This window comes from Phoxinus phoxinus (genome assembly GCF_949152265.1).
Source record: "Phoxinus phoxinus genome assembly, chromosome: 20".
In the NCBI taxonomy this organism is placed as follows: Eukaryota; Metazoa; Chordata; class Actinopteri; order Cypriniformes; family Leuciscidae; genus Phoxinus; species Phoxinus phoxinus.
Window position 1 is genome coordinate 5,656,752 of NC_136895.1, and position 144,179 is coordinate 5,800,930.

General features: G+C 39.1%; 5 protein-coding genes and 1 long non-coding RNA gene across 10 annotated transcripts in view; 3 read left to right on the top strand and 3 right to left on the bottom strand.

Moving 5' to 3' along the window:
- Nucleotides 1-12,412, bottom strand: part of LOC306988913 — a 25,749-nt gene extending 13,337 nt beyond the window's left edge. The window contains exons 1-2 of the long non-coding RNA XR_013795525.1: nucleotides 12,374-12,412; nucleotides 7,927-8,009 (exon numbers count right to left, since the gene is read on the bottom strand). This is a non-coding gene — a long non-coding RNA (uncharacterized lncRNA). The remainder of the gene's footprint in view (nucleotides 1-7,926; nucleotides 8,010-12,373) is intronic.
- dnajc19 (DnaJ (Hsp40) homolog, subfamily C, member 19) lies at nucleotides 12,391-15,956 on the top strand. Its single transcript, XM_079594111.1, has 6 exons — nucleotides 12,391-12,598; nucleotides 13,072-13,123; nucleotides 13,227-13,297; nucleotides 13,375-13,454; nucleotides 15,663-15,733; nucleotides 15,825-15,956. The coding sequence occupies exons 1-6, from the start codon at nucleotides 12,596-12,598 to the stop codon at nucleotides 15,893-15,895; spliced, it is 348 nt and encodes a 115-aa protein (XP_079450237.1). The 5' UTR covers nucleotides 12,391-12,595; the 3' UTR covers nucleotides 15,896-15,956.
- A 3,622-nt stretch (nucleotides 15,957-19,578) lies between these two features.
- On the bottom strand, nucleotides 19,579-34,315 carry fxr1 (FMR1 autosomal homolog 1). Of its 2 annotated transcripts, XM_079594067.1 has the most exons (17): nucleotides 34,185-34,313; nucleotides 31,775-31,827; nucleotides 31,597-31,687; nucleotides 31,437-31,508; nucleotides 31,205-31,353; nucleotides 29,860-29,953; nucleotides 29,660-29,776; nucleotides 28,486-28,656; nucleotides 28,325-28,403; nucleotides 27,674-27,783; nucleotides 27,499-27,585; nucleotides 27,198-27,408; nucleotides 25,443-25,658; nucleotides 24,736-24,936; nucleotides 23,077-23,154; nucleotides 21,729-21,814; nucleotides 19,579-20,516 (listed from the first exon to the last, which is right to left on the bottom strand). In XM_079594067.1, exons 1-17 carry the CDS (start codon nucleotides 34,233-34,235, stop codon nucleotides 20,403-20,405), a joined length of 1,980 nt encoding a protein of 659 aa, XP_079450193.1. In that variant the 5' UTR covers nucleotides 34,236-34,313; the 3' UTR covers nucleotides 19,579-20,402. The 2 variants fall into 2 exon arrangements, with proteins under 2 accessions (XP_079450193.1, XP_079450194.1); XM_079594068.1 differs by lacking the exon at nucleotides 23,077-23,154 and having other exon boundaries at nucleotides 34,185-34,315.
- Nucleotides 34,316-54,587: 20,272 nt separating this feature from the next.
- On the bottom strand, nucleotides 54,588-80,962 carry ttc14 (tetratricopeptide repeat domain 14). 2 transcript variants are annotated; one of them, XM_079594104.1, is made up of 13 exons: nucleotides 80,367-80,962; nucleotides 71,197-71,235; nucleotides 70,873-70,991; nucleotides 69,664-69,863; nucleotides 67,640-67,724; nucleotides 67,413-67,542; nucleotides 67,179-67,334; nucleotides 67,024-67,095; nucleotides 64,944-65,063; nucleotides 64,710-64,832; nucleotides 58,213-58,330; nucleotides 57,129-57,235; nucleotides 54,588-55,500 (listed from the first exon to the last, which is right to left on the bottom strand). In XM_079594104.1, the coding sequence occupies exons 1-13, from the start codon at nucleotides 80,498-80,500 to the stop codon at nucleotides 54,849-54,851; spliced, it is 2,055 nt and encodes a 684-aa protein (XP_079450230.1). In that variant the 5' UTR covers nucleotides 80,501-80,962; the 3' UTR covers nucleotides 54,588-54,848. The 2 variants fall into 2 exon arrangements, with proteins under 2 accessions (XP_079450230.1, XP_079450231.1); XM_079594105.1 differs by lacking the exon at nucleotides 71,197-71,235 and having other exon boundaries at nucleotides 80,367-80,930.
- A 30,334-nt stretch (nucleotides 80,963-111,296) lies between these two features.
- LOC306988254 (uncharacterized protein) lies at nucleotides 111,297-113,455 on the top strand. Its single transcript, XM_079593056.1, has 3 exons — nucleotides 111,297-112,490; nucleotides 112,612-112,697; nucleotides 112,974-113,455. The coding sequence occupies exons 1-3, from the start codon at nucleotides 111,365-111,367 to the stop codon at nucleotides 113,049-113,051; spliced, it is 1,290 nt and encodes a 429-aa protein (XP_079449182.1). The 5' UTR covers nucleotides 111,297-111,364; the 3' UTR covers nucleotides 113,052-113,455.
- A 13,091-nt stretch (nucleotides 113,456-126,546) lies between these two features.
- Nucleotides 126,547-143,153, top strand: LOC306988606 (uncharacterized protein). Of its 3 annotated transcripts, none has more exons than XM_079593696.1 (4): nucleotides 126,547-126,728; nucleotides 132,300-136,658; nucleotides 136,771-136,856; nucleotides 142,864-143,153. In XM_079593696.1, the coding sequence occupies exons 1-4, from the start codon at nucleotides 126,668-126,670 to the stop codon at nucleotides 142,939-142,941; spliced, it is 4,584 nt and encodes a 1,527-aa protein (XP_079449822.1). In that variant the 5' UTR covers nucleotides 126,547-126,667; the 3' UTR covers nucleotides 142,942-143,153. The 3 variants fall into 3 exon arrangements, with proteins under 3 accessions (XP_079449822.1, XP_079449824.1, XP_079449823.1); XM_079593698.1 differs by lacking the exon at nucleotides 126,547-126,728 and having other exon boundaries at nucleotides 133,276-136,562; nucleotides 136,599-136,658; nucleotides 136,780-136,856; nucleotides 142,864-143,058; XM_079593697.1 differs by lacking the exon at nucleotides 126,547-126,728 and having other exon boundaries at nucleotides 133,276-136,658; nucleotides 136,780-136,856; nucleotides 142,864-143,152.
- The last annotated feature ends 1,026 nt before the right edge of the window (nucleotides 143,154-144,179 follow it).

Consider the following 144,179-nt stretch of genomic DNA (forward strand, 5'->3'; position numbering starts at 1 on the left):
ATTCCCTCGTTAAGTGGCATGAATGTAACAGCTAGTACTGGAGCTACTACTTTTTCTCAATTGCAGCTAGGGCGTTGTCGACAAAAATCGATAATAGGAATAGTCGACAATGAATTTAATTGTCGAAGTTGTCGCCAGACATGTTTTTTCCGACCGAATGAGGCATCTCTCTTCATTACAATCTCTGCCGAGAGTTGCACATGCGCATTAGCTTCTCTGCTGAGCGATAACATACAGAAATGGCGGCGTCCAACGCAGCAGCTGCGCGTACCAAAACATCTAAAGTTTGGGAGTATTTTAGCCTGAATACGGCGAATAAAAAGATTACCTGCATGGTTTGCAAAGCAGTCCTTGCATATCACGGCAGCACCTCGGTGATGCACGAACATTTTAAGAGAAAGCACGTCGCACAGTTGAATGAAACGGAGTTTGACTCGCCTCGGTAAGATTTAAATAACATGGAAGCCAATACGTTTTGTTTTGGATGTACATTGTACATTTTATAAGCGTATTTTCGCTTTAACGTTTTAACGTTATGCCGACTGTGCCTGACAAAAGTATTTTAAATTAAATGCATGCAGTCTGAAGAAGAGAGCCACCATGGACCCCTTTCTGCAAAAGAAGCAGACGTGCACCCCACAACAGGCGAATGCCCTCACTGAGTCAGTATTGCAGATGCTGATCTATGATATGAGGCCGCTCTCCATGGTCGATGGTGCTGGGTTTCAACAAATGATAGCCCAGTTCAATCCAGACTACATCCTGCCATCCAGAACCCATTTCACCCACTTGATGAAGCAGAAATACAGTACAACGTTTCTGAAGGTAATTGTTTAGAATGCACACACAGTCAGACATATTTCATACACAAAACAAATCACAAATTTAATTTAAAAGCAATTTTATATATAAATATATCTATATCTATATATATATATATATATATATATATATATATATATATATTAAAATAGCTGAAATACATAACTTCGTTTTGGTAAAATCATAGTAGCTGCAATTATTAAAAATGTAAATCTTGTATGTTGAATAGTTTCTGTTGACATGTAGGTGTTTGCATGTTAAATATTTTCCTAAAAGATGTAAACAGCTCCATCACACTGACGTGTGATGTTTGGACCAGCTGTGCTACAGAGGCATATCTTGGAGTTTTGTGTCATTTCATCACCAAAGACTGGCAAATGAAGACTTTGAACCTTGCCACTCTACCCCTGGAGGAGAGGCATACTGCTGCGAACATCATGATATGGATGGAAGAGGTGATCGAGAAATTTGACATCTTGCCTAGCAAAATTAAAGCAATAGTACATGATAACGGGTCTAACATGGTGGCGGCAGCTCGACTCCTGGAAGAAAAACACAGTTGGTCTTCAGTCCGCTGTGCTGGCCACACCCTCCAACTTATCGTCAACAGTGCCCTCAAAGAGCCCAGCATCAACAAAGCTACTGGTGCTGCAAGAAACCTAGTTGAGCACTTTAGGAGAAGTGAGCTGGCAAATTCAAAACTGAAGAAGAAGCAGCAGCAAATGAACGCCACAGCACAAGCTGATCCAGGACGTCAGTACGCGATGGAGTAGTACCTATTACAGGGTAGCAAGACTCCTGGAGCAGCGCTGGCCAGTCACTGCAACTCTCTCAGACCCTGAGGTAACACCAAGAGGCAAGCACTACTTTGACCTGAAACCAGAGCAGTGGGTACTACTTGAGGAGCTGGTGCAAGGGTTAGGGCCTTTTGAATGTGCTACCGTTTTCCTCAGTGGGCAGGAGTATGCTACTGCTTCATGTCTTCCACAGCTGGTCAAAGGGCTGCAACGGTCCATACAGCAAACCCAGTTTGAGACAAGCTCAGGAAAAGCCTTTCAAGCCATTGCAGGAAAAGGAATAAGTAAGAGATGGGAGAATCTTAACACTGTGTCTGCAGAGAGAGACAACCCACTTGTTCTTGCAGCTGCCATTGGCCCTAAGATATAGAAAGCTGAAGTTTATCTCACCTGAAGATGGCACAAGGCAGGTGCAAAGTACAGTTGAAGTTCTTGCTATCAAAGAAGCGAAGGCCAAGACTGGGCTACATGATGACCCTGAGGAGCTACAGCAGAAGAAGAGGGGTCATATCCCAGGGGGAAAGTCAGCGCTGGATAACCTGCTTCAGTCTGACACTGACAGTCTGAGTGAGGAAGAGGAGGAAACCCAGGAGGACAAAAAAATCCAAATGGTGAGAAGGGAAGTTCAGATGTTCTTCACAGAGCCACCAATAGCCAAAAAAGAAGACCCTGTCAGCTGGTGGAGCGAAAATGAGGGGCGTTTTCCCACACTGTCAAACCCAGCAAGATCGACTCTGAAAGCTTATTTTAAAACCGTTAGATTTCATAATGTTGAGACGAGTTGTAAAGTTATTTTGCAACAGATTGACCACTGAATGGATCTCACAAAATGCACTTAATATTTTTGTTTACTGTTTTATTGCTGCTAATGTGCCTGCCCCTGGTTTACAGGAAGAAAATGTTTACTTGATTTTAATTTATTTTTTCTTATAAAACAAATGTGCCTGTCCTTTATAAAAATGATAGAGTTTCTTTATTTATGCATTTATGTCTATACTGACCGAGCACTATGCCTAATTGGTTTTAGACAGGGCATTTTTATTTACTTTTAGTATGAATCGGCCTATCAGCAGCAAAGTTCAATAAAATATGAATTTTTAATTGAATTACCCCCTTCTTTCTTGTGTTTACTATCATTTTCCACAGAATTAAAGCAATCTCATGCTAAATTTTAGAAATATTTAATAATTGTTCGATTAGTCGACTAATCGTTTCAATAGTCGGTGACTATTAAAATAGTCGTTAGTTGCAGCCCTAATGGCAGCTAGACAAATTAAACAAATCTTGAATGGCTTGTGACTTGGAAAGCTCAAGTTACAAGGTAGCTTCCTTCACACTAAAAAGCTAGATTAAAGACAGATCTCTTTGATCTAGCATTCACATAATACATTATAAACTTCTAAAACTCAATGTTAGGCTGCATAGATTAGGTCAGCCGGAACCGGGAACACTTCCCTTAAATCCTGATGTACTCGTTACATCATAAGAAGAATGGCATCTACGCTAATTTTAGTGTCTTTGTTTATCCCGAGGTTTTCCCGCAGCCTGCCGGATCCAGGCCGGATCCAGATCTGAGGAAGGACCTTCGCCTGGACCCGATGACAACGCAGTGCTGAAGTGCCAACTAGCCTCTCCCTATGGAGGATCCCTGTACCACTCTACAGATAAAGCATTAGGGAAATTTGCGTATCTCCCCCGTAGTGATAAAATTCTGTATAAAAATGTTTAAGGCCAGACAAGTAGTTTGTTAAGGCTTGGTTTGTAGGCAATTACAAACCTGCGCACATGTATTCAAACACACATAACTATAATTAATTATTGATGCGCACGTGAGCGCCATCAGCGTTTCTCACAGGTTTAAAGTCTATGTATAGAGAACGGTGTTGTCTTAGCGGTTTCTAATTTAATAACTAATGATCGTTGCGACGGAAGTGAATCAATCAAAACTAACTTTAGCTGGAAAATAACATTATTCAAGAACCGCTATAAAGCCAAAACAATCTGTTACCTTAAATTATACGTTTATCTCTGTAAAGCCGCTTTGAAACAATCTACATTGTTAAAAGCGCTATATAAATGAAGATGACTTGACTTGACACTGACAATATGAGGATTTGTGTAACTTGAAATCACTTGTATAAGTGTACAGCAGCCTCAGAAGGAGATCTCTCAGTGAGCCAAACATCCACGCGGCTCGTCCTGGTCGAGATGGCTGAATGGACGACTGATTCAATAGGCCACCTGTAAGACGTCCACTTACAGACGGTCACGGTGGCAAACGCTGTGCAGAGCAGATGCGGCAAATTTAATTCCTGTAATTACAGACTTTTGCCTTCGTCCCCATTTGCATGAGCTTTTGATAAGCTGAATGGGAAAAGGTCAAATGTTGTTGGCAGGAATTTCGATTTGGATTCATTTCAAATCATACGAGCCACAAACGTTTTGAGAGGCAGCTGTTCTGATGCGTCATCGCCGATACGTGTTGTAGCATGAATGCAGGACCGCTTTGAGGCACTTACAAGCTAGAGGAAGCTCTGAATGTGGGACGCATAATGCTGTTTAAGGGTGTGGAAGGAGTGGATCAGTTTGAAAACTATTTCAACGATTTCAGAGGAGTGCAACAATGTCAAAGTAATGTCAAAGTAATGGACCAATTAGATTAATCTGGGGGCAGGACAATATATTTGCATATGGATAAGTATGTGCATTGTGAATGTTTATATGAGAAACGCTAGTTTATGTGTTATGTTGTTTTTGAACATAACTCCTCTGTTCACCTTTATGAACACCCCCATTAAGGTCCCGACCCATTTACCGTTGTTTTGTGAATTTTCGCGCGTGAAATTCAATACGATTTTAATAAGCGTGAAACATTTATGAACTGTTTCATGCATTGCTACACTATTGACCATAGATAATGGGCCTTCAAAAGTTTGGCAAAATTTTACTAAAGTGATCGCACCTTTAGACTGACGTAAAGGATGCTACGCAAAAGTACTATGCGAAATAGATTTATAAATGTCCCACTAACTTGACGACAATATCACTGTGTGAATTGCAGAGTACCCAAAAGAAGTCAAAATTACAGTTTGAGAGTTTTAATTCTACACAAAAAAATAAAAAAAATAAATGTATTCTACATATTCAGAGTGTGTATTTTTACCTGACATCAAACAGATGCTACTGTTGCCAGTGGAGGTTACCATAGCAACAGTTCCGTTTCCATAACATCATCAGTATCGAGTTTCAAAACCGGTGTACTTTCATATTCTATCTCTTTGTTGTACGTTTACATATCATTAGGCTATATGACAGTTGTGTGCAAACATTTTAATTTAAGATTATTACGCTGATTTTTGGCAAGCCAGCCTCAAAATCTCAAGAAATGATACTTAAAAGAAATTATATTTAAAGGATTATTAAGATTGTTCTTTGTAAAACAGCTTAAAACAACATGTGACTCTGGATCACAAAACCAGTCTGGAGTCGCACGGGTATATCTGTGGCAAAAGCCAACTATACAGCGTATGGGTCAAAATTATTGATTTTTCTTTTATGCCAAAAATCATTAGGATATTAAGTGAAGATCATGTTTCATAAAGATATTTTGTAAATTTCCTACCGTAAATATATAAACCATGTATTTTTGTGAGAGAATGCAGCACAATCGTGAACATAAATGCACAACTTTAAAGGAGATTTTTTTAATGTTTCGATTATTTTGCTCCCTCAGATTCCAGATTTTCAATAATTGTATCTCGACCAAATATACATCTAACAAACCACACATCAATGGAAAGCTTATTTATTCAGCTTTCTGATTATATATACATCTCAATTTGAAAAAATTTAACCATGTGACTGCTTTAGTGGTCCAGGCCAGTGTCACAAATGTATTGTAAAAGTGTGCAAACATTGAAATGTGAAAATATTGTTATCTGACAGCTGTAATTTCTATTTAAAAAACATGTCTTCAATTCAAGGAAGGAAAATATTGAAGAAGGAAGGCACAAAGGAGATGGATATGAAGACTGAGAACTTTATCGTATTAGATAAAAACATACGTGGACAAACTTTTCCGTTGGGCACATCGGTAGTTGAAATCACAATATATTATTGCAATATATTTTATTGCAATATTGCAAAGTGTTTAAAATGGCAATATGGGATAATATAATATTGTGGGGATCTGGTGGTTCCCACGCCTAAAAATGTAAAAACTGAATAAAAGTCTTTGTACACTACAGTTCGCTCACACTCACTGGCCACGTGATAAAAACAGATATGTGAAATTATTTGATGAATGCGTATCTGCTGACACACTGGCTATCTTACAAGTCTGATATGAAGTTTGTTTAACACAAAAGCGTATATCTCAATTATAAAATAAATTCCCATGCCTAAAAAAAAAAAAAAAAAAAAACCTGAATAAAAGTCTTTATGACCTAATGACCATATGATGAAAATATAATATATGTAATATTATTTGATGAATGCGTATATGCTGACACACTGGCTATCTAAGTTTGTTTAACACAAAAGCATATATTTATCAGGAAATAAATGTGCATGATTTAACATGGGAATGATATCCAGAAACTGTATAAATATATGAATTTTGATACTGCACTGAAATCTCAAGTCATTTTTGTCTCCTAAGATTAAAAAGCTGCACTTCTAATATCAAATTAAACTAAGTGATAGGGTGACCTTAAATATATTTACATATAATGTGTCAAGTAATTTTCCCTGCCAGCTTCCAATAAAAGCACTTAATGGTGATAACGGGATTACTGAAGCACATCACGCTGCTGCGGGGAAATCTGCCAGTCTGAGTCCAATATTTCTTGTTTCCTTTCTGCACACGTGGCAGTCTTATTTCTGTAAGTAAATCCAGCATAATGTGAGACTGACGTGTGCGACCTGGAGTACAGAGAGACTCTCCAAATCCATAATGCCCACGCATGCAGACTGAGACGTGTGTGTTAACAGTCAAATCTGGTTTTAAAAGTAATGGCCTACGAATCAGACCTTTAGCTGAAGCTTTTCTCAAATTTGCAGTTTTTGTGTGTTTTTCATCAGTTATTTATGTAAATATGAAGATTTATTACAACTTTACAACTTAAATTTCAAAGACGCAACCAATATGTTTAAGTAAATCGGCAACACTTTGCAATAAGGTTAACATTAGTTAATAACTAATATGAACTAACAATGTAATTGATTAATAACAATTATTAATATTTGTTAATGTTAGTTAATAAAAATACAGCTGTTCATTGTTTGTTCATGTTAGTTCACAGTGCATTAACTAATGTTAACAAACACAACATTTGATTTTAATAACGTATTAGTAAATGTTGAAATTAATATTAACTAAGATTAATAAACGCTGAAGAAGTATTGTTCAATCTTAGTTCATGTTAATTAATAAACCTTATTTTAAAGTGTTACCAGTAAATCAACTGTAGTTTCATACTTGTAGATAATCATAATCATATATTATAGTTATAATATGTATAGCTTTGTGACCTATTTAACTCTAGTTTCCATGTATTTTTTATTTTTAAACTTTTAATTTTTATCACTGCGTAATAATGTAAATAAAATTTTTAATTGTGCATTAAATAAATTTGTAACATTTAGGATCTTGCTAAATAGGGCATCAGAACAATATTTCATTATTTAATAACACAAAATAAAAAAATAAGTAAGGAAATCTAATAAATAATAATTATTAATGAATGCAAAGCATCTGAAAACATATGAAGAGTTGAGCAATAACATAACCCTTCAGGTCAGATGGGAAAAGTTTAGTCTCTTGGATTCCTTGCAAAAACTGAAATCTTGTTGCATAATAATGTTGATAAATAAATATTCATAACTGTGCACCAAAAACGACCATTCTAACCCTTTGTGTCTTATAATACAGGCTAAAATATGCTTAAACTAAACCTAACTTTACTCCAAAATGAATAAAATCATTGAAATTCTCAATTCAGCGAATAACTGTGATTTTAGGGGTTAAATAAATCTCCACGAGTCAACATGCATGTAAACAGCGAGCTCTTAAAAAAAATGGAAAAACTTCTCACGCACAGCAAGAGACTTGAGCAAATGGCAAATAAACATCTCACGTCCCTGAAGTCACATTGTCAAGCCCAATTATCAAAGTGCGTATCATAAACAAGCCAGGAACTTTTCATTTCGACTCCATTCAAGAGGCTCCCGCCAGGAATAGCCTTTGCTATTAAAGCAAATAATTATCCAAACAAACAACGACAACAACAAAAAAATCCCCAAATACCTTGGCGATGCCCAGAGGAAGCCTGCGGCCGGAGAGATGGGGCGATACTCTTCTTCCTCTCGTTCTCAGCAGCTTCTCTCTCTCTGCGGCAGAGAAGCGAATGCTTTGAGACTCGCTGGCATATTTAATTAGAAGCAAGCTGTTTGCACTATCAGTGTGAGGATCTACCTCGCCAATCTCTCCTGAGTCAATCTTCCCCATCTCTGATTTTCTTTTATATTTATGCTGGAATATTTAATTGTAGACAAAAGGTTACTCGGGCTGCATTCACTGCACACGGGCAGAATAATCTGCTTTAAAAGGCTTGACATTTCAGGCTTTTGAAAAAAGGCTGAAAAAAATTATATCCCTGCTTTTGTTAATCAATGAAGTAGAACTCTCCTGAACAAAAGAATTAAATTGCTTGGTTGGTTTAATAAAACCAACAGAAATCTGTGCTTCCTCTGGGCTTTTGTGTGTGTGGAGACGCAGCACACTGTAATTCCATATGATTTGGGGGCAAAACTCTCATTTTTGTGGCTTCTGCGATGCTATTGAGGCTCCAGACGGCGTGCCGGGGACGGGTTTGTCATTAGATGTGACTTTCGCTGACTGCGGCCCCGTCCACTACAATTTACAATTTCTATACTGTCTTTTGCCGGTGAAAAAACGCTGTAATTATGCAAATGATGGGGGGGGGGGGGGGGGTAATAATTAGGACCTTCAACCGTTCATTGTGTTTCTGCAGTGAAATCCATCCCAACAGGAAGAGCCTTGTGTTTCCCATCAGCCCGGGGAAACTTTAGCCAAAGTTGATCAGATCCAAGAACAAATTAAGATGATATTGTATGATCTTCAAACCTGTGGATATAGTTGTGGTATCTATCATATAGATGCGTTATCTACTGAAGACCATTTCTGCCACATAAGGCATGGTTTATTAGTTAAAAAGACAAAATTGTGAGTCAATTATGAGATCATATCATTTGATCGTATAGCAAAGTCATAATTATGAGATAAACGTCAAAATTGTGAGTCCGAATTATGAGATAAATTAATTTGATTGTGTAGCAAAGTCATAATTATGAGATAAACGTCAACATTGTGAGTCAGAATTATGAAATACAATTTTTGATTGTCTAGCAAAGTGATAATTATGAGATAAACGTCAAAATTGTGAGTCAGAATTATGAGATACAATTTTTGATTGTCTAGCAAAGTCATAATTATGAGATAAACGTCAAAATTGTGAGTCAGAATTATGAGATTATATCATTTGATTGTGTAGCAAAGTCATAATTATGAGATAAACGTCAAAATTGTGAGTCAGAATTATGAGATTAAATCATTTGATTGTGTAGCAAAGTCATAATTGTGAGATAAACGTCAAAATTGTGAGTCAGAATTATGAGATTAAATCATTTGATTGTCTAGCAAAGTCATAATTATGAGATAAACATCAAAATTGTGAGTCAGAATTATTAGATACAATTTTTGATTGTGTAGCAAAGTCATAATTATGAGATAAACGTCAAAATTGTGAGTCAGAATTGTGAGATGAAATAATTAGATTGTGTAGCAAAGTCATAATTATGAGATAAACGTCAAATTTGTGAGTCAGAATTATGAGATTAAATAATTTGATTGTGTAGTAAAATCGTAATTATGAGATAAACGTCAAAATTGTGAGTCAGAATTATTAGATACAATTGTTTGATTGTGTAGCAAAGTCATAATTATGAGATAAACGTCAAAATTGTGAGTAAGAATTATGAGATACAATTTTTGATTGTGTAGCAAAGTCAAAACTATGAGATAAACCATTTTTTTAGTCATAATTATGAGATAAGATAATTAGATTGTGTAGCAAAGTCATAATTATGAGATGAAAAGTCAAAGTTATGACACTTAGCATAATTATGAGATAAAAAGTATAAAGGCATACTAAGTCATAACTGTGAGATAAATGTCAAAATTGTGAGTCATAATTATGAGATGAACATCAAAATTGTGAGATGAAATAATTGGAACGTGTAGCAAAGTCATAATTATGTGATAAACGTCAACATTGTGAGTCATAATCATGAGATACAATTTTTGATTGTGTAGCAAAGTCATAATTATGAGATAAACAAAAAATGTTAGTCAGAATTATGAGATAAGATAATTAGATTGTGTAGCAAAGTCATAATTATGAGATGAAAAGTCAAAGTTATGACACTTAGCATAATTATGAGATAAAAAGCCTAATTAAGGCATACTAAGTCATAATTGTGAGATGAACATCCAAATTTTGTCATAATTATGACATGAAAGGTCAAAATTATGGCAAACTAAGTTATAATTGTTTAAATTGTCAAAATTGTGAGTCATAATTGTGACTAGTGAGAAAAAGATTAAAAATTGTGAGTAATAATGTGAAAAGTAAAAATTATGACACAATTTGTCATAATTATGAGATAAAATTCTGAATTATGGCATACTAAGTCATAATTGTAAGATAAAAAGCCAATATTGCGTGTTATAATAATGAGATAAAAATTCACAAATTGTGAGTCATAATTGTAAGATAAAAAGCCAAAACTGTGAGTCATAATTCAGATAAAAAGCCAAAATTGTGAGTTATAATTGTGAGATAAACCTCAAAATTGTGTCATAATTAAGATATAAAAAGTCTAATTTGTAAGATACTTGAGTCATAATAAAAAAGTTGAAATTACGAGATACTAAGTCATAAATATGAGATAAACATCAATATTGTGAGTCATAATTATAAAAAAAAGTCAAAATTATGATAAAAGTCAATTATGAGATAAGTCGAATTTATGAGCTAAAAAGTCATAATTATGACAAAAGTCTTGATTATGACATGAAAAACTTACGGCATAAAAAGTCCAAGTTACGAGATAAAACAATTTACTTTTATGTCATATTTATGACTTTATGTAAATGCATTATGTATATTTTACATAAAGAAAATAAGACTATTTAGGTCCATTAAATATGTTTTTTCCCATTAAGACATTTATTATTTTCATGACTAACATAAGCAGATTTCTCCCTCAGATTATTAATTATCGCAATGTAATTAAAAAGTAATTTATTTTACTTTTTGTTCGTTAATGAAAACATGTTTTCTTCTTATTCCGATTATTGTCAATATTTTTCATTTCATTCTCGACACTGTGTAATAGTCAGTCATGTCTATATTATATTTCACTACTAAATTTACTATAATTACTGTAATTTAAAGATTTTCAAAACGTAAATCAGAACAAATTCGCTCTAGCATTATTTATAGTTTTTATTGATGTATATGAATATATTACAGTTTTTTCAAATTGCTTGGACACTAAAAGTGGAACTTCAGGCTCACTCGGGGAAGCATTCAGTCATGTCTGCAAAACTGCACATGATACGCTCCACACTATTGCTATTGCAAAACAAGCTTTTAACCTCTTATATACCGTCTATGCTTGTAACACAGTTCTCTACATTACACACATCACTCAAAACTAACAGCTCTTTTCCTTCATTTGGGAAACACTCATTCACTGATGACCGACACCCAATGATCGTGTGTGAAAACACTTATACAGAAATTGATCACTTAGAAATCAAAACTCAGTGTTTTGAGAAATAATTTTTTTTTTTTTTTTTCTGTTTATTGTGTAAATATATATGTATATACACACACACACACACACACACACACACACACACACACACACACACACACACACACACACACACACACACACACACAAACACACTAGCATAAAGTTGGTTAGGAGAACTGTGTGAAGAGTTTTGATAAAGTGACCTAAGTATTGAGAAATGTGTGCTAGCGACTGTAAATAGTTTTATTAGTGTATACTTTATTAGTGTTTGATTTTGCAAGAGATGTCTGATGTTTTGAATGTTGTGTGTGTGCGTTTTGTGTGTAGAGTTTCAAGAAATGGAGCCATAGTTTCAGAAATTGTGTGTAAGCAATTTGAAAAAGTGTGTGTGTGTGTGTGTGTGTGTGTGTGTGTGTGTGTGTGTGTGTGTGTGTGTGTGTGTGTGTGTGTGTGTGTGTGTGTGTGTGTGTGTGTGTGTGTGTGTGTGTGTGTGTGTGTTGCATAACAGTAGGCTATATTATAACACAATGCATATTTGAGTCTTGTGCCTTCAGATTTATTTTGGGTGAAACATGACCAGTGAAATATGAGACTCGCTCATAAAGTAGTCCTTTGTAAAGTAGTGCTCCTGCTGATATGGATAACTTTCGTCTGTGTATATTTTCCCTCATTTAGCTCATGGAAAGTCTGTAGGCTATTTATAAATTATAGGCTACTATATTTAGTATATGATATATTATACAAACAGACTTTGTTTTCGTTTTCAAGTGGACAGATACGGAAATAATCTCAGCTTGTCATTAATAAATACCTTTAAGTAGTTATAATTTAGTTTATATTATGGTTACCTTCACATTTCTGCACCAAGCATCTCAGCTCACTTGCCTTTGCCACTGACGTTTTACGACGCAGGTTCGCGCGTTGCGACATACTGGCTTGTTTTGCGGCAGGTCGCTGTCTGAAGTTCAGAAGTCCCCATAACAACAACACATGAGCCTGACATTTTAGCATTTAGTTATGATTAAAGTTATAATTAAAGACGATCACAACACAGGGTCTTAGCAGAGAAAATGGCAAGTATCTCCTCCTTCACTTTAACCCTGGCGTCTGGCGTAATTCTGGAGCGTTTATCAAGTAATTTAATAGAAAAAGAAAGGTAGCATTAGCGCATTGCTAACTGATAGTGACATTCAGTGCTGTTACTGGCTTGAGCAAATCATTCATGTTTATAGTTATGTGAGATAGAATTACATTCACGACCTGCATTTTCTTTTCTTCTATGGTTATTTAATATGCTATATGTAAAACATTACATTTTTGCAGTCTGGTTGGATAACCATATCTGGTGTAACATTGTCTGATACTGTAAACTGGTGAGATATGATTATGATGCATGTAATCAATGTAGTGGATGAGAAATAATCTGTATATAAGGGATGTTTTATGATTGACGGGTCTGATGTGTGGTTATTGCACTGAATAATGCAAATTGCCTCTCAATTAATGCAAATTGCTCAATCAAGGGTTATTGTTGTGTGTGTTTTAGGCCAGTACCATGGTGGCCGTGGGCATTACCCTGGCAGCAGCCGGGTTTGCAGGTACGACTCCAGCGAAATATGATCAATTCACACATGAACATCATACATTTCCATCTGTGCATTAATTAAGCCTGATTGTTTCCTATTCGCCACACTTTCACAGGTCGCTATGCGATGCAAGCCATGAAACATATGGAGCCGCAAGTGAAACAAGCTCTGGAAGCATCCAAATCTGCAAGTTATATTTCTCACGTTATGATCCATCCATACTTTATCTCTGTAAACTCATGCATATTGTGTATGTGTGACAGGCTTTTGGTAGCGGATACTACAGAGGCGGGTTTGAACCAAAGATGAACAAGAGAGAAGCTTCCCTTATTCTTGGAGTCAGGTAGCCTGTGTTTTCATAAATCAGTAAATCATATTCATTATTAACGAGCAAAATGTCATATTATATACTACAATTGCTTGTTTTAAGTTTAGATATAGCCCGTATTTACACCAAAATAAGAAAAATATTTAAATATTAAGACCATGGTTATTATTATAGGTTACTAAAACCGTAAAAAAATTGCTACTTCAAATAAAATAACTAAAAATATAATATAAAAATTTAGTTTAAAGGACAAGTTCGGTATTTTACACGTAAAGCCCTGTTTTCAGATTGTTTCTGATGAAATTGAACGGTTAAAGGTGGGGTATGTAATTCTCTTTTTTGGCCATTTTTTCAAAATCACTTAAAATCCTATTCCTAACCCACTTACTGAGTTAGAAGCACTGAAATAAAAATTAAAGGGTTAGTTCACCCAAAAATGAAAATAATGTCATTAATGACTCACCCTCATGTCGTTCTAAGCCCGTAAGACCTCCGTTCATCTTCGGAACACAGTTTAAGATATTTTAGATTTAGTCCGAGAGCATTCTGTCCCTCCATTGAAGCTGTACAGTATACTGTCCATGTCCATAAAGGTAATATAAACATCATCACAGTAGTCCATGTGACATCAGTGGGTTAGTTAGAAGTTTTTGAAGCATCGAAAATACTTTTTGGTCCAAAAATAAGACAAAATAAGACTTTATTCAGCATTGTATTCTCTCCCGGGTCTGTTGTGAATCTGCGTTCAGGACTCCGCAGTGGTGCTGCTGACGTAAGACGCTGATGACGTGTTATCTGGTGCGCCCGAGCTTCGTTTACAGTCTGAGGGAGACGCACGCTATATTCAAGCTATTCTACATTGTTTGCGTGGATATCATTTTTTTAATGGTGCGTAAATGTGCATGTCGCGGATGAGACACTTTTACAGCGTGCGTTTCCCTCAGTCTATAAATGAAGCTCGGGCGCACCAGATAACACGTCATCAGCGTCTTACGCCATCAGCGTAACTGTGAAGGATGGACAACAGACCCGGGAGAGAATACAATGCTGAATAAAGTCTTATTTTGTGTTATTTTTGGACCAAAAAGTATTTTCGATGCTTCAAAAACTTCTAACTAACCCACTGATGTCACATGGACTACTGTGATGATGTTTATATTACCTTTATGGACATGGACAGTATACCGTATATACAGCTTCAATGGAGGGACAGAATGCTCTCGGACTAAATCTAAAATATCTTAAACTGTGTTCCGAAGATGAACGGAGGTCTTACGGGCTTAGAACGACATGAGGGTGAGTCATTAATGACATTATTTTCATTTTTGGGTGAACTAACCCTTTAAGCAATTTAATCATCTGTGGAACGGGCAGGACTCAAAAAACTCCAGCCAATCATTTCCAAGACCAGCTAGAATCATTGGACAGTAAGTGCGTCAATCAATCGGTCGTACCATCCCCCCCTCCCCCCATCCATGTCCATGTTCTTTGAATGGGTGGAGTCAAAGGAAAGAAGGTAGGACCATTTGAGTTGTGTATTTTCTAAATCTGCCTGCCGTTTTGCAAATCACATACCCCACCTTTAAGATTGATATTTGGACACATGCTGCTGGCCCGAGGATTTTCGGTTTCTGTGGTACCCTCCAAAAACCCCCAACATTTTTTTATCTCACAATAAAATGATCCACTTGGCCGGTTTTGCTATTACCTCTGAAAGCAAGTATTCCTATTTCTATGTGAAGGCTCCCGGTCGGATTTGCCGTGAAATCCAGTGACGTGACTGAGACCTGCATGCGCTCGTGAGCCTCTCGCCTCTCGCCTCGTCTACTGACTTCGCACTCAACAGCGACGACACTGCAACTTTATGACATGAAGTCTGCTAATACTAAGAAACGAGCAACACAAACTCCACATAATAATAAAAGCACTCGCTTGTAAACGTATTGGTTGCAATCTGAAACATCACCACTAGATGCCGCTGAAAACTACACATAGCCCCTTTAAAGTGATTCCAACGAAATTGTCTCTGTGTCATTATCGTTATAGTTGTGGCGTGGACTCCGAGAACTAGAATGATTACTTAAACTTTAAACTTCTCATCCTTTGTGTGAACGGGCTTTTAATCTGCTTTCTGAGCCATAAACCTGATGGATGTTAATACTTGTACTTCAAATCATTTTAAGAAATGTGCATTTCTTAAGGTTTTCATTCTCTTTCCTTTAGTCCCACCGCTAACAAAACCAAGATCACACAGGCACACAGAAAACTGATGATTTTAAACCATCCTGACCGAGGTGAGACTTCCTCTAGGGATTCATATATCATAAAATCTCAAAGCTCTCAGTGTTTGAACTCCTCTGAGCGGTCGTGTTGTTTCTTCGGCAGGTGGATCCCCGTATCTGGCCACAAAGATCAACGAGGCTAAAGATTTACTTGATGGACAAACAAAAAACTAGGTCTTCATTGAATGTTTGAACGAGCCACTTGAATTATCATTAAAAATCATGTTGTCATCTCCATCTGATCTCCTTTTTGAGCCGAATGTGGACCCACATCACATTTATTCCCTTTTGTTTAGGACAATGTGAACGGCAAGATCACATTTAATCTGAATTCAGTTAATGGGTCATGTGTGTTTGACGTATGAAGCACGGCTCACACCAAGCTACTTTCTGTTGGTCAACGCAGTGAAGCCATGTGACCAGCTTGAACCTGTTGGGAAAGCACATTTAATCTGAATTCAGTTCCTATGTGGGCCACTTTCATCAGTGTGAACCGTCAAAGGGTCATTTCACCATCTTTTGTTCTCAAGTTCAATGAGCAAATCAACAATCTATACAATACTGTACAACATAACAAGTGTAGTCCGATTCGTGAGCCAATGACTCTTATGAACCATTTCTTTTAAATTAACCAGTGAAGTCCGATTCATGAGCCAATGACTCTTATGAACCATTTCTTTTAAATTAATCAGTGTAGTCCGATTCATGAGCCAATGACTCTTATGAACCATTTCTTTTAAATTAATCAGTGTAGTCCGATTCATGAGCCAATGACTCTTATGAACCATTTCTTTTAAATTAATCAGTGTAGTCCGATTCATGAGCCAATGACTCTTATGAACCATTTCTTTTAAATTAATCAGTGTAGTCCGATTCATGAGCCAATGACTCTTATGAACCATTTCTTTTAAATTAATCAGTGTAGTCCGATTCATGAGCCAATGACTCTTATGAACCATTTCTTTTAAATTAATCAATGTAGTCCGATTCGTGAGCCAATGACTCTTATGAACCATTTCTTTTAAGTGAACCAGTGTAGTCCGATTCATGAGCCAATGACTCTTATGAACCATTTCTTTTAAATTAATCAGTGTAGTCCGATTCATGAGCCAATGACTCTTATGAACCATTTATTTTAAATTAATCAGTGTAGTCCGATTCATGAGCCAATGACTCTTATGAACCATTTATTTTAAATTAACCAGTGTAGTCCGATTCGTGAGCCAATGACTCTTATGAACCATTTCTTCTAAATTAATAAGTGTAGTCCGATTCATGAGCCAATGACTCTTATGAACCATTTCTTCTAAATTAACCAGTGTAGTCCGATTCATGAGCCAAAGACTCTTATGAACCATTTCTTTTAAATTAATCAGTGCAGTCCGATTCGTGAGCCAATGACTCTTATGAACCATTTCTTTTAAATTAATCAGTGCAGTCCGATTCGTGAGCCAATGACTCTTATGAACCATTTCTTTTAAATTAATCAGTGCAGTCCGATTCATGAGCCAATGACTCTTATGAACCATTTCTTCTAAATTAACCAGTGTAGTCCGATTCATGAGCCAAAGACTCTTATGAACCATTTCTATTAAATTAATCAGTGAAGTCCGATTCGTGAGCCAATGACTCTTATGAACCATTTCTTTTAAATGAATCAGTGAAGTCCGATTCGTGAGCCAATGACTCTTATGAACCATTTCTTTTAAATTAATCAGTGTAGTCCGATTCGTGAGCCAATGACTCTTATGAACCATTTCTTTTAAATTAATCAGTGTAGTCCGATTCGTGAGCCAATGACTCTTATGAACCATTTCTTCTAAATTAACCAGTGTAGTCCGATTCATGAGCCAATGACTCTTATGAACCATTTCTATTAAATTAATCAGTGAAGTCCGATTCGTGAGCCAATGACTCTTATGAACCATTTCTTTTAATTGAATCAGTGAAGTCCGATTCGTGAGCCAATGACTCTTATGAACCATTTCTTTTAAATGAATCAGTGTTGTCCGATTCGTGAGCCAATGACTCTTATGAACCATTTATTTTAAATTAATCAGTGCAGTCCGATTCGTGAGCCAATGACTCTTATGAACCATTTATTTTAAATTAATCAGTGCAGTCCGATTCGTGAGCCAATGACTCTTATGAACCATTTCTTTTAAATTAATCAGTGCAGTCCGATTCATGAGCCAATGACTCTTATGAACCATTTCTTTTAATTGAATCAGTGAAGTCCGATTCGTGAGCCAATGACTCTTATGAACCATTTCTTTTAAATGAATCAGTGTTGTCCGATTCGTGAGCCAATGACTCTTATGAACCATTTATTTTAAATTAATCAGTGCAGTCCGATTCGTGAGCCAATGACTCTTATGAACCATTTATTTTAAATTAATCAGTGCAGTCCGATTCGTGAGCCAATGACTCTTATGAACCATTTATTTTAAATTAATCAGTGCAGTCCGATTCGTGAGCCAATGACTCTTATGAACCATTTCTTTTAAATTAATCAGTGCAGTCCGATTCGTGAGCCAATGACTCTTATGAACCATTTCTTTTAAATGAATCAGTGTTGTCCGATTCATGAGCCAATGACTCTTATGAACCATTTCTTTTAAATGAATCAGTGTTGTCCGATTCGTGAGCCAATGACTCTTATGAACCATTTATTTTAAATTAATCAGTGCAGTCCGATTCGTGAGCCAATGACTCTTATGAACCATTTATTTTAAATTAACCAGTGTAGTCCGATTCATGAGCCAATGACTCTTATGAACCATTTCTTTTAAATTAACCAGTGTAGTCCGATTCATGAGCCAATGACTCTTATGAACCATTTCTTTTAAATTAATCAGTGAAGTCCGATTCATGAGCCAATGACTCTTATGAACCATTTCTTTTAAATGAATCAGTGCAGTCCGATTCATGAGCCAATGACTCTTATGAACCATTTCTTTTAAATTAACCAGTGTAGTCCGATTCATGAGCCAATGACTCTTATGAACCATTTCTTTTAAATTAATCAGTGAAGTCCGATTCGTGAGCCAATGACTCTTATGAACCATTTCTTTTAAATGAATCAGTGTAGTCCGATTCATGAGCCAATGACTCTTATGAACCATTTCTTTTAAATTAATCAGTGAAGTCCGATTCGTGAGCCAATGACTCTTATGAACCATTTCTTTTAAATGAATCAGTGTAGTCCAATTCGTGAGCCAATGACTCTTATGAGCCATTTCTTTTAAATGAATCAGTGTAGTCCGATTCGTGAGCCAATGACTCTTATGAGCCATTTCTTTTAAATGAATCAGTGTAGTCCGATTCGTGAGCCAATGACTCTTATGAACCATTTCTTTTAAATGAATCAGTGTAGTCCAATTCGTGAGCCAATGACTCTTATGAGCCATTTCTTTTAAATGAATCAGTGTAGTCCAATTCGTGAGCCAATGACTCTTATGAACCATTTCTTTTAAATTAATCAGTGTAGTCCGATTCGTGAGCCAATGACTCTTATGAAAGGTTATGTGAATGAACCTTTCATAACTGGACGAGTTACCAGTTTGAATCAACCGGTGTAAATACATATACACATTCAGAACAAAGTAACTGCAGGTAAATGTAATAAATGATACACATATTGCCAAGTATTTTAAAAATATAATTAGGATTATTATGGGGTGTGGGTCCTCACCAATACTGAGAGAATCATCAATTGAATTGCTAAGAAATTGGAAACGCTAAGTGGAATTTTTTTCCAATCAAACTTTTTTTCCAATCAAATTTACAGCAGCTCAACACAAACTAAAAGTTGAAATATATTCAGGAGCCTTTGTTAGACAGGGAAAGAACAAAACAACAGATACACCAACTTTGAAAGGTTGGCTGGAAGATCAAATGTTTATTTATGAACTACCTGCATACAAAACATATTGCACATCAAACAACCAGAATGATCTTTAAAAAAAACCCATAAAGACTAACGAACGTAGTTTACAGAACAGAACATCTGGAAATTGATCTTTCAGTAGTCCAAATTTGCAATCTGCGAGCTAAGAAGTTCGGACAGCTTAGTGTTAAAAACAACTGCCTAGTTAATTTTAAATACTGTACATTTTTAAAATAAATAAACCCAAAAAAAGGCTCCTCTCGGTTGCCCCCATTGCAACCCAACAGGCAAAAGATGAAACCCAAATTCAATCGTTCAGGAAGTGTTTTACATACAGCATTTAAAATGGACAGAGTTAGCAGACCAGTTTCCAGACTAACATTATTTTAAAGGTCAAGAAATGACTATTCAGTGCAAAACATCCTTTTTCCCATAACCCCTCGCAAAGAAGTGGTTGCATATTAAAACGTAACAAAAAGCAGCTAAGGATGTCTGGGAGTCTTTCAGACAAGTTGTTTGTTTTCTGTTCGTTTTCTCTATAGCCAGCCAACATCATGTTGAAACTACGCTCCGAAGGCACAACATCTGATCAGGAACATAAGTGTGACTTTTTTGTTTTGTTTTTTGTTTTTGTCATCTCATTTTTTATTAATTTTTTCCATTGTAATTATCTGTTCCGTTGCGAAGGAACTGAAAAGTGCAATCGAGAATGTGGAAGTCCGTCCGTCTATCTTTGGCAAGCTTGTACAAGCACTATTGTAAAACTGTAAAGGTTATGATGAGTTGCAGTGATTAGGAGAGTCCGTTGACGACGGCTTGGCTCTGGTGATCGTCTGCTTTGCTGGGGCCGTTGCTCACAGCGTCAGCTTCAGCCGGGCTGTGCTCCGATATCAACTCCACTTGAGCCTGAGGAGCACGGGACACACGTTACACACTAATACACCAATGACTCGTCCCAGTTTGTGGCGATTACCGAACAAGGGTGCTCTTCGCTGTCAGTCAAAAATTACCGAATTTGTATTTATTTTTGTGTCAATGTTTTATTTTTTTGTTTGATAATGTGTTTTTTTATTTAAAGGAACACGCCGATTTCTGGGACTTGAGCTTATTCCCCGTATCCCCCAGAGCTATACAAGTCCACACACACCCTTCTCATCTCCGTGCGTGCCGTAACTCTGTCTGACGCACCCACCGCTAGCCTAGCTTAGCACAAAGACTGGAGGTAAATGGCTCCAGCTAGCACACTGCTCCCAATAAGTGTCAAAATAACGCCAACATTTTCCTCTTTACATGTTGTGATTTGTATAGTCACAGCGTGTGAAAATAACAAGGTCACATGAGACACAGCCGTCTTCTAACCGCAGTGTTGCGCTAATCACTCCGCAGAAGTAGCAGAACTTCGCCTTCTGAGAATACAGTTCCCAGTGTGTATACGGTTAGAAGATGGCTGTGTCTCATGTGACCTTGTTATTTGAACACACTGTGACTATACAAATCACAACATGTAAAGAGGAAAATGTTGCCGTTATTTTGTCTCTTATTGGAAGATATGCTAGCTGGAGCCGTTTACCTCCAGTCTTTGTGCTAAGCTAGGCTAGCGGTGGGTGCGTGTGGACTTATCTAACTCTGGGGGATACGGGGAATAAGCTCAAGTCACAAAAAGTCGGCGTGTTCCTTTAATATTTTGTATTTTTAGGTGATTTTTTTATACTAAATTCTATTTACGCTGTATTTCTAATCCATTTATTCACTAAATGAGCATAGAACTGATCGTGAATCTTGAATGCTTTTAGAGCATTTTTAGCTTTAGTTAACTATAATAACCTAAAAATGTACTGCATGAAAAATGTATATATATTTATTTAGATTTTGCTATGGACAAAAAAAAAAGATGAATAGTAAAATAGTACGGTAGTTAAATTGTAACTGTGTGTCATAATCTATCACTTAAAAATATAAGCCGAAATAATTAAATATGCAATATCATCCAATATTAAGATGATAAACATTGTTAATCATATTCATTCATATGCAACTAATGATATGACTAAATAGCATTACTTATGAGATATAAATATTCATCAATTGAAATCACAGAGATATGAAAGAAGAAATCACCATGTCCTTTTTGTTCTTCCTCAGGTCTCTTGGGTTTCTCTGTCTGCTCTGAGATTCGGCTCGTGATATGTAGTCAGCCACAGTAACTGCAAGAGATACCACAATGATTCATTCGCAAAAGATCTGCATGACTCTTAGATGAGGGTGAAACAGCTTTGTGTGAGGAACAGGCCACACGTTTAGTACTGGAAGTGCTCTCGAATCTCATTCGCCCGTCCCACTGCATGCGAGTTTCAAGAAACCCTAAACCTCGCCGTTAAACCTGATCCGATGCGTGATGTGGAGAGCAGAGATTGGAGAGGAAGATTCACTTTAACTGCGTGGAAAAGAATCTTCCAGGTTGAGAAGGTAAAAGACAAACCTACATGCATTTACACCAACCGTGCACATTAGGCCTAATACCTACAGCTTTATAAACCAATTGTCAATTGTGTAACCAACGGATTTAAAAGTTCTAGATAAAGATCGTTTTTTTATGTTTTTTCTCACGCAAACGTCTGGCAGGGTTCGTACACCTTTTCCAAGGTCAAATTCAAGCACTTTCAAGGTCCATTTTAAAGCTTTATTTAGTGTTTTTATCACATTAAAAGAGATAATGCTATAAACAGTCAAAATTGTGTTTCGTAATAGCAGAAGGATCAAATATTTAAGCAAAAAACAGGTTTCATTTTTCAAAATGTACCACTGGCACTGAGTGGGAGGATGTTGCATAAGGCCATCCTCAGGCTACTTGACAGACACGATTTCTGTTCAGTTGTGTCTGTTGTTATGCACTGGGCTAACGTTAGTTAGTTACCGAACTAAACTGCCAGTGTGAAAGCACCCTCAGTCACTTAGCCTGCAAATTCCTAGCTAGCAGTTACTAGCGTAAACAAATAGGCGCTAACGTGTACAGTAGGCTACTTCAGTTGGCTTACTTGAGAAGTCTAGGGTGCTTTCACACTGATAGTTTAGTTCGGAACGGGACGCGGTTCGCATGAAGAATTGCTAATGTGAACGCCGTCATGTCCGCAGCAAACGAGTTATTTCTCCATTTAATAAACACACTATTCAGTCAGATAGGTATTTGTTGTGAAAGAAATAGTTACAGTTTCAATCATTTTCAAGCATTTCATCCCAAAAATTTAAGCACTTTTCAAACCTTGAAAACACAACATCAAACCTCAAGCATTTTCAAGGATTTCAGGCACCCGTACGAACCCTGGTCTGAAAATAACTAATAGTTGTGATCTGGCATGTTGGATCATGTGAGCTCTAGTTGAGTAGAAAGGCCTGGCGTTCAGTGCCATGCAGTTTGTATTAGCACTGGCTTTGAACAGGAACGCAGTGTTAGCACACACACCGTTACCTGGCTGCCTCTCCTCAGGAGGGCGGAGGCGGCGGCGGCGGCTACGGTTGCGCCGCTCTTGTTTAGCTTCAGCTTCATCTACAAAACATCGGTGCAAAACCTGACCTTAAATACTGACAGCCATTTTGGACAAAAGCCATTTGAGCAGGTTGCAGTTTGTGGAATCTGTCTCAGTGTTATTCATTTCATAAAAACCGAAAAATGTATGATCATTTTCATTTAATTTTAGCAAATTAGTGCATTAATTGGTCACACTTTAGTTTAGGGTCCAATTCTCACCATTAACTAACTAATAACTATGACTTTTGCCTTAAACTCCTAATTACTGCTTATTAATACTCAGTAAGGTAGTTGTTAAGTAAGTTTGGGTATCGGGTGGATTAAGGGATGTAGAATATGATCATGCAGAATAAGACATTAATATGTGCTTTATAAGTATTAATAAACAGCCAATATTCTTGTGCTTTATAAGTACTAATAAACAGCCAATATCCTAGTAATATTCATGCTAATAAGCAAATAGTTAATAGTGAGAACTGGACCCTAAAGTAAAGTGTTACCCATTAATTGTATAATATAATCTGTCATAATAACATATAATACCTAAAAAATCTGTCAAATACTTGTTTAAAAAAAAAGTTTCTCATTTATTAGGCAAATAAACTGAAACACCTGTGAATAGTCTTGATTCACAAATAATAACCAAAACATAACTTGTCCTTTGGCCTTGATAACAGCTTGCATTCTTGCTAGCATTGTTTTTATGTACAGTAATTTTCCACAGTCTCTGTAGTTATTGACTTCCAAATAGTGTTAGTAGTTACAATACCCAAAGTTCCCAAAGACTTGCTTTTGATGAATCTTTGAATCCCAAATGTGTTCAATAGGATTCAAGTCTAGACTAAAGAGCTTAGATCAGGGGTGTCGGAGTCAGTTCCTGGAGGGCCAGAGCCCTGCAGAGTTTAGCTTCAACCCTAAACATTTTTTTAAAAACACCTGATCAGCTAATCAATTCCTTCATGCTAATTTGAAAATTGCAGGTGTGTGTGTGTTGAAGCAGGGTTGGGACTAAACTCTGTAGGGCTGTGGCCCTCCAGGAACTGACTCCGACACCTGTGGCTTAGATGTATATATACACTGGTGGATTAACCATTACAGAAATATAAAAACACCAACACTGTTAGTTTAAGGCACAAACCTTACATTGGCTGGTGGTCTAATACATTTGTTAAGCACTGTATATTTATTGTTGAATTTTACATTTTGGGTATCAAATATTTAATCAAAATTCAATTAAATCCTAAATATAATGCAAGTGATGATACATGCAGTACTGTTCAAATATTATGGGTTTGTAAGAAGCCTGCTCACCAAGACTAAATTTATTTGATCAAAAAATACAATAAAAACATTAATATTGTGAAATATTATTACGATTTAAAATCGCTGTTTTCTATGTGAATATATAGTAAAATATAATTTATTCCTGTGATCAAAGCTGTATTTTCAGCATCATTACTCCAGTCTTCAGTCACATGATCCTTCAGAAATCAGTATAGTATGTTGATTTGCTGCTCAAGAAACAGCAGCTCGAATATATCAATAAAATTAAATCAACAGATGAATGTATTGTAAAAAGATGTGTCTGGGAGTCCTTACCCAGGCCGTTCTCGCTGAGCGAGGTGTTGTCGGACTCGCTCATGCCGTCCATGACGGTGGTGTCCTCATCCGTGCGGCGGCGGCGGGAGCGTCTGCGCCGGTTAACGCTCGTCTGGGAGTCACTGGCATCGGTGTCTGCCGTCTGATCCGTCTCAGTGTTGTCCAGCAGACTGTATGGGTTTCCATCGGGATCGTTCAGGACTGACATGAAAACACCAATACAAATATTTCATATTAATACAATAATGTTTTATGCATTCATTTGATTACAACTACTCTTGATAAGAAGTTTGTAATAAATCATAAAACAGAGAATCCAGAGAAATTTAAAACAGACAACAGAGAATTTCTGAAACATTTAATTGGTCACTATTATTGCTAAATTATTTTTATAACATTAAATGATTACACATGCTTTTTAATACTTAACATTTTAATAAACCATTTAAATGAAATCCAGAAGAAAAAAAAGGATTTCATAGGGCCCTAAAAATAAGATGTGTGCTGGTGATAGATAGATTGTTTTATTTAATACCATGTCAGCATCTAATGCTATTTTCATGTCAAAATTCAATTACAAAAATACAAATATCATATCAATACAATAAAACCAAGCAAACAAACACAAGTCGTCATATTATAAAATGAAATGTGTGTGCTGGTGAATAAGAAGCGTTCAGCTTTAAAGTGTGCGGGCTGGATTGTACCAGAGCTGATGGAGTTGGACGCCCCCCGTCCCGATCCGCGGCCTCTGCCTGCAGGTCCTCCTCGGGCTCTGCCCCGGCCCTCTCCCGGCCTCCTCCGGCTGTCCCTCTGCTGTCTGGGGTTACGCTCGGGCTCCTCTCCCGCCAGGGACCAGTCGCTCAGCTCCTCCTTGCGCTCAGAGTCCGTCTCAGACGCGTACGAGTGCTCAGAGTTAGTGCCTGAAAGTGATGAGCAACGTGAAACACCCGGGAACAATACAAGTCCACACTAGGCTTGCTACGATAGTCGGTGTTGATGTTAACTTGTGGTGTTAACTGTAGGGGTGGAACGGTGCACTGAAGTCACGGTTCGGTTCATACATCACGGTTCGGTACGAGTTCGGTACAATGGAGGAAAAAGCTAAACAAAAATGCAGAAGGCAATTATTTTTATTGTGCATGTCTCAGTCTGTACCAGCTATACAGTCTCTCCCCTGAGCTAGTTTCGACAGCTGCCCTGAAGTGTGTAAAGTAAGATGTAAACAAAATAAGACAATCAGCTATAAAACAGAAAATACAGCATCTCTGATGTGTGGACGCAGGAGCGCGAAGGTGCGCGTGGCAAAAATGTCGTCATTGCGGTGTGGGCGGTCATGCGCGTTGGGTGCGCAAGGCCCCACTTCGCGTGGCCACGGCTTTTTTTGTAACAGCGCGTGCGGCTCCGCATCCGAAGATGCACGACTTCAAGCCGAATCTGGCCGAGCATGTACATCTCACAACACCGGCACCCAGTTCTTGTGTCTAAATTAGTTGCTTACATTAACTAAATGAGCCTACAATAGCAGACACAAGCCATTTAAATAAAAATAAATGGCCATGTTTTATAAAAAGGTTCACAAAACTAAATAAAAATGTTCAGAAATTATGTAAGATAACATTAATTTAGTTGTAGGTTACGTTCACATATGCATTTTTTTTTCTAATGTCACAAGGAATAATCTGGTTTACTGCTTTGCACGATTCTTTTGTAGTGTGGTTTTGGTGTAGCCTACTAAAGTGTACTAAAATAAACATTCACGAGTGTACCTTACTTCTTCTCACCGCTGATTCCTGATGGTTTAGAGGACAATTACACCGAGTCGCACCCTGTCTTTTCAAAGAATATACACCGGCGAGCGCAAAGTATAAATGCCTCGTCCATCAGGGAGGTGCGCGCGCAGCGGAGGCTCGCAAACCCATAGACAGTGCAAACCTAGCTTACGGCAGGGCTACAGACCCGCGTTTCTAACAGTAGCTCCGCATTACATTAATTAATTTGCACGCAAGTTTTATTTATTTTTATACCGTGTATTCTCCGTGTAAATTCGTGCACCGAACCGTGACGCCCGTACCGATTCGGTTCAATACGAATACATGTACCGTTCCACCCCTAGTTAACTGGCGTTTTCACAGTTTCCCCTATTAAATCACATCACGCAGCTCTTCTGCACTTCTGCTCGGCTGAGGGAGTGTGTTTCGGCGGGAAAGTGACGTCAATTCATTCCCTATATTGAAGTTTCCCTACCTATTTGCCAAAAGGGAAGACAAAAGGCTTTTTTCTGTTTTCTCTCTAGTCATGTAGTAGTGATTTCAAATGTATTTCCACCTTTCTACTGCATAGACGGCAAATGTTATTGAAAGCCCATTTTGCCAGAGGTAAAAAGTAGCCTTTTTCAAGTAGCCTCGACTTTGAGGGGAAACATGACCTGTTTTTAAAAGCTTTTAAGACCGAAGCCCTACCGTAGCCAGACGTGTATCCGGGCCCCCGGCGTCCGCGGCCCCTGCCGGAGTAGGAGCGGTTGACGTGCAGGGTGGTGTTAGTTGTGCTCTCCTCAGTGGCGTAGCCCTTGTCCTTATCGCCGGGCCGGTTCGGGCCAGGCCTGTGACCCATCCCAATCTGCCGCAGCTGCTCGTCGATCTGCAGTCGCTCCAGTCGCAGCTCCTCCACCTCCTGCACGACACAAACCAGCGCTTGAGCTCCTCAAACACCACAGGCCTTTCGTCAGCACGCCTGCTGTGTGTGTGCATCTCTCATACTCACGTTCAGGTAAGCAATGTGGTATTCCAGAAGAACCTGCACATTGCTGATACTCTCCTTCGTCCCAACAAATGTAAACGGCACCATTCCCTATTTAATAAAATGATAAAAATGTATTATCGTATATGTATACATTCATCTGGCTTGCTTTTTTGTGCGCTACTCTCGGGTGTCTTACTTCCTGTCGGGGGAGTTTGTTGTCATTGTCGCCTTCGATGCGCACTCTCACCACACCGGATTTATCGACAATCTCCTGGATGACCTTGCCATTTTTTCCAATAACCTTCCCTACAAAGGGAAAATGCGTATTAAATGATGCCAACACAATTTTGATGGATAAATTCAGTATGACATTAAATATTTACTCTCCTACAACTGAGTTTTCTTGTCAAACTTTTGCATTCCCCAAGAAACTTTGCGTTAGCTCGCAAAAGCACTGAAACATAGGTTTTCCTCACACCTCATAATATTCACATCACAAGTTTTGTGAGCGAACGCAAAGTTTCCGGTGAGAAAACAAAAATATGTAAATAAAAAAATTTTTTTACTACAACAATGTCCATTAAGGGGCTCTGTGAAATTTGCACACTCAGTTGTTACTGTTAACTAAGACAAAACTATTAGTTTGCAGTAATTGAAGTACACAGTTAATACAATATATAAATAAATAAAAATATAAAATGTAAAAATAAAACCTAATTCACTGTATGAAAAAATACTAAATAGTAAAAATAATCATACTAATAATAATTACACTTTTGTACTCTGAAATATTTCACACTGATTTTAAGCTTCATACAAACGGTTTCTAAAAGAAAAACATGCATACCAACAAGATTGCGAGGAATCTGCACCGAATCTTCCAGAAACTCGAGATAATTCCTTGCTTTCTGAACCGCCTCTGTACTCTGTAAAGAAAGAATATAAAAAATGCTTTGTATCCATAGCAAGGAGCCCGTTTGATGAAACGCCCCGTGGCCAGAAACACACCTCTCCGTAGACCCTGAAGGTTCGAGTCTCCTCGTCCAGCTCGATGGCGGTCACTCCCGGCACTTTTCTGGCCTGCTGAATGTTGCTGCCGTGGCTGCCGATGGCGAGGCCTATGAGGTCTTCTCTCACGGTGAACTCCTCTTGAAACGCTGAGGCCAGCTGCTTTGTGCTCTGCATGCACACAGACACATGGCATGTTCACTGGGGCTTAAACATCACAAACTGTAAATCTGCTTGAGTCACACATTGCAGGGTTATTATCGCTAACTAAAACAAACCATTAAAAAATTACTTGTTACTTGAAATACAGTAAAATTTAAAAACAAAACTATTTAATTTCCACTTTGAGTTGAATAGTCACTTAATTTACTTCAGCCGCCTAATCAACATTTCTCATTTTTGTTTAACTTCACGTGAAACTTTCGTTTAAAACTAACATTTTTTGAGTTGCACACTGCAGGGTTATTATTATTCACTAAAACAAACTAAACTAAAAAAAACTATAATAATAATAAACAGAGCAAGTCCAATAGGGTCCTCACACCATCCCTAATAACACATATATTATTTCAGCTGCCAAAGAAACATTTCTCATTTTCGTTTAGTTCACGTTTAACTTTCATTTGTTACTAACATAAAATTTGAGTTGCATACTGCAGGGTTAATATTGTTAACTAAAACCATGTTTAACTCTTGTTTAGTAGACATAACTTTTTTAGTATTGTATATTGTATAATAACTACAGGGCAGTTATCGTTAATTAAAACAAAAACAAACCATAAACTATTTTTGTTACTTGAAATGATATTAAAAAAAGAATATTTAAACTTGTTTTATTTCAGCTGCCAAAGCAACATTTCTCATTTTCGTTTGGTTTAACTAAGTTTAACTTTTGTTTAGTACTAAGATTACTAATCAATATCATTTTTTAAATCAAATAGTTAAAATCAAATAACATACAAAATAACTAAAACTTAATATTAAAGAGAAAACAGAAATAAAATCTAATATAAAATATGAACAAAAACTATAGTAGTATGTAATGTCAATGACACTAAAATAACACACTGTTTACTCATATATTTTGGATTTACATTTTGCACAGGGTTAATAAGTGCGGTGTGAAAACTTTAATAATCAGGGGAAATCTACTGTGGCACGAGAGCTGATGTACCTCAAGATGTTTGGTGGCCTCCTCGTTCCTGGACATGAGCATGAGTTTTGTGCGGATGCTCCGTAGATGCATGTCACTCAGCAGGGAGACGCGCTTGACGGTGGCTTCGCTCATGGACTAGTGGTGTGCAGAGAAGCTGGATTAAGCTTTCGTCATAATCAAACACACTTACAGAAGAGCTGCGGTCAACTGGGACTCACCAGCACAACCAGTTCACTTTGCTCCGGGCTGTAAACTATCCGAATGGCTCCAACCGCCTTCTTGAAATCCTTGTGGGCTTGTTCGTTCTCACATCTAACATGAGCAATGAAGAAATTAGTTCATGGTTTTAACCAATATTGTCACATCGGCACTATAATATATGTGCAGGTCACAAAATCAAAAGAGTCAAATCAATCAATAAGCTCATTTCACACACAAATTGTCATTGTCCAATTTTTTATTATTCTGTAACGCATCGAAATGATCCTATGGAAGCTTGTTTCCATCACGGAATAAAAAATAAAAACATACTTGCGACTTTTTATCTTGTTATTCGGGCTTTATAACTCACAATTCTGACTTTTTTCCCACAGAACTATGAGAAACTCACAATTGCAAGAACGAAATTGTCTGAATTGTGAGCGGACTTTTTCTTAGAATTGCGGGTTTATATCTGGCAACTCTAAAAAAAAAATTAAGAGACATAAGCTTGCAATTGCGAGAAAAACGTAATTTAAAAAGATAGAGGCTAAACTTGCAATTCTGAGAGAAAAAAATCAGTTATGAGAAATAAACTCACAATAATAAAAATAAAATCACAGTTATGAGGTAAAAAAAAACGCATAATTGTGAGAAAAATCTGAGTTATGAGACAAATTCGCCATTGCAGAAAAAAAAAATGTTATGGGATAAAAAAAAAATTACGAGATACAAACACAATTCTGAGAAAAAAATCTGAGTTACGAGATATAAACTTGCAATTCTGAAAAAAACTAAAATCAGTTACAAAATATAAACTTGTAAGTGCAATAAAGTCAGAATTGCACGTTTATATCTCGCAATTCAGACTTTATAACTAGCAATTTTCACATTTCTATGAAAAAAAAGTCTGATTTGTGAGGTAAAATTCACCTTTTTTATTTTATTTATTTACTTTTTGCCTTAGAGAGGACTGTAAAAGCGACTATCCTCTTGGGAGAGGATAGAAAAAAACTGTTGCTGCCCACAAGATTATGGCTCTGACAGTCATTTTCTTCATTGGAAGCGAGAGGGAAATGTTACGAAAAAGTCAGAAAAAAAAATATTTCTACAAAAAAAAGCTTCTTTTTACAATTTATGATCCAATTCTTATGATTAAATGCCTGAAATTATTTTTCTAGGCAAAAATTGGGCCTATATATGGATTTCTATACAGTGATTCTGTTTAATAAACATCCCAGGATGCACTTCATAAAGCATAATTTGTGTAAACAAATTCAGTTACCACAAAATGTTGGTGTGTTAATCATTCCTGTGTTCTCCACATTAGAATAGCAGTGATGGTTGAGTCTGAACGGTACTCACGCTGCACTGAGATCGTCTGGGACAGGGACACAACACTTGAAGAACGTGTTCTCCGTCACGGCTTTATTGCGGTTGACCGGGCGGAGGCGTTCGAACGTCACTATCTCGTTGTAGGTTGCGTCACACGCGGCGTACTCGATCACGTAGAACTGCAAAGAAAACAAAAGTGAAAGTGAACTCGGAGATCTTCAGAGGAAAGTGAAAGTTAACTGAGCGAGTCACATATACTCACGTCTCCTTTCATCATGCGCACTTTAGCCAGCCACCAGCCGCAGGGCTCCTGCTCATTCGCCCGGGAGAAGATCTGAACAGCAGAAGACGCGTGGTGTGAGTTTATGGAGCTTCTGGCTGTCAAACGCAGTGCAATACTCATAATAAACATATTTACTCACCTCCACTTCTTCTCCTTCAATGATCTCCTTTTTGCCATCAGCAGGAGGCAACCGCACATCACTGAAGGGGACTTGTCTTTCAGGTTGCCAGCTGAGAAAATCATTTTCATATAATTATGCTCATCATCTCATATTTCTCTCATATGTTCATGATTGTGAACTATTAGCTTCTACTCACTTATTTTCAAACGAAACGGAGAGAGAGTCGTCATGAATATCTTTGACAAAGCCCTGGAATAAGAAGATTTAGCCTATTATTTATTAAAATAAATGAAAACAAGTAAATTATACATTTATAAATAGAATAGAAAAAGAATAGAAAAAAAGTGAGTGAGAATCCACTAATGCTACTATACAAGATGTGAAAGTTTGTGCTGTCAAAAACAGGGTTATTATCGTTAACTAAAACTAGAATTATTTTAAAAAAACCTTTATTGAAATAAAATATTAGACAAAAAAATAGAAATGTTGCCTTGAAAACTCACTTTAAGCACTAATATTTATGCATTTTAACTAAAACTTATACAAAACTAATACAAATAGGTATAGCCTATGGACTAATATAAATTAAACTGATTTCTTTTTCTCTCAATAAACATTTCTCTCAAGTTTAACAAATACATAAACATAACTAAAACTAATAAATACAAATGAATTAAAAAAAATACATTTGGAACTACACTACTGGAAATAAATAAACTAAAACTGAATTTTAACTTTGTCAAGCCAACGTAATAAAAATAAATGAAACCTAAGTAGAAAATTAAAAACTGAAACCTTTTCTCTTTGAATATCCTGTTTGTTATACTCAAAATATTAAAATAGCTTTCTGTAATTGAAATAACACTGAAATAAAATGAGTAAATAATTAGATGACAAACTTAAATTAAAATAAAAAATGTTGGCAACTAACAGAAATAAGTTACTAAAATAAAAAAATAAAAAGCTAAACAGAAATATATTTCAAAATAACAATAAAAACATTCAAATTACTAAAACAAACTCAAATTTAAAAAAATAATATAGCCTATATATATATATATATATATATATATATATATATATATTAAAAAAAACATCAATAAAACTAAAGTAGTACATAAATAATACAAAAATAACACTTGCCTAAAAGTTATGAGATAAAAAGAACGTAAATGTAAGAAACAAACAATTAATATATAAAATGCAAACACTTTTAAAAATACTTTCTAATTGTGTTTTCCCAGCTGTATTAACACAGAATAAAATGTATAGTTCGACATAGGAATGACACTGTAATAACGAATCAGTCAAACGAATAACTAACGACTACGTCAGAGAGCTTGTGTGGTTATAATATACGTTCACAATGCGTTTTTGATTTAATAAATAGTATTTTGATTAATAAAACATATGTTACCAAAAAAAAAAACAGTGTTTTGTTTAATATATAGGTAGTACCAATCATAAGGTGTGATCCTAAGATGAACTTTTATTGATATTATATAAAAACAAACTGTTACTTCATTACTTAAGACCAACTAACTGGCCGGCAGTGCCTCTCAATGGCAACTGGCTCCAAAATGGAAGTTGGTAAGTATCATCTCAAAATAGCCGGGTGTTAAAATATCTGCAGTGCTGGACGACAGGTGCCGATGGAAACCCGACAGCTGACGTGACACGAGATAAAGCAGAGCAAAATGACTGAGGGATGAGATGGAGACAGAAGAATAACTTCAACTACACTTCCCAACTGGGATTTACAACATGTTTATTAATATATACTTCAAGTGGAAAGTAATAATACAGCACACGTACTGGTTTTTGATAGGACTGTACAAAGACGACTCAAACTAATAGATTTCTTTGAATTTTCTTGACACAATCAAATCATCTGGTCGAGGAGCACAAGCTGCTTTTATGACTTGATCATGTCTGGCCACACCTTAAATATGAATATGAGCTTCCTGGCATGTTTTTTTTAGCTTGACTAAACCTACATTTGAGAAACGTAATCACAGTTGTTCAAATAAACAGTTTTACTTGCATTATAAATGAATCTTGAAGGTTAATAGGTTGTGTGCTTCAACACATTAACAGTAAAACTAACGAACATGACCGATAGCAGGTTTGATAAACAACAATGAGCAATTACTGACTTTTATATTTGTATTTAGATAGTATTATTTTTTTTATCGAAGCATTTGTTATGGTTCAATTCATATACATCGTTAAAAGACGACATAATCTAACGCCTGACTATATAATGTTCAATAACAGTTAGCAGATAAACAAAGTGAAATCAAAAGTCAGTTATTCGAGCCTTAAAGCTCAGTTTCTCCTTATGTAAACTTCTTTAGTATGTAGTTGAGGTTAAATAAAACTTAGCATTACGTGGTGTAATGTTTTGATTATTTAAATATCCTCGCGCGCCTGCTAACCGGCTAACGGCTAACAGACACTGAGTACAGTATACTATTTATACGCGTTGAAAGTACATGATACAGTTCGTTTTTCCATATTTTCTTGAAGGTTTTACCGTCCATACTGTCTTAAGAGACAAATACGAGCGAGAAGTAGAAGATAATGATGTAAAATAATGTAGTTACCTTATAATAAGCTCCATTGGAGCCACGGACCTCTACCGTCAATTCCTCCATGTTGAGCGCGAAGAGGATGCTGGGTAAAGTTCCCGAACTCTACAGGGCTCAGCAGTGAACCCTGAGGAACTCCTTCATACACTTCAACCAGAGATAAGGAAGTATAAATACTTATGTATTTAAACAGTACTTAACTTTTTTGTTCGATTGTTTACTTTTTTATTATTACTTTAATAACATCTTGAAAAGAAAACACACATCAAAGATTTCTTAAATTCACCATGAAATCAAAATGGACCATTCTTATTTTTTAATGGATTATTGTAGTATTATAAATGATTTATACATGCACTTCATTATTTATTTCATTTATGTGCTCTCATAATCTTTATAATAACTTTATTTCCCTCCCCTTAAGCGACATCTCTTCTAAATTGATGAGGTGTTTACTGGCGCAAGGACAGGGCAACCCGTCACTCACTTGAGATCCACCAAAAGCAAACCACAATCAACTCCTGATGGACAAAATCCAGTCCGAGACTAAATTTTTTCATGGTTGAGGAGCCATTTCACTCGGATTCATATGCCCTTTTAATATTTCTGCCAGTGGATGCCCATCCTCCATAAATTGTTGCGAGTCACTATCGCTGATATGCCTTATGATTTTGGAGTTAATTGCTTAATATGCCATTTATAAAAAAAAAAAAAAATTTAAACACAAGCATTTGTGTCAGGTTGTTATGTTGTAACACTCGATGTGACCCGATCTTTGATCCACCAATCAGAAAGGTTTCTGAATCTCAAAAAAAAAAAAAACTTTTTTATTGTTGATTGTTTGACTGTTTCTTCCCTCAAAGTCGGCACGAAAGAGCCAATGGCTTGGATGTTGTGAAAAGGCAAAGTTATAAGAAGTTGTAATCATTTAATTGGACCATTAAACAAAATATTTGTAATATAGCAAGGTGGTATGATCCAAGTGGTTGATTATGATTTCACTTTTCTAACTTTAGTTAGTGTGTAATAGCATTTATATCATAATAACAAAACAACTAACATAAAAAAATTTTTTATACTAATATTGCCCTTATAAAACAGGGTTATGTGGTAGGCTACAAAGCCTACACTGAAAAAATATTCATTAATTATTAACAGTATCACACTGACAGTTGCTGAGGTATTCTCAGTGGTTTGTAGAGCATTTATATGCCGTAGCTATGGTGTTGTGTGTGGATGCCAGGGTGTTTTTAAGCAGTTGCTAAAGTGTTGTCAGTGTTTATAGTGCATTGTTTTGCGGTTACTAAGGTGTTGTGTGTGGCTGCCAGGGTGTTTCTATTCTAAGCAGTTGTTACAGTGTTATCAATGTTTTTATCCATTACTATGCAGTTGTCTGGGTGTTCTGGGCTTCCAAGCTGTACTAGGTGGTTGCCAGGTCATTGCACATAAATATTCATTAATTATTAACAGTATCACACTGACAGTTGCTAAGGTGTTCTCAGTGGTTTGTAGAGCATTTATATGCCAGTCGCTAAAGTGTTCTCTTTGTTTTTAGTTCATTGTTTTTGCAGTTACTATGGTTTTATGGGTTGCTACGGTGTTCTCAGTGGTTTGTAGAATGTTGTTATGCTAGTAGCTAGTGTCTTCTGGGTAGATGCTAGGGCATTGCTATGTGGTTGCCAATGTGTTCTCGTGTTTTTTAGAGTATTTCTATGCAGTAGCTAGGGTGCTCTGGGTGGTTGCCAGGATGTTGCTAAGCAGTTGCTACAGTATTTACATTGTTACCCAGTTGCTAGGGTGATCTCAGCGTTATAATGATTTTTTTTTTCAGTTACTAGACTGTTAAGGGTGATTCCTTGCAGATGCTTAAGTTTTTTAGAGCATTGGTATGCAGTTGCTAGGGTGTTCTTGGTAGTTGCTTTGGCACTGCTAAACAGTTGCTCTGGTGTTTTCATTGTTTTTTTAAATCCATCAGTGTGTGGTTGCATTAAGCCCCCGCTAATGTTGTCAGTGTTTTTTTTGTTTTTGCATTGTTTTGTCGTTACTAGGGGGTTATGGGTGGTTGCTAGAGTAATGCAGTTGCTAAGGTGTTCTCAGTTGTTTGTAGAGCATTGCTATGCAGTAGCTATGGTGTTCTGGGTCGTTGCCAGGGTGTTGCCAAGCAGTTGTTACAGTGTTTTTGTGCACAATGTTTAGGTTACCAAGGTGTTCTGGGCATTTGCTTGGGCACTGCTAATTATTTGTTGCAGTGTTTTCAGTGTTTTTATCCATCGTTTTGCAGTTGCCGTGTGTTTTTTAGTGCATTGTTTTTGCAGTTATTGAGGAGTTATGGGTGGTTGTTAGAGTAATGCAGTTGCTGTTCTCAGTTGTTTGTATAACATTGCTATACAGTAGTAAGGGTGTTCTGGATAGTTGGCAGGGTGTTGCCAAGCAGTTACAAAGGTATTATCAGTGTTTTTAGTGCGTAGTTTTTAGGTTACTATGGTGTTCTGGGTGGTTTCCAGGGTGTTGCTAAGTGTTTTTATCGCTTTGCAGTTGCTAGGGCGTTCTGGGTGTTTGTCAGGGCTTGTCAGAGCAGTTGCTAAGGTGTTCTCTGTGTTTTTTAAGTGTATTTCTTTATGGTTTCTAGGGTGGTCTGGGTGGTTGCCAGAGTGTTGCTACAGTAAGAATTCGATACAGTGTTTTTTTTTATCCATCACTATGCGGTGTTCTGGGTGGTTGTCATGGCATTGCTAAGCAGTTGCTAAGCAGTTGCTTAGGTGTTTTTAGTTCATTGCTATGTGGTTGCATTCATGTCCGCTGAGACTGGGGAAATATGCATAACCCCAGACATTACATATAAATATCGTGTTATTATACTTTCATTCATTCACAGAATCTGTTGGAAAGAGACCCTGGATATCCTAACTCAAGCAACCTGCCATCAGCCCCTGCCAGTCATCAGTGTTGCCATGGCTACTGCATAATCAGTTGTGCCATTATTTATGCTATTCAATTGTACCCCTGATGTATAAGTACATTTAATATTAGTTACTTTAATAATTTTGCTAAGTATTAAAATAACTGATATTAAACATAATTCAAGTATTTTCTCATGGACTGTTTTAACTCTTTCAAACATGAATTATGACAACCTCAGGGCATATAAAACCAGATAAAAAAATTTATCTGGATTTTCAGATTTACACTTGAGTGGACAATGAGATTTTTGGTTTTAACTGAAGAGATACTGTAATAAACATAATACCGTAGTTAAGCAATACTGTGTGTATTAACCAACCAATTAATAACATTTTATAAAATCATGTGAAACTATAAAATATAGAAGTTTTTTTTTATATAGTTTGTTCCAGATGAAGAACTTCATTCAAGTTGAACTTTGATATCAGAACATGAGGACGTGATTCCATCAAAGATCTCTCTACAACCGGTGAAGGTACAACTGTGGAAACCCAATGCTCACGAAAATGCTCATGCTTTTCATCTACAGTCTACAAGAGTACGTCCATTTACTCTTATTAGCTGATCATTCTCATTATGTTCTCAAATCTACACTGATCTATTGATGTTTTCAGACTGTGGAACACCAACTAGCAGGTTTTCAAATCTCATCTGAAATGTAATGCAGTACAAGTAAAATGTATTACATAATCACATTACTTTTCTACTGTAACGAGTAAAGCATTACAAGTAAAGTGCTTAATGTAATCAGATTACTTTCTGATGTAACGAGTAAAGCATGTAACATGGATAATGTAATCAGGGCCCGGTTCCCCAAAACGTTCGTATCGCTAAGTAGTTCTTAACCTATGCCTTAACCTCTCTCTTAACGTTGTGGCACGATTCCCGACACGTTCGTACGCTAAGTATATCTTCTGTAAGTCACACTTTCGTAAGGTTGGTCTGGACCATTCGTAAGCTCTCTTAGCGTTGTTTGAGCTCAAGACGCTAGTCGCCGCCACTGTGCAGCAGTCTTTAGAAATCAGCGCAGTACAACTCAAACTATGGTATGTTGCCAATGTTGTGGCTCAACAATAATTTTATGTTATGGACATTTTAAGACTAATAATAAAATATGTTCGCAATGGATACAGGCCTATTTATGAAGTTGACTTTATTTGGGATCAGAACTAATATGGTAGGCTGTTTCGTAATGTCATTAAAGCGTCTAAATTGGCAATCACTTTTGATAATTAAAATCTGGCAAACAATTTGGCTCTAAATGTCTAAGATCTATAAATGGGTAAACATGATGGTGTCCAGTAAGCGATCGAATATGGCAGCGATCCAACGTGTCCTTGTATTGAATCAAAGACGGCGCCGGCCGCGGAGCCGTACATTTTTTTATTCAGCAAACCTTAAGCCCTTTTGACATTTTGCCTGACGTCCTGACCTTGGTGTGCCTGATCCGGAGGCAGCCATCTTCCTTGCTATGTCGCTCCATAGCTCTTTTTTGTTGCTGTTGCACAAGTTATTCCGAAAGCTGGAAAACATTGTGCAACTTGTGCAAGCTCACCTCGTCCAGCAAAACTTCAAGTTCCTCTGACGAGAAGCTTGGTGCCCTTTTTTCACGTTGCTTCCCCACCATATTCTGTATCTAACTCTCTCTCTCTCTGTTCATTGTAGATAGGTTGCTTTTTATTGAAAACATTATCCAATGGCAATCAATACCGCATTAAACAGAAGTAACTGCAGCTGCTTGCCAATCAATTCTGATTGTAAAGTACCTTAACAGTAATATAAAAGTGTACTACATGATTTTTAGAAGTCGTTAAACCCATGTCAAGAAGCGGCACAAGTGGCACAACGGGATAAGGAGGGTGGATGATTAGCGAGGGATACCCGGTTCGTCACCCGTCACAACATATCGTGTAAACATATTACTGACAATTTGATCATTTAATTAATAGTCTACATTTTACTGATAACTTAAACTATGTTAAAATAAATGTGGAATCATTTGAGGAATGTTTCATTTGCACAGAACGTGTTGTCTTTCTTAACGCCGTAATGCACTGAGCAATCGATGCCAACTAATCCAGCAGCTTCACCTGGGACAGCGCCTTTGTAACGTCGAACGTAAGAAGCTTCCTAAGGGACACTTCGGGGAACACACTTAGGAACATAAACTACTTTGGTAAGATATATCTTTCGAGTCTTCTTAGCGCGGTAAGAGTGAGCGTTATTGGGGAACCGGGCCCAGATTACTTTCTGATAACGAGTAAAGCATTACAAGTAACATGCGTTACATAATCACATTGCTTTTCTAATGTAACGAATAAATCATTACAAGTAACGTGCTTAATCTAATCAGATTACTTTCTGATGTAATGAGTAAAGCATTACAAGTAACGTGCTTAATCTAATCAGATTACTTTCTGATGTAATGAGTAAAGCATTACAAGTAACATGCATTACATAATCACATTGATTTTCTAATATAACAAATTTATCATTACAACAAGTAACGTGCATAATGTAATCCGATTACTTTCTGATGTAACGAGTAAAGTATTACAAGTAACATGCATTACATAATCACATTGCTTTTTTAAAGTGTGTACATAACTGCAAATTACCTAAAAAACATATATAGGCTACATTTATTTACATCCAAAATAGTTACTTCAGCTGAAGTATTTTTAAGAACAACAGTCACATAATTGTTGCTGAAATATGCATGATGTCCAATTTAGTGGACAGAATTTCCTCCCAATCTAAAATGAAAAAAAAAATGTACCTTAAATTTTTTTTCTTACCTGCAATTTCAGATAAACTTGGCATTTCTGGCTGGCCATCGGCCATTTAGGTTTGGAGAAACAAAAAAAATCCACATACAACGGCTGCCACTTGAAGGCAATGTATAGGATGATGCACTAATGTCCGCTGTAGTGGTTGATGTGCAACTATGCCATCAAAACCCATGCATATGCAAGAAATGCTTGTTTGAATAGCTGTAGTGTGACCTCTATGCATGAAAGGGTTAAACAGATTCCCATAACTGTATCTTTACATTTATTTAAGTATGATGCACTTACTTATTACCCGGATCCTCTATTATACACACAATCCACACACTTTTACATCACACAAAGCATATTTTAAACATTTAAACTTTATTTGATCATTTTACAAGCAAAACAATACATCTTAATTTTGGCTGTCATTTTAATGATGAAATTATATAATAATAATGAGTATAAAACCAACCAAATATTCCATGTTTTGGGGGTATTAAACATTTAAGTATTCATTAAGATGACCTGGAATGGCGCCAAAATGTTATCTGATGTATTTTATACATTTAGTTCAAGAAGCCTTTGTTGATAAACTAATCTTAAGCAAAATGAGATCACAAACCAATGCAAGAAGTTGGAAAAATAGGGGAAATCTGATGCTGACATCTAGTGGTGAAATACCAATACTTTTATTTGGATATTCTCATACACTGATACCAGCCACTATAATATTTGATTTAAAAAGAGAAAGTTTAAAAAATAATAATAGATTGTCAAGCAAAACAATGACCTCTTAATATTATTATAAGTTGTATGCCTATATTCATGGACATTAATGTATAATTATATATTAGTACACACTTTAAGCATTGCTAAAATGTTAACATTGATTATTAATAAAACAACACATAATTCATTACTTGATAGGCAAGGTCACCTAAAACTAAACTTACCGACATATTTTATTTGCAGAACACTCATTCACCATAGATTTATTTTCATATTTGATATGCATTAAGCATGAACATGCATTATCATGTTTGGGTGCCCAAAGCTCAGACAAATTTATTCAGCAAATGTTATTCATCATGAGAGCCTCATGTTTGTGGGAATAAATATTTGGGGCAAGGTCCCCGCAATCACTCGCACCCCAGATGTGTAAAATCTCCCACAGCGCGTGCGGTGCAGATGTTCGGCTGGGTTCACCAGCGCTCCGCCATATAAGCATTTATGGTCTGACTGATAGTATAGCCCCATGTTCAGACTTAAACCAGTTTACGAATTCCATTATGCTAAGCCCGAGCACTCTCACCGCTGATGAATGATTATAAAAATACATAATCTCCCGTGGTACCATCATTGCACTATGACAGGGAAATTTCATTCATTCTATCCAATTTTTCCCTTATTTAAAAAAGAAATTACTGGCCGCCAGTAATCAGATATACAGGCAGGCTGTTTCTGGAGTTAAGCCCAACTTCTATTAGGATTTCGTCTTCTCTCATTTTTAGGAAACACGCGTACACACTGAGATACTCCAGGGCTCATTTGGCCAAGCCCCGTCCTTAGTTTCAATGGTTTTAATGCGTTTATATGATGAAATCCATCTTCAATATTTCAGTCAGAGTGCTGACAGTCTTAGATGCAAACAAAACAAAAATCATCAATTTAGTTCAATCTAATAGCATTTCCTTTGAAGTACACTTTAGCTTACTTTCATATTCTTTAAAAGAATATACTTAAGTGCAAACTGAATGTAATGCTTGCGGACACTTAATTGCATGTTAATTACATAAAAATGCATTATAGGTTACATTTATATTAAATGCAATTAGCTGAACTTTAAAGTGTTTTCTGACCCACTTCAGGACCAAATATACAATTTCATAATTTACCATTTTTCATAATGACTTCTTTTGTAATTCAAGAGTTGCTGAATGAACTGACAAGCATGTATAAACTACTAAAATATACTTTAATGTCATTTCTATTGAAACTTAAATGCTATATATTTCAATATATTTGTAATGATGAAGTTGCAATTTAGTACATTTACAATCTATTACGTTTAAATGTAATTTCAGAAAACACCAGTGTTGGGGAAGGTTAGTTTTAAAAGCAATGCAATAATGTGTTAGTCCCTGGAAAGTAACTAAGTGTGTTACTCAGTTCCTTTAGTAACACTTTTAGTGTCATTGTTACAAGTTACATGTAGTTACTTTAGTAATAATACCTATAAATTATGCCAAACCCTAAACCAAACCCTCATCCTAACCATAAAATTAATATTACTCAGTACTTAATGTATCATTACACTGTAACACGGACACCTTAAAATAAAGTGTAACCGTTTATTACATTACATCTGCGTTGTTTTTTCTCACCTGTGCTTGGTTACTTTATTTTAATAACTAAAATTATAGTGGGGGGGAGGGGGGATTATCAGATATTTTGTTGCGAATTTAAAAGTAATGCGTTACTTTCTTATTGCTTGAAAAAAGTGATCTGATTACATAACTCATGTCACCCCATCACAGGATAACACACTACAGTTCACATCATAATAAAGTGCTTTTAGTATACTTAAGTGTACTTATTTAAAGCATGACAAAAGTTTATTAAACATGATCATTTAAAATGAACTTCACACTAAACTTTTGCATTTGAGAGAACATATTTATGTGTGCTAAGAAACACTTGAAGTGCACTTTTTTATTTCATTAATATTATATTATCTGTAAGTACAGTTCTTTTTACAATATACTTTCACGATTTGAAGTACACTACAAGGGAACATTCAATACCATCAAGTGCACTTCTTTTCTATACCTCGGTTCCCCGTATTTCTGAGCCAGACGTTTTCAGCTATTCATTTTAAATGAAAATCCTTTGTTATGCAAAAACGAATGTCCTATTATTATTATTATTATGAAATAAACTCAATTTACATTTTCTCAAATTTCACCCCATAACGCTTTGGTATTGTGGCACGTAAGTTTGTAAACATCAATATTTTGAGCTATGCCCATTTTAGAGCATGTGACTGAAAAAAAAAAAATCTTCCTCAGTGAAAAATGATAATTATTTTCTCATAATCAGACAAAACTGAAGAGGGTGACACGGGAGCGAGCGTATCTATTAGTTTGTGCCTCGCACATGTCCAATTTCTCTTCAATCTGCGATGCATTTTTAGCTATAATTGAAAATTAGCCGTACATCTTTTTTTTGGGGAAGGGTAATTTATCACGGGCCATTGTTCCTCCATGACACTTTAGCCCCGCCGCTAACAAGGCTTCGGGAGCCGAGGGGTTGAGCCATGACGAGCAATTCTGGTGTACGGATGCATTTTCGCTGCTTTGTTGCTAATTGTGGCCTCCTTTCTATTGAATAGTGAGTCGAGTAAAAGAGCTTGTTGGCTCGATGCAGTGGAGCTCTCCGGCCCTCTCCGGCTATTATCAAAGATACTCTTGATCTTTTCAAAAGCAGGAAATAGATTTTTTCCCTCCTGTACAGGAAAAAAAAAAGTAATTTGCAATGCATCCATTAGTTCTTCATTAAAGCAAGATTAAATTGCACTGCAAATCACATCTGCCTTTGGATGATTAAAGGGTGGCATTTTATAGGCCAAAACTAATTACTAGTCCAAATGAATGAGAGTAAAAAAAAACAGGCATGTTTTTACATTAGATAGTGTGGCTTGTAATTAGATTGAAGCTAATTCCACTATTTCATCTCTTTTAATGAGATGAGACTGTCCTCATCTTTCCCCCCGTTTTTGTCGAGCCACACTATAACGGCTCCAAATGTATAATTTCGATAATACTGAGAGTTTATAATAATGAAATTTTCCAAGTAACCTGCTACAAGGTTCCATCTGGTATTGAATTATTACACACGGGAAATGAGGGGAAGTGGTTTTAAGGTCGTGAAATGATGTTTCCAGCCGGAATATAACCACATGATGCTGTCAGAGTCTCTTGTTATGCTGCTGGAATGTGCGATTGGTGGTTGCTCTGTCGTTGGTTGCTAGGGTCTTCTGGGTGGTTGCTAGGGCACTGCTAATGTGTTGTGCATTGTTATGTGGTTGCTTAGGCATCCTGGTTGGTTTCCAAGTTCTGGGTGACTAGTAAGGTGTTGCTAAGTGATTGTTATGGTGTTCAAGGTGGTATTTGTAGTCGATAAGATGTTTTAGCTCAGTGCTAGAGCATTAGTAGACCGTTGCTAAGGTGGTCTGGGCTGTTGCTGTGGTGAGATATTAGTAGGGTGTTACTATGTGGCTGATACAACATTCAGGGTTGTTAGGATATGTCAGATTTCTAAGGAGACTTTTCTTCACTCTCCTCAGTCTGCAAGTTTGAGTTTAGTTGTGCTAAGTGGTTGCTAGGGTGTTGCTAAGTGGTTGTTATGGTGTACTTGGTGGTTGCTAAGCCACTGATTTGAGTTGATAAGGTGTTCTGTGTGGTTGCTGTGGTGTTCACCATGTTTGCTAAACCTTTGCTTTTCGGCTGGAAGGTATTATGGGTAGTTTGTCTAGCGTTTCTGAGTGGTTACAGAGGTGTTCTGTGTGGTTGCTAGGGTGTTGCTAAGTGGTTGTTATTGTGTTAGTGGTGGTTGCTAGCTAGGTAACTGATATTAGTTGATAAGTGTGTTCAACTTCAGGGTGGTTGATGGTAAGAAGGCATAATAGTTGGTTGTTCTAGCGTTGCTGAGTGGTTACTAAAGGTGTTCTGCATGGTTGCTAGGGTGTTGCTAAGTGATTGTTATCACGTTCTTAGTGGTTGCTAGAGCATTAGTAAATGATTGCTAAGGCTTTGTTATGTGGTTTAAGATATGATGAGTGTTTGATAGGTGGTTGCTTTAGCATTGCTTAGTGGTTACCAAGGTGCTCTGCATGGTTGATAGGGTGTTGCTAAGGGGTTGTTATGTTGTTTGGTTTTTTATGGTTATTCGTGGTTGTTCTGGGTGGTTGCCAGGTCTGGGCGCAGGGTTGCGGCTGCAGTGTCAAAGGTGTGATGCCTGGTAGATTATATGGTGTTGCTATGTGATTACTAGCGTATTCTGCTAATGGATCATTTCTAATGGGTTGTTATGGTGTTCATGGTCATTGGTACTGTTTTGCTGAGGTTGCTATGGTGTAATGGCTGATTGTTCTAGTGTTGCTAAGTGGTTGCTAGGGTGTTGATAAGAAGTTGTTCTGGGTGGTTGATAGGGCTTTGATATAAGTTGATAAGTTGTTCTGGGTGGTTGCTATGGCATTGCTAGATGGTTGCTATAGTGCTTATGGTGGTTGATAGAGCTTTGCTATGCAGTTGGAAGGTGTGATTGTTTGGGAATTGTTATTTGGCTACTAGAGCATAAGTTGATGGTTGTTAGGGTACTGCTGTGTTGTGCATTTATGTGTGCAGGGTGTGGTCGCTAAGGTGTTTTGGGTGGTTGCTATGGAATTGATATATAGTTGATAAGATGTTCTAGGTTGATGGTAGGGCATTAGACTGTTGCTATAGTGTTACTAAAGTGTTCTGGGTTGTTACTAGGAAATTTCTATGCGGTTGCTAAGGTTGTCTGTTACTGTGATGAGTGATTACTAGGGTGTTACTATGTATTTGATACAACATTCAGGATTGTTAAGATATGCCGGGAGTTTGTCAGGATATTTTAATGCGGTTGGTGATTTTTAGGGCATTGCTACGTGGTTGCTAAGGTCTGCTATGTGATTTTTAGCTGTGTGGTTGCTAGGAATTTCTGAATGAATGCTAAGTGGTTGCTTACTAGCCAAGGTCAAAAGAGCCGACACACAAGTCTCTATGATATTCTGGTCTTTAAATATGGTTCAGGTCGCTCCTTCAGTATAAGTATATCATTTTGTTGTTGTTGTTGTTGTTGGTGGTGGTGGTGTCGTTTTATAATCCACCAGGCAAAAAAATCATAAGTCGGATCTCTTAGAAAGGTAATACTGCTTCGTTATCTAAGGTTCAAGTCTTTGTTCAGATAACACAGCCAAAATATTAGCAGCCTTACTAATTGATTTAAATAAATTCCCTTTTTCACATAATTACATTGATTTAATTGGTTAATCTGCAATTTTTTCTGCAATAAAGATACACCAACTCATGCAAAATTCAGCTCAGTAATGATTAGAGTGGAAAAGAGTTGACTTTCTAAATGTATGAACATGGCATTTTTTCCCAGCAAGGCCCAGACTACCTTTCCTTGCAAAAAAAAAAAAAAAAAATGCAGTAGCACTAATTTTTACAGCCGGAATTGCCCCATTTCTGCTGAAGCGAGATTTTGCGCCACAGTCCGCAGTCGTTCCAGGAATTCAAACCTCATAAGGTTTCAGCAGAAGCTTATGCTAAGCTTGTTAGTGTTTCTGATGCCACGTGTGATAGCGCCACAGAATTACCATAAATCAGCAGAATTAACTATGATCTTCAACGGCATGTTTAAAACTGGCCAACACAAGTTTGCAATATGCTGCACAGAATATTATGATAACAAACCATTCTAAATGCCCATAATCTGCTTATGTCCGGGGTTCATATATATTCCGAATTAGCACTTTTCCCCCCCGTCCCACACATGTTCCCGCACAACCACAACAGACGGAAACATGCACATTTGATATAAAAAACTAGTTTTTAGATGGCACAGTTTTAATTTTGCGATAACACATAATGTAATATGTTTCTGCTGGCTGTTAGCAAGGTTTGAATTTGCGCGTCTTTTGGAGGCGCACCGCGACTAATGATACAAAGGACGTCCTGCATTTCATCAGATCTGAATCCTAATGTCACTTTAACTCAGAGCAAATGAATCTGTGCTGTAATAAGAAGCTTCCAGAATTAGGTTGGGGTGGCAGAAAATTGCAAACGGCTGGCACTTTTATCTTTGAATTTCACTTGTGCACAAGCCTTCATACATTATTTGGTTACATTCCATCAGTATGAGGAATAACATTGTGAAAATTGTATGCATGCTAATGATAAATAGAAATTCACCTGCTTTACGATAAAATGAGTTTAATTTTCCCATGCCCGGTGCCGACTGGCCTTTCATAAATTACTTATGCACAGCTATTATTAAAATAGGGGGGAAGCAAATTAGAAAGTGTTCGTATCTCTGCACTGGATTTAGCCCAGAATCCGGACTCAGCACTTTTTTCTCCTCCCTGTCTCGGAAATTCTGCTCTCTTCAAATTTCCATCCTCGTTTCTGCGTTTTTCTATAGCGCCGTTGAGAGTCTGTGTTTGCCAAATTAACCCAAATCTTTTCCAGGGTACAAGTGTAATGCAATTCACAGACTTTTCTAAACCTGTACATTCAAATGCGTTTGAATACATTGGAGGGCGCTGTACAAAATGTCAGCGCTCGGAAAAGCCTGTTTGGCGCTAATCGTGTTGCATCATCGGTTATTGCCACAACAACAAGCCTGGAGACGCCGCGCGAGGACGGCACAATATCTGCTCATTTGCATAGTGATTTGTTGCAAGTGGATTTGCTTAGTGTAATTTTTCTTGAGTTTGATGGGATGCTTTTTTGGAAAGTAGTTTTAAACTGAAACGTATGAATGCACTTTTTAAAACGTGTCGAGTAAAATAATGTTTTGCTGATAAGAAAAACATTTCAACAAGAAAGTATCCTTCCTGTGAATGCGATTTCACTCATTTTTTCTTGATCTGATTTAAAAACAGCCAGACTAACGCGAATGTACTTTATTAAGAACGTTCTTAGGTCTATACAACACTCTGTGCAAACAGAGTTCAACTTTTTTTGTTATAGTGTTTATTTTAGTTTTTTCCCCATGTTTTGTTTGTTTTTGTTGTTTATCAAATGCACACACACACACACACACACACACACACGCACGCACGCACGCACGCACGCACGCACGCGTGCATCATGAATCATGACAGCTCTTGGAATAATTTTAAAACGTTATTGAATATGGCAATGTTAATGTATTTGGCCTTGACGGACTAGATCTGCTACGCCGCTGCTGCTGTTGATTATTGCATTAATCCTGTGTCAGATCTAGGCAGGTGGAGCTGGGGAGGTGGAGGGGTTCAATCCTGTGTCAGATCTAGGGATGGCGAAAACTAAAAAAATTCTTGACCGACCACCGAGCCTCATTAGCTGGTTGAAACCGGTTAACCGATTAGTTTAAAATATGCTACGCTATTTAAAATAACAGCCATTTCGAGCCGCGCCTGCAATTTCGCAACTCTGTCGCATCTTCTCTGCCGCTCTGCCTCCCGCTCACACACACACACACACACACACACACACACACACACACACACACACACACACACACACACACACACACACACCAGCAAATTGTCCCACACACACTACTCTTCTTTGCACGCTTCCTCCTGTCGTCTGCCCTGGCTCTAACCTCGAGTGTGTTAGCCTGTAGCCTTTACTTTTCCCAAACCTTGTGAGCGCGCGAACCCAAACGCTGTGACCTCGCGCCGAATGTTTTTATTGGTTTATTAAGTACAAACGGGCGAGTTATGAAATATTTAGTGTGAGGGATTTGTTCACTTCACACAAAAAGATCTTGGAATATGACGGCTAACTGTAGTAGCGTTTACTCCACTGTCTATAATAGACTAATTTAGAGTTCACTTTTTTTTTTACCGACTACCAACAACTTTGATCGGTTAACGCTGATACGGTCAACCATCGGTCAAACGGTCATCGGTTAACATCCCTAGTTCAATCCTGCATCAGATCTAGGCAGGTGGAGCTGGGGAGGTGGAGGGGTTCAATCCTGCAACAGATCTAGGCAGGTGGAGCTGGGGAGGTGGAGGGGTTCAATCCTGTGTCAGATCTAGGCAGGTGGAGCTGAGGAGGTGGAGGGGTTCAATCCTGTGTCAGATCTAGGCAGGTGGAGCTGGGGAGGTGGAGGGGTTCAATCCTGTGTCAGATCTAGGCAGGTGGAGCTGGGGAGGTGGAGGGGTTCAATCCTGTGTCAGATCTAGGCAGGTGGAGCTGGGGAGGTGGAGGGGTTCAATCCTGTGTCAGATCTAGGCAGGTGGAGCTGGGGAGGTGGAGGGGTTCAATCCTGTGTCAGATCTAGGCAGGTGGAGCTGGGGAGGTGGAGGGGTTCAATCCTGCAACAGATCTAGGCAGGTGGAGCTGGGGAGGTGGAGGGGTTCAATCCTGTGTCAGATCTAGGCAGGTGGAGCTGAGGAGGTGGAGGGGTTCAATCCTGTGTCAGATCTAGGCAGGTGGAGCTGGGGAGGTGGAGGGGTTCAATCCTGTGTCAGATCTAGGCAGGTGGAGCTGGGGAGGTGGAGGGGTTCAATCCTGTGTCAGATCTAGGCAGGTGGAGCTGGGGAGGTGGAGGGGTTCAATCCTGTGTCAGATCTAGGCAGGGTTCAGAGGAATGCTGATATACTATTTAAATATTCAGCCAGCGATCTCATTGGCTGCAGGATCAGCAGAGGCCAATCAGCATGTGCCATGCGGTAATATGAAATGCATGTTTTTCTCCAATACTCATTGGCCACCACTAATGCACCCTTTTATTCAATACTTCTTGCAACCTCCTTTTTGCTATGATAACAGCTCTGAGTTTTTTCCTATAATGTCTGATGAGTTTGGAGAACAGAGATCATTCCTCCACACAGAATCTCTCCAGATCCTTCAGATTTCCAGATCCATGTTAGCACTTCTTCTCTTCAGTTCAGCCCACTCATCCTCTATAGGGTTGAGGTCAGGGGTCATGGCAGAAGCTTCATTTTGTGCTCAGTGACAAATTTTTGTGTGTGTTGATTTAGTATGTTTTGGATCGTCGTCCTGATGGAAGATCCAACCACGGTCATTTCTAGCGAGGTTTTTATTTTATTTTTTCTGTTGGTATTTGCTATAATCCATGATACCATGTATCTGAAAAAGAAGTCCAGGACCTCCAGCACACACACACACAAAATAGGCCCAAAACATGATATATCCAGCAATATATTTACCCTTTTTTTTATCCGTTTGCACCAAATCCATCTGGACCCGAAGACTATCTTCTGCAATTCTCCTTCTGTGATCCTTGGAGTCGTTTGCCACTCAAGCTTTCCTCTTCGCTGTGCAATAATGCATTAATACGCCGTGCCTCTTCCAGGCAGATTCGTAACATCTGGAGTTGAGTGGAACTTCTCATTGCCCGGATGGTGGAAATGCTTCAGCCACTCACCATTTTGCTCGTCAATCTTTTTCAGAACCATATTCTGTGGGTTCACTCATTGTGATGGATGATCAGGAGAATTTGGCCTTTGTGTTTCTTATATTTATACTCCTGTCATGACTGGAGAATTTCACGCTCCTCGTCGCCCTGGTCTGCTAAAAAATGTAAACATGAAGGGGAATATACTTCAGAGATATCATTTCTATCGGGCACCAATAGAGACAAATGTAAAACATTTATTCCATAATCACCCCCTCCCCTACTTTCAATTGTTTTACACTTGTATCAATGAAAGATTCGATATTTGTGATTTTTTTTAATGAAAAATCAAAAGTATAAACAATACATATTGTTTTTCACAGCCTTCTTTGTTCATATTTACCAAGGGTGCCAATAATTCTGATCATGACTGTATATAAATATTATGTAATATTAACATTAGCCATATCAAGACAAAATAGTCAGCCATTTTATTTCAAAATACTGTCAAAATATTTCCAGTGTGGTTTCACTATAATTCTATTAAAAACAATAAATAATTTGAGATGCGGTACGTAATGGTAACCCGTGTAAGCCTAATGTTTACACGTAATGTTTATCTCGCCACAATGTAACAGAAGCCCACAAAGGACGGATGAGATTTGGTTCTCTGAAGTTGGCAAAGCAAAATTATTCCTTTTTGCTATTTATATCTAATGTATTCCTTTGTCCGGCCTTTACGTTCTTATTATTCAAACTTAAGGCCCAGGATTTTACTCTCATTTCCCCTTCGAACATGAAGTCATGCTCCAGGAATTCGGCGGCACTTGCTTTAGTTTAACCAGGAGACGTCTTTTCCCTGCTTCAGCTTGAATTGAAAGCCTCTTCGCAGTCAGCATGTTCCTCCGTCTGATTATCCCTTCAGAGAATAGCTTCATACAAACCAAATTTCTCCTCTGAAAGGGCCTGTCCAGTTTTCCATCACTGAGTGAGTGGCAGAGGGGGATGATGGGTAATTCCTGGACGGAAAATCTGCCGTTTCATCAAACGCAGTCATGTCTGTCCTACAGGCCCACGGCCATTATTACCACTCAAGGACTAGAGGACCTTTAGTGCCACACACATTCTGCTGCACATGTGCTGAAAATCATATACTTGAACTATCATTGGCCCCAAAAAGTATTAAGTCATGTTTACAATGTCATGACATTAGATACACAAATCGAACTGTCATCTATTAAAAGAAAGACGCTGCAAAAAGAAGTGCATTTAATTGTGTCGAATGTGCAATTGTAGTTTTTGGCTCGCAGATAATATATGATAATATATGTGACCCTGGACCACAAAACCACACTGTAAAAAATCTGGCTGCGATTAGTTAAAATTTGTTGAGATAACTTAAATATCCAACTTAACCAAACTAAACTAAAGTTAACTAAACTTAATATTTTAAGTCAAGCTTGAACACATACTTTTTAAAGTTGAAACAATGTGTGATTTTAAGTTGTGATAAATAATCACAGAATTTTTTTTTTACAGTGCAGTCACATGGGTCAATCGAGGGTCTCAATTGAAATAAAGATTTATACATCATCTGCAAGCTGAATAAATAAGCTTTCCATTGATGTGTGGTTTGTTAGGATAGGACAATATTTGGTTGAGATACGACTATTGAAAATCTGGAATCTGAGGGAGCAGAAAATGGAAACATTGAGAAAATCTCCTTTAAAGTTGTGCATTTATGTTCACGATTGTGCTGCATTCACTCACAAACATACATGTTTTATATATTTACAGTAGGAAATTTACTAAATATCTTCATGTGACATGATCTTAATATCCTCATGATTTTTGGCATAAAAGAAAAATGGATCATTTTGACCCATACTCAACATATTGTTGGCTATACATTGTATATAGTAAATAAAGTACATTTTCAAGACTGGTTCTGAACACACTCAAGTTCACTTTTACAAATTTAGCTCATTTGAATTAAAATCAATGTTTTAATAATCTTATTTTGATATGTTGACTATCATAGTAAAGCACATGTAAAGCACTTGATTCTCATTTTAACTGTAGTGTGTTATTCAAAATCACATTTACAAAATTACAAATTCAACATTTAAAGTTAATAAAAATATTTTAAATGTATTGCAACTTCATCATTACTAATTTGTAATTAAAATGTAATTACATGTGTGTAAATACATTAAATACAAGTTTAAGTAACACTTTGTTACAGATGTTACATAGTTACTATAAATTATGCATAATTACATGCAACTAAGCCTAAACCCTAACCCTACAGTAAGTACATGTAGTTACTTACTATACTAATTACAGCACTGTAAAACAATATTTTCATGATTTATCACAACTTTTTATCTTTTGTCAAATCAACTTAGATAACTAATGTGTGAAGATAACATGCTATTTGGAGTTTCTGTTTATTAAACCATTCTTCTTCATTGTATTAACTCAACATTTTTAATTACAATGAACTCAATTTTAAGGCAACTTGCTTTTTTAAGTTAAACCAACTTTTTTTTTTCAGTGAGTGTAACAGGGACACCTTAAAATAAAGTGCAGTACATCCGGCTGTAACTGTAACCCTTTACTTAATTCCTACTTAATTGAGCCAAAAAGCACTCTAAAGTTCAGATAATTGCATTTAATATACAATTTAACCCAATTTCACTTATTTGCAATTAAGAATCCAAGGAATATTACTCCAGTATATTCTTTTAAAGTATACACATAATAACTCTTCTTTTTAAATGCTAAGTGCACATTTCCAAACACACAGTCAACAACACGTCAACGTATGAAATCAAACCCACTGACTTTCTTAATGCACATTCATAGCCTTTAATTCAATTTCACACTTAATTTAAAATGAACAGTGTGTATTGCATCTTGAGCTTAATAGAGTGTGCTAAGATTACTGTGTTATTACAATATAGAGGACATTAAAAGCCCATTATAGAGGAAGCCCAGTGTTACACTGCCCTCTGATGGACTACACACTGTATGTGGGAAAAAAAGTGACATTTTGAATTAATATTTCACAAATACTACAGTGGCAATAACAAACTAAAACAGTAATCCAATAAATACCTCAAATGTTACTATATTCATAGTAGTCTTTAAACTACACCAGTAATTGTTTTTACCCAGGTCATGCAGATTGTCTTAAAAACTTAAAAAAGCTTTAATAATGTTTGCTTTTTATTCACAATATGAGTAAACAAGGGATGAATTTGAAATAATTTCAGTTACTTATTGGACGCATTTCTCAAAAACCTCCATTAAGGCACATTACAGTTGTTTCTGTAGCTTTTATTCCAACCCAGACATGTTGTCTTTTGAATATTGTTAAATTGGTTATATTTTAGTTTGAGTATTTTTTAAATGCCTTAAACCAATATGAAAAAAAAGCCCGTGATGAGAATTACTGACGGATGTTTGTGCTCTTGTGTTCCCTCCAACATGATGCCAGTTTCTCCCTCCAGGAAATAACAAGCTTTAAACAACAGCACAAACCTCAGCAATAAGCGTGAATTTGATTTGATTATTATTATTTTGGTATTTAATACATTTCATTGAGTTTTAAAAACCGACATAGTTCAGTAAACCAAACAGAGCAATAAAACTAACCTCAAGTAAAGCGGACATGTTAGTTAACTGTAAAGTGCAATTGAGCAAATAATCAAGATATAAAATAGTTTTTAAAGATATAAAGTGTTTTAGCTTGTAAGGTCCCGTCCGGCTGAGCGCCCAACTTCCGGTTTTGAAGGACACGCGTGTTATCGTTTTTTTAGCGTCGCAAAGTCATTTGGTTAAATAACATATGCAACCATCTCGTTTAATCTGACTCCGTGAACTAAAAAGGTTCAATGTGACAAAATAAGGTTATGCTTACACTTAAAATAGTTACAAATTAGATGCAAGTCAAAATATGGTTAAGGTTATACTCTCGAAATGGTTACGAAATAGATGTATATGATAATAAGTTAGACCATTAAATGTACCCAGCATATGTAGAGAGAGAGAGGAGAGAGAGAGAGAGAGAGAGAGAGAGAGAGAGAGAGAGAGGAGAGGAGAGAGGAAGAGAGAGAGAGAGAGGAGAGAGAGAGAGAGAGAGAGAGAGAGAGAGAGAGAGAGAGAGAGAGAGAGAGAGAGAGAGAGAGAGAGAGAGAGAGAGAGAGAGAGAGAGAGAGAGAGACCATGTGACTAACACCCAGGTGTGAGATATTCAAACTGACCAATCAGACCATCACAACTTCCCCCATTGTTCAAACATTGTGGCTACAGGCCTTGGTTGCTATCAGCATGGTCCTTGTGAGCGAGAGGGTGGGGGAAAAGCAAATGTCTTGCATTATTTCCAATCTTACAAGCTTGACCAGAGCATATTCATGAAGTATGCGCTAACCTCTAACCTAAATATGGCTAAATTCATAATTGAATCCCAGATTATCATTAATATCCCAGGAAAATCTACACAACAGCGCTTGGTTTGATCATTACATGTGTTTATTTGAACATTACACTGAAGGCAGTTTATAATACTGAGGCATCATTTGGCCATCGCTCTTAATGTTTACAGGCTGCTTCCCCCAAAGCAAACTTATCTAACCTGAAATTATGAAAATAAACAGTTTTAACCAATCTATCATACAGTTAAATCACTATAATTGAAACTTAAACCTGCTAGCACTAGTGTTGCTCTTCCCACGTCAGAGAGATCGATAAGAAAATGCCTAAAGAGCGACTCTTACTGCTTTTTGTCCTTCTTAAATTCGGCGATCTGACTGAAAATGTCCACCAAGTTGGACGGAAGATCTTTCTTTAGGCTTCCGACCGAAGACCGTCCATCTTGTTGATCGCGACTCTTTCTCTCCGCTCTCTCCATCTTCTCGTCCCTGCTTCGCTCCGACACGCAGCGGTTTCTGCCTTGCGAGGAGCACTCCTTGGAGTAGCGGTCAGATTGGTGAGAGTATTCGGATTGGGTCGAGGAGGAAGAGTCCCTCCTGTCTCGGGCACGACCCGTGGTCCCGTACACCTCGCCGTTGGCATCAGGACCTACCAGTCTGCAGTTCTCCGGACTCCTGTCGGGCACGTCTTCAAACCTACCTCTCCCGTCCGGTTCTCCTTCGCTGAGGAGTTTGGTCATGGACTGCTTCTGGTCGATGTAAGAGGCAGAGGTGTTGGCCGGAGCCGGAAACCAGTCGTCCTCCAGCGTCTTATCGCTGCAAGACGACACTCTCCGCTTGTGCTTCTTGCTGCCGTGAGACGAGCGCCGGCGTTTGTGTTTCCGCTTCTTGGACTTCTTCCGACTCGTCGAAGGGGAGTCGTCGCCTGTGGTTGAAGACGTGTCCGAGGACGTAGAGGAAGAGGTCGACCGCTTTCTTTTCTTCTTCTTGAATCTGCACGGAAGCAAACATCACACTGAAACTCGCGTGGGACGTCAACAATGATTAAAAGAGGAAAACACAGAGGTCTTACCTTGCTTTGATGGATGGAAGAAACACTCAGATTTCAATGGTCACGTACACAACGCAACGTTTTTAGAGTGAGAACACAGTTTTAAATCAGGGCTAGGCGATAATTTACTAATGTTCACATTTTTAGCTTTTGAGGATATTCAATACATGCATCTCAGCAAAGTAATTTTTTAAAATGTAACCGAAAATTAGTAAACCAGTCATAGTGAAAGTTTTTAAGTCCACTTTCGATATTTCAGCCGAACACATTTTTAGATATTTCTACTCTAGCACCTTTTTTTGGTCAGCACGTTTTCAATTGATGATTTCAGCCTCCAAAACTATTCCTCCGGAAACAGAAAATGTATTTTGTTGCCATTTCAGATTCTTTGTTTTGGTCGCAGAACTTTTGGGGAATCACTAACATGTACACTACCAAGCAAAAACATTATGACCACACGTTGATTGTCTCCTAAAAAGGACACATGTGGGTCTGGGAAGATTAGATGGTAAGAGAACAATAATTTCTTGTAGAAAACATTTACTAAATCAGAAGCAAGTGACAGAACTGATTTAAATAAATGAATCTGGCCAACTAAAATGCTTATTTTCCAAGTTTAAATCAGAGGGGCTAATAAAATATCCAGTAGCACTTTATTTTGCAGTCCAGTTCCCCATGTACATACTATGTACTACTTGTATTCATTACAATGACTGGGTAATAACTAGGTACTAACCTTAACCCATGTAGTTACCTTATATTACAAGTACTTTCTTAGGCAAGTATCCTGTGAGTACACCATTTATTTATTTATTTATATATATATATATATATATTTCAGAGTAGAAAAACAAGATAGGACTGTAAAACTACTCTGACAATCTTTGGAAAAATAACAGGCAAATCATATTTAAAAAAAATAAAAATAATAATAATGTGCATTAAAATCATCACCGTCTTTATAATGTTGCTTAAATTTATATCACAAGAAAAATCACGCAAACATATTGTGAATATTTAAGTATATTGCCCAGCCCTAATTTAAATCCTGGACTTAAAGACCAAAAGTATCATTTTAAGATGATCAAAAATCTGATCTCAGTCTATCCAGTGTTTCCCAGCTTGCCAATGTTCATAATGCAGATTTAATGTAAATTTAGTTGTTGACACCAAGAACAATAACCATAATGCTAAATATATCAGCGTCCACATCAACGCATGATTATGTTCTGCTTATTATAAGCACAATGTATTTATGACATCTGCCACTTTATATGCTCACTCTTTAAAGTGGATTCTGATTGGCTGGCAATGTTTTTATAATTAATTCAAAAAAAAAAAAAAAACATTCTCAAAGTTATTCCAACAATATCAATATATAGTGTTGCTGTAGTGTGGACTACACGATTCATCCAGAATTAGAACAATTATTATAACTTAATATAGTTATTGTCTTTGGTGTGAACAGGACTTTACTTCCTGATTTCGAGTGAGCAGTGTGTGTGTACTTGACCAAACATGTGCTTAACAGGAATAAAAACGTGAATGGATATGAAGATGTTGACATTACCTTTTCTCTTCTTTTAGGATTTTACGTAATTTCTCGGCACTTGTCTCCACGGTCTTAGCTTTTTCCTGCTCTTTGGCAGCTTCCAGTTCTTTCAATTTAAGCGATTTCTTTAAAGCAGTTCATTTACAGGGTAAAATTGGAAAGATTATCAGGAAATTCATCAAGCATGCATGCGTGCAGCACACAGGACGAGCAATTTCACACAAGTGCCGTTTTCACACCCCAAGCGAAGTGTTCAGCGCCAGGATGTTCAGCAATGACAAAAAAAGCATTTTATATTTAGCAAGATGCAGTTACCGTAGTACCAGGAACAGAATACAAACCAAAGGTGGCGGGGGTTTATGTCCACATGGGGAAATTATGTCAACCCAGTGCAATCAGGGTTAAAGGTCCCATCAGTCAGGTTTCACAGGTCCAAGATCAGATAGATACATAAATAACAAAAATACTTCATCAGTACTTCTCAGTTCAAATAAACCTCATGCAAGTTTGCTTTTGATAACGAAAAAGTACAAATGCAGATGTGCGTTAAAGTCCCCCTGTGGTGAAAATCCAGCTTTTAATGTTGTTTATATGTCTATGTGGTGTTTTTAATCTGCTTTAAGACAAACCATGTGTAAGTTCATAAGTCGACAGCATTGCTGAGTATTTTCTGCTTAAAACTGCAGTGAACCAAAGACAGTCTCAAAAACACGGTGTGAAATCGCTGGTGTTTCTGACGTCACACACTACCTTGTAACCAATCAGATCAACGTGTGATCGTCAACCAGTGGATCTCTGAGTGAGTGAGTGAGTGGAGACGGGGCTCATTTGCATATTCATAGAACTACGCATACTGCAAGCGTGTCGAGTTACATTCAAGATATTTTAAGGAATGACGATTTTTTTTTCACCCAAGGAAAAAACACTTAAATATGTAATTTTGGGGATCAAAGATGAGTTTAAAGGGATAAAATGATTGACTACAGGGGGACTCTAACACATGCCATATCTATGTACCTGAAATACTAGAGGCTGACTGTCAGATTAAATCTGCAGCGGCAGCCGATCATGTATCAGTGACAGTCAGGTTTATCCAGCTCACCTGGATGCGTATCTGAAGTTTCTCCAGCGCCTCGGCCGCCTCTCGAAACGTGTCGTCTAACACCACGGCTCTCTTGTAGAGACCCTCGGCCGTCACCAACTTCTCTTCCTCTTCAAGTCTACGCAGAAAAGATCAAAATTAAAATTACAGGTGAAACTCAAATCTTAATATCGAGTTCATTTATTTCAGTAATTCAACTTAAACTCAACTTAAACTCATTACGTGCAAAGTGAGATATTTCAAGCCTTTATTTGTTATAATGTTGATGCTTATGGCTTACAGATTATGAAAACCCCAAATTCAAAATTAGAATATTATTAAAAGGTTTTCATAAGCTGTAAGCCATAATCATCAAAATTATAACAAATAAAGACTTGCAATACCTCACTTTGCATGTGATGAGTCTATATAATATATTAGGTTCACCTTTTAAGTTGAATTACTGAAATAAATGAACTTTTGCACCATATTCAAAAATGTTGAGTTTCACCTGTATTATGAAATCACTAAAAGGTGTTGTAAAAGCCTATATACACACACACACACACACACACACACACACACACACACACACACACACACACAAACATCAGTTGGATTTGATATTAATGCAGTGAGTTTTCCCAGCTACAATGTCTATATTGATATTTGGCACACAGTTATGGTAAGTATGGTCCATAATAATGTAAAAAGAGTGTTGCTGATGTTGCCGGTGTCGTGTTTTGGTCGCTTCTGGTGCATTAATATTCAGTTGTTAATAATATAGTAAAGGCCCCGATATACTACAAGAATGAACTGGTGTGACGTCAAACAAAATCAGAGCTGCAAATTTAAAGAAGAAATTGAAGTGTAATTCTAATGGAAAGCAACACTAACACGGTTTCTTTTTTCATGTTTAATACCGTTAAGCTGTTTGGTTTAACGCAATATTTTTACCCCTAAGTGAAGAAAAAAAAAATGTATATAATGTTCTTAAAAGAGTCCACTTCCAAGTCTATGTGACATTCAGGTCACTAGACAGGGCACGCACTTTTCATATCGAGATACATTTTTGAAGTTTAATTCTTACATGTAGGGGTTTGTTCAAATGCTAGGCGGCTGCTAGGTATTTTTTTGGGTGGATGCCCAGTTCACATGAGCCCAACCCAAGTCTATACGGGAATATTCTGAATAGATGTTCACCTTACAGAGACGTACTTATAAAAACGTAACCGGAAAAATCACTTTAATTGTGATGTGCATGTAAATGCGGGTAACGACGGGTTGGCTCTCGTCTGAAGTGATCACCTGCCGCTCAGGCTAATGCATGGGAATCCCTACAGGTGAATCACACATGCATTCTTGTGATGTCTCAAGATTAAAAACAAAATAAAAGCCATTTAAGGGCATAAATGCCTGACAGCAGAGTGTGTTTTGATGTAAACATCAAAATTGCTCCTGTCTGATCGATTGCTCCTGTCTGCCTCGCTGTGACTGCTGCTGCTGAGAGTTTGTTTGCTGCGTCTAAGCCTCGTATTAGCTTCGTATTTCTTTCTGTTTTGAACCATCATTTATTATAAATTCTAGTTGTTTATACTACTAAATACATCTTACTCAACATCTCAGATTAACCTGACATTGCTAGCTTCCGTTATTGTCAGCACAATACGCTAACTCGCTAGCCTTTTAACGCACCACCCGTGCGCTCAGTTATTTATTTTTCTCTCGCGCGCCCGCGCCTTTGAGTTCATAAAAGCCCAGGTGAGTAAGAATCAGTCAACAAACACGGTGAGTAATGTCTTCTCCTGTTATTGTCACCTGCACTTCATGTCACATGTTTACCATAGCCTTCTCTGTCGGCAATATAGGATTTATATGTGATAAATGCAAGGAGACAGTCAGGCTGACGGAGAAGATTTCAGAACTAGAGACACGCATCCAAACTTTAATCGAGAATAGTAAGAAGAGTGCTAGAGCTTTAGATACTATTTTGGATGCGCCTAGCCTAGTGAACTCTTTACATGAGTCGGTTCCGGCTGAAGTAGAGCCCGTGCAGCAGGGCAGATGGGTGACAGTGAGAGATCGCTGTAGTCGCGGATCAAAAAACCCCTTTTCCGTTCCGATAACAAATCGATTTGCCCCGCTCAGTGAAACACCCACTGAGAATTATTCTGATTGTGCCCTAGTTATTGGCGATTCTATTACACGGAACGTGAAAATAGAGACACCAGCCACCATAGTCACATGTTTGCCGGGAGCCAGAGCGCCTGACATCAAAGCAAATTTGAAAGTGCTGGCTAATGCTAAACGTAAATTCTCTAAGATTATTATTCACGTCGGCACTAATGATGTTCGACTTCGCCAGTCGGAGATCACCAAAATTAATATTAAAGAGGTGTGTGAACTCGCAAGTACGATGTCAAGCACTGTAATTTGCTCTGGCCCCCTTCCTGTTCGCCGGAGTGATGAGATAGTTAGTAGATTGTGTTCACTCAATGGCTGGCTGTCTGGGTGGTGTCCGCAGAATAATATAGAATTCATAGACAATTGGAAAAGTTTTTGGGGCAAACCTGACCTGTTGAAAAGAGATGGTATTCATCCCTCCTGGGATGGTGCTGCTCTTCTCTCTAGTAATTTGGCTCATAGTCTTAGAGCTAAAGCATGACAATCTGGGCCTCAGGTCAGGAAGCAGACAGACTGGCTTACCCGACCGTCTGCTAGCGGCCTCACGTCACCAAGGTCAGATAAATCCCATCACATAGAGCCTCTTTCACCGAGATATCATCATATAGAGACTGTGTCTGTTCCCCGAACTTGGAAATCCAAAATACGTTCAAACCCATCTAAGGTTAAAAATTTAATTGATGTTCAACAAATAAAAAACAGATATAATACAAATGAGCAAATGATAAAGCTTGGGTTGCTGAATATTCGATCTCTTACTTCAAAAGCGCTAATAGTTAATGATATGATTACAGATTATAACCTAGATGTGCTGTGTTTAACAGAAACCTGGCTAAAACCAAACGATTACATTGCTTTAAATGAGTCAACCCCACAAGATTACGGTTATAAACATGAACCTCGTCTGAAACGCAAAGGAGGAGGTGTTGCTGTAATTTATAGTAATATTTTCAAAACCACTAAGAAATCTAGTTGTAAATATAATTCTTTTGAAGTGTTGGTGCTTAATGTAAAAATATCTAGTGTAAACGATAAATCACGTTTGAAAATTCTGCTGGCTACTGTATACAGGCCACCAGGGCACCATACAGACTTTATAAAAGAATTTGCGGACTTTCTATCAGAATTAGTATTGGCTGCAGATAAAGTACTAATTGTTGGTGACTTTAATATACACATAGATAATGAAAAAGATGCATTGGGATTGGCATTTAAAGACATTATAAACTCAATTGGAGTTAGACAACACGTGTCAGGACCGACTCATTGTCGTAATCATACTTTAGATCTAATACTATCACATGGAATAGATATTGATGCCGTTGAAATACTGCAACAGAGCGATGACATCTCAGATCACTATCTAGTCTCGTGTAAATTACATTTAGCCAAGGCTGCAAAGCCGACTCCGTGTTATAAATATGTTAGACCGATCACTTCTGCCACTAAAGATTGCTTTATCAATAATCTTCCTAATCAGTTTCATCATCTCAGCATCCCGGATAGCTTAGAAGAACTTGATATTGCAACAGAAACTTTTAACTCTCTCTTTTCCAGCACTTTAGACACAGTTGCTCCGCTGCGCTTAAAGAAGATTAAAGAACATAGTCCAACGCCGTGGCACAACGAGCACACTCAGGCCCTTAAGAGAGCAGCCAGAAAAATGGAGCGCAACTGGAAGAAAACAAAACTAGAGGTGTTTCGGATTTCATGGAAGGAGAGCTCGATTGCTTACAGAGAGGCTTTAAAAGCTGCTAGATCTGCTTATTTTTCAACCCTATTAGAAGATAATAAACATAATCCTAGGTATTTATTTGAAACAGTGGCTAAACTAACGAAAAAGAAAGCTTCAAGCCCAGAAGTTTCCATGCAACACAGCAGTAATGACTTTATGAACTTCTACACTTATAAGATCGATAATATCAGGGACAAAATTATAACTATGCAACCGTCTAATACAGTATCGCATCAGGAAGTGCATTGTAGTCTCCCTGAGGGAAAATTTGATTCATTCATTGCTATAGGAGAGGAAGAATTTTGCAAACTCGTCAAATCATCTAAATCGACAACGTGCATGTTAGACCCTATACCGACTAAGCTGCTGAAAGAGATGCTTCCAGATGTCATAGATCCTCTTCTTAATATCATTAATTCATCTTTGTCTCTAGGATACGTACCAAAAACCTTTAAGCTAGCTATGATTAAACCGCTTGTTAAAAAACAGCAACTTGATCCTACAAAGCTAGTCAATTACAGGCCGATCTCTAATCTGCCATTTCTGTCAAAAATATTAGAAAAAGCAGTATCCTCACAACTGTGTTCCTTTCTTGAAAGAAATGATATCTGCGAGGATTTTCAGTCCGGATTTAGACCGTACCATAGTACCGAGACAGCTCTCGTTAGAGTCACAAATGATTTGCTCTTATCATCCGATCGTGGTTGTATCTCTCTATTAGTATTACTGGATCTTAGTGCTGCATTTGACACCATTGACCACAACATCCTTTTAAATAGACTCGAACATTATGTTGGCATTAGTGGAATTGCACTAGCATGGTTTAAATCATACTTATCTGACCGTTATCAGTTTGTAGCAATAAATGAAGAGATGTCTTATCAATCACAAGTTCAGTATGGCGTACCACAAGGCTCAGTACTAGGACCGCTGCTGTTCACTCTGTATATGCTACCATTAGGAGATATCATTAGGAAACATGGAATTAGCTTTCACTGTTATGCCGACGATACTCAGCTGTATATTTCTTCAAAACCTAACGAAACCTACGAATTCACAAAATTAACGGAATGCATAGCCGATATAAAAAATTGGATGACTAGTAATTTCCTACTACTAAATTCAGAAAAAACAGAGATTCTAATTATTGGACAAAAAACTTCCACACGTAATAACCTAGAGTACTGTCTAACACTTGATGGCTGCTCTGTTAAGTCTTCGTCGTCGGTTAGGAACCTGGGTGTGCTCTTTGATACCAATCTTTCATTTGAAAGTCATGTGTCTAGTATCTGTAAAACCGCTTTCTTCCATCTTAAAAATATATCTAAATTACGTCATATGCTCTCAATGAATAATGCAGAACAATTAGTTCATGCGTTTATGACCTCAAGGCTAGATTATTGTAATGCTCTACTGGGTGGTTGCCCTGCACGCTTAATAAACAAACTACAGCTAGTTCAAAACGCAGCAGCTCGAGTTCTTACTAGAACCAGGAAGTATGACCATATTAGCCCTGTTCTGTCAACACTGCATTGGCTGCCTATTAAACATCGGATAAATTTTAAAATATTGCTGATCACTTACAAAGCACTAAATGGTTTAGCTCCGCAGTACTTGAGCGAGCTCTTAACGCATTATAGTCCTTCACGTCTACTGCGATCTCAAAATTCCGGTCAGTTAATAATACCTAGAATATCAAAATCGACTGCTGGCGGTAGATCCTTTTCCTATTTAGCACCAAAACTTTGGAACAGTCTTCCTACCATTGTCCGGGAAGCAGACACACTCTGTCAGTTCAAATCTAGACTAAAAACACATCTCTTCAGCCTAGCATACACATAACACATTATAGACTTATATAATTAGGCTGCATAGTTTAGAACAGCCGGGACCGGGAACACTTCCCGTAATCCTGATGTACTTGGTACATCATAAGAAGGACGGCGTCTACGCTAATATTAGTCTCTCTGTCTATCCCGAGGTTTACCGCTGTCCACTGGAACCAGGCCGTATCCAGATCTGATGAAGGACCAGCGCCAGGACACGACGACGACGCCGCTGACCTGAAGTGTCAACCAGTCTCTCCTCCTCTCCACTCTGACTTCAAACAACCGGAACTGGACAAATACTCTGATTCATTCTGAACTTCATACACTGTTTACTCATTGGCCAGAGGAGAACTGGCCCCCGACTGAGCCTGGGTTCTCCCAAGGTTTTTTTCTCCCTTCTGTCACCTGATGGAGTTTTGGTTCCTTGCCGCTGTTGCCTTACCTTCTGGCTTGCTTAGTTGGGGACATTCAATATTCAACAATATTATAGATCTGCCTTAAAGGTGGATGATGATGAAATTATTTTTTGTATTATTTTCATGTTATCACTGTGAAGCTGCTTTGATACAATCTGTATTGTAAAAAGCGCTATATAAATAAAGATGACTTGACTTGACAAAGAAATGGGAAGGACACAAAAAAAGATCGGATCTGATCATTAAGGTTAGCCATGCAAATGCAGCGCAGATCTGTCTTATGTGCGGTGTTGCTCTGTTTCTGTATTTCCACTGAAGAACTAGAGGAAGTAACAGGGTTTGTTGATGACATACTGTCCTCCTCTTTCCACCAGCGTCTGGCAGAGGTATTTCTTAGCATTCCTGTGCGTGGGACAGCTCTCCAAGGCCAGCTCAAAGTCCCCGATAGCTTTCATCAAGCTTCCTTTGGTTGCATATCTACAATGAAATAAAAACAGCTTCAGTAATCATGCAACACGAGCCAGAAGAATAATTGGAAATATTATTACATGAAAAAACGACTCTTTATATTGACGTGTTGTGACTTACAGCGCCCCGCGTGCCACGAGCGCCTCCACGTTGTTGGTGTCGATCTCTAAGGCCTTGTTGTACTCGTTCATCGCATCCACATGACGACCCGATTTGAAATGGTCAACGCCAGTTTTAACACTATAATGATTTGAAGAAATTATACGGTCAGTACTGGTATACTGACATATACTGACATATATATACTGGTATATATTTGAACTTAAATATAATGAAAAATAAGAGTCTTAAAAAATATATATATATATATTTATGTTAGTTTCCAAATTAAACAGCATTTTAAAGAAACATTTCAATTTAAGAACTCTAAAAATGTCATTTGGTGCAACCATCAAGAAAAAAGCAAGTAATATGTTTTCCTTGCACCTTGAAAACACGTGAGTGCACATCTTAATAAAAAAAAGCACTTTAAAATAAGGTTTTATTAGTTAAACTAACAATGAAAAATAATTATACAGCATTTAAAAGTAATTTAGTAAAATTTTTGTTAACATTAGTTAATGCCCTGTGAAGTAACAAACAAACAATTATATTTGTTATTAACTAACATTGACAAAGATAATTAAATGTTGTATTACTCACTGTTAGTTCATGTTAGATAATACATTCAGTTTGAACAAATGAGAATTATATATTTTAAATAATAATACGTTTAATAAAAGTTCCTTTTTAAAAATAATGCATTACAATAATGTTCATGGAAAGCAATGCGTTACATCCGTGTTACTTCTCACCTGGGCTGGGGCTTGGTTATCCGTTTTTAATAACAAAAAAAAAAAAGTTTTGGCAAACGTGAAAATCCTTCCAAAGCAAAAGTGAAATTAATAAAGCCTCTTGCTGAAGGAAATGTTTTTGTTTCTTAGTATGGTTGAACTGGACCATCGAAGGTCAGCAACAAAGACACTGGTTAATAAAGTATATTTGTGTTGATTATTGCAGGCTTGCGTTATATTCTGAGTTTGTATTTCACTGTTTTTATTCATTTTGAGGAAGACCGAATCTGTTTTTGTGCAATCTGATCACGTGACTCGCATTAGTTTAAAGCATTTACCACCACACTGATACTGAATGAAAAACTTTTCTTTTTTTACGCAAACCAGGTTAAGGTTAGGGTGTAGGGAAGGTTTAGGGGTCAGTATCTGTCGTAGCAATCTGTAGGCGATCAGCACTGTGATTGACATCAGTAATGAGTCATTAATATATATATATTAGGGCTGTAAACGATTAATCGCATCCAAAATAAACGTTTGTGTTTACATAATATATGTGTGTACTGTATATAATTATATAAATACCACACATGCATGTATATATAAAAAAAAATGTTTATTTATATATAAAATAGTTATATTTATATATAATATAAATTATTTTAAAAAAAATGCAGTATATAAATGCAAATATTTCTTAAATATATACATGCATGTGTATTATATATACAAAATAATTACACACAGTACACACACACATATTATGTAAACACAAACTTTTATTTTGGATGTGATTAATCGTTTACAGCCCTAATATATATATATTTTTTTATTATTTTTTTATTATACATGATCTGGAAACTGGATAAATAAGCTTTCCGTTGATGTGTGTGTTTTTTTTAGGATAGGACAATATTTGTCCGATATATATATTTGGTCGAGATGCAAATATTTGTAAATCTGAGGGAGCAAAAAAATGTAAACATTGAGAAAATCTCCTTTAAAGTTGTGCATTTATGTTCACGATTGTGCTGCATTCACTCACAAAAATACATGTTTTATATATTTACGGTAGGAAATTTACTAAATATATTCATGGAACATGATCTTTACTTAATATCCTCATGATTTCTGGCATAAAAGAAAAATGGATAATTTTGACCCATACAATGTATAGTTGGCTATTGCCACAGATATACCCGTGCGACTCGTGACTGGTTTTGTGGTCCAGGGTCACATATCAGTAATGAAATCTTAAGAGTCAACAACGGGGGGGGAGTTTGCACTAAGAAGATTTGAGAAATAAAAACACGCGTCCACTACATATTGGATTTAATGCAGTAAGTCTCAAAAATGAGGTAAAAACAAACCATTTCAAGGCCCAGGACACAGATTGCTTCTTCCGAATAGCCGTTCCAAAATCCTCTTCTTTGAAGCGCTTGCTGTACATATAAAAAAAATCAGTTTAACTGAGAAAAACACCACTACAACTGTGCATGACATGAGTGTATAACAGGGAATATACCTCTGTAGCCCCCTCATTAGTGAAGGAGTTTGTGTGCCACTTATTCCCAGCTTTCCCAGGAGGTAGTCCACATTTAAGGGGTTGGACAAGCCAAGCGAGTCGTCCAAAAGCTTCTCATAAGTCTCGTTGCAATCCGTGGCCACCATTTCCCCCCGGCTGAAAGAGTGGAGGTGACAATGAACAACAGGAACTCGAGATAAACGGCTAAATGTTTGTTTTCTTGATTCAACGTACGTATAATGAAGAGGAAGATCTTCTTTGCTTATGACACCCAGTTTGATTTTATTCAAGTGAGTAGCCAGCGAAGATGAATACAGGGATAGCGTCAACTTCTCGTGGTAGCGGTCAATGTCCTTCACCCCAGCTGTGGCGTAAAACATCACTTTATCCAATATAATAATCTGTTTATATACACTAATGCACTGATTTCCCTTTTTAAAAAGAGTAAAAAAACACCATACCTCTGATTAAATCCCCAATTTGGTAATAAGACAAAGGATCGTCATGATTTCCAGTCGAAGGCACATTTCTTATTGGACAGAGGGCCTTTTGACAGATAACATTCATTTTTAGAATCACATTTGACTGACAAGCTGCATATGGTTTCATATGGGTTTGAAAAACTAACACGATTTTCACCAAAAGCTTCCATTTAAAGACTGTAAAAAGTAATATATTCCTTACATTTTGACCCGTTTCCGCTTGTTTCCGCCACAGAATAAAAAAACTGAAAAGGTAACTATGACTTTATCTCGCAATGGACTTTATGCACAGCTGCATTACTTCCTGAACTTTAGCCAGCTCCTTTGTTTCCTGTCTGCCATTATTGGACAAACTGATTAATCCAGGTGTGTCTGATTATTGTTGTTGGATTAATCAGTTTGTCCAATAATGGCAGACAGGAAACAAAGGAGCTGGCTAAAGTTCAGGAAGTAGAGCAGCTGTGCATAAAGTCCATTCTGACTTTACAACTCGCAATTGACCGTTCGCAAAAGCCACGCCCCTTAGTTATTGTTACTACGCCCGTCAAACAATTGAGAACCATAGCCATGGCTGGGTTGAGATCCATACATTAAGTGATTGGTTTTGGAGTAATGCAGCAGACATATCCTCCAGTGCACGACAGAAATATAGACAGAATCGCGCACGGGAGCACATGCACAAAACAGTTTTGTAAAATTATATATTAATCATTTTTATTTGATCATATATCATTTTACAAAACTGTTTTGCGCATGTGCTCCCGCGCGCGCTTCAGTCACAACACTGCAATCAGAGGACGCGCTGAACCATCAACTCTCGATGCGGTTCTCTTCATTCATAACTCGTAGCCTATCGAGAAGGATATATTTGTGTAAATATTTGTGCAACTGCGCGAACTTTGTTTTGAAGTTTATTGTTTGAGTTCCAGAGGAATTTGTGACTGTGTACATGTTCAACCACATCAAAGTTTCGTAATTAGTAAGTCCGTGCTTTTTCTCTTTTTTTCCTCTTGTTTGCTGACTGATGAGGTGCCGCAGTGCCGTAGTGAAACGGTGTTTGTACATGTAGCCTATTTTTTTAATAATAGTTGCAAGCAATCATAAAATACAGCAAGTTTTAAGCCCGTGCAGACCTCACTGCCATAGGCGCATCATTGCACTATCTTGCTGAAATCGGAATGTTTGACGGAGGTCCTTCTCCTTAGTTACAGTTGCTGAGCTAGGATTGGACGAGAACCGTTCGAGGGCGGGGTTTTGCGAACGGTCAATTATGAGTTATATATCACATTTTTGAGAAGAAAAAAAGTTAATATAAACTTATTGAATTTGTGAGTTATAAATTCAGCTCACAATTCTGACTTTTCTTCTCACAACTACAAGTTTATATCCCACAATTCAGATTTTTCGAAACTTTAATGTGAAGCCAAACCCCCTCATGGAAGAAGAAAGCCGTCATGTTTACAACAATGACAATGTGCGCTTCTCAGGATCAACTAAACGCTGGATTTTCAAAAAGTATGTGAAGTTCACGTATTGATTCAATAAACTTGCACAACACTCTTGAATGAATCATTAGATGCACGCTGGTCTGTTGTCATAGGGACATCAACATTTTTGCGGAACAAAAACTGTGATTGGTTGATTTACATGTCAGTCAGACGTCCTTGGCCAATGAAAGCTGCGATAGAATCCAGACCTTTGATATTTGATATATATAAATTGATATCTTTACTGACAACCCTGTTTGAGAGATTAGCCTATATTATTTTATTGTTTTGTTTTTTTCTCAGGATTGAGATATAAAATAATAATTTACATAAAAGTGTCCTTTTTTATTTTTTTTATTACATGGTGGAAACAAGCTTCCATATAATGCAAAAAATATATATATAAAAAAACATGAATTATTTATTAAAAATACATTAACATTTGGAATCCTGTTGCCGGCCATTAGTGGTGTAGAATTACACACTTCAGAGAAGAAATAAGTACATCAACCCAACCTTTATCTCCAGATCCTCGATATCCCTCTCCAGTCCACCAGCAGTGCAGAGAAGCGTCACAAATAACCCGAAGTCTCGCACTGAATTGATCCTTCCGATAAGCATGTCTCCACGCTCCACGTCCCTGTAGAAGAGCTCACGTCTCTCTTCAAACGACACCTCCATGAACTGCTCCAGCGGGGGCATGACTGCGTACGCCTCTGAAACAACAACACACTCGATCATTAGAGAAAGAGTTCGTGTGAAGCACAAAAGTTGAATTTTAGAAGTATATCCTGGTTGCTCATTTCCATACAATTAAAGTGAAGGGACTGGGGCGGTCAAGCAAGCTACAATGGAACATAACACATAAATCATGTAACTACTTTAAAGGGGGGGGGGGGGGGGGGGGGGGGTGTAATGCCCTTTTCACAAGATGTAAAATAAGTCTCTGATGTCCCCAGAGTGTGCGTGTGAAGTTTAAGCTCAAAATACCACACAGCTATTTTTATATAGCATGTTAAATTTGTCACTTTTTGAGGGTGAGCAAAAACACGCCGGTTTTGTGTCTGTCCCTTTAAATGCAAATGAGCTGCTGCTCCCGGCACAGGGGGCGGAGCTTCAAGAGCTTGTGTCCTTTTACCTCACACACACACACACTGAACATTAAAAAACTTTTAGCCTTTTATGTTCAAACCGGAGTCAGAAAGATGGAGAGACTCATGAAGAAGTGACAACATGTAGAAGCAACAGGACATTTCTGAATGGTTAGTTGATTAATTTATGCAGCTGATGTGTAGTTATCTTCTAGTCATTGATTAGCATATTCTGTCTTGATAATCTATAAATCGTGTTCCTGGAGGCGGGGTTTATGTAAATTTTAGGGTTGGTGATGTCACTAACCGGGAGGAATGTCGTGTAGTCCCTACCAGCCGTTTGTTGTAGTCCTTAAAAAACTATTTATTTAAAAGAAAATATCTCCCTTTGCACTGATCTTTGAGCGTCATAACTTTGCAGATGTTTATGATCAAACAGCAACATTACACACTAACTAAAGTTAAAAAAGTGAAATCATAATCAACCACCCCTTTAACTTTTGTTGCACAATCACTTTAAATGGAAAAGAGCGAACAGGAGTAGGTGATCGGGTTTGGAAATCTTTTTGAGAGAAATATTCCTTAACGGTAATAAGATTTTGAATTTCTTTTGAAGGTAATGATGACAGTGCACCTCCAGATTCCTCCTGCCATTCGTCTGCTGGTGTGGACGACTTCCATGATGGTGCAAACAGAAGATCAGCTTTCCTGGCTATGTACTGTTCCAGAACAGGACTTGTATCTTCTTTATCCCTGTTTTAAACCAAGAACAACATCCACCAATCAGAGTGTGTGTGTGTGTAGTTATTTTATATAGTGTATTTTAACTATAGTATTTGAGACAGACCCCTGGGTATAAATAATAACAGTTAGTTAAAATAATATTTTCCATCAAATTATGTAAAAACAAATTCACTTGACAAAAAAAAAAAAAAATAATAAAAAAAAAAAAACTTACTTAAAGTGCATGTCTTCAGATGTGTTTGAAAGGCCATTTCTGCCACATAAGAAAACAAAATCATGCTTTGAAAAATCATAATACTAAGTTATACTTATTAAACAAAATCGAAATTCTGACGTACTAAGTCGTATTTATGAGATCAACAGTGAAATTCTTTACAAAACAAGTCATAATTCTGACATAAAAACCCATAAGACCTTCATCCATCTTCGGAAAACAAATAAATACATATTTTTTTTATCGATTAATGGACGTTTGAGCTTCTGCAAGAACCAATGAGGTTCATTCCCGTGTTACGCAGCACGTTTGAGCTTCTCAAGAACCAATGAGGTTCATTCTCGTGTTACGCAGGACGTTTGAGCTTCTCAAGAACCAATGAGGTTCATTCTCGTGTTACGCAGCACGTTTGAGCTTCTGCAAGAACCAATGAGGTTCATTCTCGTGTTACGCAGCACGTTTGAGCTTCAGCAAGAACCAATGAGGTTCATTCTCGTGTTACGCAGCACGTTTGAGCTTCTCAAGAACCAATGAGGTTCATTCTTGTGTTACGCAGCACGTTTGAGCTTCTCAAGAACCAATGAGGTTCATTCCCGTGTTACGCAGGACGTTTGAGCTTCTGCAGGAACCAATGAGATTCCTTCTCGTGTTACGCAGCACGTTTGAGCTTCAGCAAGAACCAATGAGGTTCATTATCGTGTTACGCAGCACGTTTGAGCTTCTGCAGGAACCAATGAGGTTCATTCTCGTGTTACGCAGCACGTTTGAGCTTCAGCAAGAACCAATGAGGTTCATTATCGTGTTACGCAGCACGTTTGAGCTTCTGCAAGAACCAATGAGGTTCATTCTCGTGTTACGCAGCACGTTTGAGCTTCTGCAGGAACCAATGAGGTTCATTCTCGTGTTACGCAGCACGTTTGAGCTTCTGCAAGAACCAATGAGGTTCATTCTCGTGTTACGCAGCACGTTTGAGCTTCTGCAGGAACCAATGAGGTTCATTCCCGTGTTACGCAGCACGTTTGAGCTTCTCAAGAACCAATGAGGTTCATTCTTGTGTTACGCAGCACGTTTGAGCTTCTCAAGAACCAATGAGGTTCATTCCCGTGTTACGCAGGACGTTTGAGCTTCTGCAGGAACCAATGAGATTCCTTCTCGTGTTACACAGCACGTTTGAGCTTCTCAAGAACCAATGAGGTTCATTCTCGTGTTACGCAGGACGTTTGAGCTTCTCAAGAACCAATGAGGTTCATTCTCGTGTTACGCAGCACGTTTGAGCTTCTGCAAGAACCAATGAGGTTCATTCTCGTGTTACGCAGCACGTTTGAGCTTCTGCAGGAACCAATGAGGTTCATTCTCGTGTTACGCAGAACGTTTGAGCTTCTGCAAGAACCAATGAGGTTCATTCTCGTGTTACGCAGCACGTTTGAGCTTCTGCAGGAACCAATGAGGTTCATTCCCGTGTTACGCAGCACGTTTGAGCTTCTCAAGAACCAATGAGGTTCATTCTTGTGTTACGCAGCACGTTTGAGCTTCTCAAGAACCAATGAGGTTCATTCCCGTGTTACGCAGGACGTTTGAGCTTCTGCAGGAACCAATGAGATTCCTTCTCGTGTTACGCAGCACGTTTGAGCTTCAGCAAGAACCAATGAGGTTCATTCTCGTGTTACGCAGCACGTTTGAGCTTCTCAAGAACCAATGAGGTTCATTCCCGTGTTACGCAGCACGTTTGAGCTTCTGCAGGAACCAATGAGGTTCATTCCCGTGTTACGCAGGACGTTTGAGCTTCTGCAGGAACCAATGAGGTTCATTCTCGTGTTACGCAGCACGTTTGAGCTTCTGCAGGAACCAATGAGGTTCATTCTCGTGTTACGCAGCACGTTTGAGCTTCTCAAGAACCAATGAGGTTCATTCCCGTGTTACGCAGGACGTTTGAGCTTCTGCAGGAACCAATGAGGTTCATTCTCGTGTTACGCAGCACGTTTGAGCTTCTCAAGAACCAATGAGGTTCATTCCCGTGTTACGCAGCACGTTTGAGCTTCTGCAGGAACCAATGAGGTTCATTCCCGTGTTACGCAGGACGTTTGAGCTTCTGCAGGAACCAATGAGGTTCATTCTCGTGTTACGCAGCACGTTTGAGCTTCTGCAGGAACCAATGAGGTTCATTCTCGTGTTACGCAGCACGTTTGAGCTTCTCAAGAACCAATGAGGTTCATTCTCGTGTTACGCAGCACGTTTGAGCTTCTGCAGGAACCAATGAGGTTCATTCTCGTGTTACGCAGCACGTTTGAGCTTCTGCAAGAACCAATGAGGTTCATTCTCGTGTTACGCAGCACGTTTGAGCTTCTGCAGGAACCAATGAGGTTCATTCCCGTGTTACGCAGCACGTTTGAGCTTCTCAAGAACCAATGAGGTTCATTCTTGTGTTACGCAGCACGTTTGAGCTTCTCAAGAACCAATGAGGTTCATTCCCGTGTTACGCAGGACGTTTGAGCTTCTGCAGGAACCAATGAGATTCCTTCTCGTGTTACGCAGCACGTTTGAGCTTCAGCAAGAACCAATGAGGTTCATTCTCGTGTTACGCAGCACGTTTGAGCTTCTCAAGAACCAATGAGGTTCATTCCCGTGTTACGCAGCACGTTTGAGCTTCTCAAGAACCAATGAGGTTCATTCCCGTGTTACGCAGGACGTTTGAGCTTCTGCAGGAACCAATGAGGTTCATTCCCGTGTTACGCAGCACGTTTGAGCTTCTCAAGAACCAATGAGGTTCATTCTTGTGTTACGCAGCACGTTTGAGCTTCTCAAGAACCAATGAGGTTCATTCCCGTGTTACGCAGGACGTTTGAGCTTCTGCAGGAACCAATGAGATTCCTTCTCGTGTTACGCAGCACGTTTGAGCTTCAGCAAGAACCAATGAGGTTAATTCTCGTCTTACGCAGCACGTTTGAGCTTCTCAAGAACCAATGAGGTTCATTCCCGTGTTACGCAGCACGTTTGAGCTTCTCTAGAACCAATGAGGTTCATTCTTGTGTTACGCAGCACGTTTGAGCTTCTCAAGAACCAATGAGGTTCATTCCCGTGTTACGCAGGACGTTTGAGCTTCTGCAGGAACCAATGAGATTCCTTCTCGTGTTACGCAGCACGTTTGAGCTTCAGCAAGAACCAATGAGGTTCATTCTCGTCTTACGCAGCACGTTTGAGCTTCTCTAGAACCAATGAGGTTCATTCCCGTGTTACGCAGCACTTTGAGCTTCTCAAGAACCAATGAGGTTCATTCCCGTGTTACGCAGGACGTTTGAGTTTCTCTAGAACCAATGAGGTTCATTCCCGTGTTACGCAGCACTTTGAGCTTCTCAAGAACCAATGAGGTTCATTCCCGTGTTACGCAGCACGTTTGAGCTTCTCAAGAACCAATGAGGTTCATTCTTGTGTTACGCAGGACGTTTGAGCTTCAGCAAGAACCAATGAGGTTCATTCTCGTCTTACGCAGCACGTTTGAGCTTCTCTAGAACCAATGAGGTTCATTCTCGTGTTACGCAGCACTTTGAGCTTCTCAAGAAACAATGAGGTTCATTCTTGTGTTACGCAGCACGTTTGAGCTTCTCAAGAACCAATGAGGTTAATTCCCGTGTTACGCAGCACGTTTGAGCTTCTCAAGAACCAATGAGGTTCATTCTTGTGTTACGCAGGACGTTTGAGCTTCTCAAGAACCAATGAGGTTCATTCTCGTGTTACGCAGCACGTTTGAGCTTCTGCAAGAACCAATGAGGTTCATTCTCGTCTTACGCAGCACGTTTGAGCTTCTCTAGAACCAATGAGGTTCATTCTCGTGTTACGCAGCACTTTGAGCTTCTCAAGAAACAATGAGGTTCATTCTTGTGTTACGCAGCACGTTTGAGCTTCTCAAGAACCAATGAGGTTCATTCCCGTGTTACGCAGCACGTTTGAGCTTCTCAAGAACCAATGAGGTTCATTCTTGTGTTACGCAGGACGTTTGAGCTTCTCAAGAACCAATGAGGTTCATTCTCGTGTTACGCAGCACGTTTGAGCTTCTGCAAGAACCAATGAGGTTCATTCTTGTGTTACGCAGCACGTTTGAGCTTCTCAAGAACCGATGAGGTTCATTCCCGTGTTACGCAGCACGTTTGAGCTTCTCAAGAACCAATGAGGTTCATTCTTGTGTTACGCAGCACGTTTGAGCTTCTCAAGAACCAATGAGGTTCATTCCCGTGTTACGCAGGACGTTTGAGCTTCTGCAGGAACCAATGAGATTCCTTCTCGTGTTACGCAGCACGTTTGAGCTTCTCAAGAACCGATGAGGTTCATTCCCGTGTTACGCAGCACGTTTGAGCTTCTCAAGAACCAATGAGGTTCATTCTCGTGTTACGCAACACGTTTGAGCTTCTGCAAGAACTAATGAGGTTCATTCTCGTGTTACGCAGCACGTTTGAGCTTCTGCAAGAACCAATGAGATTCCTTCTCGTGTTACGCAGCACGTTTGAGCTTCAGCAAGAACCAATGAGGTTCATTCTCGTGTTACGCAGCACGTTTGGGCTTCTCAAGAACCAATGAGGTTCATTCCCGTGTTACGCAGCACGTTTGAGCTTCTCAAGAACCAATGAGGTTCATTCCAGTGTTACGCAGCACGTTTGAGCTTCTGCAAGAACCAATGAGGTTCATTCCCGTGTTACGCAGCACGTTTGAGCTTCTCAAGAACCAATGAGGTTCATTCCCGTGTTACGCAGCACGTTTGAGCTTCTGCAAGAACCAATGAGGTTCATTCCCGTGTTACGCAGGACGTTTGAGCTTCTGCAGGAACCAATGAGGTTCATTCCCGTGTTACGCAGCACGTTTGAGCTTCTCAAGAACCAATGAGGTTCATTCTTGTGTTACGCAGCACGTTTGAGCTTCTCAAGAACCAATGAGGTTCATTCCCGTGTTACGCAGGACGTTTGAGCTTCTGCAGGAACCAATGAGATTCCTTCTCGTGTTACGCAGCACGTTTGAGCTTCAGCAAGAACCAATGAGGTTCATTCTCGTCTTACGCAGCACGTTTGAGCTTCTCAAGAACCAATGAGGTTCATTCCCGTGTTACGCAGCACGTTTGAGCTTCTCAAGAACCAATGAGGTTCATTCTTGTGTTACGCAGCACGTTTGAGCTTCTCAAGAACCAATGAGGTTCATTCCCGTGTTACGCAGGACGTTTGAGCTTCTGCAGGAACCAATGAGATTCCTTCTCGTGTTACGCAGCACGTTTGAGCTTCAGCAAGAACCAATGAGGTTCATTCTCGTCTTACGCAGCACGTTTGAGCTTCTCAAGAACCAATGAGGTTCATTCTCGTGTTACGCAGCACGTTTGAGCTTCTCAAGAACCAATGAGGTTCATTCCCGTGTTACGCAGGACGTTTGAGCTTCTCTAGAACCAATGAGGTTCATTCCCGTGTTACGCAGCACGTTTGAGCTTCTCAAGAACCAATGAGGTTCATTCTTGTGTTACGCAGGACGTTTGAGCTTCTCAAGAACCAATGATGTTCATTCTTGTGTTACGCAGGACGTTTGAGCTTCTCTAGAACCAATGAGGTTCATTCCCGTGTTACGCAGCACTTTGAGCTTCTCAAGAAACAATGAGGTTCATTCTTGTGTTACGCAGGACGTTTGAGCTTCTCAAGAATCAATTATGTTCATTCTTGTGTTACGCAGCACGTTTGAGCTTCTCAAGAACCAATGAGGTTCATTCTCGTGTTACGCAGGACGTTTGAGCTTCTCAAGAACCAATGAGGTTCATTCTCGTGTTACGCAGGACGTTTGAGCTTCTCTAGAACCAATGAGGTTCATTCCCGTGTTACGCTGCACTTTGAGCTTCTCAAGAAACAATGAGGTTCATTCTCGAGTTACGCAGCACGTTTGAGCTTCTGCAGGAACCAATGAGGTTCATTCTTGTGTTACGCAGGACGTTTGAGCTTCTCAAGAACCAATGAGGTTCATTCTCATGTTACGCAGCACGTTTGAGCTTCTGCAAGAACCAATGAGGTTCATTCTCGTGTTACGGAGAACGTTTGAGCTTCTGAAAGAACCAATGAGGTTCATTCTCGTGTTACGCAGGACGTTTGAGCTTCTGCAGGAACCAATGAGGTTCATTCTTGTGTTACGCAGGACGTTTGAGCTTCTCAAGAACCAATGAGGTTCATTCTCATGTTACGCAGCACGTTTGAGCTTCTGCAAGAACCAATGAGGTTCATTTTCGTGTTACGGAGAACGTTTGAGCTTCTGAAAGAACCAATGAGGTTCAGTCTCGTGTTACGCAGGACGTTTGAGCTTCTGCAGGAACCAATGAGGTTCATTCTTGTGTTACGCAGGACGTTTGAGCTTCTCAAGAACCAATGAGGTTCATTCTCGTGTTACGCAGGACGTTTGAGCTTCTGCAGGAACCAATGAGATTCATTCTTGTGTTACGCAGGACGTTTGAGCTTCTCAAGAACCAATGATGTTCATTCTTGTGTTACGCAGGACGTTTGAGCTTCTCAAGAACCAATGAGGTTCATTCTTGTGTTACGCAGGACGTTTGAGCTTCTCAAGAACCAATGAGGTTCATTCTCGTGTTACGCAGGACGTTTGAGCTTCTGCAGGAACCAATGAGGTTCATTCTTGTGTTACGCAGGACGTTTGAGCTTCTCAAGAACCAATGAGGTTCATTCTCGTGTTACGCAGGACGTTTGAGCTTCTGCAGGAACCAATGAGATTCATTCTTGTGTTACGCAGGACGTTTGAGCTTCTCAAGAACCAATGATGTTCATTCTCGTGTTACGCAGGACGTTTGAGCTTCTCAAGAACCAATGATGTTCATTCTTGTGTTACGCAGGACGTTTGAGCTTCTCAAGAACCAATTATGTTCATTCTTGTGTTACGCAGGACGTTTGAGCTTCTCAAGAACCAATGATGTTCATTCTTGTGTTACGCAGGACGTTTGAGCTTCTCAAGAACCAATTATGTTCATTCTTGTGTTACGCAGGACGTTTGAGCTTCTCAAGAACCAATGAGGTTCATTCTCGTGTTACGCAGGACGTTTGAGCTTCTCAAGAACCAATGAGGTTTATTCTTGTGTTACGCAGGACGTTTGAGCTTCTCAAGAACCAATGATGTTCATTCTTGTGTTACGCAGGACGTTTGAGCTTCTCAATAACCAATGAGGTTCATTCTCGTGTTACGCAGCACGTTTGAGCTTCTGCAAGAACCAATGAGGTTCATTCCCGTGTTACGCAGCACGTTTGAGCTTCTCAAGAACCAATGAGGTTCATTCTTGTGTTACGCAGGACGTTTGAGCTTCTGCAGGAACCAATGAGGTTCATTCTTGTGTTACGCAGCACGTTTGAGCTTCTGCAGGAACCAATGAGGTTCATTCTCGTGTTACGCAGCACGTTTGAGCTTCTACAAGAACCAATGAGGTTCATTCCCGTGTTACGCAGCACGTTTGAGCTTCTCAAGAACCAATGAGGTTCATTCTTGTGTTACGCAGGACGTTTGAGCTTCTGCAGGAACCAATGAGGTTCATTCTTGTGTTACGCAGCACGTTTGAGCTTCTGCAGAAACCAATGAGACTCATTCTCGTGTTACGCAGCACGTTTGAGCTTCTACAAGAACCAATGAGGTTCATTCCCGTGTTACGCAGCACGTTTGAGCTTCTGCAGAAACCAATGAGACTCATTCTCGTGTTACGCAGCACGTTTGAGCTTCTGCAAGAACCAATGAGATTCATTCTCATGTTACGCAGCACGTTTGAGCTTCTGCAGGAACCAATGAGATTTATTCTTGTGTTTTACGCAGCACGTTTGAGCTTCTCAAGAACCAATGAGGTTCATTCTCGTGTTACGCAGCACGTTTGAGCTTTTTTTAAGAACCAATGAGGTTCATTCTCGTGTTACGCAGCACGTTTGAGCTTCTGCAAGAACCAATGAGGTTCATTCTCGTGTTACGCAGCAGGTTTGAGCTTCTGCAAGAACCAATGAGATTCATTCTCGTGTCACGCAGCACGTTTGAGCTTCTGCAAGAACCAATGAGATTCATTCTCGTGTCACGCAGCACGTTTGAGCTTCTGCAAGAACCAATGAGATTCATTCTCATGTTACGCAGCACGTTTGAGCTTCTGCAGGAACCAATGAGATTTATTCTTGTGTTTTACGCAGCACGTTTGAGCTTCTCAAGAACCAATGAGGTTCATTCTCGTGTTACGCAGCACGTTTGAGCTTCTGCAAGAACCAATGAGGTTCATTCTCGTGTTACGCAGCAGGTTTGAGCTTCTGCAAGAACCAATGAGATTCATTCTCGTGTCACGCAGCACGTTTGAGCTTCTGCAGGAACCAATGAGGTTCATTCTCATGCGTCAAGCACATACGGTTGAGCTTTTATGTTTACTGATTAATGTGAATACCGCTCAGCGATCACTTTATGAACTTTTTGAAGCATCAAAGTGGTAGTTGTATAGCTGTAAATGGAGGGACAGAAACCTCTCAGATTTCATTTTTTTTAAATTTACATTTAAAAAAAGAACGAAAGTCTTACGTGTGCGGAACAACATGAGGGTGAGTAAATGATACAATAATTTTAATATTTAAGTGAACTAACTCTTGAAGTAATAAATTAAAAGATTAAAAAGTCGAAATTATGAGATACAAGGTTGAATCTATGACTTTCTATATCATAATTATGACTTTTTATGTCAATGTTTTCGTAAGTGGCAGAAAAGATTTAAACATTGTAGTAATACAAGTCGTATCGTATGGACTATCATGCTGCTTTTAAATAATAAAGCTCTAGTCTCCACTCACTTTCATTGTACGGAAAAGAACAACACGAACGTTCTGTTAAATCTCACGAACGTTCTGTTAAATGTCAAGAACGTTCTGTTAAATGTCACGAACGTTCTGTTAAATGTCTCAATTCGCGTTCCACAGGGGGAAAAAAAGACATGTCATAGACTGCATGTTTGAAACGATATGCATTCGAGTAACTAAATAATTAAAGAGCATCATCATGATTAATCATTCAATTAATTTGGACAGAATAGCTATTCCTTTAAGTAGCCTAACGAGCTATTTATAGGGTCTTGGGGTCTCGACACAAACATGATATAAGGGATCAAATGAACCATGCACAACGATCATAAAAAAGACTCTTACCTTTGGTTAAGAGTTTTGACGAGATCAGCAGCCACATGTTTAAAGTCTGGGTTTTCATTCTGTTCACATTTTAACAGTGACAACAGGTTTTCACCATGATACGACACAGATTGTCTGAGTAAATCTCTCTCCATTATCAGTGTCTCCAACACCACATTTTTACACTAAATGTGTGCAGAAATATCACCCAAATATTAACACTGATAATAATTAGAGGGGAGACTTCAACTTAACTGATTAAGTAAGTAACTATTAACTTTTATCATCTGTTAACCTTTCAGCTACTTGCTGAAATTCCGACAGAGATTGTAGAGAATAAAAGTGTCTGAAAATTGAGCAGAAGTAGCTGCAACTGTAAACGTGTATATGCCAAACGCGAGACGTGGAAACCGGAAGCGAACCGGAAAAAGACTTTACTTCAAAACATGTATCTCTTTTTTTTATCTTCGAAATTGCATTAAAATACAGCTATCTAGAATGTGGTTTGCTTCGCTTAAGCGTAGCATTAGCCAAACAAGAAGCACACGAGATGAGGTACAAACGGGAAACGTTTTGTTGTTGTCTTGTTTTCAAAATTAAAGTCGGTGATAAAAGACAAGCACCAGGTTTCGTGGTTTTCAAAATAAAAGTAACATGGGAATGCTTTTCTTTTTCAAAATTAAAGTCATTCCACTACTAACACACAAAATACAAAACATTTTTTTTAATTCAAACTAGAAACTACAATCACATTTAATACTCTGAATTCTAAAGACTACTGTAGAATATAAATAAATAAATAAATAAATACATTTTGAGAAAAATGGAAATGAGGCTTACGAAAACATCTTACCAAAAAAAATTCAGTAGACAAATTCTACATAAAACAGTTTATAAATTGTGAGTTGTGGAAATTACTATGTCCCGTTCACACAAGGATGATAACTAAAGATAAATATTTCGTTTTAAAACTCTTTCTAAATTTAAAAGAGTGTAGAGTCCTCAACACAACTACAACAATAACGACACAGGAAAACAATATAAGGGGAATCACTTTCAAGAACGATTCTTTCCAGCTGATGAAAGATAAAAAACATTGACAGCCAATCAGAATCCATCCTGCAAGAGATCGAGCATTCAAAGCGGCAGATGGCAAAAAAAAAAAAAAATGCAGCACGCGCTATAATAAACATCATGCATTGTTTTTTCTGATAATATACATGATAGTTATTGTAGTTATCTTTATTGTTCTTGGGGCGAAAAGGCAGAGTGTTTAGGCTTTGGCATTGGCTTCATTTACGCAAATTCCATCGGAGAACAATGCTAATTATATGGGAGAAATTGTAAATCCATGCAGAAAACATAGTCTGATCTCTCTCTGTAGAACAGCATGGCATATTTATATTGTATGAGTCATTGTAACTTTTTATGCGTTCAGGTTAACACAAGGAATGCAAGGAAACACCCGTGACCCAGAACATATCATTTAATAGAAACAACACCTATTCATATTCACACAAAGCCAGAAAATAAACAGAAGAAATAGTTTCTCCATTCCTCTCCAACTAGACAACCAGATGGAAATATGAGCCGTTTATTAACCATTTACAACAGGGTTACATTTTTTGAATGTTGGTTATGCTTATAAGATCTGATGAAGGACCAGCGCCAGGACACGACGACGACGCCGCTGACCTGAAGTGTCAACCAGTCTCTCCTCCTCTCCACTCCGACTTCAACCAACCGGAACTGGACAAATACTCTGATTCATTCTGAACTTCATACACTGTTCACTCATTGGCCAGAGGAGAACTGGCCCCCGACTGAGCCTGGGTTCTCCCAAGGTTTTTTTCTCCATTCTGTCCCTGATGGAGTTTTGGTTCCTTGCCGCTGTTGCCTTACCTTCTGGCTTGCTTAGTTGGGGACATTTAATATTCAACAATATTATAGATCTGCCTTAAAGGTGGATGATGATGAAATTGTTTTTTTTTGTATTATTTTTGACTTTATCACTGTGAAGCTGCTTTGATACAATCTGTATTGTAAAAAGCGCTATATAAATAAAGATGACTTGACTTGACTTATAAATAGTTTTTTTTTAAATGAGCGTTATCAGATATCTTACAAGACAAGCAAAAAAAAGAAAAAGAAAGAAAAAAGAATAATGTTTTATGCTGTGCATCTCCAAACATGTAGCATCATGTCTAGTTACGGCGGCACTTTTTTGTTCCTTCCTGTAAAGGAGTGTTTCATTAATGCGAAGAGTGCATTCACAACAACAATGCAGCCAGTTATTTTAAGTGATCAGTTGTATCACTACAATTATACAAGTTAAACTAGTTTTTTGTTGTTGTTGTTTTAAACAGTAGATTTGATAACCCGTTAAATGATGGATGGGTGGACAGCATTATAGTCTGATGTTAAAACATATCTGTCAGTTTCCATATAAATCAATCAGAATATGATCAGTCATTAAGTAAGCATTATTCACATATAGGTTCTTTCTCGGAGGTTATTTTTTCTTGCTTTAGGTTCGTTAGCAAACTTTTGAAAGGTGTATCGATTTATTGTATATGCTGGATTGGCTTCACTGATTGGTAGATCAATACTATAAACAGAGGTGTATTTGAATCTAAATATGTGAGTATATGACTAAAACGTTGATGCTAAAAAGCACTAAATATGTACGTGTATACATTACTCATTTATTTATAAATATGTTTATAACATACTGCATATAAGTGAATTATATAATACAAAATATATATGTTTATGTTTTATGTTTATTAAATTACTAAATTTAGTATAAATTAAATTATACTATATTTCACACTATACTATTTAACTTTGGCACATAATAAAGCAAAAAAAAAAACATTTTAGAGTAGAATTTAATTTCATGGTAGAAACTGCATGAGTGATTGTTCAAACCACAATAATGTTAAGGAATATAAAGATTGCAAAAAATCTTGGGTAATTGAAACAAAATTGAAACAAAATTGAAACAAAATTGAAACAAAATTGAAACAAATAAAAATTATTTTTAAGCAAATTAAGGTATAACGTTATTTTATCATATAATATTTATATCAGAGATGCATTTATACCACATTCACACAGCAGGTGTAGCAAGACGTTGGTTGCCTTCTTCATTAAATACTGCAATAAATAAAGGGTCAATGGTGCAAATGTCACATATACAGCAGTGATCTGTAATCTGAGACTAAATTAATCTGTTAATCTGATATCGGAGCAGTTTTTAGAATGGAAAATGAAACAGTAACAATAATGAATTTGATAAATTGTTGCATTAAAATAAATTAATATAACATTCACAACACCTAAGAAATACATTTTGTAAAATATTTTCTGTCTCTTCAATTTTCCGTGGACTAGCTAGCACATTTACTGGTACAGTTTTCTTTCTCAAAGTGATATAAAAAGTCACAAATAAGTGAGACAAACAACCCTGTGTTATATTAGACTTTGCTCCATTTGTTTGAGCATTGCCTAACACAGTAACATTGGCTCAACCAATCACAATCTGTTTGCCTGAGCAGAGGAAGACCCGTCATTATATTTGCAATTCTGCTTGATGCCACAGAAATGATAGACTTCTCCTTTTAAAATTTGAAATGAATGAATGGGGAGTGAATTAAACACAGGGATTCTGGGAAACTGCTCTTTGCATAAGTAATTGAATTTTAACTCTGTTATGCAAGTGTATCTGTAGGCTACCTTAATAACTCAGTTTTTACTTTACAATTCCTTAAATGCCTTAAAGGCACAGCATGTAAGTTCGCTGCTAGAGGTCACATTCAAAATAATAACAGAGGTGTAGCTTGATGACACAGTGAATGAGTGTTGAACATTACTGTGGTAAGAAGCAGGGCGGGCCGAGAGCCTGGGACATTTACGTTGCTGTTTTAATTATGCTTAAGCTGTGGTCGGACGCTGCCACTCCTTTAGTTTTGTTTGCATATTTCAAAATTAAAGTTATGATTTGCCTCCTTCTTGTCACAGTCTTCGTCTGCACCTGTCTGTCTTAGTCTGCACTACACTTCCCAGAATCCCTTGTGTCTCCACACCTGAACTCACTCCCTCAATCATCCACCTGTTCATCTGTGTCACCTGTCTTCACCTTGTTAGTGTTCGTTTGTATCTGTATTTAGTTTGCTACTGTTCAGTCTGTCCTTGTCGGTCCTTGTATATGTTACTGTGTATTGAGTGTTACCCTTCAGCCTGTACCAGTTTTTTGTAAGTTTTATTCTAGTAAAAGTTTGATTTGGAGTATTGTGCCTCTGTCATTCTTCACCCGCACCATACCCGTGACAGAAGGACCGACCACGACAGTAATGGAGGAGGACGCTATGGAGGCATTTCTGTTTGATCAGAATGGGAGTTCATTGGAGGAGTTTGTGGAAGTTTATCTGCATCTACATCAGGATGTTTACTGGGAGGAGGAGTTTTTGAAGCAACGGTTCTGGAGAGGACTTGAGGATCCACTAGCCCAGATACTGCTGCTTAAAGATTTAGATCGACCTTTTATTGAGTTTATGGACCGAGCTCTTTGGGTTTGTGGTTCCTCCCTCATGGTAACACCAGCCGATCCAGAAGCAGATGAGCAAGTGCCTGTCGTCTGTCCAGCCGATCTTGCACTTCTCTTCACGCATGCCGAGCCAGAGCTTCAAGTCCCGCCTGCTGAGCCAGATCTTCACGACCAGCCTGCAAAGCCCGAGATGATTCGCGCCTGTCCAGCCGAGCCTGCTCTTCACGCTAGATCTGCCGAACCCAAGGCAGTATATGTCATGCCTGCCGCGCCTGGGACTGAGAGTATCATGCCTGCTGAGCTTTTTCCATTAATCCCGTCTGGCTTGGATCTCCCTCCACCGCTGGTCCCGTCCGGCTTGGATCTCCCTGCACCGCTGGTCCCGTCCAGCCCAGAGCTTCCTGCACCGCTGGTCCCATCCAGCCCAGAGCTTCTCTTCACTACTCATTTATGATCGCCAATTTCTCCTTGACATAAGGGCTAAAGTAGTCAATCAATGCGGCATGAATTTTGGGGAGCATGCAGACTTTCCTTGGCCACGGTTACCTGTACGTGTGGTCAGCTGTCGTCTGCCTTTCTGCACAACCTATCGGAAGAAACGTCACAGAATCAAAATGGCCTTGGTGAATGCACAATCGCTTACGAACAAAACATTAATTTTAAATGATTTCTTCTTATCACGTCATCTGGACTTCCTATTTGTCACTGAAACTTGGCTTAATGTTGGCGATCTAAGCCCTTTAACTGAAATTTCCCCGAGTGACTGTGACTTTTTTAGTTCTCCCAGAGCTATGGGCAAGGGAGGGGGCTTAGCGGCTGTTTTTAAAAATCGGTTTAAATGCCGATTATTGCCGTTTGGCAAGTACTCAAGTTTTGAGGTGCAAGTGTTCAAAGTTGATCTGGCCTGCTCGCTGCTTTGTGCACTTGTGTATAGACCTCCAAAATACAATAAGGACTTCATTCATTAATTTTCTGATTTTTTGTCATTGATTGTGCCTGACTTTGATAACCTTTTAATTATTGGGGACTTTAATATTCATGTTTGTTGTCCATCAAAGCCACTGGTTAGCCAGTTTTTACAACTTGTGGACTCATTTAATCTGACTCAGTCAGTAACTGGCCCTACACATAAATTGGGACATACGCTTGACCTTGTTTTATCATCTGGTTTTCCTGTTTTAAATGTTGAGTTGGATGATACCTGTCTATCTGACCATTCACCTGTGATTTTTAATGTATCTCTGTCTTGTCTACTACCTAAACCTCATATGCCTGTTCGCTATATTCAGGCACTGAATGATTCCACTGCTGGGCAATTTTGTAATGCTTTTACAGCTTCTCCACTTACCAGCCCCATAGAGTCAACCTCCTCCCTGGGTACAGAAGAGCTAGTTACTCTGTTTAACACAGTAGTTACAGGTATCCTTGATAATGTTGCTCCACTCAAACTTAAGCGACCCAAAGTCAAAGCTCCACCCTGGCTTAACAGTGAGACTCGTGCCCGTAGACTAGAGTGTAGGAAAGCAGAGAGGAAATGGAAAAAAAGTTAAGCTGCAAGTGTCCTATGAGATACTGAGAGATTGTCTAACATCCTACCAACACTCCGTCAAGGCATCTAAAGCAAAGCATTTTTCAGATATTATAGCTAAAAATGCCCATAGTCCCAAAACCTTGTTTAGTGCAATAAACACTGCACTAAACCATGTTACTGTACTACCTGATGTTACTATCGAAGTTGTGGAAAGCTTTTTAAGTTTCTTTATCAACAAGGTTGATATGATTAGATCTGGTATTTCACCAACAGATCATGACCCTTCTGATTTAGACCCATGCCCTGCTTCTCTCACTTGTTTTGAGCCTGTGTCACTCTCAACACTGAAAAGTATAGTGTCTCACATGAAGCCTACGTTTTCCCCTGCAGACATAGTTCCCTCACGTTTATTGAAAGAGGTGTTAGATAATGTTGGTCCCAGCCTGTTAACTGTGATCAATAGTTCTCTTATAAATGGAACTGTCCCATCCATTTTTAAACATGCAGTGGTCCAGCCTCTTATTAAAAAACCCAATCTAGACCCTACAGATTTTAACAATTTTAGGCCCATTTCTAAATTGTCATTTATGTCCAAAATATTGGAGAAGGTTGTTCTTTCTCAGCTCCTTCCTTTTTTAAGTGAAAATGATGTGTTGGACAATTTTCAGTCAGGTTTCAGAGCACACCATAGCACAGAAACAGCTTTGCTCAAGGTACTGAATGATTTGCTGCTGTTTGGTGATTCTGGAAATTGTGCTGTTTTATTATTGCTTGACCTCAGTGCTGCTTTTGATACGGTTGATCATGTCATCCTCCTGGATCGTCTCCAGCAACAGGTTGGGATCCAGGGTGTTGCTCTACAGTGGTTTCACTCCTATCTGAAAGATCGAACCATTTCCGTTAATATCGGAGACTGTTCCTCCTCTTCGGCTGCTATCACATGCGGAGTACCCCAGGGTTCGATCTTGGGTCCAATTTTATTCTCCTTGTATATGCTCCCCTTGGGCTCCATTTTACGTAAACATAATATTTCATATCATTGTTATGCAGATGATACTCAGTTGTACTTACCGTTGAAACCAGGTGACACCAATTCCCTGGAGTCCCTATCTGATTGCCTTAGTGATATTAAGAGCTGGATGGCTAAAAACTTTCTCCAACTCAATGAGAGTAAGACGGAAGTGATTATATTTGGCTCCCCTAGATCAGTTGAGGAATTATCTAAAAAAAATGGGTCCCTTGTCCATAAATGTGCACCCTCAGGCCAGAAATTTGGGTGTTATCTTTGATTCAGTCTTAAAATTTTGACAAACAAATCAATTCTGTTGTCAAAGGTAGTTTCTTTCAGTTGAGGACGATTGCAAAGATAAAATCCTTCCTTACTCTCAAGGACTTCGAGATTGTTATTCATGCCCTTATATCATCTCGAATTGACTATTGCAATTCTCTTTACTCTGGCATCTGCCATTCATCATTATCACGCTTACAGCTTGTTCAGAATGCGGCTGCTAGGATGTTGACTGGTACCAGGAAGAGGGACCATATATCCCCGGTATTGGCCTCTCTTCACTGGTTGCCAGTCAAATACAGAATTGATTTTAAGGTGTTATTGCTGGTCTTTAAAGCTTTACATGGATTGGCTCCATTGTATATTTCAGATCTTCTTCAGTCTTACCGTACGCCCAGGCCCCTTAGATCATCTAACCAGTTCCTTTTAGCCATTCCACAGACCCGGATGAAAACTAAAGGTGATCGTGCCTTTTCAGTTGTGGCCCCTAGTCTGTGGAACAAACTGCCCTTTTTTATTAGGTCTTCCCCCCACTACAGAGACATTTAAGTCTCGTCTTAAAACATATTTTTATTCTTTGGCTTTTGAGTCAGTTTAGGGACACTTATGCTTAATTTTTTTGTTTGCTGTTTCTATTTGTTGTTGTTTTTGTACCTGATAATTTTGTACAGCACTTTGGTCAGCATTGGCTGTTTTTAAATGTGCTTTATAAATAAAGTGACCTTGACCTTGACCTGTTCACGCCATGTCTGCGCCGCCTGAGCCCTCAGTGACCGCGACACTGGCCATTATGGCCACAGCCATGTGGTGTGTGTGGGCTACACACACACTTGAGCCGGTGTCTGTCCCTGAGCCGGTGTCTGTCCCTGAGCCGGTGTCTGTCCCTGAGCCGGTGTCTGTCCCTGAGCCGGTGTCTGTCCCTGAGCCGGTGTCTGTCCCTGAGCCGGTGTCTGTCCCTGAGCCGGTTCCAAATCCTGTCACTCTCCCCAAGTATTTTTTTGGGGGGGCTATAGGCCTCCGCCTGCACCGCCCGAAGGGTCCTCACCGCCATGGCCGCCCGAAGGGTCCTCACCGCCATGGCCGCCCGAAGGGTCCTCACCGCCATGGCCGCCCGAAGGGTCCTCACCGCCATGGCCGCCCGAAGGGTCCTCACCGCCATGGCCGCCCGAAGGGTCCTCACCGCCATGGCCGCCCGAAGGGTCCTCACCGCCATGGCCGCCCGAAGGGTCCTCACCGCCATGGCCGCCCGAAGGGTCCTCACCGCCATGGCCGCCCGAAGGGTCCACACCGCCATGGCCGCCCGAAGGGTCCACACCGCCCTGGCCGCCTGCACGTCCTGCTCCGCCCTGGCCGCCTGCACGTCCTGCTCCGCCCTGGCCGCCTGCACGTCCTGCTCCGCCCTGGCCGCCAGCAAGGCCTGCTCCGCCCTGGAGGCTTCCTGCTCCAGATCGGCCACCCCTTCATCAGCCTCCAGGGCGCCCACCCCCCCCACCCCTTTGTTGTTCTACGGCGCGAGGTCGCGCCTTGTTGAAGGGGGGCGTTATGTCACAGTCTTCGTCTGCACCTGTCTGTCTTAGTCTGCACTACACTTCCCAGAATCCCTTGTCTCCACACCTGAACTCACTCCCTCAATCATCCACCTGTTCATTGTCCTCATTATCTGTGTCACCTGTCTTCACCTTGTTAGTGTTCGTTTGTATCTGTATTTAGTTTGCTACTGTTCAGTCGGTCGTTGTTTATGTTACTGTGTATTGAGTGTTACCCTTCAGCCTGTACCAGTTTTTTGTAAGTTTTATTCTAGTAAAAGTTTGATTTGGAGTATTGTGCCTCTGCCATTCTTCACCCGCACCATACCCGTGACACTTCTTCCCTGAACTTGAACTTTGTTGTAGTTACGTTTGAACACTTACATTCACATTGTTTTGTTTCATTCTATTTGAAACAGCCGCAAGTGTTGAATTATACTGCAGGTCGCTTTACTTGATTAATTAATATTGAGGGGTAATGGAGCGCTGTTTTACTTGGTCATAGTACAAATACATTTGAGTGTGTTGAAAATGATGTTATCGTTACTCGGTGCATTCGCTCTGTGGCTGCTGTGAGACACTTGTTGCACACGGCAGTAAAGCTAGATTGATATTAAAGCAGGGCTATGCAGTTTCGGGAATTTCTTCGCTGTATTCACGCTTTTTGCTCGCAGGTTTCTCTATAGAGCTCCCCCTACAGCTTCAGAATAGATATTTGACAACACTGTCGAAAAACTTGTTGGCGACTCTCAGATACCAGAGGCTAGTAGATCAACGACATCAAAGCGGACGGGACATTCTTTACAACGGCTTCTTCATTCGGGTTCAAACAGCGTGAGGGAGCGCAATAATGACAGAATTTTAGCAGATTTTTTTTTCCGTAAAGCAATTCGTTACATCGCGAGACCTGATATCACGCGATACTTCCTGATGCGGCGGCCGGCGGCCCAAAGTTGCAAGTGTGTTTTCCACTCACAGGCGATAGGGGGGTGCGAGACGACCACCATTCAACCCGAAAAAAGTAATATAACCATTCCAATGACTTCGAAGCTGTTCAGTTAAGGTAAAAAACCTGCATAGTTCACCTTTAAAATATAACATTTTTATAAAAGCTGAATGACTTGTTGCAAAATGGCATGCAATTCAATTTAAAACATGAAGAGGCAAAAACTACGCAAGAAGTGCTCAAAATACAAAGTTAAGGCATTGCTCAGAGTAGCATAAGCCGGACAAGGGAGGATTAAAGGAAAAGGAAAGAGGTTTTTTTATTTATTATTTTTGTCAAGTGCTCACGGAAGAGATGAGTTTTCAGTTGTCTTTTGAGTGTTGTCAGGGATTCTGCATTCCGGACGAGGGTAGGGAGATCATTCCACCAGCAAGGAACCGTGAATGAGAATGTTCTGGAGAGTGATTTTGTGGCTCTCTGTGATGGCACCGCGAGCCGTCGCTCGTTGACCGATCTCAGGCTTCTGGTAGGGATGTAGACTCGTAGGAGGGAGCTGAGCCTCTGCTCGATCTGTAAGCAAGCGTCAATGCCTTGAACTTGATGCGAGCAGCGAGTGGTAGCCAGTGCAGAGAGATGAACGGAGGAGTGACGTGGGCCCTTTTGGGCTCGTTGAAGACAAGACGAGCTGCAGCATTCTGGATCATTTGTAGAGGTTTAATTGCACATGATGGAAGACCGGCCAGAAGAGCATTGCAGTAATCAAGCCTAGAGATAACCAAGGCCTGGGCGAGAAGTTGTGTTGCATGCTCAGTTAGGAAAGGCCTGATCTTCCTGATGTTGTGCAGTGCAAACCTGCATGATCGCGCTGTCTTTGTGATTTGGTCTGTGAAGGTCAGATGCTCATCAAATGTTACTCCAAAGGTTTCTGACCAGCTGGATAGTGAAGTCGTACAGTAGAGACGAATTGGCAGGGAGGACGAGAAGCTCAGTCTTTGCCAGGTTGAGCTGCAAGCTTGAGATACATGCAGCTACTGTGGGATCTTTTGTTTGAAATGAGAAGTAGAGCTGTGTGTCATCAGCATAGCAATGGTAAGAGTAACAGTAGATCACACAATAACATAAATCCACGTTGCGGGCGCAACTCATAACTCTTTCCACTTTCCACTCTTATGTACCAAACCTGCAGTTCATCAGGTAATCAGCGCCTGTCCCCACCCACTATACCGTAAATTGCGCGTAGCCTATTTAAAAGCGCAATTGAATGGGCCTCCTCCTCTCTTAGCGATATTCCCACTGCTGATGCTGTTTGAAATTATCCTGATGCCAATAATTGTAATGTAGCGAGGAGTTTAACAACTGCTGGAATGGAGTGTGAACTAGAGATGAGCGGATGAGGTATTAGTTCATCCCCAACCGCATCACAAAACTCATCATCCGTCCGCCATCCATCCGCACCAATGTTTTTGACCACTTTTCAAAACCACACCCGCCCGCCATCCGCTGATTGGGCGATGCAAGGCGCTGCTGATGACAGCCGCGAGACTAGAAAGCTCTTACCTCAGAATATCAGCAGTGAACTCCGTCTCTGATTGGCGCACAGGGACAAAAATAAATAAATAGCCTAAATTAAACACACTTCGGCAAACCTCCTTATCTGATAGGCTACTGTACAATATTTTCATTGTAGCCTAATAGAAAACGCATTTTGGCACATCATTTCAACATGCTGCTATTTAGCCTACTACTAATGAATGCCTATTTCACTTTATTTTTTAGCAAATAGATAGAAAGCTAGATTAAAAAAACACGTCATTTACATTATAGGCTAATTAACTTTACGCAACACATACCGGCGTTATCAGAAATCTCCGCTTTGGCCGGAATTTTGAGAAATAATAGTTTTTTGTGATATAAATGGGGTTTTCGTGTAAATAAGAGGCCAGACCGCAGGGAAATAGCTGCGTCTTCCCTTCGTGTAAACAGGGCATCAGTCTGAGTAATAACAAAGAGTATAGAAGAACGAGGCGAAACTCTGATGCTTTTTTGGTAACAGCCACTAGGTGGCGCTTCGGTAGCGCGGCCGCCATTTTGGAGTGAAAATGCCAACTGGACAACAGCACAGATACACAGAAACAGACAGAATGACAACGAAAGAGAAGTCAAAGTGGAATAAAAGAACACAAAATTAAGTCATCAGTAAATTGTATAACACCTACAGTAAATTTTGTATTGTCTTATACGTGTTTTATTTTATCAATTGTGGAATCCAACCATTCAGTAGGTAGTTTTTTTTAGCCTACTTTATTGAGTATTTCCATTTTGTTCCATTACACATTTACTATTTCTATTAGTTACTATTACTCCACTAGGTCTGAAATATATATATATATATATATATATATATATATATATATATATATATATATATATATATATATATATAGATTAGTACGTTTAAATCCCCTGGATCACGCTATAAACATGATGATCTTATAGAACATGATGCATCTCAGTGTCTGTTGTCACCTAATTGGCTTTTTTTTCTTTCTTTTTTTGCATAGTCTTGCAAAAACAGTTTACTGTCAAGCTGTTAATTCCTGTTATTTATTGTCCAACATTCCTAATTTTTCTGATGCATGTCCTTAATTTAATTCATGCATGCCTTTAATTTCATACGTTGGTATTAATTCAGTGTTTATAATGCTAATACTTGAACTTCAAAGAATTTCAACCCAAACTGACATTTATAGAGCAAAGGTTTTGTGAAAAAAAGTGGTAGACAAACATAAAGTCTGTCAAATAAACTGAGGATTTGATGATCACTTGTCTAGTGATTGTACGTTCTTCTGTGTTGTCAGTCATCATTTAGGTTGGATTTCAGCCTACTTTTTTTTTTTTTTTTTTTTTTTTTTACAAAGCAGCTGATATTTCCATAGCGATAGCGAGAAGCTCGTGGACTGCCGAGTCGCTTTCACCCCAAAATGGCGGAAGCGTAGCGCCGCTGCTGGGCGCTGGTGTTGCAATGGAACGTTCTATTGGCTTCACTTCTTGTCGATAAGTTCTTTGGTAATAATCATGGCTACCAAATACTGTCCAAACCAATCAAAGAAACAGAGAACAGGTGCAACTGATAATCAAATCAATGCTGTCATGGCAGAGCAACAAGTTAAAGAGAATCTTGCTAAGCATGATATTATCACAAACAATATTTTTTATTGACTGAGACTGACTGCACTTAAATGTTGTAATAATTTCCAGTATCTTAATATTGCTGAACATATTTGGCTAACATAAATAATAAGATATAGAGGCTTTTGTTTTATTTTGGGAGTAAATTAACCAATTTTACTATACTATGCTTGTCCATTTTCATTTCAGTTTGCCAATTACTTTCAACCAAACATTATTGGGACCATCAGGATAACTGTGAAGAAAATAAGAAAACTGTTGGTTTAAGGATCTGACATGGAGAACTTCAGTCTGTCCACATGCACACATACAATCTCCGAATGAAGTTGCTACTTTGCAGATTAAACTAGTTTTGTCTAGTCAGCTCAAATAATTTTCTTGCACATTTGAATGTTATTTATTTATTTTTATAGATATATTTTGAGTGTGTAACTAACTGCAAACACATGTTATTAAAAGGAATTCTTGTAGTCGCAGTTAATAAGTTAACTGCTATTGTAGTTTGTTTTCATTTGTTTATTCTTGCACCTTTTTCCATTCTGAACTCAATAACTTGAGCTGTGTTGTGTTATACAAATTTTATGTAACTTCTGCTCCCTTAAGTGATTAAAGTGACTGATTTAACATTTCATTTTTGTACTAATGGGAATTTTAAAAACTGTCTACCAAGCACAATCAAATGTGTTTTTGAAAATGCGTACATCTACATAAATTGTAGAAGTCTTATGTGTTTCTATACAATTGTCGAAATTTTGATGGCAAAAGTTTTGGGAGATGGGGGGGGGGGGGGGTTGTTAATCAAATGTAAAGATGAGAAGCAGAGGTGGAGAAAGCCAAGAAGACAGGTGAGGGACGCTTTATGAAAGGTGTTATGTATAGTATCTCAGTTGAGGAAAAGTTGGAAGATTTGAAGGCAAATATAAGAGGTGATAAAGTTATTAACATTAAACGTCTGCAAGCAAGAAAGGGAGGAGGAAGAGTTGATAGTTTGTCAGTAGGCGTGTTTCCATTACAGATTTGCGCAAAACTTTTGCGCTTTTTTCTAAATATCGATAAAAACTATTGTGAAATGATGGTGTTTCCATTAACCGATATTATGCGACTAAAACATAATTTTTTTTCCTCTCGCGATAAGTCATTCCAAAAATCTTGGCAACGGACGTTGGTAGGTTCACAGCCACCGCACTAGACATTATTATTATTATTATTAATGGAAAGAGACGTAGGTGTGTAATCCAAGCATTAATGGCAAGGAAAGACCCTTATACTGTGAGTGGCATGAGGTGTTTCTCCCTCATTTCTGCTTCGAGGTCTTGATTGTGGCATTTCTTTGAGGTTTAGAATCCAGTATTCCTGTAATTCTTTTGTCTTTTATTCATTTAATAAACAATTCTGTCTCGTATTCTCTCCAAACACACCATGCCTTCTAAGTCAGGTGACTGTAAATGTGCAAAAACTGTTTCCATTGCAGTTTTGCAAAATATTTATTTTTCGAATTGCCTGAAAAACCACCTCATGCGAGCATAAAATCTTTTTTGCGATAAATGGGAGTTTTTGCAAAATGTACGAGTTTCCATTGAGCGTATTTTCTCTTCTCAATTTCAATTTGCGCAATTTGAAGAGTAATGGAAACGCGGGTAGTGTTGCTGGTTTTCCAAGAGAGGGTGTTGCCGTAAGGTGAGAGTGGGATACATAAGTTACAATGTGAGAGCATATGTTCCTCCTCCTTTGAGATGTTTCAAATGCCAAAAATATGGACACATTGCAGCCGGGTGTAAAGGAAAGGTATAGAGAAAGCAGATATGTTATCTAAAGCGTTGGTTGAGGTTCACAGTTCTGGAAATATGTCAGAAGAGGGGAAAAGAGCTAGCCTGAGAAGTGGAACATCTCAGCTTAGTGAGCGTTACATTGCACACATACCTCTAAGCAAAATATATAACTCTCCCGGTTCCCCTCCTTGTGTCTAAAATATGATCTTTTAACACGTGTCCATGCAATCTATAGTCAAACACATCCCATATCTCTCAGAAACTCAGAAACCATGCGATCCGTGTGGCAACTGAGTTGGAATATTACAAAGACATCGACTTTTTAAAAAGGTATTAGGGGCTTGTTTTGAAATCTTTTTGCATTGAAAGGGGTACGAGGCCCCTTCTCACCCCTGCTCTTCGCCCCCTTAATTGAACATCTTGCTGAATCTATAGGGCAATATGACCTTCTTTTTGTGTGGAATAAAGGTAGGAGACGAAGAGCACTGGATTTCTCTTCATGCAGATGACATGTGTGGCAAGCAGGACGGGGTCCAGAGCCGTGAGAGAACGGCGCGGGGCCGGTGGTGTGACTGATAAGGAGCCACACCAGTCTTGTATCTCACAGAGGATCTTCGGAAGCATAAAAAGGGGAGCAACAACAGTGAAGGATGAGAGAGGACCAGGCCTGGACATTTATGTGATGTTTAGGTAATTCCTTAAAATCATTCTAACACATATTGATTTGACAACATACAACAAACTAATTGTTCAAGTACCTCGGGTTGCATCATTTTATAAAATCCCTGTCTGATAAAAGCAAACTGAGATTTGAATTGACTGGTATTTTGTCACAAAGGGTTGCAAAATAAAGATGAGATAGGATCTAATCCCAAGCAGTTAAAGTTTTATTAGCAGGAAACAATTAACATTAACAACTAATCTAATCGCAACGAAAACTGACAAAGAACTGAATGAAACACAGAGTTTAAATAGACAAACCAATCAACGAAATGAATAACGGGGAAACTTAATTAGGCTAGCAGACACACACATAGAAAAGGTCAACATACACAAGCATGGAACAGAAACAGAACCAAAATATATGACAAAAAACACTCTAAACAAAACCAAAACTTTTCTAAGGTGTTAATATCAGCCCTGTCTGATACATGTGCTTCTTCACTGGAGAGTTTGGGGAAAGGACCTAGTCATGGAACTGATATTCATGAACTCCATGTATAAATTACAAATTTATTGAGAGAATTTATCTCACACCATTACACTATGATGAAGATGTGAAGACCAAGAAGATGTGCAGAAATTCTTCCGGTTTCTTGTTCAATTGTAAAAAATAAAAATAAAAATACAAGGGACATTTTTTCTCTGCTTTTGGTATTGTCATGAAATCATGCCAGTTGGACCAAAAATACATAATTTCCTAGAAGAACTTTGTATGCAGATTTTTATTTTATCTATTTTTGTCTTTGCAATTGAATCTGCTGACTGTTGGGGTGGAGACAGCATTTGTGTGTTTCAACACTAAACATCCTGGTTTATCCGGTTTATATGGCAAAGAAATGTATACTGTTACGTTGGTCATCTAACCAGGTACCTTCCTTTACAATGTGGATGTCTCAGGTTTTACATTACCTCCACTCGAGAAACTCTGATATACATCAAAAGCCTATAGTTAAAAAAGGCAGATAGTTATATTTTTCTATCACTATATATATTTCTTCTTTCTGCTGTCTGACTGCTGCACTACCAATCACTGTGTGCGATTTAAATGAGCGCACTTATAAAAATTGACCAACCCCACCTTATATAGAACCCCAATGAACCCTTTTTTTCTAAGAGTGTAGAACCTTTTAGGGGTTCCAAATACGTAGCGCCTATAGAACCTTTAAAGGTTCCATATAGAACCTTTTCTTCTAAGAGTGAGCGGTCTTTGCTGTGTTTCATCCGGGCCTCCATCCACTTGTGCACGAAAAAGAGCCATTACGGAAATTATTGAAGGCTTGGGGCAAAAAAATGACACCCAAAAATAAAGATATATGGGCCAAAAATGTCCATATGTTTTTGATATTTAAGCCTACAACAGGATATAGAGTGCTGTTATCCCGAATATCAGCACGATTGCCTATCGATTTTATACAACATTTCAATATACTAGAAGTTAATGTTAGGTGACTTTCATTTTAGACTTAGAACCTTGTCTGTTTTTGCTCTATTTCGCAAAACAAATTCACAGTAGAGTCATTAAGCGTCTCCGGGCTACTGAATGAGTCTGCGTTTTGAAGGAATCTTTTGACTGAATGATTGAATTACTCACTCGACAATGATTTAACGCCACCTACTGGCAGTTTTAGTTTCACTATTTATTTTTCCCCATTGTTTTTATTTTACGCCTGCAGCTGATAAAATCATAGCTGCGATCCACCATGCTGCAAGAAAGACTGTCCGCACTTTCCCAGATATCAACTGAGCATAACTTTACTGTCATAATACAGAAGGAGACAACACAGGCAAGTAGCGAAACACCAGTGTTTTATTGGCAGGAACCGGAAGCATGAGCGGTAGAGAGTCAATGGTGAGTATAACTGCAGACAGATAGTTTGCGGATAACTTAGCTTGATGGTTACTGGTATCTTGGTGTGTTTGCAGAAGCGAATGGCTGAACGGGACTCAGACGAGCTGATGATGGGTAGCAGCTGAAGACAGATGACAGAAAACAGGTACTGGAGACTGAAGACTGCAACTGGACGATGGCGGTAGCAGGTAAGTATAACAGGTAAGGAGTCAGGTAAGTGTCTATAGTGTAGATGAGACCAGACAACTAGATTGAGGTTGGTGACCGCAGATATAAAGCAAGTGATGATTGGATGCAGGTGCTGTGAGTCCGTAATTGTGTCCTTGGTGATTGTGATCGAATGGACGGAGCTGGGTGATCTGGTGTTGATGGTGTTGCTGTTGGTTAGACTGATCCTGTGACAGTAACCCCTCTTCCAGGGGCGGCTCCCTTTGACCGCATGGTGTGACGACGGGGATGACCTTGACCTCTGGGAGCTGGACAGTTAGGGCGTTTATTGTTGATCTGAGTGAGTAGGGATGGATCCAGGATATCATCCCGGGGGACCCATGATCGTTCTTCGGGACCGTATCCCTCCCCAGTCAATCAGATATTCCAGACGGCCACCCCGTCGTCGGGAGTCAATAGTGGTCTGGACCCAGTAGATGAGCTCCTCATCAGCGACATCCGGAGAAGGAGGAGGTACCTCATCAACACCAGATTCTGGAGAAGAAGAGAACAGTGGGTCAGAGTAGGGTTTAAGATGTGATACATGAAAGGATGGTGAGATACGGTACTATGAGGGAAGATTGAGCCAGTAGGTGACCTCGTTAATCTGCCTCTGCACTGTGAATGGACCTATGTAGCGGGGACTCAGCTGACGGCAGGGCAGGCGAAGACAGATGTCCCTGGTCTAGAGCCAGACCTTCTGTCCCGGATGATACAGTGGAGTAACAGATCACTGTGCGTCAGCCTGGCTCTTGTGTCTTTGCACTGCATGCTGGAGATGAGCGTGTGCTGAGTCAAGTGGTTAACCAGTGGTTAACAGTTGGAAGTTCTGATGGTTCTCCAGACCAGGGAAACAAAGGAGGCTGTTAACCGAGCATGCATTGGAATGGTGTTAACACAGTGGGGGTTTGATGGAGGGAGTTCTGTTTATACTCAGCCCAGGGAAGGAAACGGCTCCAGCTGTTCTGGTGTTTGTGGCCTTGGCAAACCGAGTTAACGCCACGAAGATTCAGGCATAGACATAGATCTTTCCCTCAGGACCTCCTGGCAGAGCCGGATCAGAGAATTGAACTGGGTGAAGAAGAGAGCCCATTGGGCTTGTCTGGGATTGAGTTGCATAGCTGCACAGAGGTATTCGAGGTTACAGTGATTGGTGATGACTTCAAACGGATTGTTAGCTCCTTCCAGCCAATGTCTCCACTCCTCCAAGGCTAGTTTGATGGCCAATAGCTCACGATTACCAATGTCGTAGTTTCGCTCTGTCGGAGATAGCTTGAAGGCACATGGATGGAGGCGTGGTGGATCACCCTGCCACTGCGGTAATACAGCTCCTACCCCGTTAGTGGAGGTGTCTACTTCCACGACGAAGGGAAGGTCGGGGTGGACCAGGATGGAAGCTGTACTGAACGCGTCCTTCAGGCGTTGGAAGGCTTGTGTGGCTGGCTGGTTCCAGGACAGAGACTTGGGCCGATCTTTGAGGAGGGATGTGAGTGGAGAACTGATGAGACTGAAGTTGTTGATGATGAAGCGTTGGTAGAAGTTAGCAAACCCCAGGAAGTGCTGTACCTCCTTGACTGTGGTAGGTTAGGGCCAGGCTCGGATCGTTTCCACCTTCCTTTTGGTCCATTTGAATGCCCTGCTGGTCAATGATATAATCTAAGAACTGGATGATGCTCTTGTGGAACTCGCATTTTTCCAGCTTGAGATAGAGATGTTGTTCTCTCAGCTTCTGGAGGACCTGTGTCACGTGTTGGCGATGTTCGGCCTGGTTCCAGGAGTAGATGAGGATGTTGTGTATGTAGACGAGGACGAACTGATGGAGGAACTCCCTGAACACCTCGTTCATATAACCTTGAAATACGGAGGGTGAGTTGGACAGTCCATACAGCATCACAAGATATTCGTAGTGGCCTTTTAGGGTGTTACGAAGGCGGTATTCTATTCGTCACCCTCACATATGCGAATTAGATTGTACTGGGAATACCAGGTGCTGTAAGCTTTTTTCGTTAAAAAAAAAAAAAAAAAGTCTATGATTTTCTTCAAAAAGCCTGAAATAGTCTCTGAGTTTCTTAAAAAAAACAGGTCTTGGCAGCAGAGTCTCTGAGTTTCTTCAGAAAGCCTGAAAAAGTCTAAGAATTTCTTCAAAAAGCCCGTTTTTGGCAGCAGATTTCGCTTACGGCCATACCACTTTGAGAACGCCCAATCTCGTCTGATCTCGGAAGCTAAGCAGGGTCGGGACTGGTTAGTACTTGGATGGGAGACCGCCTGGGAATACCAGGTGCTGTAAGCTTTTTTCGTAAAAAAAAATTAAAAAAAATAAGAGGTGATAATTGGTCAGCCAGTTGTTTACTGAAGACTTCCTGGAATGCCCGTTACTCAGAAGGGATTTAGACCTTGCACTCTGTCTCAGGAATTTCGATGGATGTAGAATTGAAAGATGATGAGGGGTTCCGATTGGCATGGACTGATGGTCGTTTGTAAACTGGCGAAATGCAGTCGTGGAAGCAGGACTCACCCCATTGAAGAATCTCTCCTGAATTCCAGCTGACTCGAGGTGCATGTTGTGACATCCAAATTCCCATAGAGGCAGGCAGATTTTTATTTTTAAAGGCCAGTTATTTAATGGATCCAGAATACTATGCATCCTGATAAAGTTCCCTTGGCCTTTGGAATTAAAATAGCCGCACATCCTCACATACCCTTCACCATACCTATATTGGCATGGTGTACTTTCCATAAGATCATCTCTCAATGCAAATCAAACCAGCTATTAGGCGAACTGAAATAAAATACCAATTTCTAGGTATGGTGAAGGGTATGTGATGATGTGCAGCTATTTTAATTCCAAAGGCCAAGGGAACTTTATCACATTTACATTTGCATTAATTCATTTAGCAGATGCTTTTATCCAAAGCGACTTACAACTGAGAACAATAGAAGCAATTATCAGGATGCATCCTGGATCCATGAAATAACTGGCCTTTAAAAATGAAAATCTGCCTGCCTCTATGGTAAAAAATAACACAGGGGTGTCTATTTGTTTATGTATATTTACGATAAATAAATTCACAAAGAAATAGTTGTATCATTCACAAAGAAAATGTGTCCTTAAAGGTTGGAGTTATCCTCTTTTATTTTATTTTAATTAAGGCATTAAGATCAATTTCCAAAAGATGATTTTTTATTCCTCTTTTTAGTCAACTTTAGAATGTGTGTGTTCACTTATTCTAGGCACTAAGTGTTAACAGTGTTAAATATAACAGAGATTAAAGTAATTGCAGTTGCACATTGTTTGTTTGAAAATCGCCTCCGAATTGCACAGCAGCCTCTGCTTCTGGAATGCAAGGACCCAGAATTATATCAATAGAATTTATATTTGTTATTCAAACAAAGCCGTGCAGGAATTAAACCGTAGAAATACAGGTTTCTCCACTTCAACTAGACAACCAGACAATCAGATGGAAATCTGAACAGTTTACAAAAAGGTTCAGTTTGTTAACATTGATTAATACAATTACTATCGTGAACTATGAACGATAACATAATGTTCATTTTAAACATGCTATTGCTAATTTTTTAATTTTTATTAATTTAGAACACATTAATTCATGATATATTTTTTTCACATTTCATTTAATTTGCTAAGGTCAGTCCAGTTAAAATGATTATGAATCTGGCTTGACTAATGAGGCTTTATTATTAATATTATTGAAACTTACTAGATAAAAATACACTTTTAAAAATAAAGGTTTCAAGAGGGGGATCTTCAACGATGCCATGGGTTCCCAGAATAACATTTGGTAACACTTTATTTTAATGTTCCCTTTTGAACATTACAACTACATGTCAACTAACTCTCATTCGAGTATTAGTAGACTGTGTGCTTAATATCTGCTAACTCTTTATTGAGATGCTCCTCCAACAGACACTCTACTGAGTAACTTTGCAAGTACATGTCAACTTATTCTAACCCTAACCCAGTCTACTAATACATATTAGACATGTAGGTGCAACGCTACTTATAGTCAACAGAATGTGTTAAATGGACCATTAAAATAAAGTGAAACATATATTTCCACTATAAAGAACCTTTTGTGGAATGCAAAGTTTCCATGGATGTTAAAGGTTCTTCATGAAACCATTGATGCCAATAAACAACCTTTATTTTTAAGAGTAGGCAATCATACAAGACTTTATTTAATATTTCTCTGTTTGTTTAAATAATTAGCTTAATAATAAAAAAATATATATATTTCTGAACAAACACTGGCCCAGCCTGAGAACCTGTTATATTAGTGTAAAATGATGGGTAGGTGGGGTTTAAGGACAGCATGAGTCTGATGTCAAAACATATCAGTCCTCTGTTTTAAGGTTAGGTTGCTTCTCAAAGGGGTATTTCTCTCGCTTAAGGCTCGTTAACAAACTATTGAAAGATGTATCGATTTATTGTATTTGCTGGATTGGTTTTACTGATTCGTAGATCAATACTAACAGGTAAGGGGTCTATTTAAATCTAAATATGTGAGTATAGTGTATGTGATGTAAATGTATTATAACTAAATGTGCATGTGTATATTTATTAATAAATATGTTTGCATACAATAAATTAATTATGTTTAGGTGACAAAAAAAGATTAAAAAGGACTAGATATGTAAATACTGACAACCTAACGGTATGATTGTATAATTTTTTTGTATGCTTAACATAAAAATTATATATTATTCTATATATACTTTTACCATTTCTGAATAATATATGTATTTTTTGTCAAGCATAAAATTTTTTAAAAAATACAATCACCAGTTGCAATTATAAAGGAATTCAAATTATGAGAACACTCTGAATACTGGTGATTTGCATATATTTTGCACTTTATTTATCTGAACAGTGAAGTGTAATAACATCATATGAGTTACTAACTAAACACTACCAGCGTTTTGTTGAGTCAATACAGAACTACCTTGTAAATGTAAAGTAAACTATGCACATCAAAGAATAACACAAGCCATTTCTGAAACAATTGCTTACTGTTAATACATATTGTTCTTACATTTATTTATTAAATTACTACATATTATGCTATTGTTATGGGTGATCTGTTTGTTTCTGTTTGGGGTTGGTTTTGTCATAGTTTCTTGTTGGTATCAAGAGTTCTTCATTGATTTGATTATCAGTTGCACTTGTTCATTTCGTGGATTGGTTTGATTGTGGATTTAAGCTCTTTGTTTCTTTCAGTTCATGGTCTGTTCTCGTTGGATTAGGTTGGTTGTTCTGTTCCTGGTCAATCTAGTATCCTGATCATTTTGTTTTGAGTTCATGTTTAATAAATTCGAAAACTGCTGCGATTAGATCCTGCTCTTTTCTCTTTATTATTGCAAGCCATCCTTTTGGAGTCGGTTCTTGATCTGGACAAAGCGGACACACAACACCTTACAAAGCTCCTCCACTGGCTTATCCCCACTCATGACAGATAATATGGATCAAATGGATCAAAATAGTTTATTTCCGTCCGTCATCATCCATTTTGACCAATAGTATTAGATCTAGTTAAATGCAGAGTCACAGATATTGGGGTCCCTCTCTCTAAACTTTTAGATTATATCGGCACATTAAATTTGAGTAAAACTGAATTTATGCCCCTTTAAAAAAAAATTAAGCACCAGCTTTCTGAATGGTATGCTATTTAAATTAGTGGAGGATCACTTTACACCAGTGTGTAGATGAGGCACAATGAATCACAGACACGAGAGGCAAAATAAGACTCACTTTAATGCAAACTGCAGCCAGTACAACAGGCAATATGCTGGGATTCCATGTACTGGTGCCACCGGTTTTGGTTAGGGGTAAACAAGGTCACTCATAACAACAAAAGACATTGGAATCAAGTTGTCATGATTCCTGTATTGTGTTCCCCTTGTCTTGTGTCGACTTTTGTTATTTCCTGTCTTGTCCCATGTTTTGCAATTCCCTGTCATGTTGATTAGTTTCCCCAGGTGTTTCAGATTAGCCACGCCCCCTTGTTATCTTGTTTAGCTTGTTAGTCTCTGTATTTAAACCCTGTGTCTTGTTTCAGTGTTTGTGGGTTCTTGTCGTTGTAATGTTGTTTGTTCTGTTTCCGAGTTTAAGTCTGTCTAGTTTTGAGTTTATTTATTAAAGCTGTTGCACTTAGATCCTGCTTTCTCCTCTATTCAGCCTGCTTCATTACAGAAGAACCCACCAACTAATGGATCTAGCAGCAGCTTTGGGGAGTCTCCAGCCAAGAAAGCGGTCATACCTAATTCTGGTTCCCAGGATGGCCGTTTTCACGCTTCCTGAGCTTCTTTCTGTTCCTGAGATTGCGTCTGTTCCAGAGTCTGAGCCTGTTCCTGAGCTTCGTCACGTCACGTCTGTTGAGCCAGAAACGCTCCACGTCAGCCCTGCCAATCCAGAGACTGAGCTTCACGTCACTTCTGCCGATCCAGAGACTGAGCTTCACGTCACTTCTGCCGATCCAGAGACTGAGCTTCACGTCACTTCTGCCGATCCAGAGACTGAGCTTCACGTCACTTCTGCCGATCCAGAGACTGAGCTTCACGTCACTTCTGCCGATCCAGAGACTGAGCTTCACGTCACTTCTGCCGATCCAGAGACTGAGCTTCACGTCACTTCTGCCGATCCAGAGACTGAGCTTCACGTCACTTCTGCCGATCCAGAGACTGAGCTTCACGTCACTTCTGCCGATCCAGAGACTGAGCTTCACGTCACTTCTGCCGATCCAGAGACTGAGCTTCACGTCACTTCTGCCGATCCAGAGACTGAGCTTCACGTCACTTCTGCCGATCCAGAGACTGAGCTTCACGTCACTTCTGCGGATCCAGAGACTGAGCTTCACGTCACTTCTGCCGATCCAGAGACTGAGCTTCACGTCACTTCTGCCGATCCAGAGACTGAGCTTCACGTCACTTCTGCCGATCCAGAGACTGAGCTTCACGTCACGTCAGCCCGTTCAGAGTCTGAGCTTCACGTCACGTCAGCCCGTTCAGAGTCTGAGCTTCACGTCACGTCAGCCCGTTCAGAGTCTGAGCTTCACGTCACGTCAGCCCGTTCAGAGTCTGAGCTTCACGTCACGTCAGCCCGTTCAGAGTCTGAGCTTCACGTCACGTCAGCCCGTTCAGAGTCTGAGCTTCACGTCACGTCAGCCCGTTCAGAGTCTCGTCCCGCCGAGACTGAATCTGATCCTGATCCTGATACTGAGCCTGAATCTGTTCCTCTTTGTATTTCTGAGCCTGTGTCTTCGGACAAGATGGCCGACTCCATGCCCGCCTGTCCAGAGTCTCGTCCCGCCGAGACTGAATCTGTTCCTGAGCCGGTGTCTGTTCCTGAGCCGGTGCCTGCTCCGCCCTGGCCGCCTGCTCCGCCTGCACTGCCTGCTCCGCCCTGGCCGCCTGCACTGCCTGCTCCGCCCTGGCTGCCCGTCTTGCTGCAGTCTCCAGGCCCTCTTCTGCTCCACGGGCCTGGCCCTCCATCCCGCCCCCGGTTCCACCTCCACTCCACCACCCTCCTGGACTATTGTTTTCTGAGGAGCGTCTGGAATCCGCTCCTTAAGTGGGGGGCTATGTCATGATTCCTGTATTGTGTTCCCCTTGTCTTGTGTCGACTTTTGTTATTTCCTGTCTTGTCCCATGTTTTGCAATTCCCTGTCATGTTGATTAGTTTCCCCAGGTGTTTCAGATTAGCCACACCCCCTTGTTATCTTGTTTAGCTTGTTAGTCTCTGTATTTAAACCCTGTGTCTTGTTTCAGTGTTTGTGGGTTCTTGTCGTTATAATGTTGTTTGTTCTGTTTCCGAGTTTAAGTCTGTCTAGTTTTGAGTTCATTTATTAAAGCTGTTGCACTTAGATCCTGCTTTCTCCTCTATTCAGCCTGCTTCATTACACAAGTATGCAGTGTAAACAGCAATGCAAATGGTCATGCAACACAATACCGAAGACAAATGCAACATATTTTCAAAATGTCCTCCACCAAAATGTCTCCTTCCTCTCGTCATCAATTAAAAGAGCAGCCGTGAAGAATGTCACACACTCACGGATGACTAGGAAAAGCTTATGTTCACATTGTAGCATGTCGGCTGTAAAGGTAGACTCGACTCATAACGGGACTGCTCCATCAGGAACAACAGGGCTTTTGCCAGAGTGGCACATTGGTGGCAACCCTTCTTGGTACGCTGGATAGCCAAATTCAAATACAGTGCATAGAAGTCTCAACTGATGTGCAGAGAGGTGATGTAGCCTGAATTGCAATGACAAAAGCAAACCATGCAACACTTTCCTTGGGACAACAATACATTTGGTGTATTTTACCAGCACTGTAAGACAATTAAGAGATATATATAGATATATCTAAATTGATCCCACATGGGAATGAAATAAAGATGGTTACTCTTATAAATTTTTTTGCATCTTTTCCAAATCCTCCCTATTTATTTGGGTGGTTTATTATTTTTATTTATAACTTAATTCAATTGTTCTCGGCGCCTTTGTATGAAATAGCCTTGCAATGCAAAAGCCCATTAGAAAAACCAACTGGATGTGTATGCCTCTGCCTTCCAATCTTTAAACATTATTAAAATGCAAGGGGTCTTACTGGCAAAGGGTAATTCTAGATCAGTGGTTTCCAACCCTGGTCCGGGAAAACCCCCAACACGGCACATTTTTATGTTTCTCTTATATGACACAAAAATTCTGAGGTTACTTACCACTGTGTTAGTGCTCATAAAAAAGGTCACTATTGTCTGCCATCTATAAATGCTTTTCTTCTATCTCATCTATTAAAGTTTTTCTGTTTTATTTTACTTTACTTCACCAGCTGCACAAACAACAACATCAACAATTCCGGTTGAAGCAACCACATCTGAAAATCAAACAGAAACTACAGCAGAAACTACATCTGTGAGTGACACTACAACAATTTTAATTCAATCAACATCAGCTGAAGCCTCATCTACAACTCAGGTGGAAACCTCAAATTCAGGAACATCTACATCTGAACCAATGACAACAGCTGGACCAATGAATGCAGTTCAAACAACAACAACTGAAACCACATCTACTCTTCAAACAGAAACTACAAGTATACCGGCATCTACATCTGAACCATCAACAATGGATACAACTCAAACAACATCCCCTGCTCCACCAACATCATCACCATCAACAACAACAACTGAAACCACATCACCAACTCAAGCAGAAACATCAACTGTACCAACATCTACTTCTGAACCAATGACAACAGCTGGACCAATAGTTCAATCAACAACAACTGAAACCACATCTACTCTTCAAACAGAAACCACAGGTACACCGGCATCTACATCTGAACCAACAACAATGGATACAACTCAACCATCATTCCCTTTTCCAACAACATCACCAACATCAACAACAACTGAAACCACATCTACACCTCAAACAGAAACCACAAGTACACCGGCATCTACATCTGAACAATCAACAATGGATACAACTCAAACAACATCCCCTGATCCACCAATAACATCACCATCATCAACAACAACTGAAACCACATCACCAACTCAAGCAGAAACATCAACTATACCAACATCTACATCTGAACCAATGACAACAGCTGGACCAATAAATGCTGTTCAAACAACAACAACTGAAACCACATCTACTCCTCAAACAGAAACTACAAGTACACTGGCATCTACATCTGAACAAACAACAATGGATACAACTCAACCATCATTCCCTTCTCCAACAACATCACCATCATCAACAACAACAACTGAAACCACATCACCAACTCAAGCAGAAACATCAACTATACCAACATCTACTTCTGAACCAATGACAACAGCTGGGCCAATTAATACAGTTCAAACAACAACAACTGAAACCACATCTACTCCTCAAACAGAAACTACAAGTACAGCAGCATCTACATCTGAACAAACAACAATGGATACAACTCAACCATCATTCCCTTCTCCAACAACATCATCATCATTATCAACAACAACTGAAACCACATCTGCAACTGAAGCAGAAACATCAACTGTACCAACATCTTCATCTGAACCAATGACAACAGCTGGAACAATAAATGCTGTTCAATTAACAACAACTGAAACCACATCTACCCCTGAAACAGAAACCACAAGTACACCGGCATCTACATCTGAACAAACAACAATGGATACAACTCAAACAACATCCCCTGATCCACCAACATCACCATCATCAACAACAACAACTGAAACCACATCACCAACTCAAGCAGAAACATCAACTGTACCAACATCTACATCTGAACCAATGACAACAGCTAGACTAATAAATGCTGTTCAATTAACAACAACTGAAACCACATCTACCCCTGAAACAGAAACCACAAGTACACCGGCATCTACATCTGAACAAACAACAATGGATACAACTCAACCATCATTCCCTTCTCCAACAACTTCACCATCATCAACAACAACAACTGAAACCACATCACCAACTCAAGCAGAAACATCAACTGTACCAACATCTTCATCTGAACCAATTACAACAGCTGGAACAATAAATGCTGTTCAATTAACAACAACTGAAACCACATCTACTCCTCAAACAGAAACCACAAATACACCGGCATCTACATCTGAACAAACCATAATGGATACAACTCAACCATCATTCCCTTCTCCAACAACAACATCATCATCAACAACAACAACAACAACTGAAACCACAACTGCAACTCAAACAGAAACCACAAGTATACCAGCATCTACATCTGAACTAATGACAACAGCTGGACCAATAAATGCAATTCAATCAACAACAACTGAAACCACATCTGCAACTGAAGCAGAAACATCAAGTATACCAATATCTACTTCTGAACCAATGACAACAGCTGGACCAATAAATATAGTTCAATCAACAACAACTGAAACCACATCTACTCTTCAAACAGAAACCACAAGTACACCGGCATCTACATCTGAACAAACAACAATGGATACAACTCAACCATCATTCCCTTCTCCAACAACTTCACCATCATCAACAACAACTGAAATCACATCACCAACTCAAGCAGAAACATCAACTGTACCAACATCTTCATCTGAACCAATGACAACAGCTGGAACAATAAATGCCTTTCAAACAACAACAACTGAAACCACATCTACTCCTCAAACAGAAACCACAAGTTCACCGGCATCTACATCTGAACAAACAACAATGGATACAACTCAAACAACATCCCCTGCTCCACCAACATCACCATCATCAACAACAACAACTGAAACCACATCACCAACTCAAGCAGAAACATCAACTGTACCAACATCTACTTCTGAACCAATGACAACAGCTGGACCAATTAATACAGTTCAAACAACAACAATTGAAAACACATCTACTCCTCAAACAGAAACCACAAGTACACCGGCATCTACATCTGAACAAACCACAATGGATACAAATCAACCATCATTCCCTTCTCCAACATCACCATCATCAACAACAACTGAAACCACAACTACAACTCAAGCAGAAACATCAACTATACCAACATCTACATCTGAACCAATGACAACAGCTGGACCAATAAATGCAGTTCAAACAACAACAACTGAAACCACATCTACTCCTCAAACAGAAACCACAAATACACCGGCATCTACATCTGAACAAACCATAATGGATACAACTCAACCATCATTCCCTTCTCCAACAACAACATCATCATCAACAACAACAACAACAACTGAAACCACAACTGCAACTCAAACAGAAACCACAAGTATACCAGCATCTACATCTGAACTAATGACAACAGCTGGACCAATAAATGCAATTCAATCAACAACAACTGAAACCACATCTGCAACTGAAGCAGAAACATCAAGTATACCAATATCTACTTCTGAACCAATGACAACAGCTGGACCAATAGTTCAATCAACAACAACTGAAACCACATCTACTTCTCAAACAGAAACCACAAGTACACCGGCATCTACATCTGAACAATCAACAATGGATACAACTCAAACAACATCCCCTGATCCACCAATAACATCACCATCATCAACAACAACAACTGAAACCACATCACCAACTCAAGCAGAAACATCAACTATACCAACATCTACATCTGAACCAATGACAACAGCTGGACCAATAAATGCTGTTCAAACAACAACAACTGAAACAACATCTACTCCTCAAACAGAAACTACAAGTACACTGGCATCTACATCTGAACAAACAACAATGGATACAACTCAACCATCATTCCCTTCTCCAACAACATCACTATCATCAACAACAACAACTGAAACCACATCACCAACTCAAGCAGAAACATCAACTGTACCAACATCTTCATCTGAACCAATGACTACAGCTGGAACAATAAATGCTGTTCAATTAACAACAACTGAAACCACATCTACCCCTGAAACAGAAACCACAAGTACACCGGCATCTACATCTGAACAAACCACAATGGATACAAATCAAACAACATCCCCTGATCCACCAACAACATCACCATCATCACCAGCAACTGAAACCACATCACCAACTCAAGCAGAAACATCAACTATACCAACATCTACATCTGAACCAATGACAACAGCTGGGCCAATTAATACAGTTCAAACAACAACAACTGAAACCACATCTACTCCTCAAACAGAAACCACAAATACACCGGTATCTACATCTGAACAAACCACACTGGATACAACTCAACCATCATTCCCTTCTCCAACAACATCATCATCATCATCAACAACAACAACAACAACAACAACTGCAACTCAAACAGAAACCACAAGTATACCAGTATTTACATCTGAACTAATGACAATAGCTGGACCAATAAATGCAATTCAATCAACAACAACTGAAACCACATCTACTCCTCAAACAGAAACTACAAGTACAGCGGAATCTACATCTGAACAAACAACAATGGATACAACTCAACCATCATTCCCTTCTCCAACAACATCATCATCAACAACAACTGAAACCACATCTGCAACTGAAGCAGAAACATCAAGTATACCAATATCTACTTCTGAACCAATGACAACAGCTGGACCAATTAATACAGTTCAATCAACAACAACTGAAACCACATCTACTCTTCAAACAGAAACCACAAGTACACCGGCATCTACATCTGAACAAACAACAATGGATACAACTCAAACAACATCCCCTGATCCACCAACATCACCATCATCACCAGCAACTGAAACCACATCACCAACTCAAGCAGAAACATCAACTGTACCAACATCTACATCTGAACCAATGACAACAGCTGGACCAATAAATGCTGTTCAATTAACAACAACTGAAACCACATCTACTCCTCAAACAGAAACCACAAGTACACCGGCATCTACATCTGAACAAACAACAATGGATACAACTCAACCATCATTCCCTTCTCCAACAACTTCACCATCATCAACAACAACAACTGAAACCACATCACCAACTCAAGCAGAAACATCAACTGTACCAACATCTACATCTGAACCAATGACAACAGCTGGACCAATAAATGCAGTTCAAACAACAACAATTGAAACCACATCTACTCCTCAAACAGAAACCACAAGTACACCGGCATCTACATCTGAACAAACCACAATGGATACAACTCAACCATCATTCCCTTCTCCAACAACATCATCATCATCATCAACAACAACAACTGAAACCACAACTGCAACTCAAGCAGAAACATCAACTATACCAACATCTACATCTGAACCAATGACAACAGCTGGACCAATAAATGCTGTTCAAACAACAACAACTGAAACCACATCTACTCCTCAAACAGAAACTACAAGTACACCGGCATCTTCATATGAACCAACAACAATGAATACAACTCAAACAGGATCCCCTGATCCACCAACAACATCATCATCATCATCAACAACAACAACTGAAACCACAACTGCAACTCAAGCAGAAACATCAACTATACCAACATCTACATCTGAACCAATGACAACAACTGGACCAATTAATACAGTTCAAACAACAACAACTGAAACCACATCTACTCTTCAAACAGAAACCACAAGTACACCGGCATCTACATCTGAACAAACCACAATGGATACAACTCAACAATCATTCCCTTCTCCAACAACTTCACCATCATCAACAACAACTGAAACCACATCACCAACTCAAGCAGAAACATCAACTATACCAACATCTTCATCTGAACCAATGACAACAGCTGGACCAATAAATGACGTTCAAACAACAACAATTGAAACCACATCTACTCCTCAAACAGAAACCACAAGTACACCGGCATCTACATCTGAACAAACAACAATGGATACAACTCAACCATCATTCCCTTCTTCAACAACTTCACCATCATCACCAGCAACTGAAACCACATCACCAACTCAAAGAGAAACGTCAATTACACCAGAATCTACATCTGTACAAATGATAACAGCTGGACCAACAACGTTAGTTCAACCAGCAACATCTACAGATGCTCTCCCCCGAAGTAAGTCATATTTATTTGATCTATTCAAGCAATTTCTTATTACTCTCACCTACCATATTTTGTTATTACAGTTATAATCACCTATGCTGAAATTAATCTAATTTGCATTGGAATGTTATAGATATGACAGCATTTGCTTACGCAACTTTCAAAATGAGATCCTTTGCTGAGATGAGTAATGGTCAAATCTTTACATATATTGAAAAGGTAAGCTAATTTATGTCTAAACTTTTTTGTCTAATTGTGATCATTAGCTGGTCAAACTGTTGGACTTATTAAAAAATAATTAAGAACAAAAATATATATATCAAGCTAGCAATTACAATGAAAATTTGATGTATCCATGGAAGTAAGAAAACAACACTCTGTTTAAAATCTGACATGAGAAAAAGTTGTCCGACAGTAGAATAATCTATAGTTAAAGTCTAAAATTAGTCTATATATATATATATATATATGTACAGTTAAATTTTTTTATTGCAGTTTGTCAAGCACTTTCAAGCTAACATTAGTGGGACCATCAGGATTACTGTGAAGAAATCAAGAAAATTGTTGGTCTAAGGATCTGACATGAAAAAAGATCCATCCAACCACATGCAATCCCTTATAAAAAAGAATTAAAATGTATATTTCAAGTTCATTTTATTAATTATACTTAAGTTGAGTTAAAGTATGTTATACGTATACTTTATATAGTAAGTAAACTAATATGAATGTACTAATAGTATTCTAACATGTAGGCCTATGTTATATTCTGTTTTGGTTTCATTTTCACTGTTCCATTATGTCAGTTTCCCTGGGTGTTAATTAGTTCCCGTACCTCTTCTATTTTACGGTGATTCCTCTCCCTGTGTATTTAAGCACTCAGTTCTTTCAGTTCATGGTTCAGTCTCATCAATGTTTAAGTGCAGTAGCTTTGTTTTTCTCTTGTTTGTTTTTCTGAATTATTAAAGATTGTTCCCTCGAATCTCCTGTGCCGTGCGTGTTATAATGCCACAACGTTTTCATTTGTACTGCAACTATATTATTAGTGAACTTCTAGGTATAATAATAGTTTACTAGTCCAAGGGATAGTTCACCCAAAAATTTAAATTCTGTCATTAATTACTCACCCTCATGTCATTCCAAACCTGTAAGACTTTCGTTCATCTTCGGAACATAAATGAAGATCTTTTTGATGAAATCTGAGAGCTTTCTGTCCCTCCACTGACATCTACACAACTAACACTTTGATGCTTCAAAAAGTTCATAAACAGATCGTAAAACTAATTTATATGAAATTAGTGGTTTAATAAAAAAATTCTGAAGAGACACGATTGCTTTATATGACGAACAGATTGAATTTTGGCTTTTACTCTCATATAAACATTAATCAACAAGTTAATCAACCGATGAGGTTCATGTGTTAAGCCTGTTTTATGGCTCTGAAGACTCAGGCACGGCGGCGGCCATCTTGTCCGGAGTCTCAGGCATGGCAGCCTCCATCTTGTCTGGCTTGACAGACCTGACGTGAAGAGTCTCTGGTGAAGGAAACATAGGACGGGTAGGTACTGGAAACACAGGACTATCAACCATTATGACTGGAGATGCTGGTGACTGTGGTGGGCCAAGCTCCGTGGCCACCCAAGTGTTAGGCCCTCTGCTGTTTTCAATATATATACTAACACTTGGTGATATTATAAAAAAAAAAAAAACATGGAATTAGTTTCCACTGTTATGGAAAGTCTCGTTACTAAATGTAACCTCGGTTCCCTGACAGAAGGAACAAGTATTGCTTAAGGCTAGCTTACGCTATGGGAAAACTCCTTTTCTCAGGAATATTGAAGCCAAAATTATCCCTATAATTTGATATATGTAAAACGCAGTGCAGCTGCACAGCAGACCACAGCAGAGCATTCAAGTGCGCTTGACTGGCTGTGCTGCGGCAACTGCACAAACCTATGGCGAGGCGGCTGAGACACGTGAACCTATATGGTCGCTCCGCGCCCTGTCACGTCAGAGCCTGCCAATATGGGTGTGGCTTAAGCCTCTAAGAAGCCCATTTCCCGTCATAGGAATTTACGTTAAATCGACTGAAGCGATCGACCCGATCTAAGCACAATTGCACTGCGGGTTACGCAATACTCGTTCCCTTCTCTCAGGGACCCATAGTAACCGAGACGTTCCCTTTCGAGAGTACTCTCGTATTGCGTAAGGCTAGCTTAGGCTATGGGAACCCCATTTAAAACACTGTGCGTGCTTACAAACCCACTCATACTATGGCCCGGGAAGGTAGCCAGGGGCCCATAGAAGAGTTAGTTATGACCCCAAAAAGAGACCAACGTCAGTAGGCCTTATAAGGGGATATGTATAACTAGACCAGACAGCGTCAGGCCTTATATCTGTTATATAGTGCTTAAACGTTTTTCTATATGGAAAGAACCTTAGCTTGCAAAGCGGGAACCTCCAAGTTATAGAACTTGATAAACGTGGATGGAGAGGCCCAGCCTGCCGCCGCACAGATATCTTCAAGTGGTATTCCACTGGACCAAGCCCAAGATGAGGCCATGCCTCTAGTGGAATGAGCTCTGACGCCCATGGGCAGCAGAGACCTTTTGACTCATATGCCAGCGAAATAGCATTTACTATCCATCGCGAAATCTCTGCTTCGTGATTGCGCACCCTCTGGTGCGACCGCCGAAGCAAACAAAGATTGCCTGGATGCAGCGGAACACTCCAAGTAAACTCTAAGAGCCCTGACAGGACAGATTAGATTCTCTTCGCATCTCTTTCGTCCTCAGATGAAGGAAGAGCATATAGCTAAATGACCTGTGCTCTGAACGGAGTCGAGAGCACTTTAGGTACATACCCGTGCCTTGGTTTAAGGACGTGCCTCTGGAGTCGTTAGGCCCAAACTCAAGGCAGGAAGCGCTCACTGAGAGCGCATGCAGATCTCCAATTCGCTTGACTGAAGCCAGTGCAAAGAGGACAGCAATCTTGAGCGAGACGTGTTTCAGGCTCGCAGACTGCTGCGGCTCAAACGGAGTACCTTTAATGGCCTCTAAGACCGTAGAAAGGTCCCACATAGGAACCGATGGGGTTCGAGGCGGGTTCAGCCTCCTGGATCCTCTGAGGAAGCGCACGACTATGTCGGCTCTCCCCAGTGACTGTCCGGCCACATAAGCATGAAACACTGCTATGGCCGCCACATAAACCTTGAGCGTAGACGAGGAGCAAGCCGTGTCTAAAAGCTCTTGGAGAAAAGATAGCACTACTGCCACTTCACATGAATATGGGTCCCAGGTTCGTGCTGTGCACCAGCTGGAGAACACAGCCCATTTCTGGGCATAAAGACGTCTGGTTGAAGGCGCTCTTGCCTCAGAAATTGTGTTCAGCACCTCTTCAGAGAGGTTCCCGGGTAGCCATTGATGGGCCACACATGAAGGGCCCATAAGTCTGGATGGGGATGCCAGATCGCCCCCTTCGCCTGCGTGAGGAGGTCTCTCCTCAGCGGTATCGGCCATGGGGCTATGTCCAGCAGCTGAATTAACTAGGGTTCCTCCATCGAGGGGCTATTAAAAGTAGCCTGGTAATATCAAACTCTGCTACTTTGCTTTGCTGCATAGACAGAGTCTGGCATGGCATCATTGAAAAGTGTTTTCTTTATCGCGGGGGGGGGGGGGGGATGCGCTCGTCTGAAGTATAAAATCATTGGTTACCCGTAAGCCAATCACATAACGTTTGGGTATGACGTGTGTTATGCGCCAGCTCAGCAGCATCGAACTGCCACTGTAAACACATTATAAATAATACGAAAACGAAACCATCGAGAGAAATACCGGAGTGAACATGGATGTCAACGATTTTTATAGATTATGTGATGTAAATCTACGCATCCACGGCACAATCGGGGCCTCTAAACTATTATTTGACAGGAAAATATTTGCAGCCAACTGTCAAAGTTAGGATTAGGTCTGTCAAACACAGCTCTTTGTTCATTTCGAGTCTGTCGGAAATGCTGCAACTTAATTGCAAGATTACATCCCTTGTCTCCATATCCGCGGTCGTTTTCGATTTCCCCAATCTCAAACTCGGCGCTTAGCGTCTACGTCACGGCTCTCAGCCCGCCCTCTGTTCGTTGATTGGCCGGCTGTTTTCAGGCCGGAGAAAAACTGAGAGACATGTCGATGTCTCAGACTAAGTACAGAAGCGAAATGAAATTGAGCGGAAGTACGAAGTCTGACGTAGTCAGGCTATATTAAAAGCACTGTACACCTGCTTTCCCTGATCTGTTTGATGACCTGAGGTAACATCGTGACTGGTGGGAAGGCATAGCGGGCGGCTGGGCTAGTCGCGTCCCTGCTCTTGGAGAAAAATATTGGGCAATGAGCATTGTCTTCTGAGGCGAAGAGGTCGATCTCCTGCCTTGCCGAAAATGCTCCATAGTGACTGAATAATTTGTGGGTGAAGAGACCAGTCCCCTGGGGAAAATTTGTCTCTGGATAGCATATCCGGGCCCTGGTTCGGCCATGGTGTGCAGGTTGCGTGACCAGAGTCCACCCTGGCGATTTATATAGGACACCACCGACCTGTTGTCCTTTCGGACCAGGATGTGGTGGTCCTTTATGTATGGGAGGAAAGCCTTTAGCGACAGTTCGACCGCTTTCATCTCTAGACAGTTTATGTGTAGCCGCTTCTCCGGGCCTGTCCAGGTTGGATGCGTCTGTCGAGATCACTTTTCATTTCGAGACTGTGTCCATACTCACGCCTGACCGAAACCAGTCGGCTATCTTCCAAGCAGCTAGGGCTCTGATACAGCCGTGGTTCACTTTGCCACGCGAGCGCAGGGACCTGGTTGTTCAGTCAGTGCTGAAGGGGACAGATGTTCAGCAGGCCTAGTTTGAGAACTGCTGATGCCGAGGCCATCAGGCCTAACATCCTCTGAAAACGTTTGAGAGGAGTGTACGAGCCGGCTTTGAACGATACCGCTAAGTGCTGGATGGAGAGTGCTCGCTGTAACGTCAGACGCGCTCTCATCTGTACTGAATCTATGACTGTCCCCAGAAAAGAAACAGTCTGGCTGGGAGACAGCACGCTCTTGGCAGTATTGATCCTGAGACCCAGACATTCTAGATGACCTGTGAGATATTAACTGCGTCTCTGACTGGGCTATAACTAGCCAGTCGTCGAGGTAGTTCAGAAGTCTCAGGAGAGCGAGATAGGCATCCATGCACCTCGTAAATGTGCTAGAGGTGTCTGCCCCTCGAAGGCAAATCTCAAGAATGGCCTGTGGCGAGGTGCTATCTGGATGTGAAAATAAGCATCTTTCAGATCCACTGAGAAAAAAACAATCCCCTGGGTGAATTTGCGCAAGGATTTGTTACATTGTCAACATCCTGAACGAGCATGTCATAAGCGCTTTATTCAGGTGCCTGAGATCTAGAATGGGTCTGAGACCATCATCTTTTATGGGAACGAGGAAGTAGTGGCTGTAAGAGCCTGACTCGCTTATTGTCAAGGGAACAGCTTCTAGGGCACCCTTCATTAACACTTTCGAGACTTCGGCGCAAAGCACGTGACTCACGCTGCTTTTCACTGATGTCTCGACCATGGGACCACGGGGGTCTGCGGACAACCTGTAGTGAGTAACCTCATTTTATTATGTTCAACACCCAATCTGAAATTCCGGGGATGGCCTACCAGGCCTCGGCCTGCATAGCGAGGGGTTGAATTATATCTGGGGCCGGGTCACTTTGTGATAGGAGAAGTGCAGAGAGAGTTTGTGGCGTTAATCCGGCCGTGGCGGGATTTAACCACTGTCTCTTTCTTCCTGTGGTTAGGAAGGCTTTGGAGGCTCGGAGTTCGACACAGCTTTGGGTTGAGGTCCCCTTCGTTCTGGCGGCCCAGACGCAGGACGCGGCTGAAAAGGCAGCGGTGCTGTCTTAGAAGGCGGCGGCACCCTCGTGCGGCGGTCCGAAGCAGAGCTGGAGCACTTGGGGAGGAAATGGCACATGGCTTGTGATGCCTTCTTTGCTTCAGTGTAGCGCTCTGTGAATCCTTTCACTGCTGGGCCGAACAGGCCGGTGGTGGAAATGGGAGAGTCCAAGAAGGGAGCCTTGTCAGCATCCTTCATCTCCGTGAGGGTTAGCCAAAGGTGGCGCTCTAGCACAGTCAAATTAGCCATGTTCCTGCCGATCGCCTGGGCAGTAACCTTCGTCGCGGGTAGCGCCAAGTCAGTAGCGCTACGCAGGTGCTTAAAAGTCTCAGGATCAGGGCCGGACTCATCCATGAAGCGGAGAAATTTCGCCTGAAGTACCTGGAGGATGGCCATCGTGTGAAGTGCCGTCGCAGCCTGCCCGGCGGAGGCGTATTCTCGACCGGCGAGAGCTGACGTAGTACGGCATGGCTTCGGTGGGTGCGTCGCCTTTGACTGCCATCCTCTAGCGGAACGCAGGCAAAGGTGTGCGGCGACAGCTTCTTCCAGTGGCGGAATGCTGTCATAACCCTTCTCCTTTGCGCCGTCGAGTGTCGAGAGTGTCGAAGAAGCTGAGGATTTGAGACGAGCTGAGAAAGGAGCCTTCCATGACTTTGTCAGCTCGTCATGAACTTCAGGGAAGAAGGTGGCGGGCCTTTGCAGAGGAGCTTGACGGCAACCTTGTAGGAACCACTCATCTAGCCTGCTTCGCGAGGGTTCTACGGGCTGGATTGGTCAAATCCAGCCCGAGGTCTCCCACAGCCTTCGTCAGGAGTCTCATCAGTTCAGCGTCGAGGGAAGCCCTGACGCCACTGGAGCCGTCCTAAGTCGGAAAACACGGGGTCAGCGATAAACGGGGTCGGACCACTCCTCACTCTGTGACGCAGCAATACAAAAGCTGTCGTCTTCATCATCCTCCGCTTCCGGTCCACCGAAGGAAACCGGAACGGCCGCTAGCTGAGAGGGTGAACAAGTGTGAACAAGACTGATGAGGGAGGTTCTGAGAGCGATGCACGCGGGGGATATCCGGCGAGGACTCGCTCGTGCGCTCTGGCATTCTCTGTCTGTGGCACTACCTCCTGCGCGGCTCGAGCGAGAGTTAAGGGAGAGCGGAGGGGACGGAGTCCTCATTGAGAATGGCGAGTCGAGCCCACAGGGTCGACAGCGTCATTTCGTCGGACTCTGCATGGGCAGCCGCCCTTGGAGAGTGTAGCATCGGCGTGGTCAAAATGATAACAAATAAAGCCTTGAAATATCTCACTTTGCATGTAATGAGTCTATATAATATATTAGTTTCACCTTTTAAGTTGAATTACTGAAATAAATGAACTTTTGCACGATATTCTACATTTTCGAGTTTCACCTGTAAAGTCCTTTGCTGAAGTTGGCACCCTATACTAACTGCCCCCATTTCAACAGAAAACACACAAAAAGAAAACCCCTTTTTTTGCCTATCACACCACGACCTGTCCAGCAGAGGGAGACAGGGAGCACAAGACCAAACTCCTCCTGACTCTCTGTTCATTCATTATTAGTTCAGTGAGATTGCCTGTGCCGCAATATAAGTTCTTCATTAGTTTATACCTTTGCTCTGTCTTGAGTTCCTTTAAGGTAGACCTGCTGGGAACTGCCTGTTCTTTTGTGGCTCATGTCTGGATTTATTAGAAATACTTTTGACTCAACTCTTTTGACTTTGTTTTGTATTTATAGCCTACTTTATTTTTCCATTTGATGTATGATGTGAAGTCTGATTCATTTTAGTGAACCGGTTCTTTCAGGCAGTTCTTTTCAAAAAGCCAATTCATCAGTTTGGCTATTTCAGCATACAATGATATCGCTACGCATTTCTTTTCTAACAACTCAGTGTCATGTTATATCAACAAAACATTCAGATAAAGTAATTTGTGTCAATGCATATTAAAACATTCAAAGTTATTTAAGTGAACGCATATTTCCAATTATTGAATTTTTCACTTTAAATGGTGTTTGTGGTCACAGTTTAATGTCGAAATAGCCTATATCTTAGATAAGTTTCCTAAACGTTTCGCACCTACAGCACACATTACACACATTGATGCACAAACGCGGTTATGTTTTACATGTAATTCTGCATTTATAATGTATATTCTGGTCACGGGTTGCTTGTATAATCCAAATGAAGATGATGAATCATGCTTAAAGGGATAGTTCACTTTAAAATTAAAATTCTGTCATCATTTACTCACCCTCAAATTGTTTCAAACCTGTATTAATTTATTTCTTCTGCTGAACACAAAGAAAGATATTTTGAAGAATGTCAGTAACCAAACAGTAGTCTGTACCCATTGACTTCCATAGTAGGAAAAAAAATACTATGGAAGTCAATGGGTACAGACTACTGTTTGGTTACTGACATTCTTCAAAATATCTTTCTTTGTGTTCAGCAGAAGAAATAAATTAATACAGGTTTGAAACAACTTGAGGGTGAGTAAATGATGACAGAATTTTAATTTTAAAGTGAACTATCCCTTTAACTGCATAAAACTAAAATACAATTATTAGCAAAGAGAACTTGACCCAGTACCTCAGTTAAAGAATGAAAAGAAATAGGTGAAAATCGAATCATGAACCAGGTTGTGTCCTAATATCATACATTTTCTGCACACAAAAATTCAGCAGATCGTAACATTTGATGGTGGACAAAGCAGGACATGTAGTAGTGGGATTTAGCACTGAATTGAATCAAATATTAGTACAGTACCTTAAGATTAGATCAGCAAAATATTTTCTCTCAGCTGACTTAACTGCATTCTGGTAGGTAGGTAGATAAAGACTCACGTAGTGTATCATATTTATATGACACTTGTATCCTCCTTCCACCCACGCTCCGCTTTCCTACAAGCAGGCCTCAAGCCCAGAGTAACCTCATTTAGCCAAGGTTCTGGTTTGGCCTTAACACTCTTATCCCTCAGAGGAGCCATTTAATTTAGGAAAGAAGAACATACAGAGTTAAAACTATCAAGTGACATATTCACATCTGAACGCAAAGGGCTCTCCAAATTAAAATTGATATCAGATTCGATGAATGCATTTTTAACTGCGCAATAGTGGCTGCACATAAGTTCTGGACCTGACGAATTGGTAATGAGGTATTACCAATGACACAACTGTACAAGTAACAGGCATATGATCAGAAAGAGCTAAATTATGAATTTCAACATTCCCAATAAGTTAATATTAAGTCCAAGGTATGTCCATGAACATGAGTGGATCCAGAAACGTGTTGTGTGATGTTAAAAGACTCAATCATATCCAAAAAAATAGTTTGCCAGCTCCTGGAAGGACAACAAACATGCACATTGAAATCTCCCACAATTAAAAATTAATCATATTTTAAACAAATCTCAAAGTCTGAAAACTCCTGTATAAAATCCTTATTATATTTAGGAGGCCGATATATAATTGCACAAACAATTGGTTCTAGTGTTTAGTTGAAACGATTGCAGTTCAAAACAGGTAAACTCTGGTGTGAAGAGAACGACAATTAAAAGTTTTCTTAAAAATAGATGCCAAACCACCTTCACGACCAGAAGCCCGAGGGGAATTCTGTAAACCACAATTTGGAGGGAGCGCCTCCGAAAAACAGGGTTAAGTCACCAGTATTTAGCCAAGTCTCCGTCAAACATAAAATATCCAGGCTCTGAGTATTAAAAAAGTCACTTAAAATAAAGATCGCACATTTATTAAAACAAACCTTAGCTCATTAACTAAAGTTTAACTGTTATTAAGGACAGGTGCGTGATTAACATCCATAAACTAACAATGATTGGGGACACAGGTAGAGAACAAAACCAAGCTAACATATCTGTGACAGTTTGTATAGTTATATATTTCTCGTTTTATACATTTCTCATTCCCGCTGTCTGTCTGAACACCATAATTATGATTACAACGTTTTACACTCTTGTAGAACTCATAATAACAACTTGAAAACTACCTGTGACCGCTGCATCACCTTTAGCATTGATATCTGTAACTCTAAATGCAGACACATATCTATACGTTTTGGCATAGAAAACGTTAAAACGTTAAAATAGAATCTCGAAATTACGACATGACATGACCGCAACTCTATTTGGGAGCATTTACACACTTAGATCAGCAAGATAGTTTATGTACGCAAGATTGAATTCCTAACAATGCTACATGCTAGGAATCTGTAACCGTGAAGAACTTGTTTATAATCAAAGAAATCATAAAACAATAGTTTCTTGTCTCTCTCTGTAGAACAGCATGACATATTGACTTGGTACATTTCAATTATTTTACGTTCAGTTCTGGAATGCAAGGAGACACCCATTTATTAATATAAGGTCATGCTCATTTTAAATTTGCCATTTTTGCTCATTTTTATTTATTTATTTTTATTTATAGCACATAAAAAACATAATCTAAAGAATGTTCGACTATACCAAAGATGCCAATATATAACCTTTATTTTTAAGTGTATCATATAAGAAAAATGTATTTACATTCTTTTAATAATTTTTTTTTTTTTAAATGTCCTTACCGTAAATGAGTGGTTCATGTTACTGTAATGAATGGTAGGCTATACATGTGTGGAATGTAGCCTATTCACACAAACAATGCAGTCGAAAGTGAAAGTGTTCAAATGTATTAGTACAATTATAACAATTGCATAAGTTATTGTAGTTTTATCTAGCTGGGTAAATCTATCTTATAGATGTTTAATATTTGGATATTTCTGTTGATAAATTTTTAGTTTAATGGGAACACTTAAAAGTATAGGTCCATTAGTTAACATTAGGGGTGTAACAATATATCATGTGTCACAATATATCGCAATACAAAAATGCAACAATATGTATTCTGGATAATGACAATATGTATTGTGTATAATACACCCAAAATGAAAATGACTGTGTGTGGGGGAAAAAAAATCAAGTTTACTGAGTTTTAGTGTCAGTAACATTAAACTAATATAATATAATGTTGAATATAATGTATAATAATGCAATGGGGGAATATGTGTGGGTCCTGATAATGCCAAATCTTGCCAGTGACAGAGCGCAAACATTGTCCGTGCATTGGGTTTCCAGCACCAAGTCCAAGCATTTACACACACAATGTAAAACCAAATTTAGCATTTTAATCAACAGTAATTTTTTTGTTAACTTTTTATCATATGTCTCGGAGAATCGCAATAATATCGTATCGTGAGTTCAGTATTGTGATATGTATCGAATCGTGACATGAGGGTATCGTTACACCCCTTTCATTAACTAATATTAACTAACAATGAGCAATACATTTGTTTATAGTGACATCACCAACCCTAAAATTAACATAAACCCCGCCCCCCGGGACACGATTTATAGATTATCAAGACAGAATATGCTAATCAATGACTAGAAGATAACTACACATAAGCTGCATATATTCACCAACTACCCATTCAGAAATGTCCTGTTGCTTCTTGAGTCTCTCCATCTTTCTGACTCTGGTTTGAATATAAAAGACTAAAAGTTTTTGAAATGTTCAGTGCATGTGTGTGTGTGTGAGGTAAAAGAACACAAGCTATTGTAGCTCCGCCCCCTGTGCCGGGAGCAGCGGCTCATTTGCATTTAAAGGGACACACAAAATGGTGCGTTTTTGGTCACCCTCAAAAAGTTACACTTTAACATGCTATATAAAAATATCTGTGTGGCATTTTGAGCTTAAACTTCACATACACACTCTGGGGACATCACATACTTATTTTACATCTTGTGAAAAGGGCATTATACCCCCCCTTTAAGAATGTATTACTCTTTGTTTCAGGACCAGGGACTGAATGAGGACCCAGAAAGAGAAAGAGTTCAATAAGATTATTGACCTGTAATATTATGAGCAATGTACACACGTGCACAAGAGAAGGCTTGTTCAACGTAAACCGGCACGGCACAGACCGATCGGTGAATGACATCAAAGTAACGTGAGAGCAAATAGAGAGTAGACGGCTCCTTATGCTTTTGAATTGCTCTCGCGGTACTTTGATGTCGTAAACCGATCGGTTTATGACATCAAACCGACCTAAAACGGGACGAAGTGAAACGGGAGAAGAGCAGAGCATGATCCGAGAGAAACCAGGATGATGATGTCTGAGAGCTAAACACAGTAACAAAAAAAGCACTACAGTGATAAAACAGACTGACAGTGCTGAGAATCGCTCAGCGAGCTAGACAGCTCCAAATCACAAGACAATCTTTAAATAAGTGGTATTAAATGACATGAGAAAAACCCAGCGAATTGGTGAATTCACGGCAAACCTAAAGAAAGGCAAAGGGAAGCACGCAGAAGAAAGCATCAAACTTTCTGGTAAACTATCCTGGAATCTCAACATCTTTGTTAATGTTATAGTTAATAAAAATATAACTGTCCATTAGAACGTAGGCTCACTATTGGCCAGCATCACACACATGACCAGCGTCGGCCAATAGTGAGCCTACGTTCTGACGTACAACCCAGAAGCGCTGCACATGTATTCACTCAGACGCCCACACAGAAGAACATCAAAAGTTGAATAAAGTCGTTATTTTTGTTGTTTTTTTTGCGCACAAGAAGTATTCTCGTCGCTTGATAAACTTAAGGTTGAGCCACTGTAGTCACATGGACTATTTTAACGATGGCTTTACTAACTTTCTGGGCCGGCAAGTTTCAATAACAATAGAAGCCTATGGAGGAGTGAGACCGCTCTCAGATTTAATTAAAACATATCTTAATTTGTGTTCCGAAGATGAAGGAAAGTCTTACGGGGTTGGAACAACATGAGAGAGAGTAATTACTGACAGTTTCATTTTTGGGTGAACTAACCCTTTAAGTATTTTTTATTGTTCATGTTTGTCAGGGTTCTGCCCTGGCAGCTTTGTCAGTGTTGTCTTTGATTCATGTCTCTATGTTTGTGTCGTGCTTGAACATATGGCTCTGTCTTTGTTTGTTTTGGCCATACTGTTCCTGGCTCCTTGTTTCCCAGTACCACGCCCTCTGGTGCAGTTAAGTCCTCGTTTGTCTGAGTGTGCTCACCTGTTCCTCTAGTTCTCAGCTCCCTTTAAATGTGTTCTCTTGCACTCATGTTTTGCCAGTTCGTTATATACTTTCTATGTGCCATAAACTTTGTGTGCTACATTGTTTGTTTGACAATCTACTGTAGTTTCTAGTCAGATCTTACTTTAGTCTCACCTTAAGCCCCTTTCACACAGAGATTCTGGAAATTACACGGATAATGTGTCCCGGGATCGTTTGATTTTGGTTCATTCACACTGCCAGTGATTTTCCGGAATCTGTTAGTGCGTTCACACACATCCCGTAAAGACACGTGACGTCAGGATGTGTTGTAGAAAGCCAAGTCTAATCTTCCGCTACTCTTTCCATTAGTCGTGCACTTGGTGGATTTTTACGCATTTTACGCAGCGTCTTAAGTTTACTAATGATCTGTGATTTCGATCTCGAGAAACCACGCTCGAACATTTTTTTTCCTGAATTCGGTCGCACACTTGACGTTAATCTCCAACGTTGGACAGACGTTGTATTGTGGTTGAAAATCGGTTGACGTCAGAAACCAACATCAGTCGAGTTCTGAAGTCAACCAGACTTTCATTTACAACCAAAATGCAACCCCTACAACCAAAATCATCCCTGACGTTACTACTTTCTACTGAAGGACCTTGACAGAAATGTAGTGGAGTAAAAAGTACGATATGTGTCTTTCAAATGTAGTGAAGTTAAAGTAAAAGTTTCCAGAAAAAATAATACTCAAGTAAAGTACAGATACTCAAAAAGTGTACTTAAGTACAGTACTTAAGTAAATGTACTTTGTTACTGTCCACCTCTTCCTGACTTGTCTGCTGTCTTTCAAATAAACCCCTGATCACTTATTTCTGCATTTGAGTCCTCCCTCATAGATCAATGTTAACTAATGAAACCTTCTTGTAAAGTTGTGCCGGTTTAAAAAAACAGAAATCTAACTGAACACACACTGATCCACTCTGAGAACCTGTTATATTAGAAATAAATAATGGATGGGTGGAGTTTAAGAACAGTTTTAGTCTCATGTCAAAACATATCAGTCCTCCATCGGTTTCCATATAAATCAATCCGAAGATGATCAGTCGTTAAGTTATTCATGTTAGGTTGCTTCTCATCAGTTCTTTTTCTCGCTTTAGGTTTGTAAGCAAACTCTTGAAAGATGTATCGATTTATTTTACATGCTGGATTGGCTTTGCTGATTGGTAGATCAATACTAACAGGTAAGAGGTGTATTTAAATCTAAATATGAGTGAGTATATGTGATGTGAGAATATAATAATGACTAAAGACTAAAGCACTAAACATGTAAGAGAATTACATCTCGGTCACAAAAAGTATGAATATATTGTGAGATATCGTGATAAGCTTTTTTAGTATATTTGAGTAGAACTTGACTTAACAGTAGAAACTGCATGAATGATTGATCAAACCACAATAATGTTAAGGAATATAAAGATTGCAAAATTTCTTACAATTTTTGGTAACAAAAATAGCCAAAATTATAATCTGTTAATCTGAAATCAGATCAATTTGAATTTTTAGAATAAAAAATTAAACAGTAACAATAATTAAATTGATATTAATGTTTGGTACATTAATGCATTAAACGTATTTAATGCAACGTTCAAAGCACCCAAGAAATTATTTATTATTAATAATTAATTGGATGTTAAAATACTTTTCCTACCCCATCTTCATAAAAACAATCTCAAGTAAGCCAAACAGAATCCTGTGGTTCTCTCTTGTTTGAGTGAAGGGGAGTGAATTCAACACAGTGATTCAGGACTGAAACTGCTCTTCGTAAAAGTGGGTGAAGTATCGTTCTGCTTATTTAGGTTATCTGTATTATAATAACTCAACTTCTTGCTCTACAACTCCGTAAATACCTGAATAATTACCCATTACATTCCAAAAGCAACTGCCAACAAAAGACAAAGTAAACACTATTCCTGCGAATACAAAGCAAACTTGTAACTTAAGTTATTTTCATTGTGTTCGTGTTAAAGGTTAAAAAAAAACCACTCAATAACACAACTGATAATTAAATATGTTGCACGGTTCATGGTCATTTTCAGCATTGTGTTTCCAAAATAAGACTTCCCTGTCATAGAACTTTAAGCTGAAGCAGGTTATGTGACATGCCATGGGTATGTTTAAGGTTAAGTGTAACCGCAAAGCGTGATGTAGGGCCAGCGACAACACTTATAAAACACATGATTCTGCAGAGCTTTGTGGAGTTAGACACGGGACCGCAGGTGGCAGTTAATCAGGATCTTTTATTCCCTGACATAAAACACAAACAAACTGCCTCTTTGTGAGTTAATCACACTTGTTTTCTCTCCCATGTAGTTAAAGGGACCCCAAAAAAAGGAGCATGAAACATATATTGAGTAAAAAACAATCACATTAAATAAGAAAATAGTATACAACTGAAAACATACCAGATAAAAGACAAATAAGCAGCTGCTTTGGGTGAATTGCCCTGGTTATCTCTATAAAACAAATACAATGTACACGTCATTTACACTCTCATTTCCAAATATTTAGGCAAAAGACAAAAAAATCTAATAAAAAGGAACCAGCATACCTCGAGTAAGCAAGGTTTGGGTCAATCAACCAAGAGTGCGGTGTTGATGGTAATATTTTAATTGAATTTAATTGAAAATCTTTATTTCTAACTATTAAAAAGAAATATACAAACAGCTAAAAGAAAATGTATATCAAAATAAACAAAACAATATTTCAACATAATACTTATGGAATAACCCCCTGTCCCACAACATTATCAGTTTTCATAATAGTTCAAAGCCCTTTCCAACCAATAGGATGCCATTATGATAGCCTGAGTTTTTTTATATTTAAAACAAATCAGAAAAATTTAGCAAATCTATACTGGTCTCAAACTAAAAAACAGTAACGTGAGTGGTAACATAATTTTACATATTTTTCAAAGAATCAAATATGTGAACAACAATAACAACTAAAACAAAAACAGATAAAAAAAAAAAAAAAAAAAACGCTAACCTAACCACTCCCTTAATCAACAAATCTGTGTAAAAATGTGCCAATTACATGACATTTCACTGCATTTTATTTATATTTTTTTTAATTACTTCTATGTTCCATCAAAGCCAGCTTGTAATTAAATTAGGTCTGTCAATTTATTAAAATATTTACTCATAATTATTCTAATGACTTTCTGTGTAGTTACTTCATTCTGTTCCTTTTTATAATAAGAGAACTAATAAATATAGGGGGGGTTGAATATACAGTAGGTACATAATATTTATATAAAGACACCAGACAGAGGTAGATTTGTGTAACAGTGCATATTTAAGCAGAAGAAGTTATATAAAATATAACTCAAAAAAGGTAAAATTACAAAAAACAATCACAAAGGTAAGAAAAAAAATATTATACAATAATATTGTATAATATTATTGTATCGTCAAAATTTCCTTTCGAGGACAATAAAGTATACTACTACTACTACACATGAATTGGAGAGAAAATATAAATATATAAAAGCAATAATTACAATACAGATTAAAAAAAGATTATCAGGAAGTCAAAATAAATCTCAAAGTTACTTCCTTGAAATGATTATCATACCCTTTATGAACTTCTTTACTTACAAGATTGATCATATCAGGGAGAAAATTATAACTATGCAACCGTCTACTACAGTAATGCACCAGGAAGTGCATTGTAGTCTCCCTGAGGAAAAAATGTATTCATTCATTGGTATAGGAGAGGAAGAATTTTCTAAACTCGTTAAATCTTCTAAATCGACAATATGCATGTTACACCCTATACCGACTAAGCTACTGAAAGAGATGCTTCCAGAGGTCATAGATCCTCTTCTTAATATCATTAATTCATCTTTGTCATTAGGATGTACCAAAAACTCGATTCTACCTTTTCTGTCAAAGGTACTAGAAAAGGAAGTATCTTAATAACTATGTTCCTTTTTTAGAAAGAAATTATATCTGTGAGGATTTTCAATCAGGATTTAGACCGTACATAGTACCGAGACAGCTCTCATCAGAGTCACAAATGATTTGCTCTTATCATCCGATCGTGGTTGTAGCTCTCTATTAGTGTTACTCGATCTTAGTGCTGCATTTGACACTATCGACCACAACATTCTTTTAAATATACTTCAAAATGATGTTGGCATTAGTGGAATTGCACTAGCATGGTTTAAATCATATTATCTGACCGTTATCAGTTTGTAGCAGTAAATGAAGAGATGGCTTATCGATCAAAAGTTCAGTATGGTGTACCACAAGGCTCAGTACTAGGACCGTTGCTGTTCACTCTGTACATGCTACCCTTATGACATATCAAAGCATGGCATTAGTTTTCACTGTTATGCTGATAATACTCAGCTCTATATTTCTTCACGCCCTGACGAAACTTACCAATTCACAAAATTAACGAAACCACTGAAACCGACTCAAAACGATGTAGTATACATACCAGACTAGTATGTGGCGCTGAAATTCTGCCACAGTGCTACACTAAAAATGGAGAAGAAGACTTATGCGCATAACCCCTGCACGCTGTATAGGCTACAATAATATTAGGCTGAGTAGCTTTTTCTTTTCTTTTTTTACCAACAAAATGGCATAAATGATACAAAATAGGGATGAGTCACGATTTTCGATTATTCGATTAGTTAGCGGACGCATAAAGATTGCCACAAATAACCAGCAAAAGTAATCATTATGAATGTTTCAAATATAGCAAGGAGACATTTTAATTCACAGTAAACCGCCTATAGAGACAAATGCACATTTCATATGGATTAGCTACATAAGAGAGTAGTTCTTTCGTTTTGAATTTTTTTTTTTTTTTAAAGTAGACATTTCAAACTTTCTATGGATAGTTTTTGGTTTATTTATGAGATGAGCTCCAGTTCACCAGCCATGCAAGTTATCGCGCCAGCGCCACCATGTCCTGATTATATTGTCAGCTATATTTGCTTCTTATTGATTAAATCCAGGCAATTGGTTGAAACATAGATTAAAATTAAGAAACAATTTATACAAAACAAAATTCACTTTAAAGAAAAGCTTTATACAAAACAAAACTTAACTAAAACAAAACAAAATAATTTCTGACCCACTCTATGTCTCCCGATAATAGTGCGCATCTTATGATCCTAATCTTCCTTTGACTCATGCTGTTCACTTTTCATATAATCAACATAGATGAAAATAAAAAATAACATTATTTAATAAACATAAATATGAAACTAAATCCATTTCTGTCAGGACCACTATCGTCAAATACAATTGACAATTATCATACAGTTTGGATTGGCGGTATGGTTCTGTTCTGGGCAAGAACTCCCTGCGCATCCATGAAGCCTAGCATGCATAAGAGTAGTGAGAGCAGCAATAACCCCTCTTAGGGTAAACAGAACTGAACCAATATGAATGCAGATATCATGGATTCAAGATTTTAATGTACAACATAATTTGAGAATTTATTTTGATTCAAGGGGAATCAGAATGCCAAATCCTGACTGAGACAGGAGGAGCTGGGGATAGAGGAGGGTAATTAGCTCCTGAGAAACGCGATAGCTGCTGATAATACTGAATGAGCTTATATGTGTATATACACTCTAAAAAATGCTGGGTTGTTTCAACCCAATTTTTGGTAAAATATGGACAAACCCAAATGTTGGGTTAAAAATGTAATTGAAAATTGGGTTGAAACAACCCAGCATTTTTTAGAGTGTAGTGATAGGCGTTGTATTCCTATAGGTAGACGTGGATCAGCTGAGAGTCGGCTGATGCAAGCTTGACTAACGTGACCTGCCGGAACTGACGCTACGCTTGGTTTTCTTTAATGGCTACAAAACGTAGGTCTACAGTACAGAGAAATTTAATGTTGGAGCGGAATTTGAGCGAACGCAGTTTTACCGGTGAGCATGTGGGGCAGGGGTGCGTTTTTTCGAATAATCATCAAATAATTCCCAGCGATCATCGAATATTATTTTTGCTTGAAATGCCCATCCCTACAAAATATTAAATGTCTTAATCAGACAACAGACAAGCATCATAGCATAATAAAGAAATTATAAATAAATAAATAAGTATAATGAAGAAATAAAATAAAAAATACATTCAAGTAAATAATAAATAAAGAAATAATAGAGGCTCAGTAGCTTCTGCAGCACGAACACAAGCATGTAGGCCGCAGTTGTTGTTGCTGTTACGTGACGCAGCGGTGTCTGACTAGGGTCTAACGTGGGGTGATGACATCATCGTTTCACAAAATATGCGGATTGGCTGTAGGCTACACACGAAAACACAAGAATGTTGTTTTCAGATTTATCCACTCTGGGACACGGTTTCAAAAAATAGCGGATCCGTCTGGACGAAACGCCAATACGATACAAAATTTGTACATATACAGCTAAACGTGTCTCTGTGTGGACAGGGTCTAAATATCATGAACTAATTTATATTTTTTGTGCTGCATGTATTGCAGGAGAATTTCGTTCTGTCTTTCCTCCAATGCCATTAAGCTGTTAGGGCAAGTGAAGTTGGAAAGGGTTTTCATGCCTGATTTTTAAGTGTCACTACTTCAGTCACAAATGAAAATTACACAGAGAATTATACTTGTTAGTGCTTGGTTAGAGTGATCAACAATGCATCTAATTAATTTTAAACCATGTTGAAACAGAGTTCAACAATTCAATTATAGGCCATCTTATGCCTTTTTTCTATTTTATCTATTAAAGCTTTGTTGTTTATTTATTTATTTTACATCACTAGCTGCACAAACAACTCAAGGAAACACAACTGTACATCAAATAGAGAATTCAACTATAGCAGTAACTGAATCTGCTCCATCAACAATTGCTGAACCTACACCAACTGAAGTCACTACATCTCTTCTGGAAACATCTGAACCAACAACAACCCTTGGACCAACAATGGTAGTTCAACCAACAACAACTGAAACCACATCTACAGCTGAAACAGAAACAACAACTATGCCCACATCTACATCTGAATCAACAACAACAGCTGGACCAACAATGGTAGTTCAATCAACAACAACTGAAACCACATCTACAGCTGAAACAGAAACATCAACTATGCCCACATCTACATCTGATTTAACAACAACAGCTGGACCAACAACGGTAGTTCAATCAACACCAACTGAAACCACATCTACAGCTGAAACAGAAAAATCAACTATGCCCACATCTACATCTGAAACAACAACAACAGCTGGACCAACAACGGTAGTTCAATCAACAACAACTGAAACCACATCTACAGCTGAAACAGAAACATCAACTATGCCCACATCTACATCTGATTTAACAACAACAGCTGGACCAACAATGGTAGTTCAATCAACAACAACTGAAACCACATCTACAGCTGAAACAGAAACATCAACTATGCCCACATCTACATCTGATTTAACAACAACAGCTGGACCAACAACGGTAGTTCAATCAACAACAACTGAAACCACATCTACAGCTGAAACAGAAACATCAACTATGCCCACATCTACATCTGAACCAACAACAACCGCTGGACCAACAACGGTAGTTCAACCAACAACAACTGAAACCACATCTACAGCTGAAACAGAAACATCAACTATGCCCACATCTACATCTGAACCAACAACAACCGCTGGACCAACAACGGTAGTTCAACCAACAACAACTGAAACCACATCTACAGCTGAAACAGAAACAACAACTATGCCCACATCTACATCTGAACTAACAACAACAGCTGGACCAACAATGGAAGTTCAACCAACAACAACTGAAACCACATCTACAGCTGAAACAGAAACATCAACTATGCCCACATCTACATCTGATTTAACAACAACAGCTGGACCAACAACGGTAGTTCAGTCAACAACAACTGAAACCACATCTACAGCTGAAACAGAAACATCAACTATGCCCACATCTACATCTGAACCAACAACAACCGCTGGACCAACAACGGTAGTTCAACCAACAACAACTGAAACCACATCTACAGCTGAAACAGAAACAACAACTATGCCCACATCTACATCTGTATCAACAACAACAGCTGGACCAACAACGGTAGTTCAATCAACAACAACTGAAACCACATCTACAGCTGAAACAGAAACATCAACTATGCCCACATCTACATCTGAACCAACAACAACCGCTGGACCAACAACGGTAGTTCAACCAACAACAACTGAAACCACATCTACAGCTGAAACAGAAACATCAACTATGCCCACATCTACATCTGAACCAATGACAACCCTTGGACCAACAATGGAAGTTCAATCAACAACAACTGAAACCACATCTACAGCTGAAACAGAAACAACAACTATGCCCACATCTACATCAGAACCAACAACAACCCTTGGACCAACAATGGAAGTTCAATCAACAACAACTGAAACCACATCTACAGCTGAAACAGAAACATCAACTATGCCCACATCTACATCTGTATCAACAACAACCCTTGGACCAACAATGGAAGTTCAATCAACAACAACTGAAACCACATCTACAGCTGAAACAGAAACAACAACTATGCCCACATCTACATCAGAACCAACAACAACCCTTGGACCAACAACGGAAGTTCAATCAACAACAACTGAAACCACATCTACAGCTGAAACAGAAACATCAACTATGCCCACATCTACATCTGAACCAACAACAACCCTTGGGCCAACAATGGAAGTTCAATCAACAACAACTGAAACCACATCTACAGCTGAAACAGAAACAACAACTATGCCCACATCTACATCTGAACCAACAACAACCCTTGGGCCAACAATGGAAGTTCAATCAACAACAACTGAAACCACATCTACAGCTGAAACAGAAACATCAACTATGCCCACATCTACATCTGAATCAACAACAGCTGGACCAACAACGGTAGTTCAATCAACAACAACTGAAACCACATCTACAGCTGAAACAGAAACATCAACTATGCCCACATCTACATCAGAACCAACAACAACCCTTGGACCAACAACGGAAGTTCAATCAACAACAACTGAAACCACATCTACAGCTGAAACAGAAACATCAACTATGCCCACATCTACATCAGAACCAACAACAACCCTTGGACCAACAACGGAAGTTCAATCAACAACAACTGAAACCACATCTACAGCTGAAACAGAAACAACAACTATGCCCACATCTACATCAGAACCAACAACAACCCTTGGACCAACAACGGAAGTTCAATCAACAACAACTGAAACCACATCTACAGCTGAAACAGAAACAACAACTATGCCCACATCTACATCTGAACCAACAACAACCCTTGGACCAACAATGGAAGTTCAATCAACAACAACTGAAACCACATCTACAGCTGAAACAGAAACAACAACTATGCCCACATCTACATCTGAACCAACAACAACCCTTGGACCAACAATGGAAGTTCAATCAACAACAACTGAAACCACATCTACAGCTGAAACAGAAACAACAACTATGCCCACATCTACATCTGAACCAACAACAACCCTTGGACCAACAATGGAAGTTCAATCAACAACAACTGAAACCACATCTACAGCTGAAACAGAAACAACAACTATGCCCACATCTACATCTGAACCAACAACAACCCTTGGACCAACAATGGAAGTTCAATCAACAACAACTGAAACCACATCTACAGCTGAAACAGAAACATCAACTATGCCCACATCTACATCTGAACCAACAACAACCCTTGGACCAACAATGGAAGTTCAATCAACAACAACTGAAACCACATCTACAGCTGAAACAGAAACATCAACTATGCCCACATCTACATCTGAATCAACAACAACAGCTGGACCAACAACGGTAGTTCAATCAACAACAACTGAAACCACATCTACAGCTGAAACAGAAACATCAACTATGCCCACATCTACATCAGAACCAACAACAACCCTTGGACCAACAACGGAAGTTCAATCAACAACAACTGAAACCACATCTACAGCTGAAACAGAAACATCAACTATGCCCACATCTACATCAGAACCAACAACAACCCTTGGACCAACAACGGAAGTTCAATCAACAACAACTGAAACCACATCTACAGCTGAAACAGAAACAACAACTATGCCCACATCTACATCTGAACCAACAACAACCCTTGGACCAACAATGGAAGTTCAATCAACAACAACTGAAACCACATCTACAGCTGAAACAGAAACAACAACTATGCCCACATCTACATCTGAACCAACAACAACCATTGGACCAACAATGGAAGTTCAATCAACAACAACTGAAACCACATCTACAGCTGAAACAGAAACATCAACTATGCCCACATCTACATCTGAACCAACAACAACCCTTGGACCAACAATGGAAGTTCAATCAACAACAACTGAAACCACATCTACAGCTGAAACAGAAACATCAACTATGCCCACATCTACATCTGAATCAACAACAACAGCTGGACCAACAACGGTAGTTCAATCAACAACAACTGAAACCACATCTACAGCTGAAACAGAAACATCAACTATGCCCACATCTACATCAGAACCAACAACAACCCTTGGACCAACAACGGAAGTTCAATCAACAACAACTGAAACCACATCTACAGCTGAAACAGAAACATCAACTATGCCCACATCTACATCAGAACCAACAACAACCCTTGGACCAACAACGGAAGTTCAATCAACAACAACTGAAACCACATCTACAGCTGAAACAGAAACAACAACTATGCCCACATCTACATCTGAACCAATGACAACAGCTGAAACAACAACGGTAGTTCAACCAACAACAACTGAAGCTGCAAATACAACTGCAACAGAAACATCAACTGTGCCAACAATTACAACTCAAACAACAACAGCAACAACTGTTCCAATATCTACATCAACTTCACAAACCTCTACAACTACAACAACTGCACCAACATCTACAACACAAACACCAACTGCACTAACTTCGACAACAACTGCACCAACATCTACCACTCAATCAACAACAACTTCACCATCATCTACCACTCAATCAACAACAACTGCACCATCATCTACCACTCTGTCAACATCTTCATCTCCAGATGCTCCCCGAAGTAAGAAAATTTGATTTTATCTGTTTATGCAGTTTTTATTATTCACCACCAATATTTTCTTATTAAAATTGTATTCACCTATGCTGATATGAATCTAATGTGAATTTTATAGATATGACAGCATTTGCTTATGCAACTTTAAAAATGAGATCCTTTGCTGAGCTGAGCAATGATGAGATCATTACATATATTGACAAGGTAAGCTAATATTTTGTCTTTTAACTATTCTGTCTAATTGTATCATATGTGCTGTGCGCTTTTCTCTCAATAACAAAATAAACATAAAAAAATGCTTGAAAACGCATCTCATCATATATATGTGATATTGGATATGTTCACACAAGCTCTGCAATTCACAGGCATGTCTAACGATGAGTATGTAAAATTACACTGTTATGATACTTTGATTATAAAGTATATTTGATACTATCTGGCTATGTGAGACTATTTTGAATTAATCCCTTTTCTTTGCATGACACATTGACATTACGCCAGTGGGCATTGGACGTCAATGTAACATCAGGAAGATGTTGGACTCCAATGTTGGACAGATGGCAAATTTTGGTTAAGAATAAAAACCCGGTTGGCGTGTAAACCCAACATTTGTTTGACGTCTAGCGCCAACATTGGACAGATGTCAAATATTGGTTGAAAATGAAAACTGCATTGACGTCTAAACCTAATTTTTGTATGATGTCTAGGTCCAACGTTGGGCATATGTCAAAGTTTGGTTAAAAATTAATTTTGATCTGATGTCAAAACCTAATGTTGTCTTTACATCAAACTCCAACGTTGGGAAGACTTTGCATTATGGTTGGAATGAAAAGAGATCTCTCAAAACCAAAACTTAGCTGTCAATTTCAACTTTAAAGTAAGATGATTACATAGTATGGATTTTGTAAACATGACATCAAACCTATAACCAAGCCAGGTTTTTGTTAAATGTAAGGTCAACAAACTGTGAAACTTATACCACGGTCAGACAAATGTCAAGATCCACTGTCAGCTGACCTAAAATACATTTTTAGAAATCAGCAGAGAAAGTTACCAAACTTTAAATACTTTGTGAAATTGAAATGTTTGACAGTTTAATACTTTAAAGACACTACTCTAACTGTGTGCTTATCAGTGTTTCCCAACCTTGTTCCTGGAGGCACACCAACACTACAGCTACGCAGTACTCGTTCCCATTATATCATTGAAACAAGGTTACGTTTAGAGATCCTCCGATCAGCATTTTTGGGGCCGATTACCGATCACCAAAATCCTGATCTGCCGATTGCTGATCACTGCCGATCATAGAATGGCAGTGGAATGGGAATCTTTTATCCATAATCTAGCAGAGTTTGCACCATTTGTAGAAATTTAACTACCGATAACTATGAGGTGGCAAGAACAATTTTTTTCTGGAACAACCAATTATGAAAAATCAGACAAAAATTCATGAAATAACTTTTGTAAGTCAAATTTAAGACCGTTTTAAGACATTTTAAGATCATAAAGATTGACATTTAAGACCTACATGACGCATTAACCAGCAAATAATAAATAAAATTAGCATCAATATGCACTTTTTGTTTACATAAGCATTAAAATAATAACATCAATTATGGCTAGATTTTAAAAGAGTGTCTTGCAACATGTTATCTACTAACATGTACAAATGCAAATAAAGTTTTGACAAAAAAGGTTTTATAAAGAGATAAACCTCATATTTCAGCCTTTAAATAATTTTCTTATAAAAAGAATGAGTCAAAAAAAAGATAAATTACTGACATTTACACACATTAGCTTATATGTTATTATTAATAGTAAAATTCGGTCCGATTTTCCCGTGGCGTCTGTCGTTGCTATGCAACCATGCACTGCGCTCTCCACAACGACAAAGAAGTTTTAGTAGCTTTTGCGGAATTCTGAAGTTGATATTCTTCATCTCGCTGCGCGTGGAAAAACGGCCGCATCACTTCTATAATGAGCGCGCTTGCCGCACACCTACATTTGAAAGAACAAACTTGAGCGCGCAAAAGACGCGATATGTGAACGGCCCCTTGGCGAGCTCCCTCCAGTCAGGCCACGAGCTACTGGCCACGCGCGAGCGCCGTGTTGGAGACCACTGCTCTACAGCTCCGCTTTGTAGGCTACGACTACTTTTTTTGCTACTTTGTAATGACTCTCTGCGGCCAGCGTTTCTGGAAATGACTTTTTAAAAACGTCCAGACGGGAGAAGAACTCATGTTGCCACTGGCAAGCTCCTGTCTGCTGTTGTGTGCCCGTGCGCCACGCATGCAGGTGGAAAAAAGTCGCGCGAGTAATTTACGTCAAGTGATCGGCTTTTTTGATCGGCGCTTTTGGGGTTTGCCGATCAATCTATTTTTAGCCAATATCGGCCGATCATGATCGGCGGCCGATCAATCGGAGCATCACTAGTTACGTTAGTAACCAACTACGTTTTATCAATGCATTTCTCACTACCACCACTAGAATACCTTTGGCAATGTTCTAAAAAAAAAAAAAAAGATTGAACTGTCATGCATGTGTGACCAGAGAGGTATTTTAGGTATAATTGAATCCAGATAACACTGACTACGCCACCCTGGGATCTGCACCCAAGGAAATACAAGGAGGAACGTCTTAGTTACGTATGTAACCCTCGCTCCCTGAGGAGGGAACAGAGACGTTACGTCAGTAACTAACAAATGGGGTGATAAGCCTATCACCTTCGAGTTCATACAAAACAAGCCAATGGCAAGGAAATGCCATGGGTCTGTGGAATTTGCATAGTGTAACTCCGCCCCACCTCGTGTGTATATAAAGAAGTACGCTGGCAACATATAGTTATTTTTACCTGCTGAGGAGCCGAGACTGAACTCAGGCGGTTCCAGCGGAAGTGGCAGGGAGAAGTAACATCTCCGTTCCCTCCTCAGGGAACGAGGGTTACATATGTAACCAAGACGTTCCCTTTCGTTCAGTCATTTCTAGTTACGTCAGTGACTGATGAATTGGGTTCCCAGTCTAATCACGCCACCTCGGCTGTCTTCCAGTGCCCTGCGTAAGTCTGAACTCCCTGTCATGAGACTAGCACGGACAAAGCCTCGTCCAGCCTGCAGCTCTGCAGATGTCTGTTAGGTGCCATGTGCTAAAGCCCAAGAGGAGGCCACACTCTGAGTGGAGTGTCCCGAACCCCAAGGGGACATGGTCGACCTTGCTGCTGGTATGCCAAAGCAATGGCGTCCACTATCCAGTGAGACAACCTTTGCTTGGAGAGAGCTGAAACACTGCGTTCTGTCTACGTAGGCACGGAGGGCACGTACTGGACAGAGCAGTGCCAAGGCTGGGTCTCCCTCCTCCGAGGGGAGCGCTTTCAGGTTCACCACCTGATCCCTGAACAAAGTGGTGGGAACCTTGGGCACGTATCCAGGCCGGGGTCTCAGGATCACGTGAGAGTTAGCCGGCCCAAATTCCAGGCACGCTTCGTCTACAGAAAATGCCTGCAGGTCCCCTACCTTCTTGATGGGGGCCAATGCAACCAGGAGCGCTGTCTTCATTGACAGGATCTTAAGCTCAGATGATTGCAAAGGCTCAAAGGGAGCGAAGTCCCAAGACCACTGCGAAGTCCCAAGAGGGTACGAGGGGAGAGCGAGGAGGATTTAGTCTCCTCACCCCCCTCAGGAACTTGATTACCAGGTCATGCTTCCCCACAGACTTACCTTCAACTGCGTTGTGATGTGCAGTGATAGCGGCAGCATACACTTTGAGGGTGGAGGAAGACGGCTTTCGCTCCGACCTATCTTGCACGAAGGAAATCACGACACTGATCTGGCATTTTCTGGGGTCTTCTCGGAGAGAAGAGCACCAGGTGACAAAGAGGTTCAACTTCAATGCATAGGCATGTTGAGTAGACAGGGCCCTAGAGAAAAGATGGTGATGGTGATGGTAGCCACCACCAGAGGTGGTAGGGTACTCAAACCTGCCACATCCCGTCCAGAAGCAAGATATATAGGTCCCAAAGATCGGGACGAGGGTGCCAGAGTGTGCCACGGCTCTGAGAAAGGCGGTCCTTCCTCAGAGGAATTGGCCAGGCAGGGGCTGTCGCGAGGAGCACCAGTTCGGAGAACCAAGTCCGGATGGGCCAATAAGGCGCAACCGAAAGGACCAGCTCCTTGTCCTCCCTGATCTTGCACAGGGTCTGTGCCGAGCATGCCCTTGGTCAGGGAATAAAACAGGCTGCAATGGAAAGAGTCGTGGGAGGCAAACAGATCTAACTGGGCGTCACCAAACTGTTCCCAAATCAGCTGAACTGACTGGGGATGGAGTCTCTGTTGCTAGCGAGGTGGGGCGGAGTTACGCTATGCAAATTCAGCAGACACATGGCATTTCCTTGCCATTGGCTCGTTTTGTAAGAACTCGAAGGTGATAGGCTTTCTAAGCAAAACCCCATTCGTCAGTCACTGACGTAACTCGAAGTGACTGAACGAAAGAGAACACAAGTTCGGTGGTGCAGTGAAAAGACAGAGATGTGTTGTCCAATTTTTCAAATTAATAGTTATATTTTTTTAAATAAACTAGAATCATCTTAATCATGATATAAATCACTAGCAATTTTATTATAACAATAATATAAAAAAATCACAATGTTAAAAAAACATTTCTCCAGACATCCATAATGCGGAGGCCAAATCAAGTCAAACCAATCTCACAAAACGAAAGAAATCACTGTACCTTCACCACCAAAAGATATATATATAACAAAAATGGTTAATTTACAAAAAAGAAAGAAACTGCAAGGCTAAAGCTTACTTTAGGAATGGCAATAGCTGGATTACGATAACGTTCCAAATTACACTGATCAAACCAAAACTTCAAAACAGAAATAACCCAAGTTAAGAAAAACAGCAGCGCGACTTGCAGTTAACCACCACGTGATACGCGGGAGACTGCAAAACAAAACATAATAATGATCAAAGAACTGCTCCAATCAAGGGATATGAAGCAATCACTAACTCATACATACCCTACAAAAATCACGCATATCAAGGTGTTAGAATGCAATCACGAATGTTACGCTAAAAAGACACAATAACAAACATTAAATTTGACTAAGCAACACAGAAACACCACAACAACACATTGCGATAGCCTACGTATACCTAAAAGCTTTCAGTGAGCGCTCGTCGCAACTCCCAGGATACGTCACCGGAACGGCTACAGCAACCACTTCAAAATAGAAAGAACACACATCCTATAGACACTTTAAAACACACAAAACCAAGCATAACCTCCACCACCTACTCAACTAAAGGTGACACTGGAGAGCGGAAGAGGGGTGGGCATGACAAAGCCTATGTTCTAGTGCCTCCTGTCTATGCATTTAAATACACAGGCCCTAATTATACAATCTACACATTCCCATATAAGGGTAACAAATGCAAAAGGAAAAAAATGAATACTACTACGCATGCATTAATTTGGATGGATCATTGTGGCCTCCCCTTTTTTAGCCATTGCTCTTGCATTCAAAAAGTTGTGGTTGGCTTAGGGATTATTCAAGTTGGGTTCAGGTAGGGTGACCATACGTCCTCTTTTTCCTGGGATTTCCCGGAAATGTCCGGGATTCGGCTTTGCTTTCTACAGTCACCATTTATTATGTTTACATTATTACATTATTTGACACTGACACGTACGTGCCAGCTTTGCAGATCATGCATTCTTCTTCACACGGATCCCGACCGAAACGAAAACACATGAATTTTTCTTGGCAATGCTAAAACGCATCATCCGATCACTTGTATAGCGTTCATGTAAACACTACATTCAGATTCACCAAACATAATTAATTCAGTCCGATTGAAACAAAAGGTGTGCATGTAAACATAATGAATGGTGACTGTAGAAAGCAAAAGCCGAATTCCGGACATTTTGGGCGTTCACGAAATCCTAGCCGGACAAGAAAAAGAGGACGTATGGTCACCCTAGTTCAGGGCATAAATTGCCTGTGGATCAATGAGAAGTCCTGTTCTTTCCATGCTTGAGGAAGTCCTAGCATCCTTATCAGATGGTGTTGGGATTTTTTTTGTGCTAGTCACCCGAGATCCAATCGAAATGTAGCAAACCTTTTTCCATTGTGGCAGTAATAGATGGGCCCTGCTATAAAACTGGGACCTGGAATCTGCTGTTCCTAACATGCAGTTGTCAATTTTCATTTCAGTTTGCCAAGCAATTCCCAGCAAACATTAATGGGACCATCAGGATTACTGTGAAGAAACAAAGAAAATTGTTGGGCTAAGGATCCGACATGGAAAACTTCTGTCAGTCCGCATGCAATTCCCTACATGAAGTTGATTAAACCAGATTAAACAGGCTTTGTTTAAATAAAGTTCCTGCACACTTGAATGTTTATTTGTAATTAACATTTTATAGATATATTTTCAGTAACTCAAATTCTCTGTGTTTCTATAACATATGTGAAATATCAATAAAACCTTTTCTCCAGCTGCCATTTTGAGTGTTGCATTTTCCCCCCCATTCAGTTTCTATGAGTTCCTCCTATACTGTTTCTAGCCACATCAATTTGCATTATTAATTTTATCATCTGACTTTTTAATGTGCTATAGGAAAATCTACAGCTAATTTATAAGTAATGCGATATATTTTAAATAAATTATAAATATATTTTAAAAACTTTGGCAAAATATATCCTCTGGACAATACAAATGTTGTTACTTATTGTACTAATTTTTATCCCAATTCTAACCTTAACACTAAAACGTACCCCAGACGTGTGCATTTACATTTATCTATTAGGAGGAAGTTAGTAAATGTTGAGAAGTCACCCAAAGTCTTCTCGTTGTTTAAATGTTGTGAAACTTGGCACTTCAAGTGAATTAACCAGAATCAGTAATGAGGAAATTTCACGAAACCTAAATAAAACGAAACTGTTATGAGAAGATCAGATAAGAAGTATCAGTGAATTTTTTCTTCTTCTCACATTTACTTGTTTAAAAACGATTTAACTAAATTAGTTTGGAAAACCTAGCCTTAAGCTAACCTTAAACTGGATTGAAGATCATCTTTGTCTTAGAACGGACTCAAAGAGTTGACAAAGACTTGATCTCTTTACATCCCAATCGCTTCGTCCAGGGCTGCATTTCTCAAAAGCATTGTGAGCTGAGTTGATCATAGTTCTACCGTACGATCTACTTTGGCCTACGATGCTTTTGGGAAACGCAGCTCAGATCTTTTTATCAAGAAAGTTTGGTGATAGAAGACGGACATCTATTTTAATGATATCTTAATCTTAAATAACCAAATAGCGTATTGGTAACCAATAATGATTGATGGGTCACACAACCAAATTTCAGAAACTTCCCCGGCTCAATTTTTTTTATTTGACACAAATATAGTGATGAAAGCCAACATTTTAGGGGATTTTATTCCTAGTTCTGCCTTTTAGTTCCTGCTGTGATGAATCTCAAATTTAACAAAATATTAAATGTCACATATGTATATTTACTGAGTAATCCA

What these genes read in the sequence shown, in the direction of transcription:
- ttc14 (XM_079594104.1), bottom strand. Translation starts at nt 80,500, where the DNA reads ATGGAGAGAGATTTACTCAGACAATCTGTGTCGTATCATGGTGAAAAC. An exon ending in GATCTTCCTCTTCATTATAC is followed by an intron (nt 67,335 to 67,412) that starts GTACGTTGAATC and finishes CCACTCTTTCAG; the next exon opens with CCGGGGGGAAATGGTGGCCA. An exon ending in CTGGTGGAAAGAGGAGGACA is followed by an intron (nt 58,331 to 64,709) that starts GTATGTCATCAA and finishes TTTTCTGCGTAG; the next exon opens with ACTTGAAGAGGAAGAGAAGT.
- LOC306988254 (XM_079593056.1), top strand. Translation starts at nt 111,365, where the DNA reads ATGGATACAACTCAACCATCATTCCCTTCTCCAACAACTTCACCATCA. An exon ending in TACAGATGCTCTCCCCCGAA is followed by an intron (nt 112,491 to 112,611) that starts GTAAGTCATATT and finishes GGAATGTTATAG; the next exon opens with ATATGACAGCATTTGCTTAC. An exon ending in TCTTTACATATATTGAAAAG is followed by an intron (nt 112,698 to 112,973) that starts GTAAGCTAATTT and finishes TTTTTATTGCAG; the next exon opens with TTTGTCAAGCACTTTCAAGC.
- dnajc19 (XM_079594111.1), top strand. An exon ending in GGCAGCAGCCGGGTTTGCAG is followed by an intron (nt 13,124 to 13,226) that starts GTACGACTCCAG and finishes ACACTTTCACAG; the next exon opens with GTCGCTATGCGATGCAAGCC. An exon ending in CTCTGGAAGCATCCAAATCT is followed by an intron (nt 13,298 to 13,374) that starts GCAAGTTATATT and finishes TATGTGTGACAG; the next exon opens with GCTTTTGGTAGCGGATACTA.
- fxr1 (XM_079594067.1), bottom strand. Translation starts at nt 34,235, where the DNA reads ATGGAGGAATTGACGGTAGAGGTCCGTGGCTCCAATGGAGCTTATTAT. An exon ending in TGCGCATGATGAAAGGAGAC is followed by an intron (nt 31,354 to 31,436) that starts GTGAGTATATGT and finishes TTTTCTTTGCAG; the next exon opens with TTCTACGTGATCGAGTACGC. An exon ending in CCAGACGATCTCAGTGCAGC is followed by an intron (nt 29,954 to 31,204) that starts GTGAGTACCGTT and finishes TGCTCATGTTAG; the next exon opens with ATGTGAGAACGAACAAGCCC.
- LOC306988606 (XM_079593696.1), top strand. Translation starts at nt 126,668, where the DNA reads ATGTATCGATTTATTTTACATGCTGGATTGGCTTTGCTGATTGGTAGA. An exon ending in ATCTCCAGATGCTCCCCGAA is followed by an intron (nt 136,659 to 136,770) that starts GTAAGAAAATTT and finishes TGAATTTTATAG; the next exon opens with ATATGACAGCATTTGCTTAT. An exon ending in TCATTACATATATTGACAAG is followed by an intron (nt 136,857 to 142,863) that starts GTAAGCTAATAT and finishes TTTTCATTTCAG; the next exon opens with TTTGCCAAGCAATTCCCAGC.